Source organism: Chenopodium quinoa, unplaced genomic scaffold, assembly GCF_001683475.1.
Source record: "Chenopodium quinoa cultivar QQ74 unplaced genomic scaffold, ASM168347v1, whole genome shotgun sequence".
Taxonomy (NCBI): domain Eukaryota; kingdom Viridiplantae; phylum Streptophyta; class Magnoliopsida; order Caryophyllales; family Amaranthaceae; genus Chenopodium; species Chenopodium quinoa.
This window is the reverse complement of record NW_018743412.1, coordinates 685,873-830,051: the sequence shown is the minus strand read 5'-3', so window position 1 is coordinate 830,051 and position 144,179 is coordinate 685,873. Positions and strand designations below refer to the sequence as shown.

The following is a 144,179-nucleotide window of genomic DNA, read 5'->3' as shown; positions in this document are numbered from 1 at the left end:
CACAGCTAGTGCTAGGCACTGGCGCATGCGTGGTACGTGGTGCATGGCCGAGGCTGATGCATGCATAGTGCGTGGTGCATGGCCGAGGCTGGTGCGTATGGCTGTGCGAGTGTATGCAAGGAAGAGCTAGCAAGCAGCGTCAAGCCCAGCATGCGTGGCTCGCTAGCAGCACGCATGCTAGGCATTGCGAGTATGGGGCTGGATGCGTGGGTGCGCGTAGTGTGGGAGTGTGTGAGTGTGCGAGGCATTGCGTGGGAGTGCTAGGGCCAGCACCAGCATGAACCAGCTCCTAGCACCAGCACGCACCAGCGTATAGCACCAGCACGCACTAGTGCCAGCACACAGCACCAGCCCAGCCCAGCACCAGCACGCACTGGCTGGCTGGGGTGCTGGGCAACAAGGCAGTGCTAGCTGGCAGCCCTAGCTGGCACGCTAGCTGGCAGCTAGCTAGCCCTCCTTGACCCGGTTTTGTGCATGGATGTGGGGACCAAATCAAGGCCTTGGGGAGCAAGGCAAATGGTCCCTTCCCTCCTAGCCTTGGCCATCACTCAAGCATGTGATTGTGCCACCTGTCGCAATGTGATTAAGTTGATTATTTATTTAATTTAGAATTAAATAAATTGTTGATTTTTACCAACTCTCCCACATTGATGGGAGATTGGAAATCAAGGGTGCATTTTCCTATAAATACCAAAGGCATGGTATTGGGAAATACAAAACCTTTGATTCGTAAAACTCATAGTTTTGTTTTGTCCAGGTCTTGACTAACCTTCTAGACTTAGGACGCTCGGGTCGGGTCGAGGGTACGATCCGTCGGAGATCTCGTAGTTTCGGGATTTTGAAGTAAGAGCTCTTCGGGAGCGAAGCACGCAACAAAGGTGTAATTCTTGTTCTTTATCTTGTTTGATTAAGTTTATTATGCTTGTTAATTGCTTTAATTAAGGGGCGGGTCTTGGGGGGTTTCCTTCCGCGTAGTGTCGGGTCACTACGAAACCCTACAGGCGGTATATACTGGTTGCAGTTAACTACTTCACCAAATGGGTGGAGGCAGAAGCAGTTAAGGGTATCAAGACCAAGGACGTCATCTCCTTCATATGGAGGAATGTCATCACTCGATTTGGAGTGCCCATGTCTGTGGTTTTTGATAATGGCCCCTAATTTGAGACGCCTGTTCTCAAAATTTGGTTGGGAGACCAAGGCATCTCACACTGCTTTGCATCAGTCAGACGTCCCCAAGCAAACGGCCAAGTGGAAGCTTTCAATAAAATCATCTCAGATGGTATCAAAAAAGAAGATTGAACGAGCAGGCGGCCTATGGGAAGACGAACTACCACATGTTCTCTGGGCCATTAGGTCAACTGAAAAAGGGGAGACTGGAGAGACTCCATTCATCCTAACTTATGGGGCAGAATTTGTTCTACCAATTGAACACTACGAGCCGACTCTTCGTATAATGATGTATGACGAAGAAGCAAATTGGGAGGCCATGCGCCTAGCATTGGATTCACTCCCAGAATGAAGGGGCAATGCAGCCTTGCGCCATGAAATCTATCGCCTGAGAATGACAAGGGCATATAACAAAAGGGTACACAGGCGTCAACTCAAAGTGGGGGACTTTGTACTCCGAAAGATGCAAGCAGTCGGTAGGGCTAATGAGTTAGTCAAATTAACTCCCAACTGGGAAGGACCCTACCGAATCTATGAAGAGGTCAGGGACGGCACCTACCGCCTGGAAACACCAGACAGCCAACCTTTACTTCGGACCTAGAATGTAGATAATCTAAAGAAGTATTATTTTTGAATAATGTAAATAGCCAAGAGCTACTAATAAAACTTGCTATTTTGCTTCATTTATATTGTAAACAGAGGGGCATGCCGCCTGTAGCATTAGCAGACGGCTACTCTCTATCTTTCTTTAATATGTACTGAATATAGAGGGGCATGCCGACTGGACAATCCATCGGCTACTGTCCATTTTCTTTACTTTGTACTGTTTCAAAGGGGCATGCCGCCTATAACTTTACATTTGGCTACTCTCCTATACTTGTTCACCATGAACTAAACAAAGCCTATGGCCGGATGGTCAGCCCAGGCGCCTAGGCAACTGATCTTCTCTTTTAAACTAATACGACCTGTCCCAACATCATAGCAGGCGTCCGGCGACATCCCTCCGGATGAGATTCGTCGCAGAGAGCATCTCCCTTTTGGGTGGAATAATGCTCTATAAACTAAGTACACGGCACCTAAACGACTGTCCCCAAGGACAAACCACGTAGCCGTTTCGAGACAAGGATAACTCTAAACCCTAACGAAACAAGTTTTAGCAGTTGACATCCGAGTCGGATAACCGCCTGCATTACTTGGGATAAGTACAGGGGGTACCTCTTTAGTTAATAGCCAACAAAAATTAGCGAATCAAGGGGATCAGCCGGCCTCCGCCGCATGGTACCTCTACTACTCAAGCAAGAGAGGTGACGACTGAGTAATCTCAAAGATTACTCATAGTCACTCCCACATACTTGGTGTGGATCCAAAAAGCAACGATGAGTCCGTCTGGCTAAAGGCAAGCAAGGACTCTTTCTACTCAAACGAACAGGCGGCCCGACTACAATGTTCCTTCTAACTTGAAAAAGTTAGGCAGACCTAACGTGTTTCCTAAAATGTGTTGGCAAACCGACTGGATACATGGTCGACTGGTTGCCAATCAAGAGCCAAGACAACAAGTCGTCCAGAGGCATAGGCAGTCGGTACTTGATAAACTTTGCTTGCAAAAAATCCTAAGCAAAATTTTAAGCAAATTCTAAAAAACGTACAAAGCCGAAACAGTCGGTATAGCATTCAAGCACATGTCAAGGACCCTCTATACTTGGCAAATATAAATCATAAACAAGATTTTGTGATCAAAGGCGACCGAATCGCGAGCCGGCCATGAAGACCAGCAAAATATTCATAAACCCCAGCCCCCTGGCCGGATAAAGTAGATACAAGAAAAAACGGCACGCAGGCCGGAGAAAAGTTTGAAAAATAAAAGCTTTAAACATTGGGAGGGGCTTGAGTCTCAACTGTCGACTGATCGAGTTCAACGACGGGCGCTTGATTCTTCAAAGCATCCTCTTTTGTTGACTCGTCTTCAAGGGCAGGAGCTTTAAGCGCATCCTCCTGAATGGGTTGTAGGGCCACCACCTCTTCTTCCTCCTCGGAGCTGGAGTCGGCCCCTTCCTCTTTCTTCTCGTCCTCTTCAGTCGCCTGCTGCATGATTCTTCTGTTGTACTCTTCAGTACAAGCGTTGAATTTCTTGTCCCATGCAGCATAGCTAGCTTTTGGGAAGAGGGACGACCAGGTCAACTTCATGATATTGGCCGAGTCCTCCATCATGGCCTGGGCTAGAGCCAGCTTCTCGGTCTCGGCCTTCACATTAAGATCTTTGGTGATGGCCTCCTCCTACTTCACCAAGCGGTCCTTGACATAATCCAAAGACTTCTAAAGGCTCTCAGCATGATGGGAAATATGTTTAAGTGAACACAGCTCATCTTGGAGGCTCTTAACCGTCTGCTCCAGCTCCTGGTTCCATTTGTTGGCCGCCTCCAACTTGCCTTTGATCTTCAAAGTGGCCTGAGCCTGATAATAAAGAATATCAGTTGTCAAAATTTCATTTTGGGCAATTTGAAACATTGCCTTGTCAAAGTCAGAGGCGGCCATGGCTTTGGCAGCTTTTACCTCTTTGTTTTTGGCGCAGATCGGCCTACGGAGACCGTGTACACGGAGCATGGTCTGAAAAAGAAGCACCAGACGTCAGATTTGCAAAAACAGGCGGAAGGCAAAGTCATTCAACATTTTACAAAAAATGCTAAGTATACCTCAGAGAGGAGACTCATGATTCCGTCTAAGTCAAGGGTGCCGACTCCCTTGACCGCATCCCTCTCCTCTAGAGGGATGGCTTTAACCATAAAATAAACTTGGCCATTTGGACCAAGTCTGGTTCTTAAGGGCCGCCTGAATTCAAATACAAATTGTTAGAACAAGAGAGAGTATCAAAGGAAGAAAAATTTAACAAGCTAAGGCCCGAAGGAGCCGGTTATACCTCTTGGAGGCCGGCTGTCCCTAGGGACTTGTGTTTGTTTACCCCCACTTTGTGGGGTGTGCGGCTTTTTGTAAGCCGACTATTTTCTGGCAAAGCCAGGCGTATTCCCAGCTATCTGTTTCCGAACCTTTGAGTCCGGTTGCTGGGAAAAAGAGGGTTTGGACGAGCCCGCCTGCAGAAGCACAGAAAAGTCAGTACTGGCAAAAAGAGAAGTTCAAAGAGAAACTCGAAAGATCAGAAACTCACTATGGGCGTCTCCTTGGCGGGAGAATCAGTGGAGGTCCGCTTGAGGTTCATTATGGAGGTTCGAAGAAGGGCAGCCGCCTTCTTTGATGCAAAGATTTGATCCATAGCCTCGACTGAAAATACGCGACAAAGAGTTAGTTAAACTTGAACAAATAAATCAAATGATGCATATACAGGCATAAGAGGCCGGCTACCTCTGGAGGTCCGACTGCTCAGGCCGTAGGCGGCCAAAAAATACTCATCATACAGCCATTGAAATTTAGGGACGCAATTCAAAGGCACTTGCTCCCGTACCCCAGTAGTAGAGTTAGCCCTAATCTCTACTTTGAAGAGTCCTCGATCAAGGATCTCTTCCCTTGCCCGACGAGGAACAGGCGGTATGCTACGGCCGCCTACAAGAAGAGGTTAATCCCTATTTAACCTATTGTACCGCTTGTTCAGGTGATTGTCAAGACTAGAGACTAGGAGGAAAGTATTTCTCCAATCTTTCCACTTATTTTCTTTCCCCCTAGTCATCAAATAGCCTTTGTGGCTTGTTATTTGGTACCAGCTGGTACCGCTTGCTTTAGGGGTTCGGCTTAAGTAGTTCATATGGGTGAACGCCTTAAAATTCGGCTCTACCCCGTGCATCTCACACCCGGCTACGTATCCAAGGATGTTGAACCAAGAATTGGGAGCTAACTGCCATAGCCCCACCTCGTACCCATCGAGGATTTGTTGGACTGCCGGATGCAGGGGAAATCGAAGGTCGGCCTTAATGGCCGCCTCGTAGCAGCCAAAGCAGGCGTCCCCGTAGCTAGACCCCGCGGGCCAGACGACTGCATCTTCGGCATTCGGCACAAATAACTCAAAATTCGGACCCATCACATGGTCCGAGAGAAAAGTTTCTATTCGCTCCTTCATAGCCTTGATCCGTCCTTTTGGGACGTGACAGTAATAGGGGGTGTTTAACTCGCTATGGGAGGAAGATGGCTCTGACCAGTCGACCCATTTTTCGACTGAATGAGTTAGTCTCGCCTCATGTAGGCAAGAATGCCTTTCTTCTGAGCCTGGAGAAAGGCGGCTTGAAGAACTAGCTTTGGACTCATTATCAGAGGAGTCCGACTCCCCTCTCCCTGAGGGGGCCGACCCCTTTTCTTCAGAACGAGCCAATTGCTTACCAGCTAAGTCAACTGTAAAATGGGAAGGGGCCACCTTGGCCCCCTCCTCAGAGCTCTTGGCAGCAGAGCCACCTCGGGTCCTTGCGGTGTCAGGCGTCTGGTCCGATAGCTCACTAATTTGAACCCGGAATGAAGAGCCATCGGAGCTTTCAATCCTCTTTGTTCTTTTTGTTCTTGCCATACTGTCCTGCATAGATACAAAGACAGTTAGATTCCGGGACTTGCGCAAAGTTTAAAGTACCGCAGGGCAGTCGGCACCCCTAGTCCTAGACTCAGCCGTCCCCGGTGACCGGCTGATTGCTAACCTAGGCCGTGCCGGATGCTTTTGAGGCCTCATTTTCAAAAAGAAAGAAAAAATGCAAAAGTAAAGCAGAAAAGAATAAAGGAACAGACGGTTACTTGAAACTTAAGTTCTGAACGGGAGCTTGATCGAACAGGGGTCTAATAAAAGATGGCGGTTGGTAAAATCAGTCGTCCAGAAAATCAGAGCTCAAGTTCAGGGGTCAGAGATTTCTCTTGCAAAGTTCGCAAAATGTGAACAAAAGACTTAGTCAACATACCCTTATATAGGGTAAAATGAGAATACGAAGGGTCACTTCTAGATTCAAAAAATAAGCGGGAAAAAGCTCTCGGCCAATCACAGGACGACACCTGTAGCAGTTCGTCGCCTGTTACAGGCCGCCACCTGTCACAGGTGATATGCGACCAGTCACGTGCCACTTGTGAGGGGCAAATGATTAGGGGGTTTTCCCCGTCCAATCAGTGTATGCCACGTGGATCAATCAGGTCCTGCCAAGTGTCCTCCATTTGGACCTCTCAAGGCCTGCCACGTGGCACACATCCATTTTTCCACCATGGACCAGTCATGCTACGCCATGTGGCCTACTGATTGCCAACTTGGAGGGAGGCCACTTAGGCCCGCTTCCCAAGAGAAGCCCAATCAGCCCTAGGTTGACCTAATCCTCATTAAAGGGGATTCAGCAATTAATTACTCTCACCTAGAGAAGCCTAAACACACTTATCACTCCTCCCCTTGAGGAACCAGATTTCTCACCCTTTACTTTTCTGCACTTATTTACTCCTCAGGCAAGTACTAACTTTACCGTCGGAGGCGGAGCTCCCACCACAAGGAGTCTCCGTTGTTTTGCAGATACAGGCCCAAGGATACCAGTCCCGGAATTGTAACATTCCCGCAGGACATCAGAAAATCCCGAAACACCTGTAATTTCCCTAGAAGGTGAACAGTTAAAAATTGTTCATCAATGCCAAACTGACAAGTGTCATAGGCGCCACGTGGCACGCCACGTCATTCTCGTGAGAGGCAAATTTTTTGGGTAAAAATACCCAGGCCACGTCGCCCAATAAGAAGACACGTGTCGCCCTAGGAGAGGCCGAATAAGGACCAATCACCAGTTGACATGTGGCACTCCCAATCTTCAGGGAAAAAGACGACTTTTAAAAGCCAAAATCTTAAGAATGCCGTAAAAACGGTGCGGCCCATTTACCCAGGTTGATGACCTAGAAAAGGGGCACTAATTCCTATGACCTTATTGTTGGGTTTCGTAGTGACCCTCACTACGCGGAAAGAAACCCGCCAAGACCTGCCCCCATAACAAATGCAATTAATAAGCAAAACATAATTAAAACAACACTTACTGAACTAATGCGCCGTATGTGATGGGCTACGCCAAAGCGAGGCATCACTACTTCCCTAGGAACGTAAGGTATACTAGGTATACAAGTTGTCTTGGTTAAGCTCAACGATATCAGTAAAGAGTCCTTAGATGTCGTAGCAAAAGAGATAAAATGTCAAGAATGCATTAGATGCGACATTTTATCAAACCGAGAGTAGCTTGGAGCTATTAGCAATTGGATTGCTTACCTTAAGATATTTAATGATTAAGACAAGCCAAAGCATGCTTAACCATTTCTTGATCTTTGGGATCTCAGAATCATTTTATTCTCGCCCAAAAGGGACAATTTAATAATGCGTGGATAAAATGCTTAATAAGATTGAAAATATGCATGAACGCTTTTAGATTTCAACTTATTGGATTATGAATGGTTTTTCATTTCAAATTCTTTCAATTGTCGAACAATGTCTGCAAGTAACTCAAACAACAACCAAATGTGCCCGAAACGCCCCGAAAAGTTGGCCTTTTCTTTAAACTTGGTCAACTCCAAGGAATGGGAGGAGGAACTCAGGAGAACTCTCCGAAATTGTTCCTTGGAGTATACTCTTGATACTCCCATTCCAAGCTTCTTTTCCAAAGGGATCATGACCGATGAGGCTCATGAAGAATGGTCTTCCAATTGCAAAAGGGTCTCACGACTTATGGCAAATTCCATCCCGGAAGATTGGAAGGAAACCCGATCCTCCTACCTTCCGGACATGTTCCTCAAAGCACTTGAGGACGTTGTCAATGTAAGAGTCACCAAGAGTGACAATGGCAACTTTGATGGACTCGTGTTTGACTTGATTAGGTCACTCTCAAACATGAGGATAAAGCCACCAAATGTGGGATGTCTTGCTAAGGAAAGGTGTCGGCTTTGGACCAAGGTCTACAATGCCAAATTGAGACCCGGCATGCCCCTCCGACGTCATGTGCTTGGAATAACTAGGCTCTTCAAACACATGCAGCTTCTCGAAATCTCATTAGAGGATGAGATGGCGACGCATATCTTCCGACGGACTTGAATCCCTCGGAACATTCCAACCTTTCGACGGAAAATTCCCTCGGAAAAGGTGGGGATTTCCGACGGAATTTTTCGTCGGAAGAGGGGAATATTCCGAGGGATTTAAGTCCGTCGGAACGTTGCGACGGACCTCCAATTCTGGTCAAACTAAGGTTCCAAGAAACTACAATCCGTCGGAAATTCCGTCGGTAAGGACGTTCCGACGGAAAATCCCTTGGTATAACCCAAATTTCCTACAAAGGGGTCTTCGACAGCGTGTTCCGACGGATTTCCGTCGGAAACTGGCCTTTCCGACGGATTTTTATGGTTTACCGACGGAATATTTCCCTCGTAAATCAGCTGTTTTCTAGTAGGATCTTGCTTGCTTCGCTCCACTCGGGCTATGATGCACTTAGAGTGCATATAGATGCAGGAAAGGAGACACGCTCCTTAATAAAGGTGGTGCGACTACTCAGCCGAGCCACCGCATGTGGAATAACCAAAAGGCCCTTAAAATCAAGGAGAAGGGAGTTCAAGAAGGTCAAGGAGAAGATGTGTTGCTTCTATTGTGGTGGGCAAGGCCACTACAAAAGAGAATGCAAGCTCTTCAAGGAAGAAGAGGAGAGGAATGGATCATCTGCCTCAGGTATCTTCCTAAACACTTGTAAATTAAGCTTATCGTAGGTATTACATACCAAGTATGACTCACTTTATGTTGCCTTGTCAGGGACCGAGTGAGAAGCTTTTCAAGTGTTGGTGCATGGACAAGTAGACGACGAAGATGGTCTTTTTGGTCGTGCTTGCATGCACTATTTTGTCTATGACATGTAATCAAACTAATCCTAGTTTTCATCATGCTTTTGAACATACTATGATCTATGATGTTGGACACCTAGTTATTTTGCATGTAAGACTTTGACAATAGTTGTTTCAAAATTGTCTTGCAAGTATATGTTCAATGGAAATTGCATGTTTTTACATATGATTAGACAAAAGTTGATACCGTTAACTAAGACATCTAAATTTTCAACTTCGTTAACAAGAATTAGTACATATGGCTATATCTACTTAATGAAGAATAAATATGAATCCTTTGAGAAATTCAAAGAATTTTAGAAAGAAGTTGAGAATCAACTTGGCAAGAAAATTAAAACACTTCGATCGGATCGAGGTGGCGAATATTTGAGCCATGAATTCGACGATCACTTGAAAGAAAATGGTATTCTTTCAGAGTTGACACCTCCCAGAACTCCTCAATGGAGCGGAGTATCCGAACTGAGGAATCGAATCTTGTTAGACATGGTTCAATCAATGATGGGTCTTAGTAAACTTCCTATCTCTTTCTGGGGACATGCGCTATAAACCGCGGTACTAAACTACGCTCCGTCAAAAGCTGTTGAAAAGACTCCAAATGAATTATGGACTAAGAAACCTCTTAGGTTGTATTTTCTCAAGATTAGGGGATGCGAAGCATATGTCAAGCGATTAATTTAAGACAAACTTCACCCAAAATCGGATAAGTGTTTCTTTGTGGGATACCCAAAAGAAACCAAAGGGTATTACTTCTACAATAAATCCGAGAACAAAGTGTTTGTTGCTCGTGATGGTGTCTTTTTGGAGAAGGAACACCTTTACAAAATGACAAGTGGGAGGAAAATCGAACTCGACGAAGTTCGAGAGGACGAGCAACAATGTCAACCTGATAAAACTGACAATCTAAGTGTTTAGGAAGCAGCTGGGAATATTGGTCAGAATCAAACAGACAATGTAAATGCTCAACCTATTACCCTTCGTAGCTCGCAACGGCAAAGATCTCAACCAGACAGCCTTGGTATTGTCTTAACCGATGATCAAGACATCCTAGTTATGGATGGAGATGAGCCAGCGACATACAAGCAAGCTATGACGAGCCTCGACTCTGCTAAATGGCAAGAGGCCATGAAATCCGAGATGGACTCCATGTCTGAAAATCAAGTCTAGGACTTGGTGAATTTACCCGAGTGTTATACACCCATTGGTTGCAAATGGATCTTCAAAGTGAAGACAGACAAGGATGGAAATGTATCGATATACAAAGCTAGACTGGTGGCAAAAGGTTATAGACAAATCCACGGGATTGACTATGATGAAACCTTTTCACCGGTCGTAATGCTAAAGTCTGTCCGGATTATTCTAGCAATTGCTGCATATTATGATTATGAAATATGGCAGATGGATGTCAAAAGCGCCTTCCTAAATGGGATTTTGGAAGAAACTGTGTATATGACACAGCCAGAAGGTTTTGTCGATCCGAGGAACGCTAGAAAGGTTTGCAAGCTTAAGAAGTCCATTTATGGACTAAAGCAAGCCAACAGGAGTTGGAATCTGCGATTTGATGAAGCCATCAACAAGTTTGGCTTTATCAAGAATCCAGTTGAATCTTGTGTATACAAGAAGGTTAGTGGGAGTGACATCGCATTCCTAGTCCTATATGTCGATGACATACTGCTCATTGGAAACAGCACAAAATTACTAGAGTCCGTAAAGGGCTGGTTGGGAAAGTGCTTTTCAATGAAGGACTTAGGAGAGGCACAGTACATATTGGGCATCAAGATCTACAGGGATAGATCTAAGAGGATGATTGGATTATGCCAGAGTACTTACATTGATAAGGTACTGGCACGATTCAACATGGAGAATGCCAAGAAAGGGCATCTACCCATGTCCCATGGCGTAACTCTCAGCAAGAAACAGTGTCCACAGACACCTATTGAGCGAGAGAGAATGGATCAGATTCCAAATGCTTCGCTAATTGGGTCTATCATGTATGCCATGATATGTACCAGGCCAGATGTCTCGTATGCCTTGAGTGCTACGAGCCGATACCAATCAAACCCAAGAGAGGCGCATTGGATTGCAGCCAAGAATATCCTGAAGTACCTGAAAAGGAACAACGATAAATTCCTAGTTTATGGTGGCCACAAAGATCTTGTTGTTAAAGGTTACACCGACGCTAGCTTCCAGACTGACAGAGACGACTTTAAGTTACAGTCAGGGTACATATTTTGCCTAAATAGAGGAGCATTTAGCTGGAAGAGTGCCAAGCAGAGCACAATTGCAGACTCTGCAACTGAAGCCGAATACTTGGCTGCTTCAGAAGCTGCTAAGGAGGTTGTTATGATTCGAAAGTTCGTCAGTGAACTTGGTGTTGTACCCTCCATCAAGGGACCGATAGATCTCTACTGTGACAATAATGTAGCTATCGCTCAGGCCAAGGAGCCAAGAGAACACCAAAAGGTCAAACATGTCCAAAGGCAATTTCACATGATAAGGGAATGGAAATCCGAAGGTGAAATCGGAATTTGTAAGATTGGCACGGATGATAATGTAGCTGATCCTTTGACTAAACCTTTGCCTCAAGTGAAACACGACAAGCACGTTGAGGCAATGGGAATCAAGCACGTTGGAGATTGGCTTTGAAATTCCCTGTACATGTTGATTTAATGTAAGATACTGTATTGAAACCATTCATTAATGGAGTAATTAATTTTTGTGCAAAATTAGCATTCACTCCATTGCTATTCAATTGTGATTTAGAATTAAATAATGAGTCCATTCGATTTATGGAAATATTCAAAACAGGGTATCAAGACCATGTCTTGGATAAAGAAACACCTGTTAAGTGAACATTGAATATTTAAATCAAAAAAGTTATCCCTAATTGAGGTCATCTAACTGATGGACGATTGATGACCACTAGAGATTAGTGTGTAATATGATTTACAGCACCATTTCTTGTGCTGCAAGGACATGATAGTCATAAATCATTTGCACAGGTGCCAGTTTGGAACTGCACTGGATCGACCTATGAGAGTACTTTAAGAGATTCAAATTGACATAAGTACATTTCTCATTATAGCTATCGGAACTCGTTTCCTCGACCATGAGTAATGTGAAGTTTTCTTGTTCGAGAACTAGTCTCTTTGATGTTGCCTAACGTCTACCGTAACTGGGGATCATAACGGGAACACTCAGGAGATTAGGTCCCCTTAGTAAGAGAAACTTACAATGCAAGACTAGGAATGTCCCCCTATTAATAATAGGGAATATGTCTTTGTTGTTTACAAGGCCGCTCGATGAGCGAGACTGTGAAAATGCATGGCCGTGCTCAGATGGATTTTAGAAATCATCTGCTTATTGACAGTCGAACTCGGAGATGGAGAAACACTTCTGAACGTAATAAGGATGACGATGAATCTTACCTTATAGCTCACGAAGAGACATTAAGCGACATAAAAAATGGGCTATACACTATATGCACACTTGTCTAGAAGGACAAGTAGGAGATTGAAAGGAATGGTGTCCTTCCAATAAGTGTATTATTCTGATAGAGGGTTCAGAATTATAACAGAGCTAATTCTTCAGTAGGGTCAAGTGATCGGAATGCCTAGGTAGAGGTCGCTTCCGATCAGTAATATTAAGGTACAATTAATATTACAGCTTAATCTTAACTGAACCCTTCGGGTCGAACCCAATCGAACAACCGATCCGAGACGACAAATTAATCTGAAGGATTTAATGAGTCGACGGAGTTTTACGAATATAGACGTCGGATATCGAGCCTAGGGCGTCGAGACCGAGCGTCCCAAAATCACAAGCAATAAGTACGAGCATAGTCGTAACTAGGCTAGGCTAGCTCATCGCAAGCCTAGGCGCACCATCTATGTGCTAGGCGCACCATGGTGTACTAGGCGCGCCATGCGTGCTAGGCGCAAGCCTAGGCACCATCGCAGCAGCATCGCTGCGCATATGCGTGCCTTCGCATGGCACTGCATTGCAGCATGTGTGCTTGGGTGCTAGGCACCATCGCAGGCCATACGCACCAAGCACAGCCATCACAGTGCTGGGCACAAGCGCATGTGTGTTTGCGTCAATGCCTCGCACCATCGCAGGACATAGTGTTCCTTGCACCATCGCAGGACATAGTGTGCCTTGCACCATCGCAGGCCATACGCACCAAGCACAGCACCCTTGTGCGTGTGTGTGCGTAGGCACCATCGCAGCAGCAGCCTGGCACAGCAGCACCATGTTGGGCCTTGTGTGTGTGTGTGCATGTGCTTATGCCTAGGGGCCATCGCAAGCCATCGCAGCACACAGCACCAAGCTTCGTATGCTTAAGCGTGTGGCTGGCGAGGCGACGCCCAGCATGCGTGGCTCGTTAGCAGCACGCATGCTGGGAAGTGCGAAAGGGGCAGTGCGTGTGCGATGGCGAGAGAGGCAAGGGCCAGCGCCAGCAGCTAGCAGCGCCTAGCATTGGCACGCACCGGCAGCACAAGCATCGCCCAGCGCCAGCACGCATATGCTGGCTGGGATGCGAGGCTGCTGGTTGAGCTGGTGCTAGCTGGCTGGGCTAGCTGGCACTACTAGCTGGCATGCTAGCTGGCTGCCAGCCCAGCAGCCCTTGCTTGAGGCGATTTTGGATGAGGGGACCATTGCTTGGAGCAATGGCTTGGGGATCAAGGCAACGGTCCCCCCCCCCCAAGCCTTTAGTCCTCACCTAACTCTCTCTCTCCCCTTAACACTTGTTGCATTGTGATTGATTTAATTATTTATTTAATTTGGAATTAAATAAATTGTTGAATTTACCAACTCTCCCACATTGAAGGGATATTGGAAATCAAGGGTGCCTTTCCCTATAAATACCAAAGGCATGGGTATTGGGAAAGACACAACCTTGAGTGGAATTAAAAGGCAACTCTTGATTTAAGTAAACCTTGATTCGTAAAACTCACAGTTTTATTTGTCTGGGTCTCGACTAAACTTCGAGACTTAGGACGCTCGGGTTGGGTTCGAGGGTACGATCCCGTTGGAGACCTCGTATTTTCGGGGTTCAAGTAAGAGCTCATAGTTGAGCGAAGCACGCGTCAAAGGTATAATCTTTTATCCTTTCTTGTGTTTTAATTATGTTTTGCTTGTTAATTGCATTTGTTATGGGGGCGGGTCTTGGCGGGTTTCTTTCCGCGTAGTGAGGGTCACTACGAAACCCAACAGTGGTATCAGAGCCACGCTCCTTTTAATTTTTGCAATTATTGAATAATTAAGGTGTTTTAAAGTAAGACTTAATTTCTGGTTTTGCTTTTCTAATTAGATTAGAAGCTTGTTTTAATTAATTTTCTGGTTTCTGGTTCGAATTCTGGTTCAAATCGATAAAAATACGAGTTTGATTACCCACTTCTAGTTTGCATGGCACGCCACGTCACTCTCGTGAGAGGCAAATGATTTGGGTAAAAATACCCAGGCCACGTGGCCCAATCAAAAGAGGACACGCGTCGCCCTAGGAGAGGCCGAATAAGGACCAATCACCAGTTGACATGTGGCACTCCCAATCTTCAAGGAAAAAGGTTGCTTTTAAAAGCCAAAATCTTAAGAACGCTGTAAAAGCGGTGCGGCCCATTTACCTAGGCTGATGACCTAGAATAGGGGCATTGATTCCTATGACCTTATAAATAGGGAGATTTACCCCAATTTGGGGGCACGTTCATTTATTACACAATCAATTCTCACATCAGCGAGGCTAGCGCTTACGTGCTGTTATGGCCACGCCGCTGCTGCTGGGCTTGTGTTGCTGCTTGCGGTAGGCGCATGGCCTGCTTGCGGTAGGCGTGGGCTTGCGGCTATGGGCCAGCAGGCCTAGCCTTGTGGCGCAAGGCTGCCAGGAGGGCTGGCCTTGCTGCCCAAGGCCGTGAAGTGCCCTAGCTGACCGAAGTGGGTGGGGCCAGCCCTTACCTTGTTCTCCAAGGTCAAGGTGGTCCTCCCACCTACTCCCTCTTTGTGTGATGACACTTGTCATTTGATTATTGTTTCATGGGTTTTTGGTGAAAGCGCATTAGATTAGGTCGTTGGACTAACTATCCCTCTACCAAACAATATTTTTATACCTAAACCTACACTAGACAAGTCTAATGGTAAGTAAAGGGTCGATCCGCAGAGACGGCTAAACTATTGTCAACACTACCACCAACTAAGCTAGGTCAAAGGAGATATGAGGGATGGATTAAAACAAAAGATGATCTAACTAACTACGAAATTAGAACCTAAGAAATAAAGTCAATAGGAAAGGGGAATCAAGCATAATTAATGTGACGAGCACATGCATAGCAATAAGCATGGACATTCGCAATAAAATGCAAGGGGCAACTCTTAATCATCTAGGTCTCTCACGAGCACGCTATACAATTAATCACCCAATCCCGGCTAAAGGCTCGTGATCAACTCAAGGGGTTCTCTTCTACCTAAATAGATCTTTTCCAAGAACCTAAATAGGGTAGCAATTAAATCATGCATTCAATTAGCCAAAGTGAAAGCAAGCATTAACACACCTCAATGAGCACTTCCAAATCATCAAGAAATAACCATACACACCGATATACTAGCACTAATCAAACGCAAACAAACACTATTGATTATCTAATCGGTCAAGTAGTTGAAATTGGAGAATTTCCTAACAACCTAGGTCACTCTCGCACACACAAGGCCATTAGACTCTCAACCCCGCCTATGAGGTCGTTGTCAACCAAGAAACGAAATTCTTCTATTAAACTAGCTCACTCTCACACAACTAGCATAATAGCGATTAAATCATGATATCGATTAGCTAATAAGACACCAAGCATTAAGCCCTTCATTCTTAGTTCAATACACCACCAATTCCCATCAAACCATCGATAAAGTGTTCATTTTGCACATTTATCAACAATCATCCCTAACCCTAGCTAGGAAACTAAACTAACATGACTAAACCAACAAGACAATGAAACTAACACAAACTAAACTAAAATGAACAACTAACATTAACCAATAAAGAAGAACAATGAAGAAACTAAGAACAAGAACAATGAAGAACAAGGGAAAAGCAACAAAGAGGAAATATTGAAATAATCAACTACTCTAAACATTCAATAAACAAAAGAAAGCAATAAGTAAAGAAAGCAATAAAATTGAGATAGAGTTTAAAATGCTCATTGAAGTATTGAAAAGGAATCCAAAACAATGTCACATTTTGCATCTTCAACCTCCTCAATCCACCATTGAAGCTCTTCACTTTCTCTCTCTAAACTACTCTTAAACTAAATTACAAAACAAAGATTTAAACTAAATCTAAGCCCTAATCTAAGTGGTGAAATGATGGAGAAATCAAAGGGGTTTCATCCTCTCAAAGAGGAGAGAAGACTCCCCTTAGGAAGTCTAAGAAGTGCTCTATTTATATTACAAGAAGAGAAAGAAAGAAATCATAAAGTTAAGCTCGTAAAAGACCCAAAACCCCGCGCCCGCGGCGGCCATGGCCGCGCCCGTGGTACACTGAAGGTCGCGCCTGCAGATTCAAACGGCCATAACTTCTGTTCTAGGAAGCCTCTTGGGGTGTGCAACCAACCGTTGGAAAGCTCTTCAAGTTTAGTTTTCAAAGAAATTTTAATCGTCTCAATTTGATATGCAGATCAATAGTTATGGCTGAAAGAGTGAACAAGACTCGGCTTAAGGCCTTGTACGAGCTTCAAGCTTTCTTGTCTCAAGCTTCTTTCTTAGCTTCAAGCTTCTTCTATTGAACTTTCTTGTCTTTTCTTGGGTCATAAGCATCAAAGAATGAAAGCGCCAAGCACCTACAGAAATAGACCAAGAAAGAAAAGAGTGAAAGAACACATAGAAAAACATGCAAATCAAGCTAGAAACCGAGCAAAAAGCATATTATTCGCAACTAAGGCCTAAAGCCATAAACTAAGAAAAAGATAACTAAAATAATACTAAAAGGAATAGAAATAACAAAGAAACACCGAAATAAACCAAAAACTAAGGGAGAAAAACGCCCTAATATGTGTCATAAATGACACTTATCAGTTTTTTAATTTAGAATTAAATTAAATCTTATTTTTGCTTTTTACCAACTATCCCAAATTGAAAGATAATGGGAATTCTAAGGGAGACTTCCCTATAAATACCCATCATTAGGTATTGGTAATTTCACTTGAGTAGGTGAACTCTAAGGAATCTCCAAAAGTGAGAAAACCTTTGTTCGTAAACTCTAATTTATTTTTGGTCTAGCCCTGACTAAGCTTCGGGGTAGGGACCGGTTACGGTTCAGTAGCGAGGTGTGAGCCGTTGGAGGTTCTCGCACTTGCGGAACTTAAAGCTTTCAAGTCCGAGCTCAACGGTTGAGCGAAGCACGCTACGAGGGTGAGCATTCTTTCTCTCTCTTCTCCTATGTTTATGTTTATTTTGCATGCTATTATTTATGTTGTAATTATTATGCATGTGATCCTGTTATTGGGTTTTGTTCAGCGCGGTGTCGGACACCGTAAAACCCAATATTGACCGGATGTGTCAAACGGAAATAGCAGACGGTATTTTCAGACTGAAAATCTCAGGCGGTGGTCATAGTTTCTCTCTCTTGAATTTCTCTACTTAGTTTTTCCTCTCTCTATAATTTATTAAAATGTCAAAGATGAGGGGGGTAAAACCTTATTTATAAAGGGGTAAATTCAGGGGCATCCCTGTAATTTCCCTAGAAGGTGAACAGTTAAAAATTGTTCATCAATGCCAAACTGACAAGTGTCATAGGCGCCACGTGGCACGCCACGTCACCCTCGTGAGGGGCAAATGATTTGGGTAAAAATACCCAGGCCACGTGGCCCAATCAGAAGAGGACATGTGTCGCCCTAGGAGAGGCTGAATAAGGACCAATCACCAATTGACATGTGGCACTCCCAATCTTCAGGGAAAAAGGCGGCTTTTAAAACCCCAAATCCTGAGAACGCCGTAAAAACGGCACAGCCCATTTACCTAGGCTGATGACCTAGAAAAAGGACAGTGATTCCTATGACCTTATAAATAGGGAGATTTACCCCAATTTGGAAGCACGTTCATTTATCACACACAATCAATTCTCAGATCAGCGAGGCTGACGCTTACGTGCTGCTATGGCCACGCCGCTGCTGCTAGGCTTGTGTTGCTGCTTGCGGTAGACGCATGGCCTTCTTGCGGTAGGCGTAAGCTTGCGGCTATGGGCCAGCAGGCCTAGCCTTGTGGCGCAAGGCTGCAAGGAGGGCTGGCCTTGCTGCCCAAGGTCGGGCAGTGCCCTAGCTGACCGAAGTGGGTGGGGCCTGCCCTTGCCTTGTTCTCCAACGTTAAGGTGGTCCTCCCACCTTCTCCCTATTTGTGTGATGACACTTGTCATTTGATTATTGTTTCATGGGTTTTTATTTAATTTAGAATTAAATTAAATCTTATTTTTGCTTTTTACCAACTATCCCAAATTGAAAGATAATGGGAATTCTTAGGGAGACTTCCCTATAGATACCCATCATTAGGTATTGGGAATTTCACTTGAGTAGGTGAACTCTAAGGTATCTCCAAAAGTGAGAAAACCTTTGTTCATAAACTCTAATTTATTCTTTGTCTAGCCCTACCTAAGCTTCGGGGTAGGGACCAGTTACGGTTCGGTAGCGAGGGTGTCAGTCGTTGGAGGTTCTCGCACTTGCGGAACTTGAAGCTTTCAAGTCCAAGCTCAACGGTTGAGCGAAGCACGCTACGAGGGTGAGCATTCTTTCTCTCTCTTCTCTCTCTTGTCTTATGTTTATGTTTATTTTGCATGCTATTATTTCATTGTAATTATTATGCATGCGATTCGGTTATTGGGTTTTGTTTCCGCGCGGTGTCGGACACCGCAAAACCCAATATTGGCCGGATGTGTCAAACGGAAATAGCAGACTGTATTTCAGACTGAAAATCTCAGGCGGTGGTCAGAGTTTCTCTCTCTAGAAAATCTCTACTTAGTTTTTCCTCTCTCTATAATTTGTTAAAATGTCAAAGATGAGGGGGATAAAACCTTATTTATAGAGGGGTAAATTCAGGGGCATCCCTGTAATTTCCCTAGAAGGTGAACAGTTAAAAACCATTCATCAATGCCAAACTGACAAGTGTCTTAGGTGCCACGTGGGACGCCACGTCACCCTCGTGAGGGGCAAATGATTTGGGTAAAAATACCTAGGCCACGTGGCCCAATCAGAAAAGGACACGTGTCACCCTAGAAGTGGCCAAATAAGGATCAATCACTAGTTGACATGTGGTACTCCCAATCTTCAGGGAAAAAGGCGGCTTTTAAAAGCCCAAATCTTGAGAACGCCGTAAAAACGGCGCGGGCTGTTTACCTAGGTTGATGACCTAGAAAAGGGGCATTGACTCCTATGAGCTTATAAATAGGGAGATTTACCCCAATTTGGGGGCATGTTCATTTATTACACGCAATCAATTCTCACATCGGAGAAAAACCTAATCTCTGAATCCGAGAAGATCTACTTTAACTTTCCGCACTTTTTACTCTCCTTCGACTCTGACTAACTTGATCGTCGGAGGCGAAACTCAGCACAACCGAAGCTTCCATTTGTTTGTAGATATAGCCAACGAGGACCCAGACTTAGTGACGTAACTCTCCCGCAAGACATCCAAAAAAACCTTAAAATAATACGGATGCGTGTTTCCAAACAGATAGAGATGACTTCAAAAACTTTAAGTATTTGGCTGTGGTGGAAGCAGCTAAGGAGGCAGTTTGGATCAAGAAGTTCCTACTGAGCTAGACATTGTACCTAGTGCTCAAGAAGGAATTGAGTTGTTCTGTGACAACAATGGCACCATTTCCCAATCAAAAGAGCCAAGGTCACATTGCAAATCCAAACATGTTGAGAGGAAGTATCATCTCATTCAAGAGATCGTTGGCAGGCGAGATGTTAAGATCTGCAAAGTTCATACGGATGAGAATATCGTTGATCTGCAAATTTCGTAGCCCAAGCATGAGACTCACACTAGGGCTTCTAGATTGAAGCAAGTTATGTAGTTTAAGTTGTATTTGTTTTGAGAAAACTTATTACATATGTAATACATTAACTTGCAGAATTATGTTTAATCAGAAATTTTCATTTCTCTTATTTAATTGTGGTTTGATGTTAAATAAAATGTCCAAAATAATTATGAATTGATGGGATCAACAAATAAGTGATTTGGTGAATGAATCTCCACAGGTGAACTAAATTCATAAATTATTTAGGTTTGTAGTTCGAAATCATTAAATTGGACATAAATTATTTCAATGAATGGATTAGCATGTAAGATTTATTGAATAGCGCAGTTTCATGGGCTATAGGGGCATAGATATGCTCAATCAATCACATGGATATGCATGTATGATGCATGATCGAATTATTGACCTACTCTGAAGTTCAAGTATAGAGCTTCAGGATATATTAGTGGATTCCTTTGACATGAGTGGAACACTAATTTCATTCAATGATTGATTTAACTATTGTACATCAAAACGTCATTCCGTAAAAGGGGATTATAAAAGGTGTTTCCTGGTTACTTTAAAAGTTGAGTGGGAGCTTTGGTTGCCACAAGATGTGATTGAGTCTACCTATTTAATTAGGAAATGTATCATGGTCTCTTGAAGAGGAAAAAATGAGAAAATGCATGGCCATGCTTAAATGGATTACATAGTAATCATTTGTTTTTGCAATTCTAACTCAGATTTCAAGAAATGATTTGTAGATTAATATGATCTTGACATGTGATGCAATCATATTATCAAATCGACACATATTGACTTAAGGAATTTGAATATTGCGCACTTGTCTCAAACAAGTAGGAGAGTGAAGGATTTATGTCTTCGTCAAGTGCAATTACTAGATATATAATGGATGAAATTATGGAGATAATTAAGTTCGTTCTTTTGGGTTGTCATTATATCATAGCTAGAGGTAATAACGATCTTTGGGCTAGTAATATAGTCTAAAGCCTAATTGAACGGGTCTTATAAGGTCATACAAAGGGCCTAGATTGAGCATAAGAGGAAGAGGCCCATGATGGGCCTATTCCCTCTAGGTGGTCGACCACATGGTAGAGTGGTGAGGGTTTTGGGCTTTGTTCCTTGTCAAATTATAATAGGATTATAATAGACTAGAAGCAATAGGTTTTTCTTAAGACAATTTTACTATATTGAAAACCTGAGTTAGCAAACACGAGACCAACCCTCTCAAACTATCTCTCTCTCTCTCTCTCTCTCAAGGAACTCTCTCCCCCCTTGCGCCGGTTGTGTGTTCGGTGGTGGTGGTGGTTCGTGGTGGTGCCGGTTATCCATAAAGGTGGTGATCGCGGTGTTTCCCCTTAATCCGACCAATTTAGTCTTGGTGGACGGGTCATTCGAATCATGTGGACTAAGTGAAAGGAATGGTGTCCTTCCAACAAGTGTATTATTCTAATAGAGGGTTCAGAATTATCGGAAAGCTAATTCTTCAGTAAGTTCAAGTGATCGAAATGCCTAGGTGGAGGCCGCTTCCAATCAGTAAAATTAATGTACAATTAATATTACAGCTTAATCTTGACTGAACCCTTCGAGTCGAACCCAATCAGACAACCGATCCGAGACGACGAATCAATCCAAAGGATTCGATGAGTCTGTGTTTTACGAACAAAGACGTCAGATATCGAGCTTGGAGCGTCGTAAGTCAAGTCGAATTTAGAATTCAACGAGACGCAAAATCAATCGAGTTATAAGTACGAACCTAGCCAAAGCCTCGCATTGGCCTAGCCATAAGAGTGCTAGGCTAGGCAAGACCCATCGCAAGCCTAGCATGCTAGGCGTGCTAGGCTCATGCATGCTAAGCGCTGGTGCAAGGCATGGGCTGGCACTACTTGCCTAGCCATCGCACCAACGCACCATCGCATAGCAGCATGCTACGCTATGCGTAGTGCTGGGCGCTAGCAGCCTTGCTAGCATGTTGGGCAATAGCAGCGCCAAGTTATCGCAGCCACGCACCAGGCATCGTATAGCAGCGTGCTTAGCGTGCAAGGATGTGCATGGTGCTAGGCAGTGGCGCGCCCTAGCAGCCAGCCTCTCACAAGCACGCAGCATCGCAAGGCTGGCCTTTGCTAGCAATGCGTGTTGTGCATGCGAGAGCTGGGCTAGGCATATTGCGAGGATAGCAGTGGCGTGGGCTAGCAGCCATGCTAGGCAGCATCCAGCACATGCCATGCCACAGCAGCAACTCGCATGCTGTGCGTAGCTTGCTGGCTGTGCACATGCTAGTGCTAGGTCGCTTGCTAGCACAGCCTAGGCGCCAGCAAGGCTACCTTGGCTGCCAAGGCTGGCTGGCAGCCAGCTGTCCCAGCCACATGGAGGATCCGGTTTTGTGTGGGGACCAAGGGTTGTGTCCATTGCCTTGGGCACCAATGCTATGGTCCCCCCTCTTGGAATGGTCCTCACCTAATCACTCTTCCTCCATTTGCCACTTGTAACTCATTGATTGCATTGCAATTTTATTTTGTTTTGATTAAAATAAAATGGGAAAATTGTCAATCTCCCAATTGATAAAGAGTGGGAGTTCAAGGGTTCATTTCCCTATAAATACCAAGGTATTGGCATTTGGGAAGGACACTTGAGTAGAACTCAATGAGGCATCTCCCATTAGGTAAGAAAACCTCTAAGTTCGTAAAACTCCAGTTTTTATTGGTCGGGTCCCGACTAACCTTCGGGACTTGGACCGTTCGGGTCGGGTTCGTGGGTACGAGCCGTTGAAGGTGGTCACGATTGTGACGCACGAGCTTTCAAATTAAGAGCTCGATTTGCGAGCGAAGCACGCGTTGAGGGTAAGAATGTCTTTTCACTTTCTCTCTTTTATGTTGTTAATCATGTGATTCAATATTTAGTTGCTTTAATTAGTGAGCGGGTCTTGGGCGGGTTTCTCTTCCGCGTAGCGTCGAACGCTACGAAACCCAATAGCGGTATCGGAGCCGCGCTCACTTTAATTATTGTGTCTAATAATTAATTAAGGTGATTTAAAATGGATTTAAATTTCTTGTTAGGCTTTCTAATTAGATTAGAAGCTCGTTTTAATTATTTTTAATCTCGTATTTTTATAATTTTGGCTGATGAACCTAGATTTCGACTCAAAAATAATGATTTTTTGGTGGAATCAACGTTCTAAATCGTTTCTGAATCTTTTAGGGTTGTCCAGAAGCCAAAATCCACCCAGAAATATGTTTTTCGAGGGGTTTTTTCGTTTTTGACGAAAAATTTTAAATCTTTTAACCTTGATTAATTATTGCATGATGAAGGTCGATTAAATGTATGGTTGGATCCCTAATCTACTGCAATTACAAACCTCATTAAGCATGTTTATGAAGTCATAATTGGTTCTTAATTTGGTGTGTTCACTTTTCACATAAACTTGTATTTTTCACATTATTGCAAATAAATTGCTTTGAGTGTGAATGTTTATGGTGAACTTGCAATTTTGAAGCCCCTAAAATTTCAAAGATTCAATCTTTAATTGTTTAATTGGTTGGAACTTTGATTGATAAATTCCATGTTGAACTAATTTTTGGATATAATCATTTTTGTGTTGATTAAAGTCCTTAAAGTTCAAAACTTGTGATTGAATTTTAATTAATCTTCATATTGGAAGATGTAAATTTTTCAATTTTACACAAGTTGTTGTTGGGAAATTTTTCATTGGATGAAAGGGTTTATTTTTCCAACCCCTTTAATTTTGTCAAAACTCATTATTAATTTACATTTGATTAAATTAATTATGAGTGTAGCCCTTCAATTTTTTGTAGCATAAAGAAAGACCTAAATTGATTTAAAGAATGGTTCTTGAATAATTTAGGCTTGTGCACTTCTAAAATTGAATTTAATTAAGTTGGACTTGTTTTATTTTCATTTCTCCCTAAATTGGTTCTAAAACAAATTTAGAATTTATTTCATGTCACACATATATCGGGATTAAAATCCCGAGATAAAAGCACGTAAATCAAGGTGAAACCACCCAAGTGCCACCAAGGCTAGATGGGCTGCTTACGCAGCCCACATGTGGTTGCCTAGGTGCGCATGGTGGTGCTGCAACCTCATCATAGTGCTGCTGTGTGGCGGGCTGGGGGTGCACAGATGATGTGTGTTGCTGTGTGGTGCATGGTTGCTGGTCGTTGCTCGCAAGTGCTGCTGGGCAGCAAGGTAGCGAGCCCCAGCAGGCCCAACCAAACACTGCCAGCGCAAGCACGCATGTTGCGATGCTGCTGGTGCTAACAGGCATAGCATGGCTTGCTAGCAAGCATGCCTGCGCCCAAGCACGCACCAGCCCAAGCCTTGGTGCCTAGCAAGCCTAGGCCTATGGCTAGGATGTTAGGCACTCGATTTTAGTGGGCTGATTTTTCTATGTTACGTGGGCTATGAGTTTTGCAAAATTATGTCGTTTTAATTATTTTAACGAGGTTAGACCTCGATTTTTCCGGCTTTTGCAAAAATTTTAATTTTGACAAAATTTGGGTTAACCGGCTTAATTAATTGGATTAATTAAGTTGGATGCGGAATTTAGTGGGAGCTTCGTTAATTGCATGATATAATTGCGTCTTAATAACATAAAATGTTTAACAACTTTGACTAGTTTTAATTAGGCGCGTTAATCAGATTAACCACCTAAGTTAGTTACTAGTTTACGCGTGTTATGCATTGTTACTTGTTTTCGTTGCAAAATGTAGGGTTTCGTAGTGACCCGACACTACGCGGAAGGAAACCCACAAAGACCCGCCACTTAATTAAAGCAATTAAACAAGCATAATTAACTTAATCAAACAAGATTAAGGACAAGAATTATACCTTTGACGCGTGCTTCGCTCCTAAAGAGCTCTTACTTCAAAATCCCGAAAAGACGAGATCTCCGACGGATCGTACCCTCGACCCGACCCGAGCGTCCTAAGTCTTGCAGGTTAGTCAAGACCCGGAAAAAATAACTATGAGTTTTACGAATCAAAGGTTTACTCTTTTCTAGAGTTGCCTTTTTAATTCCACTCAAGGTTGTATCAAATCCCAATACCAAGCTTGGTATTTATAGGGAAATGATCCCTTGATTCTCACTCCCCAACCAATGTGGAGAATGTTTTATTTGTCAATTAATTTATTTCTAAAATTAAATCAATAAACAAATGAAATCACAATTCGACAAGTGTCAAGGAGGGAGAGAGTGTTAGGTGAGGACCATGGAGAGGTGGGGGGACCAATGCCTTGCTCCCCAAGGCTTTCCCAAAGCCTTGGTCCCCACTCTCCTCATAAACCGCCTCACCCTAGCATGCTGCCCAGCTGCCAGCTAGCGTGCCAGCTGGCTGTGCAAGCTAGCCTAGCATGCTAGCACAAGCCCAGCAGCATCGCTGATGCTCGCTGGTGCGTGCGGGCGCTGGTGCTGGCTGGTGCGTGCTGGCGCTGCTGCCAGCATCCCTCGCATCCTCGCTACTCGCATGGCCAAGCAAGCGTGATGCTAGCGAGCCACGCATGCTGGCCTCTTGCCACGCACCGCACTCCCACACCATGCGCACCACGCATCTCTCTCGCACACAGTGCCTAGCATGCGTGCTGCTAGCGAGCCACGCATGCTTGGCTTGACGTTGCTTGCTAGCTTTCCAGCCCCTCGCACACAATCTCGCACTCCCTCACGCATCAGCCTCAGCTCGGCACTGCGCACTATGCACGCACATGCCTCGCCCAGGCACCACGCACCACGCATGCGCCAGTGCCTAGCACTAGCTATGCTTGGTGCGTGTGGTCCTACCATGCGCCCAGCACTATGCTAGGGCTGCTATGGCATCAGGCCATCCTAGAGCACGCATGGTGCGCCTAGGGATGCTGCCTGGGTTGCGATGGCGCCCAGCCATCCTAGGCCACGCATGGTGCGCCTAGTGATGCGTACAGGCCCTGCGATGGGCTGCTAGCTTGCGATGGTGCCTAGAATCATGCTAGGGAAGCGACAGCGCCTAGGCATGATGCTAGGGCTGTCATGGCGCGCCTAGTGACTATGATGAGCTAGCCTAGCCTAGCTATGGCTACGCTCATACTTGTCGATTGTGATTTTGCGACGCTCGGTCTCGACGCCCTAGGCTCGACTTCCGACGTCTGTATTCGTAAAACTCTGTCGACTCATTAAATCCTTTCGGATTAATTCGACGTCTCGGATCAGAGATTCGATTGGGTTCGACCCGAAGGGTTCAGTTATGATTAAGTTGTAATATCGATTGTACCTTGATATTACTGATCGGAAGCGGCCTCCACCTAGGCATTCCGATCACTTGACCTTACTGAAGAATTACCTCTGTAATAATTCTGAACCCTCTACCGGAATAATACACTTGTTGAAAGGACACCATTCCTTTCAATCTCCCACTTGTCCTTCCGGACAAGTGTGCATATTGTGTACAGCTCATTTCCTTTGTCACTTAATGTTTCTTCGTGAACTATAAGGTAAGATTCTTTGTCATCCTTATTACGTTAAGAAGTGTTTCTCTATCTCCGAGTTCGACTGTCAATAAGCAGATGATTTCTAAAATCCATCTGAGCATGGCCATGCATTTTACAGTCTCACTCTTCGAGCGGCCTTTTAAACAACAAAAAAAATTCCCTATAACTAGTAGGGGGACAATCCCAGTCTTGTATTGTAAGTTCTTCTTACTAAGAGGACATAGACTCCCGAGTGTTCCCGTTATGATCCCCAGTTACGACAGACGTTAGGAAACATCAAAGAGCCTAGTACTCAAACAAGAAAACTTCACAGTACTCATGGTCTGAGGAAATAAGTTCCGATAGCCATAATGAGAAATGTACTTATGACAAAATTTAATTTTCTTAAAGTACTCTCATAGGTCTTATCCAGTACAGTTCTAAACTGTACCTGTGCAAATGATTTATGACTGTCACGTCCCCGCAGCACAAGAAACGATGCTGTAAATCATACTACACACTAATCTATGGCGGTCACCAATCGTCCATCTGTTAGATGACCTCGATTAGGGTTACTTTTCGATTTAATATTCAATGTTCACTTAACAGGTGTTTCTTTATCCAAGAAATGGTCTTGATACCCTGTTTTGAATATTTCCGTAAATCGAATGGACTCATTATTTAATTCTAAACCACAATTAAATAGTAATGGAGTGAATGATAATTTTGCACAAAAATTAATTACTCCATTAATGAATGGTTTTAGTACAGTGTCTTACATTAAATCAACCCTATTTAATTAAAACACTTGTACAAGGAATATCAAAGCCAGTGTCCAACATGCTTGATTCCCATTGCCTCAACGTGTTTGTTGTGTTTCACTTGAGGCAGAGGTTTAGTCAAAAGGATCGGCCACATTATCATCCGTGCCGATCTTACAAATTCTGATTTCACCTTCGGATTTCCATTCCCTTATCATGTGAAATCGCCGTTGCACGTGTTTGACCTTCTGGTGTTCTCTCGGCTCTCTGGCCTGAGCGATAGCTCCATTATTATCACAATAAAGGTCTATCGGTCCCTTGATTGAGGGTACAACACCAAGTTCACTGATGAACTTGCGAATCCAAACAGCTTCCTTGGCAGCTTCCGAAGCGGCCAAGTACTCGGCTTCAGTTGTAGAGTCTGCAGTGGTGCTCTGCTTGGCACTCTTCCAGCTGAACGCTCCTCCATTCAGACAGGATACATATCCCGACTGTGACTTGAAGTCGTCTCTGTCAGTCTGGAAGCTAGCGTCGGTGTAACCTTCAACAACCAGTTCTTTGTGGCCTCCATACACCAGGAATTTATCCTTGTTCCTTTTCAGGTACTTAAGGATATTCTTGGCCGCAGTCCAATGCGCCTCTCCTGGGTTTGATTGGTATCGACTCGTTGCACTCAAGGCATACGATACATCCGGCCTTATACATATCATGGCATACATGATCGATCCGATTAGCGAAGCATATGGGATCTGATTCATTCTTTCTCGCTCAACAGGTGTCTGTGGACACTGTTTCTTGCTGAGAGTTATGCCATGGGACATGGGTAAATGCCCTCTTTTGGCATTTTCCATGTTGAATCGAGCCAGTACCTTATCAATGTAAGTACTCTGGCTTAATCCAATCATCCTCTTAGATCTATCCCTGTAGATCTTGATACCCAATATGTACTATGCCTCTCCTAAGTCCTTCATTGAAAAGCACTTTCCCAACCAGCCCTTTACGGACTCCAATAATTTTGTGTTGTTTCTAATGAGCAGTATGTCATCGACATACAGGACTAGGAATGCAATATCACTCCCATTGACCTTCTTGTATACACAAGACTCATCTGGATTCTTGATAAAACCAAACTTGCTGATGGCTTCATCAAATCACAGATTCCAACTCCTGCTGGCTTGCTTTAGTCCATAAATGGACTTCTTCAGCTTGCAAACCTTTCCAGCGTTGCCTGGATCGACAAAACCCTCTGGCTGTGTCATATACACAGTTTCTTCCAAAATCCCATTAAGGAAGGCGGTTTTGACATCCATTTGCCATATTTCGTAATCGTAATATGCAGCAATCGCTAGGATAATCCGGACGGACTTTAGCATTGCAACTGGTGAAAAAGTTTCGTCATAGTCAATCCCGTGGACTTGTCTATAACCTTTTTCCACCAGTCTAGCTTTGTATACCGATACATTTCCATCTTTGTATGTCTTCACTTTGAAGATCCATTTGCATCCAATGGGTGTATAACCCTCGGGCAAATTCACCAAGTCCCAGACTTGATTTTCAGACATGGAGTCCATCTCGGATTTCATGGCCTCTTGCCATTTTTCAGAGTCGGGGCTCGTCATAGCTTGCTTGTATGTCGCCGGCTCATCACCATCCATAACTAGGTTGTCCTGATCATCAGTTAAGACAATACCGAGGTATCTATCTGGTTGAGATCTTTATCGTTGCGACCTACGTAGGGTAATCGGTTGAGCATTTACATTGTCTGTTTGACTCTGACCAATCTTCTCAGATGCTTCCAAAGTATCTAGATTGTCAGTTTTGTCAGGTTGACATTGTTGCTCGTCCTCTCGAACTTCATCGAGTTCGATTTTCCTCCCATTTGTCATTTTGGAAAGGTGATCATTCTCCAAAAAGACACCATCACGAGCAACAAATACTTTGTTCTCGGATTTATTGTAGAAGCAATACCCTTTGGTTTATTTTGGATATCCCACAAAGAAACACTTATCCAATTTGGGGTGAAGTTTGTCCGAAATTAATCGCTTGACATATGCTTCGCATCCCCAAATCTTGAAAAAAGACAACCTAGGAGGTTTCTTAGTCCATAATTCATATGGAGTCTTTTCAACAGCTTTTGACGGAGCTCTATTCAGTGTTAGTGCTGCTGTTTGTAGCGCATGTCCCCAAAACGAGATAGGGAGTTCACTAAGACCCATCATTGACCGAACCATGTCTAACAAAGTCCGATTCCTCCGTTCGGACACTCCGTTCCATTGAGGAGTTCCAGGAGGTATCAACTCTTAAAGAATGCCACATTCTTTCAAGTGATCGTCGAATTCATGGCTCAAATATTCGCCACCTCGATCCGATCGAAGTGCTTTAATTTTCTTGCCAAGTTGATTTTCAACCTCTTTTTGAAATTCTTTGAACTTTTCAAAAGATTCAGATTTATTCGACATTAAGTAGATATAGCCATATCTACTATAATCGTCGGTGAAGGTGATGAAATATCGGTAACCTTGCCTTGCGGGTGTGCTCATAGGTCCACATACATCCGTGTGTATTAGACCTAATAAGTCACTTGCCCTTTCTCCCAACTTGGAGAATGGTTGTTTGATCATCTTGCCTAATAAGCATCCTTCGCAATTTTCAAACGACTCTAAGTCGAATGAGTCAAGAACACCTTCTGGAAGAAGTTTCTTGATGCGTTTGATGTTAATGTGGCCTAGACGACAATGCCACAAGTAGGTTTGATTCGACTCGATGGTCTTAGCTTAGTGGTATCATCCTTTTGTCATATGTAAAACATGCAATTTAATTGAACATAAATTTGTAAACTTGAAACCACAATTGTCAAAAGTCTTACATTCGACATTCCTAGGTGTCCAACACCATGGATCATAATATGTTCAAAGCATGATAAAACTATAAATAGTTTAATTACATGTCACAGACAAAATAGTGCATGCAAGCACGACCGAAAAACCATCTTCGTCGTCTTTTGTCCATGCACCAACACTTGATAAGTTTCTCACTTGGTCCCTGAAAAGGCAACATTAAGTGAGTCATACTTGGTATCCAATACCTTATGATAAGCTTAATCCACAAGTGTTAAGGAAGATACCTGAGGTGGTCGGTGTGATCCCCTCTTCCTTGATGAGCATGCATTCCCTCTTGTAATGGCCTTGCATGCCACAATGGAAGCATCTCATCTTTGCCTTGACTTTCTTGAACTCCTACTTCTTAGCTCTCAAGGGCCTTTTGGTCATTCCATAGGCAGTGGCTTGGCTGAGTAGTTGACCACCTCCTTGAGGGAGTGTGTCTCCTTTCCCACAGCGATATGCACTCTAAGTGCATCATAGCCCGAGTGGAGTGAAGCAAGTAAGATATGCCCCGCCATCTCATCTTCCAATGGAATTCCGAGAAGCTGCATGTGTTTGAAGAGCCTAGTCATACCAAGCACATGAGGTCGGAGGGGCATGCCTGGTCTCAATTTAGCATTGTAGACCTTCGTCTAAAGGCGTTGCCTTTCCTTAGCAAGACACCCAACATTCGGTGGCTTAATTCTCATGTTTGAAAGTGACCTGGTCAAGTCAAACAAGAGTCCATCAAAGTTGCCATTGTCACTCTTGGTGACTCTTACATTGACAACGTCCTCAAGTGCTTTGAGGAACATTCCCGGAAAGTAGGAGGAAAGAGTTTCCTTCCAGTCTTCCGGGATGGAATTTGCCATGAGTCGTGAGACCCTTTTGCAATTGGAAGACCATTCTTCATGAGCCTCGTCGGTCATGATCCCTTTAGCAAAGAAGCTTGGAATGGGAGTATCAAGAGTATACTCTAAGGAGCAATTCCGGAGAGTTCTCCTGAGTTCCTCTTCCCATTCCTTAAAGTTGACCAAGTTTAAGGGAAAGGCCAACTTTTCGAGGAGTTCCGGGCACATATGGTTGTTGTTCGAGTTACTTGCAGACATGATTTCTACAATTGAAAGAATTTGAAGTGAAAAACCATTCATACATCAATAAGTAGAAATTTAAAGCGTTCATGCATTTATTCACACATATTGAACATTTTATCCACGCATTTTAAGATTGTCCCTTATGGGCGAGAATAAAATGATTCTGAGATCCCAAAGATCAAGAAATGGATAAGAATGCTTTGGCTTGTCTTAACCATTAAATATCTTAAGGTAAGCAATCCAATTGCTAATAGCTCCAAGCTACTCTCGGTTTGATAAAATGTCGCATCTAATGCATACTTGACATTTTATCTCTTTTGCCACGACATCTAAGGACTCCTTACTGATATCGTTGAGCTTAACCAAGACAACTTGTATACCTAGTATACCTTACGTTCCTAGGGAAGTAGTGATGCCTCGCTTTGGCGTAATCCATCACGTACGCGCATTAGTTCGGTAAGTGTTGTCCTTGGAATGGCAAATTTTAGCTCAATATTATTAAGGGACCTAGGGTTTCTATGTTGGTTGATTTAAGTGAACTTAACTAATCATCGCAACATCATAGAAATCCTAGACATGCATCCAGCAAACATATATAATAACAATATATAAGGCATAAAATAGATGCATTAGGCAACTAGCATGACCCCTTGAAATCTTCAATTTCCATGGGTCTTCATCTTAGCTCGTCTTCCTCGAAACTCCGTCTTGAGACTTCTTGGCCAAAATGGAATAAAAGAAGCTAGCTAGAACGACTAAGATTAATCTAAATAGTACAAAAATACTTAACGGTTCGCAGACCGTATTTAGATTTACAAAAATACATAACGGAACGCAGTCCGTATTTTCTATCCTAGTCGGGCCCCACTAGTTGCCTTTTTCAAACAACCTGTTTTGAAAGCAATTTTTCATTCACCCGTTCACTATTTGTGAACGGCCCATGCAATTTTACGAAATACACAATTAAACACGCAAAACTAGTAACTAACTTAGGTCGTTAATCCAATTAACGCGCCTAATTAAAACTAGTCAAAGTGGTTTAATTCATTATTTCTAAACGCAAAATGCCAACGCATTCAATTAAGCTCCCACTAAATTCCGCATCTGTACTTAATTAATCCGATTAATTAAGTCGGCATAACCCATAATTTGTCAAAATTTTGCAAAATCGAAAATCGAGGTTCTTAGCCTCGTTAAAATAATTAATTAAAATTATTGATACGGGAAAAATCGCAAAATCATAGCTCAACCTTAAGCAAGAAGGGCATCATCCAATGATGCTTGGCGCACCATGGCTGCTAGGCAGCCCATGGCCCCTGCGCCATGGTGCGTGGTGCTGGCAGCTAGCAGGTGCGCCTAGCACAGCCTGCCTAGCATGCTAGCACCAGCAGCATGCTATGCATGCTAGCAGCTTGCTGGCACAAGCATCAGGGGCTGGCTGGCTGGGGCTTGCTGCCTCGCTGCCCAGCAGCCGCACAAGCATACCAGCAGCCTAAGGCCCCTGCGCGCCAGCACATACACCACACAACAGCCCCTCCACGCCACACAGCTACGCACCAAGCGATGCACAGCCATATGCGCACCACACGCAGCCTACACGTGGGCTGCTAGGCAGCCCGGCTAGCCTTGGTGACGCTTGCGGTTTTGCATCGTTTTGCGTGCATTTAACTCGGAATTTAATTCCGATTTGTGTGCGACAATAATTAATTCTAAATCAAATTTTAGAATTAATTTTGAGGGAAAAATAAAATAAAACAAATGTTAAGTCTAACTTAAACAATTTATTTTAATTGGTGCACAAGCCCAAATTTATCCAAAATTTCAATTTTGAACAAAATTAGGTCAACCTTTATGCTTAAAATAAAATGAGCTATGTCCAAAATTAATCTTGCCAATATGCAAATTAATAATGGATTTGACAAAAGGGGAGTTGGAAAAATTAATTAATCATCCAATGATAAAATTTTCCAACTTGCATACTTGTGTAAAATACCAAGATTACATCTTCCAATATGAAGATTAATCAAATTTTACTCACAAGTAATTGAACATAATGGATTTTAATCAACCAAAATATGAAAAAATCCAAACTTTGTTCAACATGGAATTTAGGGTTAGGGTTCCAATCATTTAAACACTTAAAGATTAGAACTTTAACATTACTTGGGATCTCAAAATACAAAATCACAACAAGTTTTTCACACCTTATTGCAATTTATTTGCAAAATTGTGAAAAACAAGTTTATGTGATTACTTGGTATATCAACTTAAGCACTAATAAACACTCCATTATTATGCTCAAGGATATTTTAAAACCAGTAGACTAGTGATGCAAATGTGCATTTAATCTAACCTTGTAATGCTTGCATTAATCAAGGCTTAAAAAGAATTAAAACTTTCGTTGAAAAACGAAAAACCCCAGAAAAAGTGGGTTTCTGGTTCGAATTTGGCTTCTGGACAATCCTAGAAGGGTTGAAACAGTTCCAGAATGTCGATTCCACCCAAAACTCACTATTTTTTAGCCAAAATCTGGGTTCGGCAGCCAAATCGATAATAAAATCGAGTTTTAAAAATTAATTAAAACGAGCATCTAATCTAATTAGATGAACATGAACCAGAAAAATAAATTCTTTAAAACACCTCAATTAAATAATAATTGCAAAAATTAAAAGGAGCGTGGCTCCGATACCGCTGTAGGGTTTCGTAGTGACACGACACTACGCGGAAGGAAACCCACCAAGACCCGCCTCTTAATTAAAGCAATTAAACAAGCATAATTAACTTAATCAAACAAGATTAAGGACAAGAATTATACCTTTGACGCGTGCTTCACTCCTAAAGAGTTGTTACTTCAAAATCCCGAAAAGACGAGATCTCCGACGGATCGTACCCTCGAACCGACCCGAGCGTCCTAAGTCTTGAAGGTTAGTCAAGACCCGGACAAAATAACTAAGAATTTTACGAATCAAAGGTTTACTCTAATTATAAGAGTTGCCTTTTTAATTCCACTCAAGGTTGTATCAAATCCCAATACCAAGCTTGGTATTTATAGGGAAATGATCCCTTGATTCTCATTCCCCAACTAATGTGGGAGAATGTTTTATTTGTCAATTAATTTATTTCTAAAATTAAATCAATAAACAAATGCAATCACAACTCGACAAGTGTCAAGGAGGGAGAGAGTGTTAGGTGAGGACCATGGAGAGGTGGGGGGACCAATGCCTTGCTCCCCAAAGCCTTGGTCCCCACTCTCCTCATAAACCGCCTCACCCTAGCATGCTTCCCAGCTGCCAGCTAGCCTAGCATGCTAGCACAAGCCCAGCAGCATCGCTGATGCTCGCTGGTGAGTGCTGGCGCTGGTGCTGGCTGGTGCGTGCTGGCGCCGGCGCTGGTGCGTGCTGGCGTTGGCGCTGGTGCGTGCTGGCGCTGCTGCCAGCATCCCTCGCATCCTCGCTACTCGCATGGCCCAGCATGCGTGCTGCTAGCGAGCCACGCATGCTAGCCTCTTGCCACGCACCGCACTCCCACACCATGCGCACCACGCATCTCTCTCGCACACAGTGCCTAGCATGCGTGCTGCTAGCGAGCCACGTATGCTTGGCTTGACGTTGCTTGCTAGCTTGCCAGCCCCTCGCACACACTCTCGCACTCCCTCACGCATCAGCCTCGGCACTGCGCACTATGCACGCACATGCCTCGCCCAGGCACCACGCACCACGCATGCGCCAGTGCCTAGCACTAGCTATGCTTGGTGCGTGTGATCCTTCCATGCGCCCAGCACTATGCTAGGGCTGCTATGGCATCAGGCCATCCTAGGGCACGCATGGTGCGCCTAGGGATGCTGCCTGGGTTGCGATGGCGCCCAGCTATCCTAGGCCACGCATGGTGCGCCTAGTGATGCGTACAGGCCCTGCGATGGGCTGCTGGCTTGCGATAGTGCCTAGCATCATGCTAGGGCTGCGACAGCGCCTAGGCATGATGCTAGTGCTGTGCTGGCGCGCCTGGTGCTAGCGATAGCCAGCCATGGTGCCTAGCATCATGCTAGGGCTGCCATGGCGCGCCTAGTGACTATGATGAGCTAGCCTAGCCTAGCTATGGCTACGCTCATACTTGTCGATTGTGATTTTGCGACGCTCAGTCTCGACTTCCGACGTCTGTATTCGTAAAACTCTCTCGACTCATTAAATCTTTTCGGATTAATTCGACGTCTCGGATCGGAGATTCGATTGGGTTCGACCCGAAGGGTTCAGTTAAGATTAAGCTGTAATATCAATTGTACCTTGATATTACTGATCGGAAGCGGCCTCCACCTAGGCATTCCGATCACTTGACCTTACTGAAGAATTACCTCTGTAATAATTCTGAACCCTCTACCGGAATAATACACTTGTTGGAAGGACACCATTCCTTTCATAAAATGCATGGGTCATTCACATATAGTGAATGGATGAACGGAAGATATATTGTTTCACAGGTTTCGTGAAAATGGCAACTAGTGGGGCCCGATTAGGATAGTAAATACGGACTGCGATCCGTTATGTATTTTTGTAAATCTAAATACGGTCTGCGTACCGTTGCGTATTTTTGAAATTTTATTTTGGCGGAGATGTCTCAAGACGGAGATGTCTCAAGACGGTGTTTCTATGAAAACGAGCCAAGATGAAGACTCTTGAAGATTTGAAGATTTCAAGGGGTCATGCTAGTTTCCAAATGCATCTATTTTATGCTTTTTATATATTGTTATGCTTATATATATATTTCAATGCTAGATGCATGTTTAGGATTTCAAATGTTGCGATGATTAATTAAGTTCACTTAAATCAACCAACATAGAAACCCTAGGTCCCTATAATATTGAGCTAAAATATGCCATTCCAAGAACAACACTTACCGAACTAATGCGCGTATGTGATGGGCTACACCAAAGCGAGGCATCACTACTTCCCTAGGGACGTAAGGTATACTAGGTATACAAGTTGTCTTGGTTAAGCTCAACGATATCAGTAAGGAGTCTTTAGATGTCGTGGCAATGGAGATAAAATGTCAAGGAAGCAATAGATGCGACGTTTTATCGAACCAAGAGTAGCTTGGAGCTATAAGCAATTGGATTGCTTACCCTAAAATATTAAGTGTTAAGACAAGCCAAAGCATGCTTAATCACTTTCTGATTTTTGGGATCTTGGAATCGTTTATTCTCGCCTAAAAGGGACAATTTTTTAAATGCGTGGATAAGATGCGTAATAAGAATGAAAGTTTGCATGTATGCTTTGAATTTCAAACTTATTATGTTATGAACTTGATAAATGGTTACACTTTGCACTTATATTTGGAGAATTCTAAATCAAATTATATTGTTTCAATGATTGGTAAAGGAATCTTTGGGAATGGTTCTCAAACAATTGAAAGGCATTTCTAAAATACAACCTCTCATAATTGACTTTTATGACTTAAGTCAGAAAGGACGGTTGGATATCATGTATTCAAAATACTAAGTAGTTTTGATGAACATGAAATAATTAAGTTGAAAAACTCAAGTTGTCAATAGTTGACAACCAACATATCTTTTCGCTTCATACACAAATGAGTGGGACTCATGATGTAGCAATTCAAGTACGAATTGAAGGAAAAGATGGAACTTTGTTTCAGAGCACATTAGATACTTAATTATGCCTAACAAAGTGTAAAAGTCAAGGCACTTAAAGAAATGGTTCTTAAAGTTATGAGATAGTGTATGATAAGAAATATAGGAAACAAGGAACAAAGGAAAGGAATAAGATTCTTTTGCTACCCATGAGTTCATGTTATTATGGTTAACTTAGCAAATCGTGATCTTCATAAGTATTGGATACTGCTTGAGTGTTCCACTTTGAAAGTGACCTCAAACCGTTGAAGATAAGCTAAGTTATTGACTTACAAGCTTAGAATGAGGCAAGTAGTGCTACATCAGTTGTAAGGTCACTTGTGTTGTTTAAAGTGCTTTTGAGCCAAGGCTGGAACAAATAATGGTTATTGTGTTCCATAATCAGCAAACGATCTGTTTACACACGGAAAGACTCACATTCGATAAAAGAGCAATAGTTGCGGGTTTTATTTGAATGACATGGTTGTCCAAACCATGAGTCAAGAATGCTAGATTATAAACAAACATTTCCCTAACATGAAAACTCACAAGGTTCAAGTCATGGACATGATTTGTGTTCCAAACATCTTTAGCAATGTCACATCAACAAGAATATACTCAAGGCTCTATTAGATAGACTCTTGATAGTTGATCGATTCGGAATCGTTCTAAGACAAGCAAGTCTTACTTGTTAAAATAGACAAAGAAAGGAGCTATTGTGTTTGGCATAGACAATTGACTCCAAAAGCTAAAGAGGATTCCATTACTTCAACGTCTCACAAGAATTTGCAAGAATATGGCTATATTCATCAAATATGAGCAAACTGGACCTTGAGTAGCTCAAAAGTTCAGTGAAGTATACAATCGACTTGGCAAGCTATTAATACATCTAGATTAGATCAAGCGATGTTTGCTTAAAGCCAAGAGTGATCACATTAAACTTATGAAATTGAAATTTCATAATTAGCTCCTCAAAGAACATAGTGTGTCTTGACGGAGACCTCGATGCCATTTGGAAATGACTCGAATGATGATGGATCACATCCCTTCCTATAAAGTTCTTAAAGATTTGCACAAATGACTAATGTTACACTAAACAAAAGTGTCGAAGCTAAGAAAGGACACCATATTCAGTTATGGATAGAAATAGTTTCTAGCGTCTTTTCAAGTATATGTCTAGGGCTCTTAGCTCAGTGGGAGTTCATTGACTTAGTGGGAGCTAAGTGGCTCAATAAGGGCTAAGGTAGCTCGAGAAGGAGCTAACTGTTTGTTTCACAATGAACTTTTACCCAAAGACAATATACATGTCTCTTTGTAAGTATTCAAGTGAGACTACGGGCATTACCTCCACAACCTAATTGAGAACATAGTATTTGTTGCTCTAAATGGTGTCTTTCTGGAAAGTAACACCTTTCCAAAATGACAAGTGGGGGGAAAATCGAACTTGACGAAGTTCGAGAGGACGAGCAACAGTGTCAACCTGATAAAACTAACAATCAAAATGCTTTAGAAGCAGTTGATAAGATTGGTCAGAATCAAACAGACAATGTAAATGCTCAACCTATTACCCCATATAGGTATTGAATTCACCAAAGGCTTGGATTGAATCCTATAAATTTTCTATTAAGTTAGAAATAAACCTAAGACTTACAAACATACTATTCACCATTGGATGGTGAGGGAATAGTGTCTTGTAAATTAGCTACGACAAATCCAAATTCCGAATAATGGTTAGAGGCCATAAAATCCTAAATAGACTCCATGTTTGTAAATCATGTTTAGAACTTAATTCATTTGCATGAAGGGTGATAGACCCATCAATCGCAAATAAGTTTTCAAGGAGAAAACTGACAAATGTGGAAATGCATAAGCATACAAAGCTAGATTGGTTGAAAAGGATACAATTAATTCACGGCGTTGATTTTAATATAAACCTATTCAGCAATCGGAACGCTAAAGTCTTTTCGTGATTGTTCTAGCAAAATTGCGCATATGAAATATGGCAAAATATGAAACCGCCTTCCTAAGAAAAAAAATTGGATTTTGGAAGAGACTATGGAAATAGTCTATTTGTAATTCTAAATAATGCTAGATTTGAAAGCAAGATCAAGAAATCCATTGTGAGATTAAATGAAGCGTTGCATGCAGGAATTGGAACATGTATTCTCATAAAGTCAATAAAAGGTTTGGCTTATGGAGAATCATAGAAATTCTTATAAACAAGAAGTTTAGGGAGCAAGAGTCAATCTTGTATGGTCCAATAAGAAGTTTATGAACTCTATTGTGAAATGATTATCAAATGCTAAATGCTTAGATTTGAAAGGATTTTCGACAATGGACCAAGCAAAAGGCGATACTTAGTACATATTGGGAATTAAGATCTATTGGATAGATTTAATGAAATGTTTAAACGAGTAGAGGAATTTACCATGTTAAACATAAAGACTTGAAAAGGCTTTCGACCCATATGTATAAAACTAAGTAAATGTTTGATCTAAGTATAAGCTGGGAAAATACTAAGTCAAACAAGAAAGACTCTAGTAGAGACTTTCAACCGTATCACATAGCAAATCGTATAGCAAGCCTCAATGAAACTGGATGAGCTAAAAGGTCACATGAATGGAACATATTGGGAATAATTCTGCAACTAAAACCATCATGTATGCTATGATATGGAGTCGTCACTCAACTTACATGCTTAGAGCATGAGAAGTATAAAATACCAATCAATCTAAATCTAAGTGATGAATCGTTAGATTATGGTCAAGAAAATCCAAAGTACTTTGATAAGTAAAAGGGGATAAGTTCTTGACGCATAGAAACAATTGTAATTTGAGAATTAATGTTGCAAGAACATCCTTAGCAAGGATTAGATCCTTAATAAGGAAGTCGTTTATAAGCACGAGCTAGAATGCGTCGTGGCTTGAGAATGGAAACATGCACGCGGATCCATGTATAATGTGCGGAAATTTAAGGTAAATTTCCATAATCACAAGTGATTAGGGTCTCCCAAAAACATTGTGAGCCGTTCGGAATGAAATCTGAGCAAAGCTCCATCAGAATGTTTACTGAAATATATGTTGAGAATATTGTTGCCTGAAAGGCAATAATAAGATAGTGTTTAATGGAAAGTTCGTTGTCGAACCTTGATTGTAGGTTTTCAAGTTGAAAGATCTCAAGTCATGAAAATGAGTGGGAGCCATCACTTGGACAATAAATCCTAAATCACATATGATCCATAACACTCTCAAAATTTTATCATCTTATTATGAAATTGTTTGATAATGAAGATGCTAAGATTTGCAAAGTAATAGTAGCTAAACCTATGCAATAAGTGAATGACAACATTCACCAGATTGCATGAAAGAAATCAAGCATATTAAATATGAGTGTGATTTCTATAAATGTTTTGTGAAGAGTGTTACTCTTAAAACATTTGGTGAAAAACTATTTATAATAAGATGAAACGTTGAAAAGTTTCATAGTGGAATAAAATTTTACTAATAAAATTCCACAAACTATTAAATTGTGGTTTAGAATTAAATAATGAGTCCATTCGATTTCTAAGAATATTCAAAACAGGGTATCAACACCATGTCTTGGATAAAGAAACACCTGTGAAGTGAACATTGAATATTAAAATCGAAAATTATCCCTAATCAAGGTCATTTAAATGATGGAAGATTAATGACCACTTGAGATTAGTGTGTAGTATGATTTATAGCACTGTTTCTTGTGTTACGAGGACATGATTGTCATAAATCATTTGCACAGGTATTGGTTTGGAACTATACCGGATCGACCTATGAGAATACATTAAGAGATTTAAAATCGTCATAAGTACGTTTCTCATTATAACTATCGGAACCTCTTTCCTCGACCATGAGTATTGTGAAGTTCTCTTGTTTGAGTACTAGTCGTTTTGATGTTGTCAAACATCTGCCGTAACTGGGGATTATAACGGCAACACTCGGACGACTAGGCCCTCTTAGTAAGGGAAGCTTACAGTACAAGACTGGAAATGTCCCCCTATTAACAATAGGGAATATTTCTTTGTTGTTTACAAGGCCTCTCGAAGAGCGAGACTGTGAAAATGCATGGACATGCTCAGATGGATTTTAGAAATCATCTGCTTATTGACAGTCAAACTCGGAATTCAAGAAACACTTTTGAACGTAATAAGGATGACGAAGAATCTTACCTTATAGTTCATGAAGAGACATTAAGAGACATAGGAAATGGGCTATACACTATTCGCACACTTGTCCGGAAGGACAAGTGGGAGATTGAAAGGAATGGTGTCCATCCAACAAGTGCATTATTTTGATAGAGGGTTTAGAATTATCGGAAAGCTAATTCTTCAGTAAGGTCAAGTGATCGGAATGCCTAGGTGGAGGCCGCTTCCGATCAGTAATATTAATGTACAATTAATATTACAGCTTAATCTTGACTGAACCCTTCAGGTCGAACCCAATCGAACAACCGATCCGAGACGACGAAAAAATCCAAAGGATTCGATGAGTCGTCAAAGTTTTAAACAAAGACATCGGATATCGAGCTTGGAGCATCGAGATAGAGCGTCGTAAGTCGAGTCGAATTTAGAATTTAACGAGACGGGAAATCAATCGAGTTACAAGTACGAACCTAGCCATAGCCTCGCATTGGCCTAGCCATGTGAGTGCTAGGCTAGGCAAGACCCATCGCAAGCCTAGCATGCTAGGCGTGCTAGGCTCATGCATGCTAAGCGCTGGTGCAAGGCATAGGCTGGAACTACTCGCCTAGCCATCGCAGCCACGCACCATCACATAGCTGCATGCTATGCTATGCGTGGTGCTGGGCAATAGCAGCGCCAAGCCATCGCAGCCACGCACCAAGCATCGCATAGCAGCGTGCTTAGCGTGCAAGGTTGTGCATGGTGCTAGGTAGTGGCGTGCCCAAGTAGCCAGCCTCTCGCAAGCACGCAGCATCGCAGGGCTGGGCTTTGCTAGCAATGCGTGTTGTGCATGCGAGAGCTGAGCTAGGCATATTGCGAGGATAGCAGTGGCGTGGGCTAGCAACCTTGCTAAACAGCACACAGCACATGCCATGCTACAACAGCATCTTGCATTGCTAACAGCACACAGCACATGCCATGCCACAGCAGCAGCTCACATGCTGTGCGTAGCTTGCTGGCTGTGCGCATGCTAGTGCTGGCTGGCTTGCTAGCACAGCCTAGGTGCCAGCAAGGCTGCCTTGGCTGCCAAGGCTGGCTGGCAGCCAGCTGTCCCAGCCACATGAAGGATCCGGTTTTGTGTGGGGACCAAGGGTTGTGGCCATTGCCTTGGGCACCAAGGCTATGGTCCCCCCTCTTGGAATGGTCCTCACCTAATCACTCTTCCTCCATTTGCCACTTGTAACTCATTGATTGCATTGCAATTTTATTTTGTTTTGATTAAAATAAAATGGGAAAATTGCCAATCTCCCACATTAATTAAGAGTGGGAGTTCAAGGGTTCATTTCCCTATAAATACCAAGGTATTGGCATTTGGGAAGGACACTTGAGTAGAACTCAATGAGGCATCTCCCATTAGGTGAAAAAACCTCTAAGTTCGTTAAACTCCAGTTTTTATTGGTCAGGTCCCGACTAACCTTCGGGACTTAGACCGTTCGGGTCGGGTTCGTGGGTATGAGCCGTTGGAGGCGGTCACGATTGTGAAGCTCAAGCTTTCAATGCTTGATGATTAGTTTAACTGTGATTGTACTCCAACGTAATGTCGTTAATGGCCAAAACTATATAGATAGGCCGGGTACTTTTCAGTTTCTCTAAAAGTTGAGTGGGAGTTTTTGTTTCCATGAGATTGGATCAAGTCGTCCTTTAAAAGGATAATTGTCATGGCGTCTTGAAGATTGAGAATTGAGAAAATGCATGGCCGTGCTCAAATGGATTGCATAGTAATCATTTGTTTTGCAATTCAAACACAAGTTTTAAGAAATAATTTGTAGATTAATATGATTTCAACATGTGATGCAATCATATATTATCAAATCAGACAGTAATTGACTTAAGGAATTTGAAGATTGCACACTTGTCTCAGACAAGTAGGAGATTGAAGGAGTTATGTTTTCGTCAAGTGCAATTACTAGATATATTATTGGATCAATATTTAGTTCATTCTTTTGGGCCGTCATTTTTGTTGCTAGACGTGAATGATCTTTTAGCAAGTCAAAGAGCCCAAACCCCAGGCCAACAGAATGGATCATATGAGGTCACACGTTTTATGTGGAGATGCCCTTTTCGAGTTCAACTCTTGTAGTTCAATTCAAGGCAAGCTTGGATATTTATAGGAGAGGCATCTCCTTCCTTTTGATATTCTATCAATGTGGGACTTTACAAAGTTGTTAAAAATAATGCTATTAATTTAATTCTAAAATAAATTAAAAGCAAGAAGCAAATAATCAAACAAGAAGTGGCAAGCAAGTGGAAGGAGTTAGGTGAGGACCACAAGGGAGAACCACATGGTCTCCTTACTCCCTACACTAATAGCATTCGGCCAGCTGGCGCCAGCCTTGAGCACCAAGGCAGCCCTTGCTGGCAGCCTAGTGCTCGGCTGGGCCTACTGCCAGCCCATGCTGGTGCTGCTTCCGCAAGCCCGCATGCGGGCTGCTGCTACGTGCTAGGCGCATCACTCGCTAGCTAAGCCTGGCAAGCTTCGCGAGCTATTAGGCCTTGCTAGCATTACTGCTACGACAAGCACTCGGCCAGCACGCCTAGCAATATGCACTCGGCCAGCATGGCTCAACTAGCGCATGCACGCGGCTTTCAGCTTGCGGCTAGTGCTAGCTTGTGGCAGCCCACGCTAGCCTCGCCCTCGCATGGCTAGGCCAATGCGAGGCTATGGCTATACGTTTTGACTTGATATTTGATGTTTGACTTTTTTTGCACGTCTTGTTGGTTCCTAGAATCGACTTGACGTTTTGACGTTCGGTTTTGACGCTCTAAGCTCGAAATCCGACGTCGAAATACGTATTCTCTTATTTTACGTATTAAGACCTCCGACTTAATTCGTCGACTTAGTTCGGTTGCACGCTGGGGTGTAACCCGTTGGGTTCAGTTAAAGGAAAGCCGTGAGATTAATATAATTAATCTTACTAATCAGAGATGGCCTCTATCCCAATTTCCGATCACTTGACTTCACTGAATAATTAACTCCGTAATTGATTCTGAACCCTCTATCAGAATAATACACTTATTTAAAGGACACCTATTCCTTTCATAACCCTCTCCCTCTCTGTCCTCCCCTCCTCTCCCCTTGCGTGTTCGTGTGGTGTGTGATGGGGGTTCGTGGCCGATTTTCTCCTCCTCCTCTTCGTAGAAGGTGGTTCGAAGTGTTCGTAGTGCCTGACTAACTAGCATTAGTGGATGTTCAATCCTAGCTCATGATCCAAGTAGAGAAAGCGCACTTAAGGTTCTTATTCTCCTAGTGTTCATAGTCAATCGCTCGTGGAAATCATGCATCAAAGCTATGAATTATGTGATTCTTTATGTGTTATTCTTGTAGATCCTGATTAGGTGCGAACGAATATGACTTGTGAAATTTCACAATGTAGTACATATATACTTTGCAGTACGTACTTAGGAGATACAAAGTATATAACAAGTACTCCCTCCATCCCAGTTTAGTTCATGTTTCTGTTTTTTCATGATATTTTTAAGAAATGAGATGAGAAAGTGCATGAATTACATTATATAAAATTGAAAAGGACAATTATAGACAAAAGTTAGAGAGAAAAAGTGGAAAAAAGTACAAGGCAAGTGGAAAATTAAAGGATAATTTAGAAAGTACTCCCTCCTTTTTTTCTAAATGCATCACTTCACTTTTATAGGTGTTTATTTTAAATGCATGCGACACCTCTATATTTGGTACATTTATACTATATTTTATCATTTCTCTCTTTTACTTTAACTCCACTTAAATTATTTTATCATTTCTCTCTTCCATGGTCCCCACTTAAATAATAACAATATCCAATCTCTTTTACATATTTTTTCCCTTTCAGGGTCCTTATCTTACTTTAACTATAATAAATTATTCACCTACTCATAATATTATTCAAAAAAAAAAAAAAAAAAACGAAAGGAGTACAATGAATAAAGTTAAAAAAAAAAAAAGTTATAGTGATCTTTACATATTATCGAAATATAGAAACATGAAGGACTAACATTTTAGGTCTCCAAAATAGGAAAACAGAAAATATAATATGAAGTGGGGGGAGTAATAAAATACAGAGGGAGTATAAATTAAAATGTGAGTTAGTAAGTTGTTGAATTTATCTTAATGTATATTATTAGAATATGAAGTTTTCATTAATATTTTATTTTATATAATAGTAAAGATGATTAAGAAAAAAAGTCAAATGTATCAATTATTTAAAAATTATCTATATAAACTTTTCTATCTAAATGATTTCGATTAAACATACCCCAAATTTCCGGAAGATTTCTTGTTAAGAACGTCTTTAGTAAAGTAAGCATTAGACAAAATCTTGATTGCTGTGCCATATACAGTATCAGTTGACACTTGACAGTAGTGTACCTAAATTTATTTACGTAAAGCTAAAGCAAAGCGGATATCGTTTAGGCTTATGAAAGATAGACTATTGAAACTTCGTTATGTCATATTCTTTCCCTTTTTATCTTTTTTGGTTCTCATTCAAACATTGGACTTCGTGTCATTGATTGTATACAAGTACACTGCTGTATGATGAGTTCAAAGCTCTCAGCATATTGTTATGTATTGTATCGCTTTCTAGCTCATCACATTTTAAAGTACTTGAATCAAGTAAGATCGATAGAGTTGGTAAGAAATTGATAATGTGACTTTAAAATCACGAGTTCGAACACTACTAACTATATTTACTTCAGATTAGGAGGGATTCTTTACCTCCCACCTCTACTCTCACAGTCTCAAGCGTTGACCTACGGAACCGAGATGGCTCAACTTTTGAGAGGTGTCAGTTGATAATGATAACATCCTATAACTTTGAAGTTTTGTGATGAATCTTATGTGCTAGAGACATTTTGAGGGTGCTGCTTTCTTTATCCTCTCCTTCTCATTTTGAAGGGGTCTTGCTCATTAATTAAATGTGCACCGAATTAACCTGTGTAAGATAACACTTTGATAGGGTGTAATTATCCTTACTATATGCTCATATTGTTGTTGATTATGATCCGAACATCTTAGAGCTTTGTTGGTCTTTTTCAACTTGGTTGAATTAGAACAAAAGTTTTAGCATTGATGAGTGTCATTTATGGCACTCATTTGATGAGTTTTTGGTCATTTTTACCTTCTTTTTATAGCTTTCTTTGCTAATAAATGCTTAGTTTTTTTCATTTGTACATTAGTTTATTCTTTATTCTTGATTATTTTGTGTTATCGCTCACTTTTGTGGTTATTTTCATGTTTTCTCCTTTCTTTGTTCTATTCTCGTGGTTGTAGGTATTAAATGAGGCTTGGGTCTTGATAATGGTGGCTTACCAAGTTGGAAGAAGCTTTTGATGCAAGCTTATAACATTTGAAAAGTTAAAGAAGTAAGAAAATGGCATGCTCCAAGTCTAGCTCTTGTGCTCTCAAGCCGCGCTCTCATGAAATTTTGGTGTTGAAGTTAATATAAACACAATTTGAATCTGCCATGCCTAGTGACTATGACAAAGTTATTGCGTGCGCACAAGAAGGCCATTTATGAGGGCACGGTGCTACAAGGCCTTGAAGCAACCCAGTTGGGCACGGGCGCGCAGCCCTGCTCCTCGGGTTATTTCAAACTCGTTTTCCCGCCTCTTATAAATACTTTAGAATCTGAATTTTTTAATAAGTTTTACAAATTTTTTTTCCTCATTATTAGGCTTAGGTTGAGAGTTTCTCTTTCTAGATTAGGATTAGCTTAGGAGTAGCTTTAGAGAGAGAAGTGAGGAAAATCAATGGTGATTTGAGAGATTGAAGATTCAAGGATGACAACTGTATTGAAGATCTTCTCAATTATCAATGAGCATTTCTTACTCTATCTCATCTTCATTGCTTTATTTAATTTCATGGTTGATTTAGTTTTATTGCTTGATTAGTTTAGTTGATCATCACATTTGGTTGATCAATTCATGCATTTAATTGTTTGTTTGGATTGATGATGATTGTTGATAAGTAGTTTGTTTGCTAGGGTTTGGGTAAGGCATGTATGATTGATTGAATGTGATTAATTTAGGGATTTATGTTAATTGATTGTTGAGATTAAATTGATTAATAAAAGTTTGCATGTGCTTAGATTGATTAGACCTTGAGAACTAAGCTAGATTGCATTGTAGATCCTTTTGATGACATGACCACTCGATCTAGGATTTGCAATTGTTGATTGGTTTGGATTGTGATTCTCCTACTTAATCATTCATACACTACTACAAAATTGGCCAAAGAGTCCCAATATAACAGACCAATTATCTATATAAGAGGTCTCTTTGGTCCAAGAGACCGTTTATTATTTATAACAGGTCTCTAACTTCATTTGTTGAAAGGGTAAAAACATTTGAGAGACCCATTATTTAAGATGACGGGTTTCTTGCATATTTTTTTTTTTTAAAAATGACTTTTTAAAAATAAACCAGAGACCGCCTATTGAACTAACCGGTTTCTTGTTTTTGACAGAGAGACCTGTTAACATTAAAGTCGGGTCTCTTGTTTTCGAGCTACCACGTACGCCAATCTCTTTTTTCTCTTTTTAACTTCTCTCTCCTCCTCACTCTTACCTAATTACCCCTGCTCCCTGCTCCCTGCTCTTCTTATCTCTCTTTCTCTCTCCTCCTTCATTCCTTCAAACCCTAACCACTTCCTTCAAGCCAAATAGCAACGATTCAGATCGAGCAGCCATAAACAAAGAAAAGGAAAGAGGAATGGAGAAAGAAAGTGAACAAAATTACGGAAATTAAGCTCTTTAATTTCCCGAATGCTCGATCGGTGAGAGATTTTCCCCTTTTTCGAATTTTTTTTTTATTTTGCTCTTATATGTGGCGCAAAAAATAGGGGTTTTTCCCCTTCAATTTCTTGTTATCTACTTCGAATAAGTTTATTTGCGTTAGATCTTTGAATTCTAACTCCAAAAACTGTAAGATAACAAGAAAATTTGAGCTTGTTAGATCTGGTGCAAAAATTTTAATATGATTTATGTGAGTAACCGAGTACGATAGGTTGTTCGATTTTTGTGATAATCGTGAGTTGTATGTATGTTTTGTGTTATGGAATTTTTGATCTGGTGCAAAACATGAATGGTGAATTTATATCGTTTACCATTTTAATAAAAAGGAAACGTTTTTTGTGTTATGGAATTGTAGATCTTTTCTATTATAATACTGCTTGTTCTTTTTTAATGTTCGATGATGAGTATTTTGTTTTAATGTTTAAAGTTTCACACAAATCTTGAACTTGTTTACAACTGTTGTTATCTCTTCTTTTCTCCTACTTTTTCTTATTTAATTAAATATTTTTATGTTTTGATTTAGTTTTTTAGATCTGTTTGTGTCAAACTATTTTGTAAATTAATTTTGATTCTTATATATGATTCCTCATTTTTTGTATATGAATACTTCTACCCAGATTCGACGAGTTGATCTGATGATACTTGATTTACCCGGATTTGACAAGTTGAAGCAATCTTCTGCAATTTTAGAGGTCTATAGCTTCTGGGTTTCTCCACAAAGCTCGAAATTGGTGGGATTAAATGATATAGAAAATTAGATTTTTGAATGAGCAAGAGTTCAAAATAGTAGTGAAATAGCTTTTATTTGTTTACTTTTTTTTTCATATTAATACAGATTTAAGTAGTATTAGTGTGGATTTTGGTATATGAATTTTGTTCCTATTATAGTATCTCAGTATTTATACATGTAGACGTGCTCAATTGTATGAATATATAAATTGGTTTTTTTTGGAATTTTTTTTAAAAAAATTAAATGTTGTAACCTAATATAACAGGTCTATGTGAAAATAAAAAAGAGACTATTTATCTGACAACACGGGTCTCTTTCCCAGTTAAATTATTAGATCTCCAACTACCCAAAGAGACCGCCTAAGGATGACAGGTCTCGCTTTTTACAAAAATTAAGACCGCCTCTAATCAAGCAATCTCTTTGCCAAAGAGACCACTTAGCTAGAGACCATCTCTAAGGCAGTCTCTTTGGCCTATTTAAACGGGTTTTTTTGGCCAATTTTGTAGTTATGATAGTGGAGACCTATTTTGACGATTAGGCGATAGCTCTTCAATTCCAATTGATATCTCTTTCCGTTATTCCTCACAACTATTGATTGGTTTGACCTTTCCAAATTGGTGCAATTATCATGATTACATGTTGATCCCCATTACCTAGTGTTTCTTTTGTTTGATTCTTTGTTTTGGTAGTTGATAAGTGTTAGTTCACTCTATTCTTCACCTTTGACTTCAGCCTATAGCTTAGGCGTAGATTGAAAGCACTTGATCATAACCGTTCCTAGGGGTTCGACCCTTGACTTACTTCTATACTTGCATATAGGTTTGTTAAGTGATTATAAATTTTGTTTGGCTCTAAGGAGGATTAGTCAACGACCTACTTTTCCTTACGTCAAGCATGCATCGATTGTACAGTAAATTTGATGTACATCTGTATATTGTATACCGAAAGTTACCCTTAGTCTCATAAAGCTTATCTTGTTATCTAGTTACTTTTACTCTCACAAAATTACCCTTATATTATTAAAAGATACCCATAGTGTCACAAAAGTTACCTATATTTCTTTCCTTTTTCTTCCCATCGCACAATAAATTACTGTACACTTGATTTTTTAAAACATTAGTCTAATCATAATTAAATTAATAATAAAAGTGGTTGGTTTTTGTATAGGATATACTAATAGAATATTCGACGTAATTGGGTGGCTGAACAAGCTCTCTTTTGCTCCAGAATTTGTCATAGCATGTTAGTTGTTAATAACTTGTATGTTAAATTATGTTATATTAGGGCATATTCTCTTCATCTTATTAGACCTGAGTTTATCTGAACTTATCTAAACGGAACTTAACTGAACTTATTAGACCTTATAAGCCCTGATTGAACTCATTGAAACTTATTGGACGTTATTGAAACTTATTGGACCTTATTATTAGACTTTATTAGAACTTATTTAACTCATTGGAACTTATTAGGCCTTATTTAACTTATTGGATCGGAACTTATTACATCTTATTGAACTCATTAGACCTTATTGAACTTATTCGACCTTATTGTGACTTATCAGAACTGATATGAACTTATAAGACTTGAAACTTATTTTTATAAGGTGAAGAGGACAAGCCCTTAGTTTTTTTTTTTTTTTTTTTTTTTTTTTTTTTTTTTTTTTTTTTTTTTATTTAAAATGGTAAATTTTGTGGGAAACTACCTTATAAAAACTAAGTTTTGTTCTACCGCATAATTTTTTTTTTTTTTTTTTGTGATAAACAATCCGAAAAAGTATCAATTGTTGTAAAACCACTCCATGTGTCTCTAATATTTCGTCTCATTTGACTTTTTGTGGTCTCTAGAAGTATTTTGAAACAGTTTTATCTTCATTTGTGTAAAATTATAAATACTAAATATTACAAAAATATAAAATGAGACGAAGTCAACATGATCCCACATGACTACTTATTCTCTTATGGATTAAAATTATTTCATGGTCAAAGATTTTAATCTTTGAACCATATTTTTATAAGGAGGAAAAAAATTAAGGATAGAGGTGTACCTCTTACCGGATTTTGGGAGTTTACCTATTTTCCGGCATTTGAAATTATATTTATGCCTTTTTCTTTTCTTTTTTCCCTCCATTTTCACTCAAAAAATCATCTTTTCAAACCCCTCATGTATGTTTTTTCATAACAACTTTTGGTTCATTTCCTTATTGTTTCTTTCGACTAATCTTCACCTTGAGGAGATTTTTGTTTGAAAAGTATATGAAAAATTATGAGATCTTGTAAGAGTCTTGTTTCGGTATGAAAAAATAGGACCTTTGGCTGGTCCTTTTCGGTGGGAGAAGACTGATCTAAGTCCAAGTTGTGACTGGGCCGAGGGTTTCCTTCACAGCAAACACACGTAAACTAGCCTCAGGGGGTGTGCCGAGGAAGGCCCCTCAGATGCCGAAATCAGTACAATGTCAAAGAGAGAGAGAGAAAGCTGTGCAAGAGAATTAATTGCTTGAGGCTTGTCTTGAATGAATGTAAGAAGAGATAATTAAAGGCTTTTGCACAATGGGTGAACCGGGCCGCAAATCAGATGGGTTTGCCATGCTGTCTGGGCTTGACTGACTTGGCATGTATTGGAGAATTGAACCTTGCCTTTGGGCTTTGTAATTAAATCATTTGGACCGGCCTAATTGGGTGTCTGTATTGGACCCAAACAACTTGCCCCCCAGACCCGATTCGGAAGGACGACGGGTCGGGTTTTGAGTTGCAAAATGGAGGGAAACAAATGATTGTAATTTGAAGTTGGAATTTAGGAAGTTATTGACGTAGTAACTGCCGTTTAGGGAGAATAATTAGGGAAGGTGGAAGGTTTAGTGGGTAGTTAACTTGGGAAGGTGTTTAATGGTTGAACTTAAGTGGAGTTAGTGGGGCTTTTAGTGGTGCGAACTCCCGGACTTCTTGATTCCAGAAATCTATTTAAACCACTCATCCCACTCTCTCTCCTTACTTCTTCGCAAATTTGCTTCTGTTTTTCGCTAACACCTTTGCAAACCCGATTTCCTTTTTTCACTTAATCTCTGCATTCCTCGACCTAAAGCCGAAGTTCGTTTCTCCGAGCTTGTAGCTCGGCGAATTCCGATGCTGATAAAGGTAATTTTCTCCGAAACTTGTTCGGATTTCTTTAATTTTAAAGCATTCCCCATTTTCTCGAATTTTCAATTTCTCGCAATAAATGGCTCAAGACCGAGGCAAAATACTAGTAGTCGCTGAGGAGGAAGAGGAAGTTCCTCAACTGGGCTCTCGGCGCAATCGACCACTTGGGCAGATGCTGCCGTTAAGCAACCGAATTCCTCGCCCTAGAACGAAAACTGGGGCTTCTTCAGGCAAGGTTTCCATTGCCGCGATACCACTAGCGTCAGTGCCTTTCCTAGGCTTGGAAGAGGCTAGCACCTCTAGCAGTGGTTCGGCGACTAGGCCTCGTCCGTTGCCAGCAGGAGCCACAGAGTGGTATAACCCACCCGAGAACTCTGGGCTGATGAATGCTGCTCCGTATGACTGGTGGGTCAACGGAAGTGCCCTCCATTTCTTTGTCGAGCAAATTGAAGTATTTTACAGCATTATGGAGGAAGATGGGTACTGGTGCCAAATGCCCACTACCGAAGATAAACTTCATCGGCCCCCTCCTGGTTACGTTGGAGTGTATACCAGGCAGCTGCAGTTTGGGATTCGGTTCCCCTTGCACTCGTTTGTTGTTGAAGTGCTAAATGGGTACAACATCTCGTTGTGCCAATTGACCCCAGCCAGCATCCGAAGAGTAATGACATTCCTTTGGGTGTGTTTGTTCTACAAATTTGAGCCGAGCAACCACGTTTTTTAAAAACTTCACAAACTGATGCCGAACCAGCAATTAGACGAGCATCATGACGTTGGGTGGTGGCAAATTGAGACCCAAAGGGGGTATCTTACCACCTGGCCGAACGATACATCTGATAAGGACTGGCGAGGACGGTGGATTTGGACTCGGGCCCCCGCCGAGGAGGGTCACCCGAACTATTATGGGGGACTGAGGTAGCTGAGCATGCCAGACCCTCGGTTGAACGCAATTGGTCCGGATGAGTTTAATGCCGAGGAAAAGGAGTTGCTGACCCTTTTCGGCAAAAAGAGAAATCCAGGGAGCACTGGCCGAACGGCCCAAGTTCCAGAGACTTGATGCCCTGCTACCATTACATCTTTCAAGAGAAGATGCTCGATGCTGTCGGCCTCAGCCGAAAGTACTAGGATGGTAAGGAGTTCTGGGGCTGAAGGCTTTTGTTTTTCTTTTATTTTTCTTTCCGCTTCCATTGACTGTGTTCTTTCATGCTAATTAACCTTTTGTTTTTGGTTTTTCAGTGCTACACGAAGGGAACTGCGGCATTGACTATAGCAAGCTCGGCATCAACGCTGCTAGGCGTGTGATGAGGAACGCTCCTGCCATTACTGATCCTTCGGCACGGGCTCCTTCTCTGCACCATCTACGCTTGAGATAGTCAAGTCTGCCGAGTATTCAAGGCAGAAATCCTGGTTTTTGAAGAGGGATCCTTTCTACCTCTTAGGACCCGAAGAGCAAGTTGCTGCCGCTGCTGCTACTATGTTGGTAGGACACTTTGATGAGGTGTCTGAACAAAGCGCTGAGCCGTCAAATTTTGTTGCTGAACCTCAAGTACTTAGCGTAGAAGACGAACAACTGCTGAAGACTTTGGTGAGTCTCAATCTTTTTCCTCTTTCTTTTTCTCCCCGCCTTGCTCTTTTTACTTAGCTTTTTCTTTGAATTCTTTCAAAAAATTTCTAAGTACTGAGCTTCGGCTTGGAGTTGTCTTTTTTTTTTTTTATATATATATATATTTTTTATGATGCTGATATTGCTCTTTGCCTCCCTGTCTCTTCTGTTACAGTTTGATGAAGAAGAAGATGACAGAGGAGAGCCAGCTAACAAATCATCCTCTTCAGACGAGTCTTCAGCCGAGGAAATGGCTGGACAGAGAAGAAGAAGAGTTGTCATAAATCTGGGGCAGTTTCAAACTGTTAAGCGTGCTGTAAAAAGACTTTGACTGGATGAGGACCAGGCCGAAGTGGCTAAAGAGAAGACTCCTCCTCCTCCCGAAATTCAAGATGGGGAAGTTCAATAGAGGACTCCCCCAATCCTAAGTTCCTCTCCATCTCCTCAGCACATTGCCGAACCTTTTGCTGATGAGGTTCGGAAGGAGGCTGATGCATTGATCTCGGAGCCCGAGGATGATGAAGTTCAGATACTGGATGGGAGGCCCGAACACTTTAAGGAGGCCGATGAAAGAGTTGAAGAGCCGAAGAATTTTGACGTTCCTTCGACTTCAGCTGGAAACTCTTTCAAGACCTTCTAGTCCTCGAAGATGGGGTTTGAGTCTGCCTTCTATCGTTTGTTCCGGATGCTGTTAGGAATAGTATCCTCTCTCACTGAACCTCGACTATCGAGTTCTTCGGTGATCTGTCTAGCCTTTCCGAATTGGAAAAGGCGAAGGTCTGGTCCCTTCGGGCCGCTGCTGAGGTGTCTGAGCCCTTTGTGAGGGTTCCAGACCCTTTTGCTGAGAATCAAAGACTTCTGATGCAGGTATCTTGCATTTACTTAAACTTTTTTGCTTAAGTTCTTTTCTTCTTCTTTTTTACTTAAGCATTTTTACTTAAGTTGTTTGGGTCTAATTCAGTCATCTAATTGGGCCGGTCCAAATGATTTAATTACAAAGCCCAAAGGCAAGGTTCAACTCTCCAATAAATGCCAAGTTAGTCAAGCCTCGTCAGCATGGCAAGCCCATCTGACTTGCGGCCCAATTCACCCATTGAGCAAGGTATAAAAGCCTTCAATTGTCTCTTCTTACGTACATTCATTCAAGACAAGTCTCAAGAAATTAATTCTCTTGCATAGCTTTCTCTCTCTCTTTGACACCGTACTGATTTCGGCGTCGGAGGGGCCTTCCTCGGCACACCCCCCAAGGCCAGTTTACGTGTGTTTGCTGTGCAGGAAACCCTCGGCCCAGTCACAGCTTGGACCAAGATCAGTCTTCTCCCACCGAAAAGGACCAGCCGAAGGTCCTATTGTTTTCATACCGAAACAATTTGGCGCCGTCTGTGGGGAAAGATACATCAAAACAAGCCACAAGCAATGAATTCTCTTTCACAACTTTCTCTCTCTCTCTCTTTGACATTGTACTGACTTCGGCATCGGAGGGGCCTTCCTCGGCACACCCCCCGAGGCCAGTTTACGTGTGTTTGTTGTGAAGGAAACCCTCAGCCCAGTCACAACTTGAACCGAGATCAGTCTTCTCCCACCGAAAAGGAGCAACCGAAGGACCTATTGTTTTCACACCGAAACAAGTCTTATTGATATGTTTTTTCATAATAACAAATTTTATAGATGTACATTGCATAGGTAAAACAGGTAAGTTATTATAGGAGGCAGAGAGTATCAATTTTTTTGTTAAAATTGGAGAATCCATGCCTTGTTAAGGAAGACAATGGCAAAATTTGCCCTAACTACTCACGAACTTGTTCAATTTCAAAACACTTTGTATAGGGGAGCTTAGAATAATTTCTTCTACATAAGACATACATTAATAAAAATAATGAAACACAAGGTGTTACAATTTTCTGAGGATATTAAAATCCAAGATGTACAAAATTATAAAAAGAAATCCTTTTTGTTAATAATACATGTATATTCTTTTCCTACTCACAACCATATTCTATAATGTTTATAATGATGCATCTATCAATTGGCTGAGGGGCCAAGTTCTTGAAGACCTAGATCTTCAAACCAAATTACAGGGCTCTTACCATTATCCCCAATGTAAGGATTTGGCCTCTTTTTTCCAAAGCAAAGATTGTCATAAGGTGCTTTCATGAAGTTCTCGAAAGACGGCCGGCTCGCGTCCATACTTTGCTGATGATCCACTTGATCACCACTATATATGTTAAGGTCTTGGAGGCAAGGAAAGTTCATATGAGGGCTATTGCCTGGTAGAATATTGGTTCCTTTATAGCTAGCTGAAGCTGATGAATTTGTCTCTCCTGCTAGTGTTAGGCATGCCTTTTCGATTATGTTTTGCATGTACTTACCTTGTGCTTCAATCCTGAGTTGGAGATGCCTTTGAACCTGATATTCATAAAGATTTGCATTAATATAATTTTTATTGTGATAGAAATCGTTTGACGAGGAAAAAAAAAAAAGATTGAATCATATACTCCTTCAGTCCCAAATAAAAGTGTCATTTTGCCTTTTGTACACTTGTTTACGAAGCAAATGAAAAGGAATAAATAGATTTCGAATTATGAGTAAATTGTTGTTTTCGATATTTGTTTATATTTATTGGGTTTTTTGTTTTTTTTTTTAAAAGTCGTATGATATACTCCGTATGTGCAGTGATATAAAGAATAAAAATTAGTCTAACTTATTGATATTATATTTAAAGATAAAACTCTAAATAGAAATGTAAAAATTGGGCTTGTTAGTCATTGTATTTTTTTTTTTTTTAGTTTTTTATTTAAAAAAAAAAAAGCATAAAATCAAAAACATGAAACTTTTTTCTTTTCTGAGAAAACTGTCAAAGTTATTAAAATCATGATAAGTTTGAAAACCGACAATAAAAAAGTGTAAAGAATTTTTTTAATGTTTTTGGTTGATTGAAACCGGATATAAAAATTCGATGTACAACATAATATGTGTCACCAATCCTTATTATTTATATGGCAATGGAAAAGCATAATGTTTATCTTTTAAATTTAAGAGTATCAAAATTGATGGAAATATAGAATATCAGAATCAGAAGGTATTATATATATATTTTTTTATTTGGTCTGACCTCTAATTGTTCTTGGAGTCTCCTTTGCACTTCCATTTGCATCTGGATTGCATCACTAATATGCACATTGTTCCTGCAATTGTTAAAACACAGAATTATTTGATTAAATGAACAACATAAGTATAGAATATTAAACAAAGGGAAAAAAGGAAAGGAAAAGTGCAAAAGAACAATGCCAGAAATAAAGATTTTGACGAAGAAGGGATAGTTCTTAAACAAGTCATGGTTACTTCAATTAGAAGTTGCCTTAATAAAGTGCTATTCTAGTATTATGCTAAAAAAAAAAAAGTATTGGCTAATAAATAAAGAAAATAGAAGTGATAAAGCACCTACTCGTTTATATTGCGGTTCATAAATCCGGATGAAGAAGCAGTATTCCTATGAGCCTCCAACGAAGAAGATACAACTAAAAATAAGGATATCAATGAATAAAAACACAACTGAATTAGGAATCTTAGGATTTGTTATAGTTTATCTAACTCCAAATCTAATAAGTTTAGTTGAGTTTCAATAACTTTAGACAGTTCAAAATAAATTCAGATAAAGTCATACGAAGTATAAGCTATTGTACATGATATGACAGTGAAAATATATTATGGCAAAATCATATAAACATTATATTGTGTTATATTAAAATAAATTTTGTTACAATGAGAATATGTTAGGACAAAATAAGTTGAATAAAATATAGGAACCTTAACTAAGTTAATTTGCATGTGTGCAACTATTGAGCTATATATGAATAACAAACACCTTTTGTGTCAAAAATTGACTCCACCGAGCTTATCCTAAATTGCCTTAAAACTTTATTCAAATTTTGACTTGCGTTGACAGACTCGATAAGCACCCAACGACACCTCTATCGTTGTTTAGGAAACTTTGTACCCAACACAAGAACACACAATTTGTATTTCTTTTCACGAATAAGGATAAGCACAACTTCTAGTACTGCACGAAGACACGTATCCAACAAAAAAAACGATCACTTAGCTAAAAATATAGGTACATATACGTACAAAATTCACAAATCATTCAAGAAGTGGTGGGACTAAAGGTAAGATTTGTAAATCATAATCCAATAGCTTGGTTTTGCTTGATCCAGTTCCACAATACAAATACTAAGGCATACTTAGATTGGTGGAGATGTATTACTAAGGTAGTAAAAATCAAACTAAGCAAAATGAAAGTGAAAATAGAGAATGAGGAGATAGTGATGGTGTGATTGTAAAGAAAATTGTGTAGTGATGGTGTGGTATGAGGTGAAGAAAGAGAAACTAATATCCTCATTTTGGAGGTAATAGTTACACTAGGAGGAGGGGGGTGGGTAACTATTACCCTTATTATGAGGGTAATAATTCCTCCATCTCTCTCTTTTCCTCATGGCAAAACTACCTTATTTCATTTGTAAGCACCATACCTCCTACAACAATACCTCTAATTTTTTATGTTTTTTCAAATTTGACTTTTATTACTCCCTTAATATATTATCCCCAACTCAAGCAAGGCCTAATTGATGATTAATTTAGTGTGCATTGCACTTTTTTCATGCATTACGAATTTAAGTCACCGTTTCTTAAATATGTTGATAAAAAAAAAAGCATTAAAATATAAAATTAGTTGGGAATATTATGAAATCTACGAATGGAGCATTCAAAACCCTAGGCTAACGTAATTATATTTATGGTCAATGATCTCTCTTACCATCCTTAACTGAATGATCATGGAATTCCTTGTTGTGCGGATGCTTTCCTAACCTGAATTTCTAATTGAATAAAAATGAGAATGGTATTAATTAGATCAATTGAACTAATACAAATGCAATTAATAATAAAATAACCTTACAATTGAAAAAAAAAAACAAACAAAAATTAAAAAAAAAAAAAAAAAAATAACGGATCGGAAAACCGAAATATAACCTGAAGATGACTCTTGAGATGGTACAAAGTGAGACCTTTTACACCCATTACTCTCATGATAGTCTTTGGTGTAGCTTCTGTAATATAATTTCATCACAATTAATAATAGTAATAATAAAAAATAAAAATAAAAATAAACCCTAGCACGGAAATATTAGAGATTATACATATGATAAATACATATCAATTTAATTAAGGCATGTAATTAAGAAGTATTACTATCAGGGCCACCAAGTTGAGCAACAGCATCGACGAATCGGTCATGGAGCTCTAGAGTCCAACGAAGACGAGGCTTGGGATCGGTGGTGAGGATGAGGCCGGAATCGTTTTGAGCACACATAGAAGATGAAGATGACCTTTCATTAGATTTATTCATAGCAGTGGAAGAAGGCCTTTGAGGGTGAAACATTCTTAGCTTGTTTCTTAAGCCTTTGTAGAATACGAATGTCGAAAGAAAGAATATGATGCCCGGTTTTATTTATAAGGAGGAGCTGCTCCTTTAATTTAGCTTTCCTTTTTCATTTTATTAAAAATAAAAAAAAAAGTTTAAGGGGGACAAATTCACTCGTATAAAAAGAGTAAGCTATGTTTGATTATGGAAAAGGGTAGAATAAGATTAGTAAAGGAAAAAGAGAAAGTTATACCCTATGGTATAAGGTAACATGCAAGATCCTCTTTAATTTTCCAAAGTGAAGCTCTCTGTGTCTTTGTCATATCGTGTCATAAAATGTTTTTTTGTTTCAAGTGAATTGCAGGATAGACTATTTTTGCTTTAAGAGATACGATTGATTTTTAGGGCATGGTTGGATTGAGGGGGATATATTAATAGGGTAATAAAAGTCAAATTAAGCAAGATAAAAGTGAAAATAGGGAAAGAGGAGATAGTGATGGTGTGATTGTAAGGAAAATTATGTAGTGATGGTTTGGTATGAGGTGAAGAAAGAGGAACTAATACCCTTATTTTGAAGGTAATAGTTACACTAGGGGGAGGGTGGGTAACTATACCATCATTATGAGGGTAATAATTTCTCCATCTCTCTCTTTTCCTCATAGCTTAATTACCTTATTTCATTTGTTAACACCATGCCTCCTACAACACCACCTCTAATTACTAATGTTTTTTCAAGTTTGACTTTTATTACCCCCTTAATATATTACTCCCAATCTAAACAAGACCTTATAGTTAAATCTGTAATAAGAAGCGCCAATCTTGGATAGGTGTTTTGGATAATTGAGTTAAATCTTTCATAAGTGAAGTTTATTGGAGAATTTAATTGTTAAAAAAAAATAAAGTGGGTTAATAGTTTATTTAAAAGATTTATTGTGAGAAAAAAGATATAATGAAAAATAAGAGAGATGACGATGAGGGGAGAGGGATATTAAAAAAAGAAAAAGAAAAGTCTAGATGATTTCCACTTTCCTAGATGTTACATTTTAAATAAGAAATTGATTAAAAATTACACTTAAAAAAACGAAGAGTGTACATTGTTGTTAGTCTTGTTACAAACTTTCAAATGAAGCATGTGTACAATAAATATCCCTTCATAATGTTTAAATGAATGAAACGTTTTCCTCGTACACGTATGTTAATGCAAAAGTTTGACTGATGAAAATATCTTTAATTATCAATAAGTTAAATATTATAACAATTGAATATTAATAAACTATTCATTGAGACGATTCCAACAAGTACTCAAATGACTATATTTATTCTTGTGTATGTATAAATCACAAACATTTGTCAAAGTGAATTAGATGAATAGTGGAAAAAGCCAAAACGTTTTATTTATTTAAACATGGAGAGAGTAATGTATATTGACTGCGAAGTTACCACAAAATGATCAATTTAACCCCGATATAAATAAAATTTAATTTATCTATCAGTACAATTAGGGATGGCAATATTAGACGGATATCCGCTAACCCGATCCACCTGCTTAAAATAAATGGACGAAAACCCAAAATAAATGGATGAGAAACGGGTGACGGATAGAGTGGATGACGGATCGGATCGGATCGGATCGGATGTGGATGAAGATTTTTTCACCGGCTAACCATCCACCCGCCTATTTAACATACATAAAAATTTTAAATCTAAGAATTTTAATTAATTTTTTTTTAAATATACAATAAAAATACTTTATGTTGTTGCAAATTAATTTTTTCAAAGAATATGTAGTTAGTGCTTCCTTTTTATCTGAAAATAATAATAATTCATGGTATAAATAACCATAAATTAAATTTTATGTGAATTTTTTTCATAAAATGTTCATCCATTAGTCATCTGATCCACCCGTTTTGTTTGGGGGTTTTTTATGTGTCCTACGGGAGAGTTACAATTTCCTAGTATGCTCCTTCCTTTGCCTGTACCTGCACAAGTAACGGAAAACTCCGGCTGGGGGCTGGGGTGTTTTGTCTCCGAAGGTTAAGTTAATATCTTTCTTAATGAGGAAATAAGACAATAAATGCTTCTCGATTTAAGAGCGTTTGCAAGGGGATTTGTGTTTGGTTGGTGTTTGGAAAATGATTCGATCCCCATTAATGAGGTCTTCCCTTACTATTTATAGTAGGGGAGAGCTGTACCTCAATTAGGGTACAATGACACGTGTCGCAAAGGGATTGGGTCTTTGCTGACCGTTGCAAACTTGACACGTGGCAAGCGTTTATAGGGCCACGTGTCTTAGGGGTATTTTTACCCTAAACATCTGCCCCTCATAGGTGTGACGTGGCATGTCCACGTGTCACCTGTGACAAGTGTTAGACGCATGGGAGAAGACAGTTCGTCTTCTTCCCTCCTTTTTTCAAATTTTTAAGTTTTTAGGGCAGAAGGCATTGTTCCGCCTTCTGTTCCTTTTCTATAAATGAGAGACTCTCTCTCTCTCCTCCACACTTTGCATGTTTTTCAAAAATTTCTTGAGAGCTCTGATACGTGCTGCTAATTTCCTTCAAGTTTTCTTGCATCCGGCCTTGTGAGATCAAGTACATCCGGCTACCGGTTGGGTAATTTCTCTGCAATTTTCTAAGGTGCCGGATCCTTTTCTTCATTCTCTTTTACTTCTTTCTTTTTGAGGATTTGTTGAATGTTTTCCCTATCCGGGTGGTAAGCCGCCTGGGGGGTCCTAGACCCATTTCCAAGTTTAGACTACAATACCCTTTCTTTTTCTGTCAAATAACAAGGCTTTCAAAGCACCCCCATCCGGTATTACACCGCTTGGGTATTTGTTTTGTCAAGAACTGATTTCAAAAACCCCAACCGGTTTTAAAGCCGGTTGGGTCATCATCCTTGTCTTTTCATGACCTTTTCAAATTTTAAGATGCGTTCAATGCACCACCATCCGGTGAATCACCGTCTGGGTATTGTTTGAACATGCCTTTTTGAAACAGGTCTTACTATACCCTCATCCGGTATTTTACCGTTTGGGGTATTGTTGATTTTAAATGTTGCTTGTAGCACCTTTATCCGGCATTTTTACCGGATGGGGTATCTCTTACCCAACTTCCTTGATACCGTCTGGGGTATCATGGAGTGAGCCTTGCAATTCTTTTTACTATTTTTACAAATGCTTATCACAACCCCCCCCCCCCCATCCGGTTTTATACCGTTTGGGGGTACTTTTATCCTAGCTCACTGAGTACCGTCTGGGGTATTATTCAGTGAACTTTTCAATTTATCTAGCTAAGTTTTCAAAAATGCAAGTCATAACCCCCCATCCGGTCTTGTACCGTCTGGGGTACTTCTGACCTAGCTCGCTGAATACCGCCTAGGGTATCATAGAGAGCTTATACAATAATCTAGCTATCCTTTACAAATGTTTGTAAGGAACCCCCATCCGGCCTTACACCGTCTGGGGTACTTCTGACCCACCTCATTGAATACCGTCTAGGGTGTTTTTGGGTGAGTTAGTAAATAACCGGCTAAGCATTTACTTGGTCTTTTTCAGCTTTAAACACTTGGTGGAGTTCCCCGCCTGAGGTGACTTCAAGCCAACTCTTTCAACTTTCTCATTTCAAAGGTACCGCCTGCATCCCATACTTGTCATTTTCTTTTATTTCCGGTTGCGTAGTATTAGGATATGGACTACACCAATGCACACACGGCACAGCCTACGACTGTGGTCAGCCGGTCACCAGGAACGGCTGAGTCTAGGACTGGGATTGCCGTCTGGGGGTGCTTGGAACAACCTTCACCTACATCGAATCCGACCGTCTCTGTTCATGTGCAGGACAGAATGGCCCGGGTTAAACAGACGGCAAGGGATCCCGATTACAAGTCCGATGATGCAGCCGTTGATCCGGTTGACCCTATAAATCAAGAACAAGCCGAGGAACCGGCTGAGATGGGTCCTAATGAAGAGGTTCCGCAAAATTCCCCGAATACACCTAGCACACCAGGTGACAGTATCTTGGATAGCTCTGGTTCCAACGCTGAGGAATCCGGAGAGGGATCCGGTGAAGAATCCGGAGAGGGATCCGGCGAGGGATCAGCCGATAATGAGGAGTCCGGCTAAGGGCGACCCGACTGATATGACCATGTCCGCCAGGGATGTGGTCACTTTAAACGCCACACTCCCTGCTTTTTTAAAGAAGAATCCAGTTGGGGAGTAATGGGAAGTGGTTGTCCCGCCTGTAGAGGCAAGCGTCGTTTGGACCGACGACGTGAATAATGCCGACAACTACTTCGGCTGCTACGAGGCGGCATTCACAGCCGGTCTCCGGTTCCCCCTCCATCACTGCATAAAAGCCATACTAAAGGGGTATGACTTGGGTGTATGGCAGTTGACCCCTAATTCATGGGTCAACATTCTTGGATACATTGCCGCCTGCAAGCTGTAGGATGTCAAGCCAAGCTGGGAAGCATTTGCACATATGCATTATTTAAGCAGAGCGCCGGGTGGGTGGAATGCGTAGTACACTCTCACCACGCTTCCGGAGTATATGATAACTTTGGACAATCCGTCCAAATAGAGTAATTGGAAGAGTAAATTTTATGTCGTCTCTTCCCCATCCCCCAACTTAACTGCCGGCTGCGCAGATACAATAAGCACCCGGCATTGCTGGGAAGAAAATGCGCTCTCCCTAGAGTACCGGCTGAGGCTTGGGACCAAATAATGCAGAAGGATCTCTTTCTAAAGACAACCGCTCCACTGGATGACGGGAGCAAGATCATAGTTCCCCAATTTCGGGTGCCCCATCCGGATTGGTTTAGGGATGAGGGCTTTTTGTCCCTTTGTAATTTAAGTACCATGTTTAAGAAGGGTAGGTTCACTGATTGATTAAGTCTTTCCCAGATGGGTATACCTTGTGTGATCTCTAACCATGTTTTCTTTCTTTTTTTTTTTGTAGAAGAAGCAAAAAGAATGGTGCCACCAGAGAAGACACCGGCTACTTCTGCCATTCTTTTGCGGAAGAAGCAATTTGAAGAGAAAAAGGCGGGGCTGGCCGCCAAAAATGCCGGGGTAGTCTTTTCTTTACCATATTTCTATTTACAGTTTATTCTTCTTTTGCCGGATGTACCCTTTTTCTCGGTACATGGTTTTAACCGGATGCATCCTCTTTGACTGTTTTCAGGCCAGGAGCCAAGTCGTACCTCGCTCTGTAGCGAGTATGCAAAAACGACCGGCTGGGAATATTCCCAAGCCAGCTGCCAAAGTGCCTAGGGTGGCGGCTCCTGCCCCAGCTGCTTGTCACACAAAGAAGACGCCTGACAAGGACATGCCAACAACAGCAGGTAAAAGCCTGCAATTTCACTCCCCACTTTGAAATGGTGGTGGTGTCAGCAAGACCGGATGCTTGTACTCAGACGGGCTCCGGTTCTTTAGCGGCTGGGGGGGCTTTGACCCCACAGTTCGAAAAAGGTAAAACTTCTGCCTTTGATCCCCCTGGCCGCTTGGGCATACGAGGGTAAAAACCCAAGCAAGCCAATCCGGGGATTCTTCTGGACACCGCCTAAATATTGGCGAGGCATATGCCCAATACCTTAGAGATGATTCTATGCTTGCAGATACAACCTCCAGCCGTCCAAACTATCAGCAATATGCTAAGAGGATGGTCAAGACCATTACTCGGTCTGAGAGGGAAGCTGTGCCGGCTTTGCACACGGTCAATCTTGACCGGATCACTTCTCTTCTTGCTGAGGTACATAATACCGGATGACCTATGTTTAAGCAATAATCTTTAGTACCGGATGCAAGTATTTTGTCTTTGATCTTTCCTAACACTTTTCCCGGCTGATATCGCAGACGCTGCTGAGAGTTGATGGGCTTAGCGTCCCTCTGCGCAAGAAGCAAGAGGAGGTAAGAGAAGCTCAGAAGCGCGCATCTGAGCTTATTGACGTTTGCCAATTCAATGCCCTTTCATATGACTTGGAAACTGAACAAAGGAAGTTGCAACAGGAGGAACTGCTGAAGAAGGTGGCTGAGGCTGGAGAGGCAGCTGTGAAGAGAGTTAATGAGCTTGAGTTGCAAGTAAAAAATCTTCAAACTGACCTTAAAGCTCTAGAGAATACTGACAAGGAGAATGCTGATCTCCGGAAGGACAACAGTCGGTTGGTAATTGAACTTGCAAACAATCAGGCGGCTCATAAGAAAGAGCTGGAAAAGGAACAACTCCGCCTGATTGAAGAAAATGAGGCCGACTGCGAAGAGCGCATGAAGCTGGCTTGAAACCTAATCCATCCGGACTTCGAGTATGAATACTGGAATCTTTGATACTAGTATGCCTCTAAGGTTTACGAGGCAAAGGTACTCGGCGCTGAACCTCCTCCTGCTTTTGACGAGTGGGCTGAGCGCAACACAAAGATTCAGCCGGATGAGGCTAATCAAGAAGCGCCAGTAGCGGATCAGCAAGAAGTGGTGGAGCAGTCAGCCGAAGTTCTAGTCGATCCAACTCAGCAGCCGGAGCATCAGCAACAGCAAACTCAACAACAACAACAACCTCAACAGCAACAACAACCATAAACATTTTCTTTCTATACTCAACAGCCGAGTAGTTTTCGTGTAACTTTCCCGGACAGGGGTCCGGTTAACATTTGAAAATTTTTTAATCTACTAGCCAACGCAGTCGGTTTTGCTATTTTATATTCTCTCTATTACTTGCATTTTTTATTTATGCAATTTCTACAAGTATTACAAGTTTCTACTACTCATCCAGTTAATATTCTTCCAAAGTAGAATGGCTGTTCATTTATTCCAACGGTAAATGAGCATCCGTTCTATTTTTCGCCGGGATGAAGTGATCATACCATGATATGCCCCTGAAATGGCTAACCGTTTACTCCAACGGTAAACAGACAGCCGTTTCATTGGCAGCCGGATGGGTGATCAATGGTTGATCTACTCTTACTCCGGCTGGTACAAGAAAATGCCCCTGAAATGGCTAACTGTTTAATCCGGTAAACAAGCAGCCGTTTCATTGGTAGCCGGATGGGTGATCAACAGTTGATCTACTCTTACTCCGGCTGGTACAAGAATATGCCCCTGAATTTGCTAAATGTTTATTCCAACGGTAAACAGGCAGCCGGATGGGTTGTAAAAACCGTTTGGGTGGCTCTTAGATAAAACCCGATTGTATTAACCCACTAGAATTTTAATTTTGCCGGATGGACCACTTTTGGGTCCTTGCCGGATGAATCCTAGATGCAAAGGATCATTTCTAACGGCTGCGAGTTTCTTGTAAGTAAATACCGTTTGAGTCATTTGATCGCTAGAACAATGTACCACCCGGAAGGGAGCTGTTCTCTTCAACGATTTCACCCGGATGGGTGTCGCCGGATGACTGCTCTTTTTGGAGCAGTGGCTTTTAACAAGTGTTCTTCCGTCTGTGTTTTTGCACTAGACAGGTGCTAATACAATTGTATGAATGGAAATTATATGCTTTCACATTTCAATACAATTTACAAAAAATTACAAATTCCTTAGAAGTAGTACTTTTTCAAGTTATCTACATTCTAGGTACGAGGCAGCGGCATTCCGTCTGGGGTTTCCAGGCGGTATGTGCCGTTTCTAACTTCTTCAAAAATCCGGTAGGGTCCTTCCCAGTTTGGGGTCAGTTTCCCTTGTTCGTTCGCCCTACCGGTTGCCTCAAGCTTTCGTAAAACAAAATCTCCGATTTTGAGGGGGCGTTTGCGCACCCTTTTGTTGTAGGCCCTCGTCATTCGCAGACGGTAGATTTCATGACGTATGACGGCATTGCCCCTTCTTTTAGGAAGAGTATCCAAAGCCAGGCGCATGGCTTCCCAATTTGCCTCTTCATCATATAACATGATTCGAAGTGTTGGCTCATATAATTCAATGGGAAGCACCGCCTCTGTGCCATATGCCATAAGAAATGGAGTTTCTCCGGTTGACCCCTTCTCAGATCCTCTGCCCAAAGACCGCCTACTTTTTCAATCTTCTTCTTTATGCCGCCTGAGATGAGCTTGTAAAAAGCTTCAACCTGACCGTTTGCTTGAGGACGGCCAATAGATGCAAAGTAATGGGAAATCCCTTGATCTTGCAACCAAGTCTTTTAGGACAGGCGTTTCGAACTGGGGGCCATTGTCAAAGACCATTGACATAGGTACACCGAACCGGGTGATGAGATTTCTCCAGATGAAGGAGATGACATCTTTAGTTTTGATGCCCTTTACCGCCTCAACCTCAACCCACTTAGTGAAGTAATCAACAGACACTAAAATGTATCTTTTACCGCCTGGGGCAGGAGTGTATGGCCCCAAAATGTCCATGCCCCATTTGGCAAAGGGAATATGGCTGTGAATAGCCGTTAAATCAGTGGCCGGCTGTCGGATCAGCCGGCCAAACTTCTGGCACTTGTCACATCTTTTTACCAGATCTAATGCGTCTGCCTCGAGAGTGGGCCAAAAGTATCCTTGACGTCTAGCTCTTTTGACCAGAGTCTTCCCGTCAATGTGTGATCCACAGAAGCCGGCATGCAGATCTTCCAGTATTTCCTTTCCCCTTTCTGGGGTAACACATTTGAATAGCGGTTGTAGGTAACCCTTCCGAAAGAGTTCACCTTTGTGCATTACGAAGCTTAATGCTCGTCTTTTAAGAGCAGCCGCCTCTGATGAGACACCCGGTAGAGTGCCGTCTACCAAGTAGTCTCGGATGGGGTCCATCCAAGTGGAGCTTCAATCTAGAACTCCAATGGGATCATGTTCAATGATTTTCTTTTCCATGACTTCCTAGAAGACTAACCTAGGCGTATCACATGTGGCAAATGATGCCAATTTTGATAGTGCATCCGCCTGATTATTCTCGGACCTGGGTACTTGACTTAGATTGAATTCATCAAATGCCCCAGCCTCCTCCTTGACCGCCTAAAGATACTTAATCATCACCGGATGGGTGGCCTCATAATCACCGTTGTACTGGCTAACGATGAGTTGAGAATCAGAGCAGGCGTCCACCTTCCTTGCCCCGGCTGCCTTACACATGCGTATACCGGCCAGCAGGGCCTCATACTCTGCTTCATTATTTGAAGCTTGAAACTTGAATCGTAGAACATACTCGTATTTGTCCTCCTCCGGGGAATGACAAATTACGCCTGCCCCACAACCGTTCACAGTAGAGCTCCCGTCTACATATACTTTCCAAACTTGATCAGTTTTATCCGGCTGTATCGGCCTTGTCATATCAACTATGAAGTCGGCAAATGCCTGACTCTTCACTGCCCGCCTAGGTTTGAAAGTGATTTCTAGACTTTGAATTTCCATAGCCCATTTAATCATTCTTTCGGATGACTCTAAAGTGGTCATAGGCCTTTTGAGCGGTTGGTCGGTATAGACGGTAACCAGATGAGCCAGGAAATAAGGGTTCAACCGCTTGACTGCTTTGAACAAAGGCAAACCGAATTTTTCGATCATGAGATAGCAAAGTTCGGCATTCCGAAGGACATGGCTTTTAAAGTAGAACAGGAGCTGGTTGCCATCTCTCTCAGCAAGGAGAACGACACTTAAGGAATGATCTAAGATGGCTAAGTACATGTAGAGAGCCTCCTGGGGTAGGGGACTCACTAATCTTGGCAAAGAATGCAAGTGTTGCTTTAGTTTTTGAAATGCCGCCTCAGCCTCTTCACCCCATTCAAACCTTGACCTCTTTTTGATTGCTTGAAAGAAATACAGGCATTTGTCACCTGATCGGCTGAGGAATCTCCCCAATGCCGCCAGGAAATCGGTAAGCTTTTGAGCCTCCCTGACGGTACGAGGCGACTGCATGTCAATCACCACCTGTACTTTGTCCGGATTGGCCTCTATGCCTCTCTGATCAATCAAAAATCCGAGAAGCTTCCCAGACTCAACTCCAAAGACGCATTTTTTCGGGTTTAACATGACTTTATGCCGCCTGAGGGTGGTGAAGGTTTCTCGGAGGTCAGCTAGATGATCCGCCTGTAGTTTTGACTTGACTATCATGTCATCGATGTACGCCTCCACATTCCTTCCAATCTGATCATAAAAGACCGAGTTCATCATTCGTTGGAAAGTGGCAGGCGCATTCTTCAACCCAAATGGCATCACCGTGTAGCAGTATAGCCCTTGATCTGTGACGAAAGCCGTCTTTTCTTGGTCTTTCTTCCACAAGGGTATCTAATGGAAGCCGGAGTAGGCATCCATAAAACTCATCAGGGCATGGCCGACTGTAAAGTTTACCAAATGATCTATCTTTGGAAGCGGGTAGCTATCTTTTGGACAAGCTCTGTTTAAGTCCGTGTAATCAACGCACATCTGCCAGGTTTCATTCGGCTTTTTCACAAGGACAACATTGGCTACCCAATCCGGGTAGTAGCATTGCCGGATGAACCCAGCATCTAAGAGTTTCTTGACCTCAGTTGCTGCCGCCTGTGACCTTTCCTCGCCATGGTTCCTTTTCTTTTGCCTGACCGACTTCTTCTTAGGATCCACAGCGAGTTTATGAACAGCAAGATCCGGACATACACCCGACATCTCTTCTACTTCAAAGGTAAACACATCTTTGAACTCCTTCAGAAAAAGGAGCAAGTCAGGTCCCAAGTTTTTAAAAGCAACCGTCCCAATTTTAACGGTTCTGTCAGGCCGGCTGCCTTCAAGGACAATGTCAATTATTTCTCCAGCCAGTTGGGGGCGAAGGCCGTCTGGCCTCTCCCATGACAGTGATTGCTATTGCTTCTCTTTGACGGGAGCCAGTAGTTGGTCCACCTTTCTCTTTTTACCGGCTAGCTTAATAGCCGGTGAGCTTTGATCACAGTCGTCAAGTTCAACTATTTCTTTCTCCTGACCGTCTGTGTCAAGCGTTGGTTTGATGTCCGAGATGTAACACTCTCTCGCCATCTTTTGGTCCCCACTCAAGGAACCGACTGTGCCATCATCCCTTTCAAACTTAATCAACATTAGGGATGGGATGATGACTGCTTTTGAGATGTTAAGGGTTGGGCGGCCAATAATCAAGTTGTAGGCAGTCAGTTCTCCTACAACAAGAAACTTGACAACCATGTGTCGGCCCTTTCCCTTTTCTCCGAACCGGATGGGTAGATCAATCATGCCCATCGGATGTACTACTCCTCCTCCAAAACCAGCAAGAGTGTATGAGGCCGGATGCATGTTACTGGGCTTGTACTTGAGTTTTTCCAAGCACCGGTAGCTTATGAGGTCAGATGAGCTCCCGGTATCGATTAAGATCTGGCCAACTCGTTGATTGGCGATTTTTCACTCGATGACTATGGGGTTATCATGAGGCCGCCTGACCTCTCCTCTATCTTTCTCAGAGACGTTAACTTCCGGAAATGAATATTTAGACGACTGGCCCTCATCTAATGAGTTGACCAGTTTCCTAATGTTATCCTTCGTGCCCCGGATGGTAGGCCTACCTCCCGCAAATCCACCAGCTATGGTTAGGATGGTATCCTCATCCATATCCGATTGATTAGCTGGTGTCTTTAGGGGTGGTCCTTTTACTTGTTTGGGAGCACCCTTTGACTTGGATAAATAGGACTTGAGAGCCCCTTCATCAGCGAGCTGGTCAAAGAGCCGCCTGAGGCTAAAATAGCCCTCAGTATCATAGCCAATTTCTTCATGAAAAAGACAATATTTTCTCTTATTCCGGGCGCTCACGGGACTCTTCATAGGAGCCGGTTTTTCAAGATTCAATCGGTCCCTTACGTCTTTGAGAATGGAGGCACAATCCTTGTTGAATTCATACTTTGGCACATATGGATCCGACTCTTTCTTTTCTGGAAAGGCTGTCTGGATGAGTCTGCTGCCCATACCCCCTTTCTGTTATTTTCTTCCTTTTTGGCCGGCTGGGTAGACCGATTCTCTTTTTTGTCGGATCTTTTGCAATCCGTTGGAAGTTTCACAGCACAGAGTTCCATTGCTTAAATGTAAGCCTCCGCCTTCATAAGCGCCTCGTGAAGAGTAGAGACCCTCTTCCTAACCAAGTCAAACTTAAAAGTTGACCCGTCTTTTAGGCCTTTACAGAAATCAGTGTAGGCAACGTCATCAGACAATCCATGGATTTGGATCCTCATCAGGTTAAACCGCCTGACATATGACAGGAGCCCTTCCTTATCTCCCTACTGAATTGCCCCTAGATCAAGGCTTGTTTTCTTGGCAGGAATATTCTTAGAAAAGTTGGACGTAAACCAGTAGGCCAACGTCCTGAAATTATTGATGCATCCGGCTGGGAGGTTGCCAAACCAACGTTGAGCAATCCCTTTCAACGTTGCCGGGAAGCACCTACACCATGAGGCATCATCCAAACCCTACAAATACATCAGGTTGGTGTATGCCATGAGGTGATCTTCCAGGTTGGTGGTACCGTCATAGGCACCCACCAACACGTTTTTAATTTTTGACGGCTGGGCCATCTCGGTGATTTCCCAGGAAAACGCCGTTGGTTGTTCCCCAAGGTTGAGCAGCCGGAGCTGCCAGTCCATAGGCTGGACAGGCGGCTGCTGCCCCCCGAAAAGACCCGGCTGTGAATATATGGAGATCCAAAAGGCGTGTATGGTGTCCCATGCAATGCCGGTTGGATGATATGAGGGCCAGATCGAGCGGAAACCTCGCTCGTCCGGATGTCATTTTTGGTTCTCGAGTGCCTCCCTGATGTGACATTGAAGTTGTCTCGAAAGGTCGACGTTGATGCCGACTCGGAGCGCTGCTGAGTCTTTTTATCCTGAATGAGCGTCCGAGCATCAGAATAGACTTTCTTTGTTCCATCCGGCTGTATGTGCCGGACGGGTTTTCTGGCTCCATCCATGGAAGTGTGAATCTTTGAGAAATCAATGGGCCTAGCCGGAACCTTTGACTTCGGGTATGGGGTAGAAGCTCTACCTTTCACTGTCTGGGCTGTCTTTTTTCCAAGACGCCTTTCTTCCGCCTGACCCTTACGGGGGCCAACTGTGTTATCCAGAAGGCCTTTGATTTCCGCTTTGAAACTTATCATCATGCTTATGAGTTCATCCCTGGAGACTGGGGTGGCTCCTTCTGAAGCAGGAGTTAACCCAAGCGGTCCCCTGACGGGATGGTTTGGGCCTGCCTGCTGCTTTGCCCGTTTCCTTTTGTCTTTGGAACGAGTATGCTTGGTTCTAAAAGAACCGTCGGCAGCGGTGTAAGTCTCAACCTCATAGTTGTCGGCTGTATCTTGGTCCGAGTGGACCTCAGCCTCACCTGCAGGTTTCTCATTAGGCTTAGCTGCTTCCTTATCTGCTTCTGAAACTGCCAAGTATTCGGCTTCAGTTGTAGAATCTGCAATTGTGCTTTGCTTACCACTCCTCCAACTAAACGCTCCTCCATTTAGACAGAATATGTACCCTGATTGCAGCTTGAAGTCGTCTCTGTTAGTCTGGAAGCTTGCGTCGGTAGAACCTCTAATAACCAAATCCTAACTCGACCATATACCAGAGATTTATCCTTGTTCCTTTTCATTTACATTAGGATATTCTTGGCCGCAGTCCAATGCGCCTCTCCTGGGTCTGATTGGTATCAGCTCGTAGCACTCAAGGCATACGATACATCCAGTCTAGTACATATCATGGCATACATGATTGATCCAATAAGCAAAGTATATGGGATCTGATTCATCCTCTCTAGCTCATCAGGTGTCTGTGGACACTGCTTCTTGCTGAGAGTTATGCCATGTGACATGGGTAGGTGCCCTCTCTTAGCCCCTTTCATGTTGAATCGTGCCAGTACCTTATCAATTAAGTACTCTGGCTCAATTTAATCATCTTTTTAGATCTATCCCAATAGATCTTGATGCTTAATATTTACTGTGTCTCTCCCAAATCCTTCATTGAATAACACTTTCCAAGCCAAGCCTTTATAGACTCTAACATTGGAATGTTGTTTCTAATGAGCAATATGTCATCGACATATAAGACGAGGAATGGGATGTCATTCCCACTGACCTTCTTGTAAACACAAAACTCATCTGGATTCTTGATAAAACCAAACTCACTAATGGCTTCATCGAATCGCAGATTCCAACTTCTACTTGCCTGCTTTAACCCATAAATGGATTTCTAAGCTTGCATACCTTCCCAACATTATATGGATTAACAAAACCTTTCGGATGTGTCATATACACAGTTTCTTCTAAAATCCTATTATGGAAGGCGGTTTTGACGTCCATTTTCCAAATATCATAATCATAATATGCGGCAATTACTAAGATAATCCGAACGGACTTAAGCATGGTGACTGGCGAAAAGGTTTCATCATAATCAACGTCATGCATTTACTTGTAACCTTTTGCCACCAATCAAGCTTTGTATACATATAAATTTCCATCTTTGTTGGATTTTAACTTGAAAATCCATTTGCAATCGATAGGTGTGTAAACTTTGGGCAAATCAACTAAGTCCCAGACTTGAATTTCAAACATGGAGTCCATCTCGGATTTCATGGCTTCTTACCATTTTGCAAAGTCAGTGCTCGTCATAGCTTGTTTGTATGTCGCTAGCTCATCTTCATCCATAACAAGGATGTATTGATTCTCGATTAAGACAACACCGAGGTATCTGTCTGGTTGAGATCTTGGACTTTGCGACCTACGCAGGGTAATAGGTTGAGCATTTTGACTTTGACCATTTTCAACAGTTGCTTCCAAAGCACTTTGATTGTCAGTTTTGTCAGTTTGACTTTGTTGCTCACCTTCTCTAACTTCATCAAGTTCGATTTTCCTCCCACTTGTCATTTTGGAAAGGTGCTCCTTCTCCATAAAGACACCATCACGAGCAACAAATACTTTGTTCTCGGATTTGTTGTACAAGTAATACCCCTTTGTTTCTTTTGGATATCCCACAAAGAAACACTTGTCAGATTTTGCGTGAAGTTTGTCGGTAATTAATCTTTTGGCATATGCTTCGCATCCCCAAATTTTAAGAAAAGACAACCGTGGAGGTTTATTCGTCCATAATTCATATGGAGTCTTTTCGACAGCTTTTGACGGAGCTCGGTTCAGTGTTAGTGTCGCGGTTAGAAGTGCGTGTCCCAAAAAAGAGATAGGAAGATCGCTAAGACCCATCATTGATCGAACCATGTCTAACAGAGTTCGATTTCTCCTTTCGGACACTCCATTCCATTGTGGAGTTCCAAGAGGGAGGTGTCAATTCTGATAGAATTCCATGTTCTTTCAGATGATCGTCGAATTCGTAGCTCAAATACTGGCCACCTTGATCCGATCGAAGTGCTTTGATTTTCTTGCCTTGCTGATTCTCCACTTCACTCTGAAACTCTTTGAATTTCTCAAAAGATTCAGATTTTTGCGACATAAGGTAAACATAGCCATATCTACTAAAGTCATCCATGAAAGTGATTAAATAGCGATAACCATTTCTTGCGGTTGTGCATATTGGCCCACATACATCCGTGTGTATAAGACCCAATAAGTCACTAGCCCTTTCTCCCAACTTGGAGAATGACTGCTTTATCATCTTGCCTAGTAAGCATCCTTCGCAGTTTTCAAACGACTCTACGTCGAATGAATCAAGAATCCCTTCACGAAGAAGTTTCTTGATGCGTTTGATGTTAATGTGGCCAAGACGACAATGCCACAAGTAGGTTTTATTCGACTCAATGGTCTTAGTGAAAGGAATGGTGTCCTTCCAACAAGTGTATTCTTTCGATAGAGGGTTCAGAATTATTAATGAGCTAATTCTTCAGTAAGGTCAAGTGATCGAAATGCCTAGGTGGAGGCCGCTTCCGATCAGTAATATCAATGTGCAATTGATGTTACAGCTTAATCTTAACTGAACCCTTTGGGTCGAACCCAATCGAACCACCGATCCGAGACGACGAATTAATCCGAAAGGATTTAATGAGTCAGTAGAGTTTTATGAATACAAACATCGGAAATCGAGCCTAGGGCGTCGAGACCGAGCGTCGCAAAATCATAAAGCGACAAGTACGAACATAGCCCTAGCACCACACTGGCCAAGCCATGTGGATGCTAGGCTAGTTCGAGCTAGCATGCACCTAGCATGGCTAGGCGCAAGCCTGAGCACACTAGGTGTGCAAGGCGCACCATCGCAGCCTAGGTGCACCATCGCAGCTTAGGCATGCGCATGGCAGTCTATTGCAAAGCACCACAAGCCCCAGGCAGCCCATCGCAGCTAGCAGCGTGCTAGCCTGGGTGCCTGGGTGTGCATGGCAGCTATCGCAAGCGCCACAAGCACCAGGCAGCCCATCGCAGCTAGCAGCGTGCTAGCCTAGGTGCCTGGGTGCGCAAGGCAGGCTATCGCAGCACCATAGCACACCATCGCAACAAGCATGCCTACGCTCATGCGTGCCTTTGCATGGCACTGCATCGCAACATGCGTGCTTGGATGCTAGGCACCATCGCAGGCACCACGCACAAGCACAACACCATGGCAATCCTTGTGTGGGTGTGCATGTGCGTGAAGGGCATCTCAGCAGCAGCAGCACCAAGGCAAGGGCCAGCATGCGTGGCTCGCTAGCAGCACGCATGCTGGGCCATGCTAGCAATGGTGCGAGGGAGATGCTGCGAGAGGGGATGCCCAGCATGCGTGGCTCACTAGAAGCACGCATGCTGGGTTGGCATGTGGATGTGCGTGCGATAGGGAGTGCTAGGCAGGCAGCAGCACCAGCGCCTAGCACTGGCCAGCACCAGCGCCTAGCACAGCCTAGCACCAAGCATGCGAGGCTGCTAGGCAGGCTGATGCTGGCTGGCTGGGCTGGCTGGCACATGCTAACTGGCGTGCTAGCTGGCAGCAGCCCAACACCCCTTTCAAGTGAGGCGGTTTTGTGAGGGTGGGGACCAAGGCTTTGGGAAAGCCTTGAGGAGCAAGGCAATAGTCCCCCCACCCCTCCATGGTCCTCACCTAACCTTCTCTCTCCCTTTGACACTTGTTCCATTGTGATTGTATTTGTTTATTAATTTATTTTAGAAATAAATTAATTAGCAAAATTACTCATTCTCCCACATTGGTTGGGGAATGTAGTTCAAGGGTTCATTTCCGTATAAATACCAAGCTTGGGTATTGGGAAATGAACAACCTTGAGTGGAATTAAAAAGGTAACTCTAAGAAAGAGTAAACCTTTGATTCGTAAAACTCATAGTTATTTTGTCCGGGTCTTGACTAACCTTCAAGACTTGGGACGCTCGGGTCGGGTCGAGGGTACGATCCGTCGGAGATCTCGTCTTTTCGGGATTTTGAAGTAAGAGCTCTTTGGGAGCGAAGCACGTGTCAAATGTATAATTCTTGTTCTTAATCTTGTTTGATTAAGTTTATTATGCTTGTTAATTGCTTTAATTAAGGGGCGGGTCTTGGTGGGTTTCCTTCCGCATAGTGTCGAATCACTACGAAACCCTACAGTTAGCTATTTTGGCGGTATCATTAACATTTGTCTAGTCACATTTAGAATGTGTGATCTCATAAAACATATAAGCAAGACATTTAAAACAACCATTGTTATAGTCTTGTGATCTAAACAACCTGGCATCCAAGTCCATAGATCAAAATATGGTCAATGGTAAGCAAAACATAATAAAACAAGAATTAGTTCTATTACAAGCCAAAGACAAATAATGTGCCTACAAGCACGACGGAAAGACCATCTTCATTATCCGCTCGTAGTTGCACATCCACTTGTGAAGCCTTCTCACTTGGTCCCTAAAAATGGGAGCATAAAGTGAGTCATACATGGTATCCAATACCTATGAATAACTTATACACAAGTGTTAATGAAGATAGTTGAGGTAGATGGAACATTCCTCTTTTCCTCATCCCTTTGGAAGGTCTTGCATTCCCTCTTGTAGTTGCCTTGCCCACCACAATAGAAGCATCGCATCTTCGCTTTGTTCTTGAACTTCTTGTTATTTTATTTTTGCTCCAAATTGGTTCTAAAATAAATTTAGAATTAATTTTCAACACACAAATATCGGGATTAAAATCCCGAGTCAAAAGCACACAAATCGAGGCAAAGGGCACCCAAGCAACACCTAGGCTAGCCGGGCTGGTATCGCAGCCCACATGTGGCTGCCTTGGTGCGCATGGTGTTGGCCCTGCCTCGCTGTGTGGCTGCTGTGTGTGGGGAGCCAGTAGTGCACATATGATGCGCTGCAATGTGGTGCGTGGCTGCTGGGCACTGCTCGCATATGCTGCCAAGCAGCGTGAGGCAGCCATCCACAGCAGGCCAGGCACACCTGCCAGCGCCCACACTCGCATGCCAGCATGCGAAGCGCTGTGCGTGCTAGGGCTAGCAGACGCAGCAAGGCTTGCTGGGCCAGATGCTTGCGCCTAAGCACTGCACTGCAGCATTGATGCTAGGCATCCGGTTTTATATGTGGGCCGTTTTTTATGCATGAGCTATGTAATTTTGCGATTATCCCGTTTTAAAATATTTTAATAATTATTTTAAAGAGGTTAGAATCTCGGTATTCGGTTTTGCAAAATTTTGACAAATTATGGGTTATGCCGACTTAATTAATCGGATTAATTAAGTGCGGATGCGGAATTTAGTGGGAGCTTAATTAAGTGCGTTAGCTTTTTGCGTTTAGAAATAATGGATTAAACAACTTTGACTAGTTTTAATTAGGCGCTTTAATTGGATTAACCACCTAAGTTAGTTACTAGTTTTGCGTGTTTAATTATGTATTTCGTAAAATTGCATGGGCCATTCACAAATAGTGAATGGGTGAATGGAAGATTGTTTTCAAAACAGGTTCTTTGAAAATGGCAACTAGTGGGGCCCGACTAGGATAGAAAATACGGACTGCGTTCCGTTATGTATTTTTGTAAATCTAAATACGGTCTGCGAACCGTTAAGTATTTTTGTACTATTAGATTAATCTTAGTCGTTCTAGCTAGCTCCTTTTATTTCATTTTGGCCAAGATGTCTCAAGACGGCATTTCGACGAAGACGAGCCAAGATGAAGGCCCATGGAAATTGAAGATTTCAAGGGGTCATGCTAGTTGCCAAATGCATCTATTTTTATGCCTTATATATTGTTATTATATATGATTGCTAGATGCATGTCTAGGATTTCTATTATGTTGCGACGATAAATCAACCAACATAGAAACCCTAGGTCCCTTTAACAATATTGAGCTAAAATTTTCCATTCCAAGAACAACACTTACCAAACTAATGCGCGTACGTGATGGATTACACCAAAGCGAGGCATCACTACTTCCCTAGGAACGTAAGGTATACTATATATACAAGTTGTCTTGGTTAAGCTCAACGATATCAGTAAGGAGTCCTTAAATGTCGTGGCAAAAGAGATAAAATGTCAAGGATGCATTAGATGCGACATTTTATCAAACCGAGAGTAGCTTGGAGCTATTAGAAATTGGATTGCTTACCTTAAGATATTTAATGATTAAGACAAGCCAAAGCATGCTTAACCATTTCTTGATCTTTGGGATCTCGGAATCATTTTATTCTCGCCCATAAGGGACAATTTTAAATGCGTGGATAAAATGTTCAATAAGATTGAATATATGCATGAACGTTTAAATTTCAACTTATTGATGTATGAATGGTTTTTCACTTCAAGTTCTTTCAATTATAGAATCATGTCTGCAAGTAACTCAAACAACAACCAATTGTGCCCGACACTCCCCGAAAAGTTAGCTATCAAGCTTAACTTAACAAACCTTGATGAATGGGAAGAAGAACTCAGGAGAACTCTCCGGAGTTGTTCCAAAGAGTATGTTCTGGATACTTCCCTCCCAACCCTCTGTTCCAGGACCCTCTTGAGTGACGAAAATTATTGTGCATGGTCAAAAGACTTCAAATTAGTGTCACAACTCATTGCTAACTCCATCCCGGAAGAATGGAAAGATAAACTTCCATTCTCTTTCCCGGACTTGTTCCTCGGAGGACTAAGAGATGTTGTCGGTGTGAGATTCTCTAAGAGTTTCAACGACAACAATGATGGACTCTTGTTTGAAGTGACTAGGTCACTTACGGACATGAATGTAAAGCCATCGGATCAAGGTTGTCTTGCGAAAGAGAGGTACCATCTTTGGTTTACAGTCTGCAACACTAAGTTGAGACCGGGTATGCCCCTCCGACCCCATGTGGCAAGAATGACTAAGCTCTTCAAGAACATGGAACTCCTCGGAATTCCACTAGAAGATGGAATGGCTGGTCATATTTTGCTCACTTCACTCCACTCAGGCTATGATGCACTAAAGGCATATATTTCTGAATCAAAGGAGACACATTCCTTGAAGAATGTGGTGGAGCTACTTCACCGGGCCAACTCATTTGGGGCAACCAAAAGACCGTCAAGAAGGAGGGATCTCAAGGTTAAGGCTAAGATGCGTTGCTTCTACTGTGGCGGGCAAGGCCACTTCAAGAGAGAATGCAAGCTCTTTCGGGAAGAGGAGGAGAGGAATGGAGCATCCGCCTCAGGTATCTTCCTTAACACTTGTGAATTAAGCTTATCATAGGTATTAGATACCAAGTATGACTCACTCTATTTTGCCTTTTCAGGAACCAAGTGAGAAGCTTATCAAGTGTTGGTGCATGGACAAGAAGACGACGAAGATGGTTTTTCGGTCGTGCTTGCATGCACTATTTTGTCTATGATATGTAATTAAACTAATTCTAGTTTTTCATCATGCTTTTAAACATGCTATGATCCATGGTGTTGGACACCTAGGAATTTTGAGTGTAAGACTTTGACAATAGTTGTTTCAAGTTTGTCTTACAAATTTATGTTCAATTAAATTGCACGTTTTTACATATGATTAGACAAAAGTTGATACCACTAGCTAAGACCATCGAGTTCAATCAAACCTACTTGTGGCATTGTCGTCTTGGCCATATTAACATCAAGCACATGAAGAAACTTCTTCAAGAAGGTGTTCTTGACTCATTCGACTTAGAGTCGTTTGAAAATTGCAAAGGATGCTTATTAGGCAAGATGATAAAACATCCATTCTTCAAGTTGGGAGAAAGGTCAAGTGACTTATTAGGTCTAATACACACGGATGTATGTGGACCAATGAGCACACCCGCAAGACAAGGTTACCGATATTTCATCACTTTCACCGACAATTATAGTAGATATGGCTATGTCTACTTAATGTCGAATAAATCTGAATCCTTTGAGAAATTCAAAGAATTTCAGAAAGAAGATGAAAATCAACTTGTCAAGAAAATCAAAGCACTTTGATCAGATCGAGGTGGCGAATATTTGAGCCATGAATTCGACGATCACTTGAAAAAAAACGGCATTCTTTCAGAGTTGACACCTCCCTGAACTCCTCAATGGAACGGAGTGTCCGAACGGAGGAATCGAACCTTGTTAGACATGGTTCGATCAATGATGGGTCTTAGTGAACTCCCTATCTCTTTCTGGGGACATGCGCTACAAACAGCAGCACTAACACTGAATAGAGCTCCGTCAAAAGCTGTTGAAAAGACTCCATATGAATTATGGACTAAGAAACCTCATAGTTTGTCTTTTCTCAAGATTTGGGGATGCGAAGCATATGTCAAGCGATTAATTTCGGACAAACTTCACCCCAAATCGGATAAGTGTTTCTTTGTGGGATATCCAAAAGAAACCAAAGGGTATTACTTCTACAATAAATCCGAGAACAAAGTTTTTGTTGCTCGTGATGGTGTCTTTTTGGAGAAGGATCACCTTTCCAAAATGACAAGTGGGAGGAAAATCGAACTCGACGAAGTTCGAGAGGACGAGAAACAATGTCAACCTAACAAAACTGACAATCTAGATACTTTGGAAGCATCTAAGAAGATTGGTTAGAATCAAACAGACAATGTAAATGCTCAACCGATTACCCTACATAGGTCGCAACGACAAATATCTCAACCAGACAGATACCTCGGTATCATCTTGACTGATGATCAGGACATCCTAGTCATGGATGGTGATAAGCCGGCTAAATACAAGCAAGCTATGACGAGCCCCGACTCTACAAAATGGCAAGAGGCCATGAAATCCGAGATGGACTCCATGTCTAAAAATCAAGTCTAGGACTTGGTGAATTTACCCGAGGGTTATACACCCATTGGTTGCAAATGGATCTTCAAATTGAAAACAGACAAGGATGGAAATGTATCGATATACAAAGCTAGACTGGTGGCAAAAGGTTATAGACAAGTCCACGGGATTGACTATGATGAAACTTTTTCACCAGTTGCAATGCTAAAATCCGTCCGGATCATCCTAGCGATTGTTGCATATTACGATTATGAAATATGGCAAATGGATGTCAAAACCGCCTTCCATAATGGAATTTTGGAAGAAACTGTGTATATGACACAACCAGAAGGTTTTGTCGATCCAGGCAACGCTGGAAAGGTTTGCAAGCTGAAGAAGTCCATTTATGGACTAAAGCAAGCCAACAGAAGTTGGAATCTGCGATTTGATGAAGCCATTAGCAAGTTTGGTTTTATCAATAATCCAGATGAGTCTTGTGTATACAAGAAGGTCAGTGGGAGTGATATTGCATTCCTAGTCCTGTATGTCGATGACATACTTCTCATTGGAAACAGCACAAAATTGTTGGAGTCCATAAAGGGCTGGTTGGGAAAGTGTTTTTCAATGAAGGACTTAGGAGAGGCACAATACATATTGGGCATCAAGATCTACAGGGATAGATCTAAGAGGATGATTAGATTAAGCTAGAGTACTTACATTGATAAGGTACTGGCTCGATTCAACATGGAGAATGCCAAAAGAGGGCATTTACCCTTGTCTCATGGCGTAACTCTCAGCAAGAAACAGTGTCCACAGACACCTGTTGAGCGAGAAAGAATGAATCAAATCCCATATGCTTTGCTAATCGGATCGATCATGTATGCCATGATATGTACAAGGCCAGATTTATCGTATGCCCTGAGTGCAACGAGTCGATACCAATCGAACCCAGGAGAGGCGCATTGGACTGCGGCCAAGAACATCCTTAAGTACCTGAAAAGGAACAAAGATAAATTCCTGGTGTATGGAGGCCACAAAGAACTGGTTGTTGAAGGTGACACCGACGCTAGCTTCCAAACTGACAAAGACGACTTCAAGTCACAGTCGGGGTACATATTCTGTCTGAATGGAGGAGCGTTTTGTTGGAAGAGTGCCAAGCAGAGCACCACTGCAGACTCTACAACTGAAGCCGAGTACTTGGCCACTTCAGAAGCTGCCAAGGAAGCTGTTTGGATTCGCAAGTTCATTAGCGAACTTGGTGTTGTACCCTCAATCAAGGGGCCGATAGATCTCTGTTGTGATAACAACGTGCAAAGGCGATTTCACATGATAAGAGAATGGAAATCCGAAGGTGAAATCAGAATTTGTAAGATTGGCACGGATGATAATGTAGACGATCCTTTGACTAAACTGCTGCCTCAAGTGAAACACAACAAGCACATTGAGGCAATGGGAATCAAGCATGTTGGAGACTGGCTTTGAAATTCCCTGTACATATGTTTAATTAAATAGGATATTTAATGTAAGACACTGTATTAAAACCATTCATTAATGGAGTAATTAATTTTTGTGCAAAATTATCATTCACTCCATTACTATTTAATTGTGGTTTAGAATTAAATAATGAGTCCATTCGATTTACGGAAATATTCAAAACATGGTATCAAGACTATGTCTTGGATAAAGAAACACCTATTAAGTGAACATTGAATATTAAATCGAAAATTGTCCCTAATCGAGGTCATCTAACAGATGGACGATTGATGACCACCATAGATTAGTGTGTAGTATGATTTACAGCACCGTTTCTTGTGCTGCGAGGACTTGACGGTCATAAATAATTTGCACATGTACAGTTTGGAACTGTACTGGATAAGACCTATGAGAGTACTTTAAGAAAATTTCTCATTATGACTATCGGAACTTGTTTCCTCCGACCATGAGTACTGTGAAGTTTTTTGTTTGAGTACTAGACTCTTTGATGTTTCCAAACGTCTGCTGTAACTGGGGATTATAACGGGAACACTCAGGAGACTATGTCCTCTTAGTAAGAAGAACTTACAATACAAGACTGGGATTGTCCCCCTGCTAACAATAGGAAAAAATGTTTTGTTGTTTACAAGGCCGCTCGAAGAGCGAGACTGTGAAAATGCATGGCCGTGCTCAGATGGATTTTAGAAATCATCTGCTTATTGACAGTCGAATTTGGAGATCGAGAAACACTTATGAACGTAATAAGGATGACAAAGAATCTTACCTTATAGTTCACGAAGAAACATTAAGTGACATAGGAAATGAGCTATACACTGTATGCACACTTGTCTGGAAGGACAAGTGGGAGATTGAAAGGAATGGTGTCCTTCCAACAAGTGTATTCTTCCGATAGAGGGTTCAGAATTATTACAGAGCTAATTCTTCAGTAAGGTCAAGTGATCGGAATGCCTAGGTGGAGGCCGCTTCCGATCAGTAATATCAATGTGCAATTGACGTTACAGCTTAATCTTAACTGAATCTTCAGGTCGAACCTAATCGAACCACCGATCCGAGTCGACGAATTAATCCGAAAGGATTTAATGAGTCAGCAGAGTTTTACGAATACAGACGTCGGAAATCGAGCCTAGGGCGTCGAGACCGAGCGTCGCAAAATCACAAAGCGACAAGTACGAACATACCCCTAGCACCACACTGGCCTAGCCATGTGGATGCTAGGCTAGTTCGAGCTAGCATGCACCTAGCATGGCTAGGCGCAAGCCAGAGCACACTAGGTGTGCTAGGCGCACCATCGCAAGCTCAAGGCGCACCATCGCAGCCTAGGTGCACCATCGCAGCCTAGGCATGCGCATGGCAGCCTATTGCAAAGCACTACAAGCCCCAGGCAGCCCATCGCAGCTAGCAGCGTGCTAGCCTGGGTGCCTGGGTGCGCATGGCAGCTATCGCAAGCGCCACAAGCACCAGGCAGCCCATCGCAGCTAGCAGCGTGCTAGCCTGGGTGCGCAAGGCAGGCTATCGCAGCACCATAGCACACCATCGCAACAAGCATGCCTGCGCTCATGCGTGCCTTCGCATGGCACTGCATCGCAGCATGCGTGCTTGGGTGCTAGGCACCATCGCAGGCACCACGCACAAGCACAACACCATGGCAAGCCTTGTGTGGGTGTGCATGTGCGTGGAGGGCATCGCAGCAGCAGCAGCATGCAAGGGTGTGCGAGGCTGGCGCGCATGGCTGGCAAGGCAAGGGCCAACATGCGTGGCTCGCTAGAAGCACGCATGCTGGGCCATGCTAGGAATGGTGCGAAGGAGATGCTGCGAGAGGGGATGCCCAGCATGCGTGGCTCGCTAGCAGCACGCATGCTGGGTAGACATGTGCATGTGTGTACGATAGGGAGTGCTAGGAAGCCAGCAGCACCAGCGCCTAGCACTAGCCAGCACCAGCGCCTAGCACAGCCTAGAACCAAGCATGCGAGGCTGCTGGGCAGGTTGATGCTGGTTGGCTGGGCTGGTTGGCACATGCTAGCTGGCGTGCTAGCTGGCAGCAGCCCAGCACCCCTTTCAAGTGAGGCGGTTTTGTGAGGGTGGGGACCAAGGCTTTGGGAAAGCCTTGGGGAGCAAGGCAATGGTCCCCCCCCACCCCTCCATGGTCATCACCTAACCTTCTCTCTCCCTTTGACACTTGTTGCATTGTGATTGTATTTGTTTATTAATTTATTTTAGAAATAAATTAATTAGCAAAATTACTCATTCTCCCACATTGGTTGGGGAATGAAGTTCAAGGCTTCATTTCCCTATAAATACCAAGCTTGGGTATTGGGAAATGAACAACCTTGAGTGGAATTAAAAAGGTAACTCTAAGAAAGAGTAAACCTTTGATTCGTAAAACTCATAGTTATTTTGTCCGGGTCTTGACTAACCTTCAAGACTTGGGACGCTCGGGTCGGGTCGAGGGTACGATCCGTCGGAGATCTCGTCTTTTCGGGATTTTGAAGTAAGAGCTCTTTGGGAGCGAAGCACGCGTCAAAGGTATAATTCTTGTTCTTAATCTTGTTTGATTAAGTTTATTATGCTTGTTAATTGCTTTAATTAAGGGGCGGGTCTTGGTGGGTTTCCTTCCGCGTAGTGTCGGGTCACTACGAAACCCTACAGTTGGCTCTTTTGGCGGTATCATTAACATTTGTCTAGTCACATTTAGAATGTGTGATCTAATAAAAAATATAAGCAAGACATTTAAAACAACCATTGTTATAGTCTTGTGATCTAAACAACCTGGCATCCAACTCCATAGATCAAAATATGTTCAATGGTAAGCAAAACATAATAAAACAAGAATTAGTTCTGTTACAAGCCAAAGACAAATAATGTGCCTACAAGCACGACATAAAGACCGTCTTCATTGTCCGCTCATATTTGCACATCCACTTGTGAAGCCTTCTCACTTGGTCCCTAAAAATGGGAGCATAAAGTGAGTCATACATGATATCCAATACCTATGAATAACTTATACATAAGTGTTAATGAAGATAGCTGAGGTAGATGGAACATTCCTCTTTTCCTCATCCCTTTGGAAGATCTTGCATTCCCCCTTGTTGTTGCCTTGCCCACCACAATAGAAGCATCGCATCTTCGCTTTCTTCTTGAACTTCTTCTTTTTTGCTCTTAAGGGCATTTTGGTTACTCCATAGGAGTTGGCCTTGCGAAATAGCTGCACCACATCTCTCAATGAGTGTGACTCCTTTCCCGCAGCTATATGCATCCTAAGTGTATCATAGCCCGAGTGGAGTGAGGCAAGCAAGATATGACGCGCTATCTCATCCTCTAATGGGATTCCGAGAAGCTCCATGTGCTTGAAGAGCCTAGTCGTTCTAAGCACATGAGGTTGGAGAGGCATACTGGGTCTCAATTTAGTATTGTAGACCCTCAACCAAAGCCGGTACCTCTCTTTAGCAAGACAACCCTTTTCCGGTGGCTTTATCTTCATGTTTGAAAGTGACCTAGTCACGTCAAACACAAGTCCATCATAATTTCCATTGAGACTCTTGGTGACTCTCATATTGACAATGTCCTCAAGTGCTTTGAGGAACATGTCCGGAAAATAGGAGGAGAACTTTTCCTTCCATTCTTCCGGGATGGAATTAGCTAGCCGTTAGTCGTGAGACTTTCTTGCAATCGGAAGACCATGCATTATGTATTTCATCACTCATGATTCCCTTTGAGTAGAAGCTTGGAATGGGAGTATAAAGAATGTACTCCATGGAACAATTCCGAAGAGTTTTTCGGAGTTCCTCTTCCCATTCCTTGAAGTTGACCAAGTTTAGGCTAAAAGCCAACTTGTCGGGGAGTTCCGGGCACATGTAGTTTTTGTTGTTATTAGTTGCAGACATGATTATGTAATTGAAAGAATTTGCAATGAAAAACTATTCATATAACCAATAAGTTTTAAATTTAAAGCATTCATGCAAATATTCAATCTTATTAAGCGTTTTATCCACACATTTAAAATGTCCCATTTAGGCGAGGATAAAACGATTCCAAGACCCCAAAAATCAAAAAGTGATTAAGCATGCTTTAGCTTGTCTAAACAGTTAGTATTTTAAGGTAAGCAATCCAATTGCTAATAGCTCTAAACTACTCTTGGTTCGATAAAACGTCGCATCTAATGCTTTCTTGACGTTTTATCTCCATTGCCACGACATCTAAGGACTCCTTATTGATATCGTTGAGTCTAACCAAAACTAACGTGTATGCGATGCCTTGTTTTGGCAAGCGCATCAACATACCTTACTTCCCTAAGAAAGTAGTAATGCCTTGCTTTGGCATAGCCCATTACTATTCTCATTAGTTCCATAAGTGTTATTTTGGAATGGCAGATTTTACTCAATGTTCTTGGGACTTAGAGTTTCTATGTTGGTTGATTTAAGTGAAATAAACTAATCATTCAACATTCGAAATCCTAAACATGCATCTAACATCTCAATTATATATAAGCAAAATATACAAAGCATGATTAAAGATGCATTTGGCAACTAGCATGACCCCTTGAGTCTTCAAGTCTTCAAGGGTCTTTATCGCATCATCTTGGCCTCGTCTTCTAAGAATCGCCTTCTTCAAGACATTTCCATTAATAATGCAACTAACTAGTAATTAAGATTAGAACTAATCTAAATATTAAGGTACAAAAATACGCAACGGCACGTAGACCGTATTTAGATTTACAAAAATACATAACGGATCAGTCTGTATTTATTATCCTAATCGGGCCCCACTAGTTTCCATTTTATAAAAACATGTGATAGAGCATTCATTCCATTCATCCATTCACTAATGTGAATGGCCCATGAATTTTACAAAGTAAAACAACCAATAAAGCAAAACAAGCGTAAACTATTAACTAACTTAGGTTGTTAATCCAATTAACACGCCTAATTAAAACAAGTCAAAGTTGTTCACCGATTATGTGATTAAACGCAACAAAATTAGCTCAAAAATTAATGACGCTCCCACTAATTTTCGCATCCAACTTAAGTAAAATTAATCCAATTATTTTAATTAAGTCGGTTTACCAGAATTTTGCCAAAATTGTTTTGCAAGTGCCAGGAAAAACTGAGGTCTAGCTTAGCCTCGTTTTAATAATTAAATAAAATAATTAAAACCGACAAAAATCGCAAAACACATAGCCCTACGATGCTCGAGTTCCTAGCACCAAGCAACGAGGCTTGGTTTGCAAGGCATCGAGCCACGAATGCCTTGCGTGGCTGCTGCCCCAACACAGCCACCTGCTGTGCCAAGCACCTGCATGTGGTTGACAGCATCGCACCAAGTGTGTTATGCTGGCCACACCAGCATGCTTGTGCGCACGCAAGTGAGGGCCTTAAAGGCCTGCTGCTGTACGAGCTCGTGCTGGCCGCAGCCGCACATTGCAGCCCACACAAGCCTCCCGCACCAAGCGCACTATCACCGCACCATCGCAGGTGCTGCTCGTACACACCACACGCACAAGCAACCCGCACTCCTCGGCAACCACATGCAGGCTCCGCAAGCAGCCCATCTGGCCGAGGGTAGTGCTCGTGGCTTTGTGCCTCGATTTGCATGCTTGTGCCTCGGGATTTTATCCCGATTTTTTTTGTGTGACATGAAATTAATTATAAATTATTTTTAGAACCAATATTGAGCAAAAATGAAAATAAAATAAGTCCAACTTAAATAAATCCAATTTTTTAGTGCAGAAACAAAAATTAATTCAAGAACCATTGTTTAAATTATTTTTGGCTCAACTTGATTCTACAAAAATTGAGGGCTATTCTCACAATTAATTTAACAATACATAAATTAATAATGAGATTTGACAAAATAAAAGGAGATGGAAAAATAAACAGAATCATCCAATGAAAAATTTTCCAACACTAACTTGTGTATACTTGAAAAATTACATCCTTCTAATATGAAGAGTAATCAAATTTCATTCAAAAGTTTGAACTTTTAAGACTTTAATCAACTCAAAAATGATTAAAATAGTTCAACATGGAGTTTAGAAAGTTAAGTTCCAACCAAATAAACAATTAAAGATTGGATCTTTAACATTTTAGGGGCTTCAAAAATACATTTTCACCATAAACATTCACAATCCAAGCAATTAATTTGCAAAAATGTGAAATTGCAATTTTATGTGAAAAATAAGCTCACCAAATTAAGCACCAAATATGACTTCATAAATATGCTTAGTAAGGGTTATTATTGCAGTAGATTAATGGTGTAACCATACACATAATCTAACATTAACATGCTTTGATTAATCAAGGTTTAAAGATTTAAAATTTTTTGTCAACAACGAAAAACCCCTCGAAAAACATGTTTTTGGTGGATTTTGGCTTCTGGATCATCTACAAAGTGAGTCAAAAACGATTTAAAACGTCTATTCCACCCAAAATTCACTAGTTTTGGGTCAAAATCTGGGTTCTTTAGCCAAAATTAGCATAAATACGAGATTAAACTAATTAAAAACGAGCTAATAATCTAATTAGAAAGCAAAACGAGAAATTTAAATCCATTTAAATCACCTTAATTAATTATTAGTTACAATAATTAAATGCACGCGACTCCGATACCGCTGTTGGGTTTCGTGATGTCCAACACCACGCGGAAGGAAACCTGCCCAAAATCCGCACACAAATTAAAGTAACTAAGCATGTATTAAAACCTTAATCACATGATTAACAAGAAGAGAGAGAAAAAATCATTACCCTTGTAGCATGCTTCGCTCTAACTTAGATCTCGGACTTGAAAGCGTAGAGTCCCGCAAACACGCGAGCCTCCAACGGCTTACACCCTCGCTACCGAACCGAACCGGCCCCTACCCCGAAGCTTAGTCGCGGCTAGACCAAAAATCACTTAGAGTACGTATTAGAACTTCTCTCTTTGGAGATCCCTTCAAATTCACCAACTCAAGTGTTCTTTCCCAATGCCAAATGATTGGTATATATAGGCAAAAGAGCCCTTGAAATCCCATCTTCTATCAATGTGGGAGAGTTGGTAAAAAGATAAAACACAATTTAATTTAATTCTAAAATCAAATTAAATGCCAAATGAATCACAAAAAAACAAGTGGCAAGTGGAGAGCAAGGGGTTACGTGAGGACCACAAGGGGAGGACCACCTTCCCCTTGCTCCCCAAGCAAACCCACAAAACCACTCCACACACACGCCCATTCGCAACAAGCCAGCTGGCATGGCCTGCCTTGGGCGCCAAGGCTGCCTCGCTGGCGGCTTGGCCACTAGGCTGGGCCTGCTTGCTGGTCGTGTGTGCGTGCACCCTAGCAAGCACGCCACACATGCATGCGGGCTGCTACTGGGCGTGCTGGGCACACCTACCGCATGCACAGCTTGCGAGCTGTTGTTGTGCTGCTTCCTCGCGCAAGGCCCAGCTAGCAATTGCTGCTTGCCTTGCTTGCGATGGTGTGGGGCTAGTGCTAGCATGCGCGCCAGCGATGTTGGCCTTGTTGTGCCAGCTAGCTAGCGATGCTAGCATGCTAGCTAGCTCGGCATGCTGCAGCCTTGCTAGCCATATTGCTCTAGCCTGCGGTTGGCTCGGCCATTCCGAGGCTAAGGGCTATATGTTATGACTTGTCGTTTGGCTGATTTTCCCGTCTCGTCCTTTACTAAATTTGACTCGACTTACGACGCTCGGTTTCGACGCTCTAAGCTCGTAATCGGACGTCTTTGTTCGTAAATACTCTGTTGACTCATTTAATCCTTCGGATTAATTCGTCGATTTGGTTCGGTTACATGATTGAGTGTGACCCGAAGGGTTCAGTCAAGATTAAGTTGTAATATTAATTATTCATTAATATTACTAATCGGAAGCGGCCTCCAGCTAGGCATTCTGATCACTTGACCTCACTGAATAATTAGTTTTCTAATTAATTCCGTACCCTCTATCGGAAAAATATACTTGTTCGAAGGACACCATTTCTTTAATATACTACCCCCTCACTGCACATGCCTCTCCCTGCACTACCCCCTCCGTTTCCCTACACCTACCCCCTATCTATATATGCCCCAGCCCTGCACTGCCCCCTTCCCTGCACTGCGCCCTTCTACACTGATAGTAGTATTAATCAGTTAAGAGACACTAATAGATGGACCCTTGCGGAATGATGTAATTATATAACACGAAGGGTACCTAGTCATAGTCCTCAAATTATTGCATTTGCAAAAGTTCTAATGCCAGCCTCAAAGAAACCCAAATAAGAATACAAATATAATGAAAAGCTGAAAATCTTTCAAATATAACGACATCTATTATATTTTTATTTTTTTATTTTTTTTATTTTTTAATTTTTTTTATAGTATTATCAAAATTTAAATTTTGCTCAAACTATTAGAACTTGGAAAGCTTAAACTAGGCTAAATATTACAGAGGTAGCCCACTTTCAGGGAGCTAGCATTCAACTCAAGTTGCATACATCCTTAATAAGTAGGGTGAGACACACTGATGACACCCTTTCATAAGCCATTCATGCAAAACTAACTGCGTTTAGTATACCTAGACAGAGATCTTCCGATCATTTTCCCAAACAACAAGCTAACAACAATAGGCACAATTATACAATAATGATTGCATATTTGTAACAAAGTAATTTGCTAGTTCTTAAAACAAAAAAAAAAAGTAATTTGCTAGTTGATAACAATAAAGTACGTAGATTATTAGTCTAATCAAGATATAAACAAAATCATACATTTTTCAGTTCTTACAATCTAATTATTTCATTATTTAATCTAGCTCCCCACCCTAAGAAGACTAAACTTAATTAACTTACAACACTTTTATTCTTCAGGTTATTCTGGTTCCTCCAGTTGGTATTTTAGTTAATCAACCTTAGCTTAGTACTTTCAAACTATTTTAAATTTTTTGTACAATCAATGGACACATTGAATGTATATAGAGAAAGTCTTAGTATGGTATATGAAAATTTTATTAATTTGCATCTTGAAAAAGATAATTTCAGTTTTGATAACAAATAATAGGCCACATAGAGAAGATTACGGCCATATAAATAAATTATGATTAAAATAATTTTTTTTTATAAAATAGTGAATCATTTATAAATAGAACGCAACAGTTAAGGACAACTAAGGACAACATGATCCTTTTTTTTATGACCAAAAACAATTTTTCTTTCTAAAACTAAATTATAGGTTCTCCAATTAGATAAAAGCTAACTCATTTACTCAAAATCCGCCTTATTTTGTGCGAAAACTTTAATCCATGATGAGGTAACCTTCAATAGAGGAGAGAGAATAATGAGAAGAACACTTAGGCCACAATGGCCTTCCAAAGACAGCAAGAAATTGTTATAATTTCATCTTTGTTTTTTTGAATCAATTTTTTCTTTTGTCCCCCTTAAAAAAACCTCATTTTTAATACGACAGCCTTTTTTCGATTCTTCTATGCATTACCTCTTACACAACTAAGAATGATTGATTAGAAAATCTTTATTTCGATTCAAATAGGGGGACAAAACCAAAAAAAATTATTTATTAAAATTAAAAAAAATATATTAAAAAAACTTTATTCAATATGTTTCTTAAAACAATTCGTAAATTTCATGTCCTACTTTTTGTTGTAATAATCGTGTTTTCTACCACATTTTCCACAATACTAGCAGATTCATCAATTATTCAAGGAAGGCCAAGGCGACTTCAGAATGTAATAAAGCACGATATTATCCGGTATAAAGGGATATCCCACAAGGCCAAGTTAAGGTTGTCAACAGTCCATTCAAGGAAGTTGACCTATGAAGAAGATATTCCTATAGAAGAACGAGAAGCGCCATTGAAGAGCACCATACAAGGTTCGGTTAAATTACCAATGTATGCGGCAGCAGACTATGAAATGGGTGAATATGTGGTGGATATCGACGTCGGAAACCCTCCAACAAAATTGCGCTTAGTCGTTGATACTGGTAGTGACCTTACATGGGTTAAGTGCAAGAAAGGCAATCGTCGATACTTTTCTGATAACGAAGCTCTTAATGTTGATAAGTCTTTAACCTATAAACCTATCTCTTGCGAGTCTGCTTTGTGTAAAGAAGAATTTACTTCTCTTTCGTCTCTTGACATTTGTCCCAATGTCAACGCTCCATGCCTATATAATTACAGGTAATCTCCATATATGTGACTACCTTTTTTTTATTTATTTATCAAAGGTTGGGTAAATGGATTATGTTAGCACTTTTAATTGTTAACAATTCTATTACATGAAAACATAGAACATTTTAGAGTTTTAGAGATTTGTCTTTTACATTATATATAAAGATGCTAAGGTAGCATAATAAAAAAAAAATATATATATATATATATTTTTAATTACAATGAACTTTAATCTGTATAAAATAGAGAAAATTTTCACATTAACATTCTACCTAAATTACTTTTTATTATATTATTTTTGAGGGAAGATAAAAAAATATCTTTATCAGTTTGAAATTGCTTTTACTCAATTACATCCAAAGTAATTCACATATTTGAATTTATATCGATCTACCCACGCCCCTCTTTATGTTTAGGAAAAATTCATGGGAATAATCCCACCTTTGCACCGTTCGGTTTTAATAATCCCACCTTTGAGTTATTTTTTAATAATCCGACCTTTATCCCCCATTCTTTTTTATTGGTCTCAACCGGTCATGTAACCTGTTATAACAGGTTACATGACACGTGGCGACCTGTGATTGGTCAAAAATAAAAATTATAAAAAAGGTAAAAATTATACTTAATTAATTAAAAAAAAACCCCACCAGCCAATTCCCTTCCCCCTCCCCTTGAACAACCAACTTCACCACGTTTCCGGCTCCCTCCCCTATCCCTGTCCCTTTTCCGGCCACTTCCCCTTCCCCCCGAATTCGGCCCCTCTCCGGCAGACGCGCCCACCATCCCTCCTTCGCAACAATTAAAGCCACCGATGCACCGCCACTTCATCGACACCACTGCACCCCCTTTTCCGGGTTTCGGGTTTTATGAGTTAAAACAATTTTTTGGTGGTGTTGGGTGGGGGAATAGGGTTTATGGGGGCCGAAAAACATGGTAAGGGGTGGTTTCGGGCTGCGGTGGTCGGGAAGGGGTGGAATGGTTGGGCGAAGGTGGAGGTTGGTTGCGGTTTTCGCGGGTTAGGGTTCGTTTGGATGGGTGGGGCGAGGGTGGTTCAAGGGGAGGGGATTCTAGTTTCGTGAGGGAGAGGGGGTTCGAGGGTGGTTCAGGGGAAGGGGATTCGAGGGTGGTTCAAGGGAAGGGTGGCAGGGGAGGTCGGCGCGCTGGGATCGGTGGCAAGGGAGGTGGTTTGACTGGTGGGTGGTTTCTAAAATTAATAATTGTTTTTTATTATCTTTTTTTTTTAAATTTTGGACAAATCGAATTGTGACACATGTAAATTAATCAAAAAAATAATAATTTACCTTCTTAACCGGTTTCAGGTAAAATGGGACCAATAAAAAAGAATGGGGGGAGGTAAAGGTCGGATTATTAAAAAATAACTTAAAGGTGGGATTATTAAAAATGAACGATGCAAAGGTGGGATTATTCCCATGAATTTTTCCTTATATTTAACTAACTAATTCCCAAATCAACTACAATAATATTTTAGATATAGAGGAAGTACCTATTAAGAATATATTAAAGCAGAGTAATATATCAAATGTTTAGATTATCATGACCCATAGGTAGTAAATATTTTGAAAAAAAAAAAAAAAAAAAAAAACTTTACTACAAAAGAATAGGAAAATGAATTAAGAATAATTTATAATATGACTGGTATATTCTAGACAAAGACATGTACTTAAGACTCCGATCCTTTTCCTAATAAATCACAAATATTCAAGACAAGTAAATAAGTAATGGTTTTGAGCTACCCAAATTTTTACTCCCTCCGTTTTTAAAGACTTGCTCCACTTTTTATTTTCGGCCATTTTTAAATACTTGTTTTATTTCCATATTTGAAAAGCTTTTACAGTAATTAATTCATTTTCCTCACCTAGTGGATCCAATATAAATCATATTTTATTAATTTCATATTCTCTCTTCGTCAATTCTCTCAAGTACTTTTTTGCTTTTTATAATTTTTTATTTTTCCACCTACCTCACTACCTTCATATTTTATTACTTTCTCCAATTTCTCATAAAACACTACGCATTGAGAAATAGAGCCAGTATTTAAAAACGGAGGGAGTATTTTTCATCACTTTTAATGTTAAAAATTTTGATTTAATTTTATTTTTCTTACTTGCACATATTGACATACACCTAAGTTTTGGTCATTCTAAACCATCTCAAAGGAACAAGCCATGTATTTTCCTAGCCAGTATCCTGCTCCAACTCCTCTATCGCTAAACCACGGAACCTTACTACCTTCCTCCATTATCAAATTGCTTCCCATCTCTAATTTAATATTCCATCTTAGCATAAAAGTCGTATTGTTTGGTAAGATCATGGACTTTTGAGTTCGATTAAAAGCATATAATAAAAATGGATAAATGCATGTATATATCTTTTATATCTGAGTTTTATTTAAATGAATTTAGTTTTCTTAATACAACAGTTATATTATAATGAATCAACTTACTAGCTCTAGTGTTTTAATGTTATATAGTTACGGCGATAATGGTTTATGGACATATGGCATGTTCGGGAAGGACATAACAACCCTTCCCACCACCACTGGTAAACCTGTAAAGCTACCGAAGTTGTTGATTGGATGCTCTGAATCATTTACAGACAAGGACACAATGAAGCATGCAGATGGTGTACTTGGATTAGGAATCAACCCCTATGCCTTTTCACTCCACGCAGTGGTCCAGTTTGGAGGATCTTTCTCATATTGCCTCGTTGACCACCTTAGCCCCACAAATGTCACTAATTATCTTATCTTTGGAGATTATAAAGAAAAAGCACCAACACAAGAGTTCATGCGGTATACTGCCCTACTTGTTAGCGACTCAGCTCCTTACTATTGGCTCAATGTGAAGGGAATCAGCTTAAACCATCGAATGCTTAATATAGATCCTATTGTGTGGGATCGTGATGCAGATGGTGGTACCATCCTTGACTCAGGTACTGCTGCCACATACTGGGCTGAACCTACCTATCGAGCCATCATGGATGTGTTAGTCCCAGCTCTTGAAAAGGATCACCCAAAGATTGAACAATATCGAGGAGATGGGAAGCTAGACTTCGAGTATTGCTTTAACTCCACTGCTACACCATTTAATCCAAAACAAGTACCAAGGTTGGAGATCCATTTTATGGATGGGGCAAGGTTCAAACCACTTGTAAAGAGTTATATTGTGGATGACGGCCCAGATATTAGTTGTATAGGATTTCTTGAGGCACCTACAGGTTTAAACGTTATTGGTAATATCATGCAACAAAATTATTTGTGGGAGTTCGATCTTCACCAACATACTATAGGCTTTGTTTCTTCAACTTGTGATTGAAGTTTTGTGAGTTCATCCCCCCCCCCCCCCCCCACATTTTTATATGTAATTCACTCATAATTCTTTATTGGCTATGTTACCCATTGATCACATTATATTCCCATTACTACTACTACTAAAATAAGCCATTACGACACCTAGATTATTACGTAGTAGTAGGATCAACAATAGTACAATAACAAGTCATCCAAGCTGCAATCTTCATTCACACTAGATAATGTGGACATTTGACATTATTTTAAAGCATTTCATTATTAACAACCCTTAGGGGGATATCAAATAAGCACTATATCTATTAGAATTCAAACATCAATAAAAATTATGATATTGTTACACTACATATATTATTATGTTTATTATTTTCTATACATATATCTTGTACTGAATTTGCTTATTTTGTAAACTAAATGTGCAAAAAGAATTTGACAAAGTTTCATTGTGCATATTTTTTGAGCATAATTTACATTAAATTGTTTTTCTTTTAAAAAATAAAAAATATATGCACATTCATCCTTCTCATTTTAAGAACCTTATCATTAACACATATAGCGAACTGAATAAGCTATGTTGAAATGTATGAATTATTATAGTCATTAAACTAAACCTTTGGGGTATGCCTTCCATTTTTCTATTTAGGTTCCATTATTCTATTTAGGGTATATTATGGATTTGAGAGAGAGAGAGAGAGAGAGAGAGAGAGAGAGAGAGAGAGAGAGAGAGAGAGAGAGAGAGAGAGAGAGAGAGAGAGAGAGAGAGAGAGAGAGAGAGAGAGAGAGAGAGAGAGAGAGAGAGAGAGAGAGAGAGAGAGAGAGAGAGAGAGAGAGAGAGAGAGAGAGAGATTTCATTACAACTTTTATTATTGTTTCATATTTTCATTATTAATTTGTGAATTATTTGTTAAAAATATATATATTTATGATGTATTTAATTTTTTTTTTCCCTGCGTTTTCATTATTATTATTTTTTTTTTCATTTTTTTACATTCAGATTGCAATCTTGTCCTCTTTAATAATTTGAAAAAATTGATTCTAATAATCTCACCTTTAGTCAGTTCGCTGTTAATAATCCCACCTTTAAAAGGGGATTTTCATCTATTGGTCCCCTATGACCGATAACTTGTACATTGGGTAAACTTTTTTTATTTGATTTAAGTGACACGTGGCACTAGATAACTGGTCAAAAAATTAAAAATAAAAACTACTAAAAAAAAAACACCTAATTTTTTTTTTATTCCCAACGACCGCCTGAACCCCCAACCTCCGGCAGCCCCGCATCGGCTCCTCCCTATCCCCACCGCTGGAACCCCCATCCCCACCGCTGGAACTCTCATTTCTACCGCTGGAACACCCATTTCCACCCCCTCCCAGCAGCAACCGACCCAGCTCCCCCGAAAACCACCCTGATTTTCAATAAAAAAAAGTAAAAAAAAAAAAAAATACCTTCAAGAGCGGTTAGAGGGGGTTTTCGGTGGAGTTTTGGGGGGTGTATGGGGTTTTTGGTGGAGTTTCGGGGGTTTATGACGGTTTTCATTGGAGTATTGGGGGTTTATGGTTGTTTTTGGCGGAGTTTTGGGGATATTTAGATGTGGTGGTTGTGGTGGTTTCGAGTGTGGGTTTGGGTCAGGGGTTGATTTCGGTGGTGGATTTGATCAGTGGGGTGGTTTTTTATTCCGGCCGGCCGTTTTCGGGGGTTTATGGTGGAGGCCGACCGATTTTCGATGGGACTAGGGTAAGGGTTAGGGTTTCATGGTGGGTGGAGGGGTGGCTGATGGGGTTTTGTTGGGTTTTTTTTTTTAGTTTTTAATTTTTAAACTTTTTTTATTTTTCAACCAATTACAAAACGACATGAGGCATTTTAACCTATCAAAATCGGTTACCAACAAATTAGGTACCAATAGAATAAGATCCCTTATAAAGATGGGATTATATTAAATAATAATCCAAAGGTGGGATTATTAGAATCAATTTTTCCTAATAATTATTCATTTTTTATAACGTTTATGTGATTCATGGGTTATAATCATTCGATATTTTCATTTAATATATATATATAAAAGGAGATCATGTAGTCTTGAAGGATGTATAATGTATTATAAATGAGAAGTGGGTATCCCCCGCAACAACAATTGGGAAGGGATTGAAACCTAACCACCCAAAACTAATCATCGAATTCGGATTAGCCCAAAGAGTGACTGGTGGAATACCAAAAAAATAAATAAATAAACGAGAAGTGGGAATTGTGGGATTATTCAAGACTTTTTATTCATCTAACATATCTGCAATAATAAATTTCTCCAAATATTATTCATATTATTAATTCAAATATCAAATTATATTGTATTTCCTAATTTTTTTTCTTTACTGATATCAATTTGAAATTCACATTGAAATTGGTTGATTATTGTTTAATTTCACTATTTTTTTTGGTTAGAAAATTTTGACACAAAATAACTTGCATCACTTTCTGGTGTGGGTATGTGTGATTGTATTTTCTAAGTTTTTAAAATAATATTTTCAATTTGATGTTAAAGTTGAATTTACTTTATTTAGTTTTTCTCTTTACTTAAGTTAATTAAAATGTTTAACTTAATTTCAATTCACAATTGGTTGATGGTGATTGGGCATTAAGGGTAATGATGTAGCATACATATCTTAGAGTTGAGGGTTTAAATGATTCTTATGAATTCCACTTTTAGATATATAATAATATGGGTTTTTTGTACGAAACTATCTAATAAAATCTAAATTTTTTGAGATACTACCAACTATAAAAAATGGTGTAAGAAACTACACTACAAGAAAAAGGACGGATTCCGACGGACATCTTCCGACGGACACAAAATCCCGTCAGAAATCCTATATATTCCGGCGGATTTATATTCCGTCGGAAATTTCCTACGGAATAAAAATCCGTCGGAATTTATGGGCTTTCCGACGGAATATTCCGTTGAAAAATTAATATTCCGACGGAAATAAAATCCGTCGGAAATTTCCGACGGAATATTCCATCGAAACATTAAATTTCCGACAGAATTAAAATCCGTCGGAAAATTAAGTTTCTGACGGAATATTCCGTCGGAATATAATTAAATAATAAAAAAAACAAACCCTTATATCTCCGGAATCTTCCTATATACGCCCCTTCAATTTCTCTCTCCTCCTCCTTCTCTTCCTCTCTCCTTCTACTGTATCTCTCTCCTCCTCCTCCTCCTTTCTCCTTCCATCTTTTCTCTCTCCTCCTCCTTCTCTTCCTCTCTCCTCTCCTTCTCTTCCTCTACGCCCCTTCTCTTCTTTTTCTCTCCTTCTCCTTCTCTTCCTCTACGCCCCTCCTCCTCTCTCGTTGTTCTTTTCTTTCGGACATTTTCGCCGACACCACCAACGCCGACCTCAACAACAACAAACACCACCGTTTTCACGGTCATTTTTGCCATCACCAACAACAAACACCACCATTTTCGCCATCAACATCAACAACACAAGGTTTTCAAATCAAATTCGACCATGAAAACCCTAGATCTAGGGCTTTCATGGTCGAATTTGGCCTCGTAAACCCAATTTCGAGGTTTAGTGCGGTGGAATCAAGGTATGTTTTTTCGGTTTTTTTTATATTAATTAAATTTGTGTTCAATTTATGGTGGTGGTGGTGGATGTTGGAATTCAGATTGTGGTGGTTATGGTCGGATCTTTTGATATTTTTTTGAGTTGTGGTGTCGTGGTGGTAGAGTGGGTGGGTGGGTTTTTTGGTGGTGGTATTGGGTGGTTTCGGTGAAGCACGTGGGTGTGGTGGTGGGTGGGGGTGGTCTGGGTGGGTGTGCTGCTGGGTTTGGTTAGTGGGTCAAGTACGTGGGTTTAGTTTAGGGGGGCTGGTGGTGGGTCAAGTACGTGGGTTTTTTTATGGTGATTTTGGGTGGTGGGTCAAGTACGTGGGTTCAGTTTATGGGGGCTGGTGGTGGGGGATTTTTTTATTTTTTTTATTGTTGTTTCTGACGGAAATTTCCGTCAGAAAGAATAGATTCTAACGGAATATTCCATCGGAAAAGGTACATTCCAACGGAATTTTCCGTCGGAAGTGGTATATTCCGACGGAATCTCTTCCGTCGGAAAATTACGACAGACTTCCGTTTAAAGTCAAATCCAACTCCGTCAGAATGGATTCCGTCGGAATTTCCGTCGGAAAAGTGGCTTCCAACGGAATTTCTTTCAGAAAAACGTCCAATTTCCTACGAAGGGTTTTGCGACAGACCTGTTCCGACGGAAGGCCCTTTTCTGACGGATTTTTCGATGTTTCCAGCTGCTTTCTTATAGTGCTACCTAATAATTAAAAGGCAAAATGTTGTAAGATGTTTTGGGGTCTTCTGATGTGTCTTGCAGGAGAATTACAACTCTAAGCCTGGATCCTTGGAAGCCCGTACTCGCAACAAACGGAAGCTCTGGGTGTTCGAAGTTCCGCCTCCGACGATAAAGTTAGTAAATGTCGAAGTTGAGTAAAATGCGGAAAGTAAAGTAGATTTTCTTGGATCTCGAGATTAGGTGATTTCTTTGTTGTAACAGAATAATGTAATAATTGTAAGACGTAAAGTTGTTCTCGCAAGGTAATATTTATAGAGTATGGGAGTGCATGACCTTACCTTAGGTTCTTTAACCTAAGTATTTGGGCTGCGCCGTTTTTACGGCACCTCGGGATTTGAGCACATAAAGGCCACCATTTCCCTAATAATGGATGTGACACGTGTCTTATCTTGGTTGGCCCATTCTAGGCGCCTTCTAAGGTGACAAGTGTCACGACCTGATTGGTCCACGTGTCTAGGGCATTTTTACCCTAAACATTTTCCCCTCACAGGGGTGACGTGGTAGGTTACGTGGCGCCTGTGACACTTGCAGGCATGTATAGGTGGCAGTTAATTTAATCGTTTCACCTTCCGCGGAAAATTACAGGGATGACTCTGATTTTACCCCTCTATAATAGTTTTTTACTGATAGAAGGTCTAAACACGTCGTTAAATGCTTAAAACCTTATCAACAAATTTATAAACACTCGACCAATCCTAAACCAAGTATAGGGTAAGTCAAGGGTCGAACCACGAGGAATGGGAGAAAGGTTACTATAGCCTAAGGTGAAGCTATTTAATTTCGAAGATTAAGAAGGATGTTGAATATGACTAACTATGGTCTCAAAAAACTAGCCTAAAGAGGGAATTCAATATTAAAAGCACTAGGGATTAGGATCCACATATAATCATGATGGGTATGCCAATTGAGGGGAAATCAATCAACCAAATGTTGTAAAGGAGGATAATAATTGCAATCAAAAGAACTCAAAGGGTTATCTCCTAGAACTCAAACTAGGTTTCCACTATGAATGACTAGGAAGAAGAACCACAAATCAAATTCAATCAATAGTTGCAATCCCTAAATCAATGGTTCCTATCATTAGAAATCACAATGCAATCTAGCTTGAAAATCAAGGTTGATCACTCCTTAACAATTCAACCACATACACAATTCTATCAACCAATTTAATCACAAAATTCAATCAATCAAAATCTATCAATTAGCAATAATCCATCATTCATGCATGCTTCACCATCTCCCTAGCAAGGAGTCTACTCACTAAGCATATTGAAATTAAGAACAAAACTAAGTAAATCACAAACATCATCATCTTAAGCTAAATCAAGTAGAAATTCAAATCAATTAAACTATTAACCAAAAGATCAACAAATCAAACAATCATTCATGAATCAAAGCAAAAACAAGCAATGGAAAGAAATAAAGGAAAAAAATACCACTAATTATCATTGATTGAAGGAAATCGAAACTTGATTGAAGCAACTGTTGAAGTATAAATCAAAATCCAAGAGTTTCTCTCTCTAAAATCTAAGAACTCCTTAAAACTAGAACATGGAGCTCAGGTGGTGCGCGGGCGCCTGATGATTGCACGCCCGCGCCCGTGCCACTAGAACAGGGGACTTCCTTCTTGCGTTCTTCAATGCAAGAGGTGCGCTCCTCTTGATCTTCATTGAGGATGGCAGTCCCAAAATGAGTTTACGGTGGGTTCAACACCATACTTCAAGTGAGCGCAACATGAGGGCGCAAGCATCAAGTCTTGGAGCAAGCCATCCCTTGTTTTATGAGCTATATGAGAGCTTCCACCATGCACTATGAGCACCTTCTAACCCGAGGAATCACCATGAAGGGCCTTGGACTTTACCTTAGACCTGAAAATGAAGAAAGGAAAACAAGTAAAAGGGAAAAAATGATAAAATCCACGAAAATACAAGAAAAAGGTAGAAAAGACTAGAATGAGACCAACTAGAGAATAAAAGACTAAAACTAAGCGAAAAAGCATAAGGAAAACTATTAAAGCAAATAAAATCATCTCAAAATAATGCCATTTGAGTGCCATAAATGGCACTCATCATTTACCCCCCCTCATTTTCGCACTTTTACGAAAAATCTTAAAGAGATATTTTAATCTGTGAGTATTTAGAGAGAGAAAGTTATGCTGCTGCATGTGTTTTGTCCGCCTGTATTACAACTGTCTCACAAGCTTCAGGAATTTTCAACAGTTCTTTTTCTTTTCTATGGTAACCGCGTGTCTCTACTCTTCTTCTGGTTTATTTATCGCATGTGCTTGCTTTTTTTGTTTTCCTATTCAAAAATTATTTCACAAACACACACGGCACAGCCTAGGACAGTTGTCAGCCAATCACCTGGTACCGCTAAATCTAGGACTAGGAGTGTCGCCTGCCCCTACTTGGACTCTTCCTTACGAACATCCCCGAATCCGGCCGTTTCTATGTCTGTGCTGGACACTATGACTACAACGAAGAGGACAGGTTGAGAGACTAGAGAAAACGACACCCTTAGGGTGCCAGCTGATAAAGTTTTCGACCATTCGCCCAGCCCGCCAAGTACGCCGGGTGACCCAATTTTAAATGAGTAAAGAAAGGGGTCAAGTGATGACTCCGATGGTGGTGACACATCCGGCTCTGTACAGGGGTCAACCAAGTCAGATGCTTGGTCAGAAGGTTCTGAGGCTAGATCAAAGCCGTTTGTGTCGAATGGGGAACCAGATGGTTCTGACAGACCGTCTGTGTCGGATGAAGAGACCGATTTTGAAGAGAGAGGAGAAGAAGGGACCTCAACCTCATATAGGGAGCAATTTGCTGTCTATTACCATCGCATCTCCTCGCATACACAGATGTCTATGCTCAAGAAGATAGACGAATTCAAGGACACCCATGTAATGGGAGGCGGCTACGAGATGCACGTGCCTGATCTAGAGGACACCGTTGTTTGGCCGCATGGGTTTAGCTACGAGGATAAATGCTTCGGTTGTTACGAAGCGGCCATTCAAGCGGGCCTCAGATTCCCTCTTTAACCGACTGTGGAGAAGATATTAGATGGATACCGTTTGGGTAACTGGCAACTTACCCCCAATGCTTGGTTAAATATTCTGGGGTACGTTACTGCATGTAAAATGCTGAAGGTGAAGCCAGGCTTTGAGGCTTTTGCCTCGATGCACTACCTCAGCAAGGATCTAAAGGCAGGCGGCTAGTACACCTTGACAACTCAAAAGGGGTACATGATGACCGTTTGCAAGGAGTCTAAGTGGAAGGACTAGCGAAAAAAAAAATCTCACCATATCTTCACTGGATGAAAAGCGGAACCGGAAGTTTAACTCTTGGAACAAGGACCTTAATCTTCTGGGGGTGAAGGCACCTCTGCCGCCTATCCCTGATAAGGGCTAGGACCAAATTCTTACCCGGCATTTTTAAAGTGAACGTTAAGAAACAAGGGGGTACTACTACAAAAAATGGAAAGAGAACCGTTGAAATATACCTGAGAGACCGCCTCAGGACGAGTCTCTATCCCAAGGTCTCTTTTGTTTATGAGGACAAGGAGACCCGTCGTTAGTGATAGCGGGTCTGTTACATAAGTTAGGAAATTGATAATTTAGAAGGAAAAAGGACCAGTTATTTGAGATAAGGGATCTATTTGGTGGTATCAAATAGACCTATCATGTTAATTAACGGGTCTATTGGTTCTTTATTATTGTTAAAAAAAACAAACGTTGCTTTTGCTTTTGATGTGGTTTGCATTTGAATTTTGAATATTTCATTTTTATGCTGTATACAAATTGGCGGAAAATTAATAAATTGTAAGTTACAATACTTTAAGACCATATGAAATGGCATGGGCTAAAAAAAAAATTGATATGAAACAAAAAAAAAAATCAACCAACATAAAATTTAAGCAAAGTTAACACTAAAATTTACAACTATAATTACATCAATAAGGCTTGATTACTCCATATTTTGCTGTTTCAAAAAAAAAAAAAAAAAAAAAAAAAAAAAAAAAAAAAAAAAAAAAACTCCATATTTTGCAATTTCGACGAGAGCTGGTACTCTTGGTCTCTCTGAATTTCTGGGGTTAGGAATTTCTGCAAGGGTAAGCCCATCGCTCATCAGACAATGAAGCGAAAAGATATAGAGCATAAGACTTAAAAACTAAATTGAATTGAGAAAATATTAAATTATCAAACAATCATATTATAAAAATACGAATTCATCAAATGAACACTTACCAAATCAATTGCAACTCTATGTTAAAATTGGGTATTCCGAAATTCCCACTAAATATTGTCAATTTAGCCAATTGCAACATTGCCCAGATGTGAAATTCGAACTTAAGGGTACTAAAGTAAATAAAAATGGGATTAATAAAGAAAATTATTTGGCAATTGAAAGGAAGGTTAGAGGATGAAATTAAGAATAGGGTTTCAAATAGAAACTAAAAAACTTGAAATATGAAAACATGGAGAAAAAAAGGCTAATTTTTTTGAGAATGTACCTTGAATGCTTAAATCTAGATTTATTGCATTGAAGCACTTCGCAACTGTCGTCAGAGGCTAAGCAACGAGGGATCTTGAAGGCGGAGACTTCTCAAAATACAAGGAGGATGCATATGTTCGAAGAACTCGTTGATGAAGGTGGAAAAAGAAGGAGATGAAGCCATTGATAAGAGGGAAAAACTTGGAGGTGAATGAGGAAATAGTTTTTGAGGAAAAAAATTCATAAGGGAATGTCAGTGACTCGCTGAGAAAGAAAGAGATACAGAGGAGAGAGACTGAGCCAAAAGGATGGCCCTACACCCGTATATAATGCGAAGTGAAAAAGAAGGTACGCGACCCGTTGACTCTTACAATGGGTTTCTTATCTCACTCCTCTCAATAAAGTTGTGGGCACTAGGGCTTATAAGAGACCTGTTATCTCTGTTAAATGATCTCTTACATCAAACATACCCGTTATAACGGGTCTCTAATTAGGGGTCCAACAGGTCTCTAATTAGGGGTCCTTTTCCATTTTTTGTAGTAGTGAGGATAAAAGGAGATAATCCCTAAAGTTACATCTCCATGTTTGAGTGGCGCACAAACGGCACCTATTTGGCCTCTTGTGGCCTTAATACTGAAAAGACTAGAGGTAGATAGCCGGACTGTTGGGTTTTGTAGCGTCCAACGCTACGCGGAAGAAAAACCCGTCCAACACCCGCTCACTAATTAAAGCAACTAAACATGCAATCACATAGTTTAACAACATAGGAGAGAGAAAGAGAAAAGACATTCTTACCCTTGACACGTGCTTCGCTCGATTCACGAGCTCTTACTTCAAAACTCGAGCCTCGCAAGTGCGACGGCTTCCTACGGCTCGCACTCTCGACCCTACCCGAACGGTCTTAATCCCGAAGGTTAGTCGGTACTTGACCAAACGAAACTAGAGTATTACGAACTTAAATGCTTTCTCACTTTTCAAGGAGATGCCTTTTGTTTAGGGGTTTTTTATGTGTCCTACGGGAGAGTTACAATTTCCTAGTATGCTCCTTCCTTTGCCTGTACCTGCACAAATAACGGAAAACTCCAGCTGGGGCTGGGGTGTTCCGCCTCCGATGATTAAGTTAGTATCTTTCTTAATGAGGAAATAAGACAATAAATGCTTCTCGATTTGAGAGCGTTTGCAAGGGGATTTGTGTTTGGTTGGTGGTTGGAAAATGATTCGATCCCAATAAATGAGATCTGCCCTTACTATTTATAGTAGGGGAGAGCTGTACCTCAATTAGGGTACAATGACACGTGTCGCAAAGGGATTGGGCCTTTGCTGACCGTTGCAAACTTGACACGTGGCCCTATTATAGGGCCACGTGTCTTAGGGGTATTTTTACCCTAAACATTTTCCCCTCACAGGTGTGACGTGGCATGTCCACGTGTCACCTGTGACAAGTGTCAGACGCATGGGAGAAGACGGTTCGTCATCTTCCCTCCTTTTTTCAAATTTTTAAGTTTTTAGGGCAGAAGGCATTGTTTCGCCTTATGTTCCTTTTCTATAAATGAGAGACTCTCTCTCTCTCCTCCACACTTTGCATATTTTTCAAAAATTTCTTGAGAGCTCTGATACGTGCTGCTAATTTCCTTCAAGTTTTGTTGCATCCGGCCTTGTGAGATCAAGTACATCCGGCTACCGGTTGGGTAATTTCTCTGCAATTTTCTAAGGTGCCGGATCCTTTTCTTCATTCTCTTTTACTTCTTTCTTTTTGAGGATTTGTTGAATGTTTTCCCTATCCGGGTGGTAAGCCGCCTGGGGGGTCCTAGACCCATTTCCAAGTTTAGACTACAATACCCTTTCTTTTTCTGTCAAATAACAAGGCTTTCAAAGCACCCCCATCCGGTATTACACCGCTTGGGTATTTGTTTTGTCAAGAAATGATTTCAAAAACCCCAACCGGTTTTAAAGCCGGTTGGGTCATCATCCTTGTCTTTTCATGACCTTTTCAAATTTTAATATGCGTTCAATGCACCCCCATCCGGTGACTCACCGTCTGGATATTGTTTGAACAGGCCTTTTTGAAACAGGTCTTACTATACCCTCATCCGGTATTTTACCGTTTGGGGTATTGTTGATTTTAAATGTTGCTTGCAGCACCTTTATCCGGCATTTTTACCGGATAGGGTATCTCTGACCCAACTTCCTTGATACCGTCTAGGGTATCATAGAGTAAGCCTTACAATTCTTTTACTATTTTTACCGATGCTTATTACAACCCCCCCCCCCATCCGATTTTATACCGTTTGGGGGTACTTCTATCCTAGCTCACTGTTGATTAGGGGATTTTGCTCCCACCAATCGGAATGCGCCACGTGGGCCAATCAGGTCCTGCCAAGTGTCCTCCAGTTGGAACTGTCAGGGCTTGCCACGTGGCACACGCTTATTCGTCCACCTTGGACCTGTTATGTCATGACATGTGGCATACTCCATGCTTAATGGAGAAACCGGCCACCCAGGCCCAACTTCCGAGGGAAGCCCAATCAGCCCTAGGTTAACCTAAACCTAGGATTGGCACGTTTCCCAAGGTTATAAATACCTCCCTTAATCCTCATTAAGGGGGGATTACAGAAAAAACACATTGATTACACATAGAGTTACAGGCTGATTACGCTAAAAACTCACACTAAACACTCTCACCTAGAGAGACCCACTCACTTTAATTTCCGCATTAATTACTCCTTAATCAAGTACTAACTTGACCGTTGGAGGCGGAGCTCCCACCACCAGGAGTCTCCGTTGTTTTGCAGGTACAGGCGTCCGGTTCCAGTCTCGGAATTGTAACTCTCCCGCAGGACATCAGAAAACCCCAAAACATTTGGCGCCGTCTGTGGGGAGAGTACTTCTGAGATGGCATCCAAGTCTGTACCGACTCCTGAAGAGAGGCGTCCCCTAGACGACCCTCAAGTACAGTCGGACCACGATACTGAGGATGAACTTGAAGTTGAAGCTCACACAGCTTCAGACGGGACCCTAAGGGCCCGACGTACCCGTCATACCGAAAGGAGGGAACGAGAACATCTTCATACAGGAAGCGAGCCAGCAGGCGCACCGCCTGTTCGGCAGCAGCCGACTGATGGATCTGCTCCCATCACAAGGAACGAACTCATGACCTTCATGAGGGACTTCAAGGGAGAAATTCAAGAGTTGATCAACAAAAAGCCGCCTGCTCTAGTCAAGGAGCAGTCGGCTAAGAAACCCTCCACTTCACTGAAGAGGAAGCCAGTTCAAGGGCGAGAGGCGACTCCTCATCCTAAATCTAGGAAGCGGGAGCCACCTGCCCTTGATTTCACAAAATTCCGTTTTCCTACAGGAAATAGGAAACCTGTTCGTCATATTCAGGCGGACGGGTCGAAGCAAACATTCACAGACGCTCGGCTACTGCTAGAGCAGAAGAAGAGTGACCGATTGTCAGAGTCGGCCTCTACTTCAAACTTTCAAGACAGTCTGCGAAATGCCTCGATGAAGCATACTCAGTCGTATCATGAGAGTCACTCAGGCGGCACCTCCCGTCAGTCCGGCTTTCATAGCGATCAGGCGGTACCAAACTTACCATTTTTGCCGCAACAACAGTATTTTTTGCAGCCACCTCCGTATGGTGAACCTGCAGCAAAAAACGTCCAACCTATGGACTGGCAGCTACGGTTGCTTAGACTTGGTGAACAGCCGTCGGCCTTCTCCAAGGAAATTACTGAAGCCGCTCAGCCGGCCAAAGTGAAAAATGTATTAGTAGGCGCCTATGACGGCACTACTAACCCGGAAGACCATCTTATGGCCTTCACCAACCTGATGTACCTTCAAGGGTTGGATGATCCCACCTGGTGCAAGTGTTTCCCAGCGACTCTCAAAGGAATCGCACAACAATGGTTCGGCAACCTGCCGATTGGTTGTGTAAATAGCTTCAGGATGCTTGCTTATTTATTCACCTCCAACTTCGCCATGAACATCCCTGCGAAGAAAACAACCCTTGATTTAGGAACAATTCAGCAGGGCAAGAAGGAGGGTCTTCGTTCTTACATCAGGCGGTTTAACCTGATGAGAATACAGATTCAAGGGTTACCGGATGAGGTAGCCTATACTGACTTTTTCAGAGGTCTCAAGGACGGGTCGACCTTCAAATTTGACTTGGTCCGAAAGAGGGTGGCGACTCTTCAAGAGGCCTTGATTGAAGCGGAAGCCTATATACAGGCGACTAATCTTTGTACGGTAAAACAGTCGGACGGGAAAAGGTTCGACAAAAGAGAAGGACGACAGAAACAGTCGTCAAACAAAGATGAGAAGAGAAAAGAGGTCTGGGCGGCTGATTCCTCCAAACAGCCGGCCCAGAAAAAGAAAAAAGAATTCAAACCATACTCCCCAAAGTATGTGTTTAACAAGGATAACCAGTTTATCCTAAAAGAAATCAAGGGACGGATCTCAATTGAGAAGCCGGTCCCCATGAAGGGTTCTGCAAACAACCGGAACCAAGATAAATTCTGTGCTTATCATGATGATGTTGGTCATCACACCAATGACTGCATCAGTCTCATGCGGTATCTGGACCGCCTGGCTGAGCAAGGTGATCTTGACACTTATGTCAAGAAATCCGCGGGGAACACTTCCTCAAAAAAGCAGTCGGCCAAAGAGAATCAACAGGCCGACAGCTCCGATACAGATGATGCAGTCGTCTACACCATTGCAGGCGGCTTCTCAGGAGGCGGCCCCACTATTAGGGGCAACAAAGACAATATCAGGCGGTTAGATGTAAATTTTGTTCACCAAGAACGACCGTCCAAATATTCATTTCCTGAGATTGTCATCACTGAAGAAGATCTAGGAGGGGTAAGAGGGCCGCATGACGACCCTATCGTTATTGAATGTAAAGTGGCCAACCAGAGAGTTGACCGAATCCTCATTGATACCGGAAGCTCCTCAGATCTCATCAGTAGCAAATGTCTATCGAAACTAAAATATCAGACTGATTGCATACATCCGGCCTCCCACCCTTTAGTAGGGTTTGGAGGAAGAGTCGTCCACCCAGTGGGACGAGTGGATTTACCCATCCGTCTGGGCGAAAAAGGGGAAGGACGACACATGGTAGGCCGTTTCCTGGTAGTAGAAGAACTCTCGGCCTACAACATGATTCTGGGACGACCAACCCTGAATAATTCCAAGGGTGTTATAATCCCATCTCTTATGTTGCTCAAGTTTGAGAGGGATAATGGAACAGTCGGCTCCCTAAGGGGAGATCAGAGGATGGCCCGAGAGTGCTATCTCTCGGATGTCAAGCCCACTGTTATGGCCACTGGGTCAAGTGGTGAAAAAACAGACCTTGACAATGTCAAGAAGATTGCGCATGTTCAAGAAGCAGGCGGCAAGAAGAGAAAGGCATCCCAGACAGGGGCCGCAAGAAAAGAAAGAAAATAGCAATCATTGGCAGAGGAGCGGTCGGATGAGTTCCGCCCTCAGCCGGCTGGTGAGCATACGTACCTGATCTTAGACGACTCACGTTCTGATCGAACAGTCAAAGTTGGGACGACTGCTCTGAGAGACCTTGGTGACGACTTTCACAAACTATTGAAAGAATATAAGGACATCTTTGCATTCGAAGTCCATGAAATGCCAGGCATTAGTCTTGATCTGGCGGTACATAAACTGGCCGTGGATCCAAAAAAGAAGCCGGTACGGCAGAAGAAACGGAACCATGGCGAAGAAAGAAGTCAGGCGGCAGCCGCCGAAGTTAAAAAATTACTTGATGCAGGGTTCATTCGGCAATGTTACTTCCCAGACTGGGTTGCAAATTTGGTGCTTGTTAAAAAGCCGAATGGCACCTGGCGAATGTGTGTAGACTACACAGACTTAAACAAGGCGTGCCCCAAAGACAGTTACCTTCTGCCTAAAATTGATAATTTGGTCGACTCAACAGCCGGCCATGCTTTGATGAGTTTTATGGACGCCTACTCTGGTTTCCATCAAATTCCTTTGTGGAAGAAAGATCAGGAGAAGACGGCCTTCGTCACTGATCAGGGGTTATACTGTTACACGGTCATGCCGTTTGGTCTTAAGAATGCCCCGGCTACCTTCCAGCGAATGATAAATACTGTGTTCTTTGATCAGATTGGGAGAAACGTCGAGGCATACATTGATGATATGATTGTCAAGACTAAACTTCAGAAAGATCATCTGTCGGACCTCCGAGAAACTTTCGCCACACTCAGGCGGCACCATGTCATGCTCAATCCCAAGAAATGTGTCTTTGGAGTTGAGTCTGGGAAATTTCTCGGATTCCTTATCAATCAGAGAGGAATAGAGGCAAACCTTGAGAAGGTGCAGGCGGTCATTGACATGCAATCGCCTCGTACCATCCGAGAGGTTCAGAAGTTAACAGGCTGTCTGGCGGCCTTGGGAAGATTTCTAAGCCGATCAGGCGACAAATGCTTATACTTTTTCCAGGCAATTAAGAAAAAGGCAAGGTTTGAATGGGGGCCGGATGCTGAGGCCGCCTTCCAAAAATTGAAAGTTCACTTGCATTCCTTGCCGAGGCTGGTCAGCCCTTTGCCCAAAGAAGTACTCTACATGTACCTGGTCGTCTCTGATCATGCGTTAAGCGCTATTCTCCTTGCTGAAAGAGACGGCTGTCAGCTCCCGGTCTACTTTTTCAGTCACGTACTGAAAAATGCCGAGTTGAGGTATCCCCTAGTGGAAAAATTTGGTCTTGCACTCTTCATGGCTGTTAAAAAATTGAAGCCCTACTTTTTGGCACATGCAGTCGTCGTGTATACAGACCAACCTATCAAGCGGCGACTGACCATCATGGAGTCGTCAGGCCGAATGATCAAATGGGCCATAGAAATACAGAGCCTCGAAGTTACTTTCGAGCCTAGAAAAGCAGTGAAGGGGCAAGCCTTTGCTGACTTTATTGTTGAGATGACTCGTCCTCCTGACTCTCAAGTTCCAGACCAAGTCTGGAAGGTATATGTGGACGGAAGCTCTACTTCTAATGGTTGTGGAGCAGGCGTCATATGTCAGTCGCCAGAGGGCGACAGGTACGAGTATGCTTTACGCTTCAGTTTTAAGGCCTCAAACAATGAAGCAGAATATGAAGCCTTATTAGCCGGAATCCGCATGTGCAAGGCGGCAGGGGAAAGAAAAATAGACGCATGTTCCGATTCAGAAAATTGATAGTGAGTCAGTACAATGGCGAATAAGAAGCAACCCATCCGGCCATGATCAAGTATTTACAGGCGGTCCGACAAGCAGCCGGCTCCCTTGAGGATTTCCATCTGATCCAAGTGCCGAGATCAGGAAACAACCAGGCGGATGCACTGTCAAAATTAGCGTCATCCACCTCCTCTGATACTCCTCGAACTGATTTTTGGGAAGTAATGGAGAAGAGAAGCATCGAGGAAGACCCTATTGGAATCCTAGACAGAAGCTCAACCTGGATGGATCCAATCGGGGCATATCTGACAAATGGTACCCTGCCGGATGATCATCAACAGGCGGCAGCACTGAAAAAACGAGCAACCTGTTTTGAAATAATAAAGGGAGAACTTCACAAAAATGGGTACCTTCAACCCTTCTTAAAGTGTGTTACTCCAGAAAAGGGACGAGAGATACTAGACGATCTTCACTCTGGTTAATATGCTTCTCATATAGGCGGTAGGACGCTTGTTCAACGGGCAAGGCGGCAGGGCTACTTTTGGCCTACTTTAGAAGCAGATGCAATGGAGATGGTGAAAAAATGTGACAAGTGCCAAAGGTTTGGCAAGCTAATTCACCGTCCGGCTACTGACCTCACTACCATTCATAGCCCACTACCGTTTGCTAAGTGGGGCATGGACATTCTGGGTCCATATACGCCTGCTACAGGCGGAAGGAGGTACATACTTGTTGCCGTCGACTACTTCACTAAATGGGTAGAGGCGGAGGCTGTAAAGGGAATCAAGACGAAGGATGTAATTTCATTCATTTGGAAAAATGTCATCACTCGGTTCGGGGTTCCCATGTCTATGGTTTTTGATAATGGTCCCCAATTTGAGACGCCTGTTCTCAAAAGCTGGTTGGGTGACCAAGGAATTGCACACTACTTTGCATCTGTCGGCCGTCTACAAGCAAACGGCCAGGTAGAAGCCTTTAATAAAATCATCTCAGACGGTCTCAAGAAAAAGATTGAACGGGCAGGCGGCCTATGGGCGGATGAACTACCACATGTTCTCTGGGCCATTAGGACGACTGAAAAAGGGGCGACTGGAGAAACTCCATTCCTCCTAACTTATGGTGCGGAAGCTGTTCTTCCAATAGAACACTACGAGCCGACTCTTCGAGTAATGCTATATGACGAAGAGGAAAACTGGGAAGCCATGCGCCTGTCATTGGACTCACTTCCTGAAAGGAGGGGCAATGCTGTCTTGCGCCATGAAATTTACCGCCTGAGAATGACTAGATCATACAACAAAAAAGTACACAGGCGTCCACTCAAAGTGGGGGACTTTGTACTTAGAAAAATGGAAGCAGTTGGTAGGGCTAATGAGTCTGGCAAACTAACTCCCAACTGGGAAGCACCCTACCGAATCTGTGAAGAGGTCAGGGACGGTACCTACCGTCTGGAAACACCAGACGGTCGACCGTTGCCTCGAACTTGGAATGTAGACAATCTTAAGAAATATTTCTTTTGAATGATGTAAATAGTCAAGGGCTACTTAATAAAAGTTTGCACTTAATGATCAATTTTGTACTAAGAGGGGCATGCCTGCTGAAAAACAGTCGGCTACCCTCCATGTTTAATTTTTATTTAAGAGGGGCATGCCGTCTGTACCTTTACAGTCGGCTACTCTCCATTGAGTATTTCACTCTATCTTTAGAGGGGCATGCCGTCTGTACCTTTACAGTCGGCTACTCTCCATTGAGTATTTTACTCTAACACCATAGGGGCATGCCGTCTGGACATATAGTCGGCTACTCTCCATAGAAGAGGGCCGACTGGTTCCAAACACACAGCCACCCCCCTTATACTTAGCTAAAAAGATTAGGGCCTGGCCGACCCTGTGCCTAACAGGCGGCTACCCTCCTTTTACTTAGCCCCTACGTTCACCAAGAACTTACCAAGGCCCGAGGCCGAATGATCAGACCAGGCGCCAAGCCAACTAATCCAATCTTCAAAACTAATACGACCTGTCCCAACATCATAGCAGGCGTCCGGCGGCATCCCTCCGGATGAAATTCGTCGCAGAGAGCAGCTCCCTTTTGGGTGGAACATTGCTCTATAAACTAATTACACGACACCTATACGACTTTCCCCAAGGGCAACCACGTAGTCGTTTTTGAGACAAGGATAACTCTATCACTAACCAGACTAGTGGTAGCAGTTGACATCTGAGTCAGATGACCGCCTGTATTACTTGGGATAAATGCAGGGGGTACCTCTTGAGTTAATAGCCAACATTGGCGAATCAAGGGGTCTAGCCGGCCTCCGCCGCCTGGTACCTCTACTTCTCAAGCAAGAGTGACGGCGACTGAGTAACACCAAAGTTAACTCATAGTCACTCCCTCAAACTTAGTATGGAACCTAAAAGGTTTGAGTAGACCGCCTGTTTTTTGGCAAACAGCGACACTCAAACCCCTATTCCTACTAGGTAACCTCTTGAGTTAATAGCCAACAAACATTGGCGAATCAAAAGGATCAGCCGGCCTCCGCCGCCTGGTACCTTTACTACTCAAGCAAGAGTGACGACGATTGAGTAACTCCAAAGTTAACTCATAGTCACTCCCTCAAACTTAGTATGGAGCCTAAAAGGTATGAGTCGTCCGCCTGTTTTTCGCAAACAGGGGCTCTCAACCACTACTCCTGCTAGGTTAACAACTTATGAGTTAAAAACCAACAAACATTGGCGAATAAAGGGGAACAACCGGTACCCACCGCTTGATACCTCTACTACTCAGTTCCTTGGCAACTAAGTAACAATCCTGTTCACTTGGTCAGACCACTTTCCTACTTGGTTAAATTTACAAATGACAGGACCGCCTGCCTAAAAAGGATCCAGTCTTTAAAATAGTTCGAATACTGATTGGATAAATGGCCGACTGATCGTCTATCCTGGAAACAGACAACCAGTCGTCCAGGGGCATAGGCGGCGTGACTAACTATTCGTACCTATCTGGAACTATCGGCTATGTAAAACAGTCGGTATAGTGAACAATTGGATATTAGAATATTCAATACTTAGACAAATTTGAAGCAAAACAAAAATTCATCAAAAAGAAGCCGGTCATTAAAGACCGGCAAAATATTCAAAGCCCCGGCCCCCAGGTCGGGTAAATACAAAACAAACGGCACGCAGGCCGTGGAAAGAATACATAAAGCTTAAGAAGGGGGCAGATCTTCAACATTAGCAGCTGCCGCCTGGTCAGCACTCTTCTTGCTGGACTCGGCTTCAGCTGCATCCTTTTTTGATGCATTACCCCCAAGCGGCACAAGCGCCACCACCGGCTCCTCCTCCTCCAACGCTTCCTCCAACGCCTCTTCCTCAGCAGCCGCCAGGATCTCTTGATTATATGTATCAGAACACTGGCGGTACGTTTTTTCCCATGAGGCAAAGTCGGCATTGGGGAAGAGGCGGCCCCAAGTCATGCGCTGGATTTGAGCGGAGTCTTCCATCATCTCCCGGACCAGCTCTTTCTTCTCTTGCTCGGCCTTTTCCGAGAGCTCCTGAGTAAGACTCTTCTCCTGGGTCACTAGGCGTTCCTTTACGTTGGCCAATGATTTCTCCAAGGCTTCGTATGAGTACATCTTTAGGCGAAGAGGTTTCAGCTCGACCTTGAGATTGGTGATGGTTGCCTCCAGCTCGCCATTCCTCTTCTGGGCCTCCTCTAACTGAGCCCGAACAGCGGCGGTAGCGTGCCCCTGATAATAAAGAATATCAATGGTCAGAACTTCATTTTAGGCAATTTGAAACATTGCCTTATCACAGTCAGAGGCGGCCATAGCTTTTGCAGCCTTTACCTCTTTGTTCTTCCGGTCAAGCGGCTTGCAAAGGCTGTTCACTCGAAGCAGGGCCTAAGTACAAAGGAACAGGCGTCAGTTTCCAAACAAAAAGAAAACAGGCGTCCTGGAATTCAAATACTAAAAAATATGCTAAGTATACCTCAGCAAGGACCCCTGCAATCCCGTCTAGGTCAAGGGTGCCGACACCCCTGACCGCCTCCCTTTCAGCTGGAGGAACGACTCTGATCATAGACTTGGCCACCTCTACCAAGTCAGGCTCCTGAGGGCCGACTGCATCAAGCATAAACAAACGGATTAGACCTAGTAAAATAGGGAGCAAGTCTAAAATTTACATGGACAACTTCATACTTCTAGGGGGCCCAGTTGGAGTTTTAGAAGAAGTGGCCGGCTGTTTCTCAGCCACCACATGTTTCCTGGCAGATCCAGGAGAGCTCGCAACAGCCGTCCTCCGGGCCTTGGGGTCTGGCTATTGGGAAGAAGAAGCCCTTGGAGCACCCGTCTAAAAAAGAAGAAAAAAAAAAGTCAGTATATGCATAAACACAACTCCAAAAAGAGGGTGAAAGGTTCGGAGCTCACCAAGGGTGCCCCCTTCTTGGGGGAGTCGGTTGAAGCTTGTTGCATGATGGAGGCCCGCAACATGGCCGCTGCAGTCTTGGAGGCGGTAATTTTGCTCATGGCGTCAGCTGCAAAAACAAACAGCAAAGTTAATAAAAGTCATAACAAGAAATGTATGGAACAACAGAGTATTCGACAGGCTGACTACCTCTTGAGCACCGACTGCTGAGGCCACAGGTAGCCAAAAAGTACTCGTCGTAGAGCCACTTGAAGCTCGGGACGCAGTGCAGGGGTACTTGCTCTCGTACCCCTGAAGTAGAGTCGACCCTCGACTCTACTTTAAAGAGTCCTTTATCAAGGATCTGTTTCTTAGCCTTGGGGGGAACAGGCGGCATGCTACGACCGCCTGCAAGAAGGGGCGGATTCCTGTTCCATCTATTGAAGCGCTTGTTCAGCTCAGTGTCTGAACTCTCAATGATGAGGAAGGTGCTCCGCTAGTCCTTCCACTTGTTTGCTTTACCTCTCGTCATGAGGTAGCCCCTATGGCTTGTCAATTGATACCAGCCGGTACCGCCTTCCTTAGGGGTCCGGCTGAGATAGTTCATATGAGCGAAAGCCTCAAAGCTCGACTCCACCCCGTGCAGTTCGCACCCGGCCACATAGCCGAGTACGTTGACCCAGGAGTTTGGGGCTAACTGCCATAACCCCAACTCATACCCATCCAATATCCGCTGAACAGCCGGATGTAATGGGAAGCGCAGCCCTGCCTTGATGGCCGCCTCGTAGCAGCCAAAGCAGGCGCTATCATAATTGGTACCAGCCGGCCAGACGACTGTGTTTTCTGGATCCGGCACAAACACTAAAAAGTCGGGGCCCATTGTGTGGTTTGCGATAAAGCTCTCCACTTTCTCTTGCATGACTGTGATCCGGCCCCGAGGTACCGTGCAGTAGTAGGGGGTATTTTGCTCTCGGTAAGAGGTGGATGGCTCCGCCCAATTGTCCCCCTTCTCAACTGCGTGAGAAAGCCTCGCCTCATGCAGGCGGCTGTTTTTCTCTTCTGTGTCCAGAGAGGCATGGCCAAAAGAGCTAGACTCGGAATCGCCCTCTGACGAGTCCGAAGAGGACGACTCCTCCCCTCTCCCGGAGGGGCCCGCCTCCTCTCTTTGAAAAGGAGCAGAATTGTTAACTGTTAAATGGGAAGGGGTCACTATGACTCCTCCCTCAGAATTGCCGGCTTTCAGGCCGCCTTGTTTCACTTCCACATCTGGCGCCTGGTCAGATGTTTCACTAATCGGCACCCTGTGGGAGGAGCCGTCTGAATTTGAGATCCTAGCAGTCTTTTTCGTTCTGGCCATCCTGCTCTGCATAGACACAGATACAGTCGGACTTTGTATAAAGGGAAAAGATGGGTCCGGAAAAGGGCAGGCGGCACTCCTAGTCCTAGATTCAGCCGTCCTTGGTGACCGGCTGATCACTAACCTAGGTCGTGTCGTGTGCTTCCGTGGTGCCATTTCAAAAAAAATAAAAAGAAAATTAAGAGTAGGAGAACCGACAGTTACCTGAACGAGTGACAGTTGATGAAGTTCTGAAAATCCTTTGCAGTCGACTTGTTAGAACAGGCGGTAGGCAGAAAAGGTCCAAAATGTCAGAGCAAGTTCAGGGGTCCGAATGTTCTCTCAAAAAGTTCTCAAGTGTGAAAATGACTCAAGACAACTCTCCCTTATATAGGCGAAGTGAGAAGGCGAAGGGTCACTTTCAGAATTCAAAATTTGGGCGGGAAAATCTCTCGGCCTTTCGCCGACTGACACCTGTAGCAGGCCGTCGCCTGTTACAGTGTGGCACCTGTCACAGGTAACACGTGACCAGTCACGTGCCACCTGTGAGGGGCAAATGATTAGGGGATTTTGCTCCCACCAATCGGAATGCGCCACGTGGGCCAATCAGGTCCTGCCAAGTGTCCCCCAGTTGGAACTGTCAGGGCTTGCCACGTGGCACACGCTAATTCGTCCACCTTGGACCTGTTATGTCATGACACGTGGCATACTCCATGCCTAATGGAGAAACCGGCCACCCAGGCCCAACTTCCGAGGGAAGCCCAATCAGCCCTAGGTTAACCTAAACCTAGGATTGGCACGTTTCCCAAGGTTATAAATACCTCCCTTAATCCTCATTAAGGGGGGATTACAGAAAAAACACATTGATTACACACAGAGTTACAGGCTGATTACGCTAAAAACTCACACTAAACACTCTCACCTAGAGAGACCCACTCACTTTAATTTTCGCATTAATTACTCCTTAATCAAGTACTAACTTGACCGTTGGAGGCGGAGCTCCCACCACAAGGAGTCTCCGTTGTTTTGCAGGTACAGGCGTCCGGTTCCAGTCTCGGAATTGTAACTCTCCCGCAGGACATCAGAAAACCCCGAAACAACTGTTATAACCCCCCATCCGGTCTTATACTATCTGGGGTACTTCTGACCTAGCTCGCTAATTACCGCCTAGGGTATCATAGAGAGCTTTACAATAATTTAGCTAGCCTTTATAAATGCAAGTCATAACCCCCCATCCGGTCTTATACCGTCTGGGTACCTCTGACCTAGCTCGCTGAATATCGCCTAGGGTATCATAGAGAGTTTTACAATAATCTAGCTAGCCTTTATAAATGCAAGTCATAACCCCCCATCCGGTCTTATACCGTCTGGGTTACCTCTGACCTAGCTCACTGAATACCGCCTGGGGTGTTTTTGGGTGAGTTAGTGAATAACCGACTAAGCATTTACTTTGTCTTTTTCAGCTTTAAACACTGTGGAGTTCCCCGCCTGAGGTGACTTCAAGCCAACTCTTTCAACTTTCTCATTTTAAAGGTACCGCCTGCATCCCATAGTTGTCACTTTCTTTTATTTCAGATTGCATAGTATTAGGATATGGACTACACCAATGCATACACGGCATAGCCTACGACTGTGGTCAGCCGGTCACCAGAAACGGCTGAGTCTAGGACTGGGATTGTCGTCTGGGGGTGCTTGGAACAACCTTCACATACATCGAATCTGACCGTCTTTGTTCATGTGCAGGACAGAATGGCCCGGGTTAAATAGACGGTAAGGGATCCCGATTACAAGTCCGATGATGCAGCCGTTGATCCGGCTGACCCTATAAATCAAGAACAAGCCGAGGAACCGGCTGAGATCCGACAAAATTCCCCGAATACACCTAGCACACTGGGTGACAGTATCTTGGATAGCTCTGGCTCCAACACTGAGGAATCCGGAGAGGGATCCGGTGAAGAATCCGGAGAGGGATCAGCCGATAATGAGGAGTCCGGCTCTGGCTCTGATGAAGGGTCTTCTGAAGAGGCGGCTCCTATTGACGAGGAGGCCTACAAAAGGCCGGCTAAGGGCGACCGACTGATATGACTATGTTTGCCAGGGATGTGGTCACTTTAAACGCCACACTCCCTGCTTTTTTTAAAGAAGAAGCCGGTTGGGGAGGAACGGTAAGTGGTTGTCCCGCCTGTAGAGGCAAGCGTCGTTTGGACCAACGACGTGGACAATGCCGACAACTACTTCGGCTGCTACGAGGCGGCATTCAAAGCCGGCCTCCGGTTCCCCCTCCATCACTACATAAAAGCCATACTAAAGGGGTATGACTTAGGTGTATGGCAGTTGACCCCTAATTCATGGGTCAACATTCTTGGATATATTGCCGCCTGCGAGCTGCAGGATGTCAAGCCAAGCTGGGAAACATTTGCGCATACGCATTATTTAAGCAGAGCGCCGGGTGGGTGGAATGCGTGGTACACTCTCAAATGGAGTATATGATGACTTTGGACAAGCCGTCCAAATGGAGAAATTAGAAGAGTAAATTTTATGTCGTCTCTTCCCCATCCCCCCAACTTAACCGCCGGCTGCGCAGATACAATAAGCACTCGGCATTGCTGGGAAGAAAATACGCTCTCCCTAAAGTACCGGCTGAAGCTTGGGACCAAATAATGGAGAAGGGTCTCTTTTTAAAGACAACCGCTCCACTGGATGACGGGAGCGAGATCATATTTCCCCAATTTTGGGTGCCCTATCCGGATTGGTTTAGGGATGAGGGTTTTTTGTCCCTTTGTAATTTAAGTACCATGTTTAAGAAGGGTAGGTTCACTGATTGATCAAGTCTTTCCCGGATGGGTATACTTTGTGTGATCTCTAACCATGTTTTCTTTCTCTTTTTTTTTTTTTTTTGTAGAAGAAGCAAAAAGAATGGTGCCACCAGAGAAGACACCGGCTACTTATGCCATTCTTTTGAGGAAGAAGCAATTGAAAGAGAAGAAGGCGGCGCTGGCCGCAAAAAATGCTAGGGTAGTCTTTTCTTTACCATATTTCTGTTTACAGTTTATTCTTCTTTTGTCGGATGTACCCTTTTTCTCGGTACATGGTTTTAACCGGATGCATCCTCTTTGACTGTTTTTAGGCCGGGAGCCAAGTCGTACCTCGCTCTGTAGCGAGTATGCAAAAACGACCGGCTGGGAATATCCCCAAGCTAGCCACCAAAGTGCCTAGGGTGGCGGCTCCTGCCCCGGCTGCTGGTCATACAAAGAAGACGCCTAACAAGGACAGGCTAAAAACAGCAGGGAAGATCCTGCAATTCACTCCCCACTTTGAAATGGTGGTGGAGTCAGCAAGACCGGATGCTCGTACTCAGACGGGCTCCGGTTCTTTAGCGGCTGGGAGGGCTTTGACCCCACAGTCCGAAAAAGGTAAAACTTTTGCCTTTGATCCCCCCTGGCCGCTTGGGCATATGAGTGTAAAAACCCAAGCAAGCCAATCCGGGGATTATTCTGGACACCGCCTGAATATTGGCGAGGCATATGCCCAATACCTTACAGATGATTCTATGCTTGCAGATACAACCTCCAGCCGTCCAAACTATCAGCAATATGCTAAGAGGATGGTCAAGACCATTACTCGGTCTGAGACGGACGAAGCTGTGCCGGCTGTGCACACGGTCAATCTTGACCGGATCACTTCTCTTCTTGCTGAGGTACATAAAATCGGATGACCTATGTTTAAGCAATAATCTTTTTTACCGGATGCAAGTACTTCGTCTTTGATCGTTCCTAACACTTTTCCCGGCTGATATCGCAGACGCTGCTAAGAGTTGATGGGCTTAGCGTCCCCCTTGCGCAAGAAGCAGGAGGAGGTAAGAGACGCTCAGAAGCGCGCATCTGAGCTTATTGACATTTTCCAATTCAATGCCCTTTCATATGACTTGGAAACTGAACAAAGGAAGTTGCAACAGGAGGAACTGCTGAAGAAGGCGGCTGAGGCTGGGGAGGCAGCTATGAAGAGAGTTGATGAGGTTGAGTTGCAAGTAAAAAATCTTCAAACTGACCTTAAAGCTCTGGAGAATGCTGACAAGGAGAATGCTGATCTCCGGTAGGATAACAGTCGGCTGGTAATTGAACTTGCAAACAATCAGGCGGCTCGTAAGAAAGAGCTGGAAAAGGAACAACTCTGCCAGATTGAAGAAAATGAGGCCGACTGCGAAGAGCGCATGAAGCTGGCTTGGAACCTCATCCATTTGGACTTCGAGTATGAATACTGGAATCTTCGATACCAGTATGCCTCTGAGGTTTATGAGGCAAAGGTACTCGGCGCTGACCCTCCTCCCGCTTTTGACGAGTGGGTTGAGCGCCAGTAGAGGATCATCAGTATGCCTCTGAGGTTTATGAGGTTAATCAAGAAGCGCCAGTAGAGGATCATCAAGAAGTGGTGGAGCAGTCGGCCAAAGTTCTAGTCGATCTAACTCAGCAGCTGGAGCATCAGCAGCAGCAAGCTCAACAACAACAACAACCTCAAAAGCAACAACAACCATAAACATTTTCTTTCTATCTTCTTTTTCCTTTTCGGCCTGTGAGCCGAGTAGTTTTGAGTGTAACTTTCCCGGACGGGGGTCCGGTTAACATTTGAAAATTATTTTTTAATCTACTAGCCGACGCAGTCGATTTTGCTATTTTATATCTATTACTTGCATTTTTTATTTATGCATTTTCTACAAGTATTACAAGTTTCTACTGCTCATCCAGTTAATATTCTTCCAAAGTAGAATGGCTGTTTATTTATTCCAACGATAAATGAGCAGCCTTTCTATTTTTCGCCGCATGAAGTGATTGTACCGTGATATGCCCCTGAAATGGCTAACTGTTTACTCCAACGGTAAACAGGCAGCCGTTTCATTGGCAGCCGGATGGGTGATCAATGGTTGATCTACTCTTACTCCGGCTGGTACAATAAAATGCCCCTGAAATGGCCAACTGTTTACTCCAACGGTAAACAGGCAGCCGTTTCATTGGCAGCCGGATGGGTGATCAATGGTTGATCTACTCTTACTCCGGCTGGTACAATAAAATGCCCCTGAAATGGCCAACTGTTTACTCCAACGGTAAACAGGCAGCCGTTTCATTGGCAGCCGGATGGGTGATCAATGGTTGATCTACTCTTACTCCGGCTGGTACAATAAAATGCCCCTGAAATGGCCAACTGTTTACTCCAACGGTAAACATGCAGCCGTTTCATTGGCAGCCGGATGGGTGATCAATGGTTGATCTACTCTTACTCCGGCTGGTACAATAAAATGCCCCTGAAATGGCCAACTGTTTACTCCAACGGTGAATAGGCAGTCGTTTCATTGGCAGCCGGATGAGTGATCAATGGTTGATCTGCTCTTACTCAGGCTGGTACAATAAAATGCCCCTGAAATGGCTAACTATTTACTCCAACGGTAACAGGCAGCCGGATGGGTTGTGAAAACCGTTCGGGTGGTTTTTAGATAAAACCTGGTTGCATTAACCCAAACTAGGATTTTTACTTTGCTGGATGGACCACTTTTGGGTCCTTGTCGGATAAATCTTAGATGAAAAGGATCATTTCTAATGGCTGCGAGTTTCTTTTAAGTAAATGTCGTTTGAGTCATTTGATCGCTAGAACAATGTACCACCCAGAAGGGAGCTGTGCTCTTCAACGATTTCACTGGGATGAGTGTCGCCGGATGACTGCTCTTTTTGGAGCAGTGGTTTTTAATAAGTGTTCTTCTGCCTGTGTTTTTGCACTAGACAGGTGCTAATACAATTGTACGAATGGAAATTATATGCTTTCACATTTCAATTCTATTTACAAAAAATTAAAAATTCCTTAGAAGTAGTACTTTTTCAAGTTATCTACATTCCAGGTACGAGGCAGCCGCATTCCGTCTGTGGTTTCCAGGTGGTATGTGCCGTTTCTAACTTCTGTAAAAATCCGGTAGGGTCTTTCCCAGTTTGGGGTTAGTTTCCCTTGTTCGTTCGCCCTACCGGTTGCCTCAAGCTTTCGTAAAACAAAATCTCCAACTTTGAGGTGGCGTTTGCGCACCCTTTTATTGTAGGCCCTCGTCATTCGTAGACGGTAGATTTCATGACACAAGGCGGCATTTCCCCTTCTTTCAGGAAGAGTATCCAAAGCCAGGCGCATGGCTTCCCAATTTGCCTCTTCATCATATAACATGATTCGAAGTGCTGGCTCATATAATTCAATGGGAAGCTCCTCCTCTGTGCCGTATGCCATAAGAAATAGAGTTTCACCGGTTGACCCCTTCTCAGTAGTTCTGATAGACCAAAGAACATGAGTCAATTCCTCTACCCAAAGACCGCCTGCTTTTTCAATCTTCTTCTTTATGCCGCCTGAGATGAGCTTGTTAAAAGCTTCTACCTGACCGTTTGCTTGAGGACGGCCAACGGATGCAAAGTAATGGAAAATCCCTTGATCTTGCAACCAAGTCTTTAGGACAGGCGTTTCGAACTGGGGGCCATTGTCAAAGACCATTGACGTAGGTACTCCGAACCGGGTGATGACATTTCTCCAGATGAAGGAGATGACATCCTTAGTTTTGATGCCCTTTACCGCCTCGGCCTCAACCCACTTAGTGAAGTAATCAACAGCCACTAAAATGTATCTTTTGCCGCCTGGGGCAGGAGTGTATGGCCCCAAAATGTCCATGCCCCATTTGGCAAAGGGAATAGGGCTGTGAATAGCCATTAAATTAGTGGCCGGCTGTCAGATAAGCCGGCCAAACTTCTGGCACTTTTCACATCTTTTTACCAGATCTAATGCGTCTGCCTCGAGAGTGGGCCAAAAGTATCCCTACCGCCTGGCTCTTTTGGCAAGAGTCTTCCCGCCAATGTGTGATCCACAGAAGCCGGCATGCAGATCTTCCAGTAAATCTTTCCCCTTTCTGGGGTAACACATTTGAATAGCGGCTGCAGGTAACCCTTACGGAAGAGTTCACCTTTGTGCATTACGAAGCTTAATGCTCGTCTTTTAAGAGCAGCCGCTTCTAATGAGACACCCGGTAGAGTGCCGTCTACCAAGTAATCCCGGATGGGGTCCATCCAAGTGGAGCCTCGATCTAGAACTCCAATGGGATCATGTTCAATGCTTTTCTTTTCCATGACTTCCCAAAAGACTGACCTAGGCGTATCACATATGGCGGATGATGCCAATTTTGATAGCGCATCCGCCTTATTATTCTCGGACCTGGGTACTTGACTTAGATTGAATTCATCAAATGCCCCAGCCTCCTCCTTGACCGCCTGAGGATACTTAATCATCACCGGATGGGTGGCCTCATAATCACCGTTGTACTGGCTAACGATGAGTTGAGAATCAGAACAGGCGTTAACTTTTCTTGCCCCGGCTGCCTTACACATGCGGATACCGGCTAGCAGGGCCTCGTATTCAGCTTCATTATTTGAAGCTTGAAATTTGAATCGTAGAGCATATTCGTATTTGTCCCCCTCTGGAGAATGACAAATTACGCCTGCCCCACAACCATTCACAGTAGAGCTCCCGTCTACATATACGTTCCAAACTTGATCAGTTTTATCCGGCTGTATCGGCCTTGTCATTTCAACAATGAAGTCGGCAAACGCCTGACCTTTCACTGCCCGCCTAGGTTCGAAATTGATTTCTAGAATTTGAATTTCCACAGCCCATCTAATCATTCTTCCGGATGACTCTAAAGTGGTCATAGGCCTTTTGAGCGGTTAGTCAGTATAGACGGTAACCGGATGAGCCAGGAAATAAGGTTTCAACCACTTGACTGCTTTGAACAAAGCCATACCGAATTTTTCGATCATGGGATGGAGAAGTTCAGCATTCCGGAGGACATGGCTTTTAAAGTAGACCGAGAGCTGGTTGCCGTCTCTCTTAGCAAGGAGAACGACACATAAGGAATGATCTGAGACGATTAAGTACATGTAGAGAGCCTTCTGGGGTAGGGGACTCACTAATCTTGGCAAAGAATGCAAGTGTTGCTTCAGCCTTTGAAATGCCGCCTTAGCCTATTCACCCCATTCAAACCTTGACCTCTTCTTGATTGCTTGAAAGAAATACAAGCACTTGTCACCTGACCGGCTGAGGAATCTCCCCAATGCCGCCAGGAAAGCTGTAAGCTTTTGAGCCTCCCTGACGGTACGAGGCGACTACATGTCAATCACCGCCTGTACTTTGTCTGGATTGGACTTTATGCCTCTCTGATCAATCAAAAATCCGAGATACTTTCCAGACTCAACTCCAAAGACGCATTTTTCAGGTTTACATGACTTTATGCCGCCTGAGGGTGGTGAAGGTTTCTCGGAGGTCAGCTAGATGATCCGCCTGTTGTTTTGACTTGACTATCATGTCATCAATGTACGCCTCCACATTCCTTCCAATCCGATCATAAAAGACCGAGTTCATCATTTGTTGGAAAGTGGCAGGCGCATTCTTCAACCCAAACGGCATCACCGTGTAGCAGTATAGCCCTTGATCTGTGACGAAAGCCGTCTTTTCTTGCACTACTACATTTCAGAGCTAATACAACGGCTTTTTTTGTTGTATTAGGTGTCAAAAACCGTTGTATTAGACCTAATACAACGGTTACCAACCGTCACATTTGCAAGGGTTGGATTAGGTCTAATACCACGGCAAAATAGACCTAATCCAACGGATTGAGCAATGCGTTGGATTAGGTAGATACCTAATCCAACGGTTTCTTCAATCCGTTGGATTAGGTTCCCTTTTGGTTTTTTGGAAATAAATAAACCTAATCCAACGGATTGCTTGCCCAATCCGTTGGATTATTATTATTATTATTATTATTATTATTATTATTATTATTATTATTATTATTATTATTATCATTGTTATTATTATTATTATTATTATCATTGTTATTATTATTATTATTATTATCATTATTATAATAATAATAATAATAATAATTATTATTATTATTATTATTATTATTATTATTATTATTATTATTATTATTATTATTATTATTATAGTCCATAGTGACCAGTTTGTCCAGAAGTTTCCAGATTGTCCAAGCTCAGTCCAGAACATATCAATGGCATCTTAGTTTGCATCTGAAAAAAGATCTAAAAAATTGAAAACCAAAAATAAAAAATTGGAAACCGAAAACAAAAAAATGAAAAACGAAAGAAAAATTGAAAAAAACGAAGATCTGAAAACGAAACAAACAATGAAAACGAAAAACGCATAAAAACGAAAAAAACCCAGAAAAACGAAAAAAAACCCAAAAAAAATAAAAAGAAAAATCCAGAAACGAAAAAAAAATTCCAGAAACGAAAAGAAAAAACCCAAATTACGAAAAAAATGAAAACGAAAAACGCATAAAATGAAAATTTGAAAACAAAACAACAAATGAAAACGAAAAATGCATAAAATGAAGATTTGAAAACGAAAAATATCTGAAAAATTAACGAAAAATTAAATATGAAAAATAAAGATTTGAAAACGAAACAACAAATGAAAACGAAAAACGCATAAAACCCAGAAAAACGAAAAAAAAAACCCAAAAAAAAGAAAAAATCCTTAAAATAAAAAAAAACCCATAAAACGAAAATTTGTAAAACGAAAATTGAAAAAGGATCTGAAAATTTGAAAAAAGTAGATCTGAAAACGAAACAAAAAACAAATGAAACCCAGAATAAAAAAAAAAACCAGAAAAATGAAAAAAAAACCCAAAAAAATCAAGAATTCGAAAAATTACAACAACAAAATCCAGAAACGAAAAAAAAAAACCAAAAAACGTAAAAAAAACCCAGAAAATGAAAAACAAAATCTGAAGAAAAAAAACAAGATCTGAAAAACAAAAATACCTAAACGAACGGCGATAATGGTGAGAAAGTCTTTGAGGCTTTAAGAGAGGAAGAGAATGAGAGTGAAGAGAGAGAGGGAGGGAGAAGAGAGGTAGAGAATGAGGAAGAAGAGAGGAGCAGTGAGAGTGAAATAGAGAGGAGCTCAGAGAGAGGCGTGAGTGAGAGTAAAATAAAGAGTGAAATTAGGGCATTAGGCCCAATATAAGGCCCTTCGAATTTTCTTTTTTTTTTTTTTTTTTTTTGATCCGTTGTATTAGACTAGGTCTTTCTTCCACAAGGGTATCTGATGGAAGCCGGAGTAGGCATCTATAAAACTCATCAGGGCATGGCCGGCTGTAGAGTCTACCAAATGATCTATCTTTGGAAGCGGGTAGCTATCTTTTGTACAAGCTCTGTTTAAGTCCGTGTAATCTACGCACATCCGCCAGGTTCCATTCGGCTTTTTCACAAGGACAACATTGGCTACCCAATCCGGGTTGTAGCATTGCCGGATGAACCCAGCATCTAAGAGTTTCTTGACCTCAGTTGCTGCCGCCTGTGACCTTTCCTCGCCATTGTTCCTTTTCTTTTGCCTGACCGGCTTCTTCTTAGGATCCACAGCGAGTTTATAAACAGCAAGATCCGGACTTACACCAGGCATCTCTTCTACTTCAAAGGCAAACACATCTTTGAACTCCTTCAGCAAAAGGAGCAAGTCAGATCCCAAGTTTCAAAAGTAACCATCCCAATTTTGACGGTTCTGTTTGGCTGGCTGTCTTCAAGGACAATGTCAATTATTTCTCCAGCCGGCTGGAGGAGAAGGCCGTCTGGCCTCTCCCCTGACAGTGAATGCTATTGTTTCTCCTTTACAGGCGCCATTTGGTCCGCCTTTCTCTTTTTACCAGCTGGCTTAATAGCCGGTGAGCTTTGATCACAGTCGTCAAGTTCAACTATTTCTTTCTCTTGACCGTCTGTGTCAAGCGTTGGTTTGATGTCCGAGAGGTAACACTCTCTCTCCATCTTTTGGTTCCCACTCAAGGAACCGACTATGCCATCATCCCTTTCAAACTTAATCAACATTAGAGATGGGATGATGACTGCTTTTGAGATGTTAAGGGTTGGGCGGCCAATAATCAAGTTGTAGGCAGTCAGTTCTCTTACAACAAGAAACTTGACAACCATGTGACGGCCCTTTACCTTTTCTCCAAACCGGATGGATAGATCAATCATGAGTCAAGGATTCTTGATTATAAACAAACATTTCCCTAATGTAAACTCATAAGGTTCAAGTCATGGACATGATTTGTGTTCCTTCTATCTTTAGCAATGTCACATCAACAAGAACATACTCAAGGCTCTTTTAGATAGACTCTTAAAAGTTGATCGATTCGGAATCGTTCTAAGGCAAGGAAGTCTTACTTGTTAAAACTGACAAAGAAAGGAGCTATTGTGCTTGGTATAGATAATTAACTCTGAAAGCTGAAGAGAATTCCATTACTTCAACGTTTTCACAAGATTTGAAAGAATATGACTATATTTCATCAAATATGAACAAACTGGATCATGAATAGCTTAAAAGATATCAAAACGTCTAGATTAGATCGAGCGATGTTTGCTTGAGCCAAGAGAGATCATCTCAAAGTTATGGAATGGGAATTTCATAATCAGCTTCACAAAAAATATAGTATGTCTTGATAGAGACCTCGAAGCCATTTAGAAATGACTCTAACGATGATGAATCACATCCTTTCCTATAACGTTCTTAGAGATATGCAGAAATGACTAATGTTCCACTAAACAAAATTGTCGAAGCTAAGAAAAGACACCATATTCAGTTATGGATAGATATAGTTTATAGCTTTTTTTCAATTATATGTCTAGGGCTCTTAGCCTCAGTGGGAGCTCATTGGCTTAGTAGGAGCTAAGTGGCTTAACAGGGGCTAAGGTAACTCAAGTGGGAGCTAATTGTTTGTTCTACAACGAATTTTTACTCAAAGACAATATAAAAGTCTCTTTTTAAAGTGAGACAAGGGGCATTACTTCCACAACCAAATTGATGAAAGGAATGGTGTCCTTCCAACAAGTGTATTCTTCCGATAGAGGGTTTACAATTATTACAAAGTTAATTCTTCAATAAGATCAAGTGATCGGAATGCCTAGGTGGAGGCCGCTTCCGATCAGTAATATCAAGGTACAATTGATATTACAACTTAATCTTAACTGAACCCTTCGGGTCGAGCCCAATCGAATCACCGATCCGAGACGACGAATTAATCAGAAAGGATTTAATGAGTCGACAGAGTTTTACGAATACAGACGTCGGATATCGAGCCTAAGGCGTCGAGGCCAAGCGTTGCAAAATCACAAGCGACAAGTACGAGCGTAGCCGTAGCACCACAATGGTCTAACCATGTGGATGCTAGGCTAGTTCGAGCTAGCATGCACCTAGCATGGCTAGGCGCAAGCCTAAGCACACTAGGTGTGCTAGGCACACCATCGCAGCTTAGGCACACCATCGCAGCCTAGGCGCACCATCGCAGCCTAGGCGCACTATCGCAGCCCTAGCATCATGCCTAGGCGCTATCGCAGCCCTAGCATGATGCCTAGGCACCATCGCTGATCAACACATGGCAGGGCCACACACACGCACCAAGAACAGCCATCACAGTGCTAGGCACTGGCGCATGTGCATGTACCAGTGCGTGCCTCGCACCAAGCACAACCATAGCAATATTGGGCACTGGTGTGTGCTCGTGCGAGGATGCCTGACAGCATCGCCTAGCAAGCATGCTAGGCCGTTGCGTGCGTAGGCTCGCTGGCTGAGCTAGCAAGGTGTGCGAGGCATGTGAATGTGCGAGAGGTGCAGCGAGGGATGCGAGTGTGTGTGCGAGGCATGTGCGTAGTGCGAGGGTGATGCATGTAGCTCGTTAGGCAAGGGGCCAGCATGCGTGGCTCGCTAGCAGCACGCATGCTGGGTATGCGAGCATGTGTGAGAGAGGCGAGGGCCAGCACTAGCGCCAGCACGCACCAGCGCCTAGCACTAGCATACACCAGCGCCAAGCATCGCCCAGCACCAAGCATGAACTACCTGGCTGGGATGCGAGGCTGCTGGCTGGTCTAGCTGGCACTGCTAGCTGGCGTGCTAGTTGGCAGCAGCCCAGTAGCCCCTTGCTTAAGGCGGTTTTGTGAGGGGTGGGGACCAAGGCTTGTGAAAAGCCTTGGGGACCAAGGCAATGGTCCCTCCCCCCACCTCTTCATGGTCCTCACCTAACCCTCTCTCTCCCCTTGACACTTGTTGCATTGTGATTGAATTTAATTATTAATTTATTTTGCAAATAAATTAATTATCAAAATTATTCATTCTCCCACATTGGTTGGGAAATGAAGTTTAAGGGTGCATTTCCCTATAAATACACAACCTTGAGTGGAATTAAAAAGGCATGGTATTGGGAAATACACAACTTTGAGTGGAATTAAAAAGGCAACTCTTGTAATTAGAGTAAACCTTTGATTCGTAAAACTCATAGTTTTGTTTTGTCCGGGTCTTGACTAACATTGACTTGGGACGCTCGGGTCGGGTCGAGGGTACGATTAGTCGGAGATCTCGTAGTTTCGGGATTTTGATGTAAGAGCTCTTCGGGAGCGAAGCACGCAACAAAGGTATAATTCTTGTTCTTAGTCTTGCTTGATTAAGTTTATTATGCTTGTCAATTGCTTTAATTAAGGGGCGGGTCTTGGAGGGTTTCCTTCCGCGTAGTGTCAGGTCACTACGAAACCCTACAGTGGTATCGGAGCCACGCTCCTTTTAATTTTTGCAATTATTTTTTAATTAAGGTGTTTTAAAAGAATTTATTTTTCTGGTTCATGTTCTTCTAATTAGATTAGATGCTCGTTTTAATTAATTTTAAAACTCGGTTTTATTCTCGATTTGGTTGTCGAACCCAGATTTTGGCTCAAAAATAGTGATTTTTGGGTGGAATCGACATTCTGGAACAGATTCAACTCTCTTCGAGGGTTGTCCAGAAGCCAAATTCGAACCAAAAACCCAATTTTTCTGGGGTTTTTCGTTTTTAAACGAAAATTTTAATTCCTTTTAAGCCTTGATTAATGCAAGCATCCACATTTGCTTCACTAATCTACTGGTTTTAAAAATATCCTTAAGCATAGTAATGGAGTTTTTTATTAGTGCTTAAGTTGATATACCATTTTTCACATAAACTTGTTTTTCACAAATTTTGCAAAGAAATTGCAATAAAATGTGAAACCTTGTTGTGAACTTGTAATTTTAAGTTCCTATAATATTAAAGTTCTAATCTTTAAAGGTTTAAATGATTGGAACCCTAACCCTAAATTCCATATTGAACAAAGTTTGGATTTTTCATGTTTGGTTGATTAAAACCCATCAAGTTCAAATACTTGTGAGTAAAATTTGATTAATCTTCATATTGGAAGATGTAATCTTGGTATTTTACACAAGTATGAAAGCTGGAAAATTTTTCATTAGATGATTAGTTTATTTTTCCAACTCCCATTTGTCAAATCCATTATTAATTTGCGTATTGGCAAGATTAATTATGGACATACCTCATTTTATTTTAAGCATAAAGAAATACCTAATTTTGTTCAAAATTAAAATTTTTGAATTTAGGCTTGTGCACCAATAAAAATTAAAATTTATTTAGGTTAGACATATTTTATTTTATTTTATTTTAGTTTTCCTCAAATTGATTCTAAAATGTAATTTAGAATTAATTTATGCCACACATAAATCGGAATTAAAATCCCGAGTAAAATGCACGCAAATCGATGCAAAACCGCAAGCGTCACTAAGGCTAGCCGGGCTGCCTAGCAGCTTACATGTAGGCTGCCTGTGGTGCGTGCATGGCTGAGCATCAATTGTAGGCTGGGCTTGGGTAGTGGCATTGGCTGCTGGTTGCTTGGGGCGCTGCTGGGTAGCGTGGTAGCAAGCACCAGCCAGCCCCCACTTGCTGGCAGGTGCCAGCATGCGAGCAGGCATGCGTGGTGCTTAGCAGCGTAGTGTGCTGTGCTGGGCGCAACATGCTAGCACCAAGCGCTAGTACAACCCTTGATGCTGCTGGTGTTATGTGGCGTAGGCCGCTGGCAAGCTTGTGCTACTGCTGGGCAGCGAGGGAGCAAGCCCCAGCCAGCCAGACCACTGCTGCCTAGCAGCCATGGTGCGCAATGCACCATACTTGGGTGGGGATTCGTTGCTTAATTTTGAGCTATGTAATTTTGCGAAAATTTTTCCGTTTTAAATTATTTATGTAATTATTTTAACGAGGTTAAAAAACCTCAATTTTCGATTTTGCTAAAATTTGACAAATTATGGGTTATGCCGACTTAATTAATCGGATTAATTAAGTATGGATGCGGAATTTAGTTGGAGCTTAATTAATTACGTGAGCATTTTGCGTTTAGAAATAATGGATTAAACAATTTTTACTAGTTTTAATTAGGCGCGTTAATTGGATTAACCACCTAAGTTAGTTACTAGTTTTGCGTGTTTAATTATGTACTTCGTAAAATTGCATGGGCCATTCACAAATAGTGAATGGGTGAATGGAAGATTGTTTTCAAAACAGGTTATTGAAAATGACAACTAGTGGGGCCCGACTAGGATAGAAAATACGGACTGCGTTCCATTATGTATTTTTGTAAATCTAAATACGTTCTGTGAACCGCTAAGTATTTTTGTACTATTAGATTAATCTTAGTCATTCTAGTTAGCTTATTTTATTTTGGCCAAGATGTCTCAAGACGGCGTTTCGATGAAGACGAGCCAAGATGATGACCCATGGAAATTGAAGTTTTCAAGGGGTCATGCTAGTTGCCAAATGCATCATTTTATGCTTTATATAATTCTAAAATGCTTTATATATTTTATTTTGTTTTTCCTCAAATTAATTCTAAAATGTAATTTAGAATTAAATTTTGTCACACACAAATCGGAATTAAATTCCGAGAAATGGCACGCAAATCAAGGCAAAAACACCCAAGCGCCACCAAGGCTAGCCGGGCTGCCTAGCAGCCCACATGTGGCTGCCTATGGTGCGCACAGGGGTGTGCCATGATGCTGCTGTGGGCTGCTGTGTGGCGGGGAGGCTTAGGGCTAAGTGTGTGGAGCAGTGGCGAGGGCTGGCTTGCGAGGGGATGCTGCTGGGCAGCATGGCAGCAAGCACCAGCCTAGCGCACCACTTGCTGGCAGGCACCAGCTTGCTAGCCAGCATGCGTAGCATGCTTGGCAGGCTGCTGGTGCTAGCAGCATGGCTTGCTGTGCTGGGCGCAGCATGCTAGCACCACGCACCACAGCACAAGGCATGGCTGCCTAGCAGCCATGGTGCGCACCCACCAAGCACTTGCGTGGGATTTTTGCTTGATTTTGATCTATACGATTTTGCGAAAATCTTGCCGTTTTAATAATTTTAAATAATTATTTAACGAGGTTAAAAACCTCGAATTTCGATTTTGCAAAATTTTGACAAATTATGGGTTATGCCGACTTAATTAATCGGATTAATTTAGTATGGATGCGGAATTTAGTGGGAGATTAATTAATTGCATGAGCATTTTGCGTTTAATAATAATGGATTAAACAACTTTGACTAGTTTTAATTAGGCGCGGTAATCGGATTAACCACCTAAGTTAGTTACTAGTTTTGTGTGTTTAATTATGTATTTCGTAAAATTGCATGGGCCATTCACAAATAGTGAATGGGTGAATAGAAGATTGTTTCCAAAACAGGTCTTCGAATATGGCAACTAGTGGGGCCCGACTAGGATAGAAAATACGGATTGCGTTCCGTTATGTATTTTTATAAATCTAAATACGGTCTGCGAACCGTTAAGTATTTTTGTACTATTAGATTATTCCTAGTCGTTCTAGCTAGCTTTATTTATTTTTCCCAAGATGTCTCAAGACGGCGTTTCGATGATGACGAGCCAAGATGAAGACCCATGGAAATTGAAGATTTCAAGGGGTCATGCTAGTTGCCAAATGCATCATTTTATGCATTATATATACATATTTTGTTATTATATATGATTGCTAGATGCATGTATAGGATTTCTATATGTTGCGATGATTAGTTAAGTTCACTTAAATCAAGCAACATAGAAACCCTAGGTCCCTTAATAATATTGAGCTAAAATTTTCCGTTCCACGAACAACACTTACCGAACTAATGCGCGTACGTGATGGACTATGTCAAAGCGAGACATCACTACTTCCCTAGGAACGTAAGGTATACTAGGTATACAAGTTGTCTTGGTTAAGCTCAACGATATCAGTAAGGAGTCCTTAGATGTCGTGGCAAAAGAGATAAAATGTCAAGGATGCATTAAATGCGACATTTTATCAAACTGAGAGTAGCTTGGAGCTATTAGCAATTGGATTCCTTACCTTAAAATATTTAATGATTAAGACAAGCCAAAACATGCTTAACCATTTCCTGATCTTTGGGATCTCGGAATCATTTTATTCTCGCCTAAAAGGGACAATTTTATAAATGCGTGGATAAAATGCTCAATAAGATTGAAAATATGCATGAACGTTTTAAATTTCAACTTATTGATTTATGAATGGTTTTTCACTTCAAATTCTTTCAATTGTAGAACAATGTCTGCAAGTAACTCAAGCAACAAGCATATGTGCCCGGAACTCCCCAAGAAGTTGGCCTTTTCCTTAAACTTAGTCAACTTCAACGAATAGGAGGAGGAACTCAGGAGAACCCTCCGGAATTGTTCCTTGGAGTATACTCTTCATACTCCCATTCTAAGCTTCTTTGCCAAAGGAATCATGACCGATGAGGCTTATGAAGAATGGTCTTCCAATTGCAAAAAGGTCTCACGACTTATGGCAAATTCTATCCCGGAAGATTGGAAGGAAAGTCTTACCTCCTATCTCTCGGACATGTTCCTCAAAGCACTTGAGGACGTTGTCAATGTAAGAGTCACCAAGAGTGACAATGTCAAATTTGATGGCCTCGTGTTTGACTTGACTAGGTCACTCTCAAACATGAGGATAAAGCCACCAAACATGGGATGTCTTGCTAAGGAAAGGCTTCGGCTTTGGACAAAGGTCTACAATGCCAAATTGAAACCTGGCATGCCCCTCCGACCTCATGTGCTTGGAATGACTAGACTCTTCAGACCCATTGGAAGATGAGATGGCGGGGCATATCTTGCTTGCTTCACTCCACTCGGGCTATGATGCACTTAGAGTGCATATAGCTGCGGAAAAGGAGACACACCCCCTCAAGGAGGTGGTGCAACTTCTTAGCCAAGCCACCGCCTATGGAATAACCAAAAGGCCCTTGAGAGCTAAGAAGAAGGAGTTCACGAAGGTCAAGGCAAAGATGAGATGCTTCCATTGTGGCATGCAAGGCCACTACAAGAGAGAATGCATGCACTCTTTTGTCTTTGAGATGTAATTAAAACTAATCCTAGTTTTATCATGCCTTTTGAACAATATTTTGATCCATGGTGTTGGACACCTAGTTATTTTGCTTGTAAAAATTTTGACAATAGTTGTTTCAAAATTGTCTTGCAAACATATGTTCAAATTAAATTGCATGCTTTACACAAAGAAAATAGGATTGATACCAAATGAACTAAGACCATCGAGTCGAATCAAACCTACTTGTGGCATTTTCATCTTGGCCATATTCACATCAAGCGCATCAAGAAACTTCTTCAAGAAGGTGTTCTTGACTCATTCGACTTAGAGCCGTTTGAAAATTGCGAAGGATGCTTATTAGGCAAGATGATAAAACAGCCATTCTCCAAGTTTGGAAAAAGGGCAAGTGACTTACTAGGTCTAATACACACGGATGTATGTGGACCAATGAGTACACCCGCAAGACAAGGTTACCAATATTTCATCACTTTCACCGACGATTTTAGTAGATATGGCTATATCTACTTAATGTCGAATAAATCTGAATCCTTTAAGAAATTCAAAGAATTTCAGAAAGAAGTTGAAAATCAACTTGGCAAGAAAATTAAAGCACTTCGATCGGATCGAGGTGGCGAATATTTGAGCCATGAATTCGACGATCACTTGAAAGAAAATGGTAGTCTTTCAGAGTTGACACCTCCCAGAACTCCTCAATGGAACGGAGTGTCCGAACGCAGGAATCGAACCTTGTTAGACATGGTTCGATCAATGATGGGTCTTAGTGAACTCCCTATCTCTTTCTGGGGACATGCGCTACAAACTGCAGCACTAACACTGAATAAGAGCTCTGTCAAAAGCTATTGAAAAGACTCCATATGAATTATGGACTAAGAAACCTCCTAGGTTGTCTTTTCTCAAGATTTGGGGATGCGAAGCATATGTCAAGCGATTAATTTCGGACAAACTTCACCCCAAATCGGATAATTGTTTCTTTGTGGGAAACCAAAGGGTATTACTTTTACAATAAATCCGTGAACAAAGTTTTTGTTGCTCGTGATGGTGTCTTTTTGGAGAAGGATCACCTTCCCAAAATGACAACTAGGAGGAAAATCGAACTCGACGAAGTTCGAGAGGACGAGCAACAATGTCAACCTGACAAAACTGACAATCTAGATGCTTTGGAAGCATCTAAGAAGATTGGTCAGAATCAAACTGACAATGAAAATGCTCAACCGATTACCCTTCGTAGGTCGCAACGGCAAAGATCTCAACCAGACAGATACCTCGGTATTGTCTTAACCAATGATCAGGACATCCTAGTCATGGATGGTGATGAGCCGGCGACATACAAGCAAGCTATGACGAGCCCCGACTCTGCAAAATGGCAAGAGGACATGAGATCCGAGATGAACTCCATATCTGAAAATCAAGTATGGGACTTGGTGAATTTGCCCGAGGGTTATACACCCATTGGTTGCAAATGGATCTTCAAAGTGAAGACAGACAAGGATGGAAATGTATCGATATACCAAGCTAGACTGGTGGCAAAAGGCTATAGACAAATCCACGGGATTGACTATGATGAAACTTTTTCACCAGTTGCAATGGTAAAATCCGTCCGGATCATCCTAGCCATTGATGCATATTACAATTATGAAATATGGCAAATGGATGTCAATACCGCCTTCCTTAATGGAATTTTGGAAGAAACTGTGTATATGACACAGCTAGAAGGTTTTGTGGATCCAGGAAACGCTGGAAAGGTTTGCAAGCTGAAGAAGTCCATTTATGGACTAAAGTAGGCTAGCAGAAGTTGGAATCTGCAATTTGATGAAGCCATTAGCAAGTTTGTTTTTATCAAGAATCCAGATGAATCTTGTGTATACAAGAAGGTCAGTGCGAGTGAATCTTGTGTATACAATTCCTGTATGTCGATGACATACTTCTCATTGGAAACAGCACAAAATTACTGAAGTCCGTACAGGGCTGGTTGGGAAAGTGCTTTTCAATGAAGGACAATACATATTGGGCATCAAGATCTACAAAGATAGATCTAAAACGATGATTGGATTAAGCCAGAGTACTTACATTGATAAAGTACTGGCTCAATTCAACATGGAGAATGCCAAGAGAGGGCATTTACCCATGTCCCATGGCATAACTCTCAGCAAGAAAAAGTGTCCACAGACACCTGTTGAGCGAGAAAGAATGAATCAGATCCCATATGCTTCGCTAATCGGATCGATCATGTATGCCATGATATGTACAAGGCCAGATGTATCGTATGCCTTGAGTGCAACAAGATGATACCAATCGAACCTAGGAGAGGCGCATTTGACTGTGTTCAAGAATATCCTAAAGTACCTGAAAAGGAACAAGGATAAGTTCTTGGTGTATGGAGGCCACAAAGAAGTGGTTGTTGAAGGTTACACCAATTCTAGCTTCCAGACTGACAGAGACGACTTTAAGTCACCGTCAGGGTACATATTTTGCCTAGATGGAGGAGCGTTTAGCTAGAAGAGTGCCAAGCATAGCACCACTGCAGACTCTACAACTGAAGCCGAGTACTTGGCCGCTTCATAAGCTGGCAAGGAAGCTGTTTGGATTCGCAACTTCATCAGCAAACTTAGTGTTGTAACCTTAATCAAGGGGCCGATAGACCTCTATTGTGATAACAATGGAGCTATCGCTCAGGCCAGGGAGCCGAGAGAACACCAGAAGGTCAAACACGTGCAAAGGCGATTTCACATGATAAGGGAATGGAAATCTGAAGGTGAAATCAGAATTTGTAAGATTGGCACAGATGATAATGTGGCCAATCCTTTGACTAAACTGCTGCCTCAGGTGAAACACAACAAGCACATTAAGGCGATGGGAATCAAGCACTTTGGAGACTGGATTTGAAATTTCCTGTACATGTGTTTTAATTAAATAGGATGTTTAATGTAAGACACTATAATGAAACCATTCATTTATGGAGTAGTTAATTTTGTGCAAAATTATCATTCACTCCATTACTATTTAATTGTGGTTTAGAATTAAATAATGAGTCCATTCGATTTACGGAAATATTCAAAACAGTGTATCAAGACCATGTCTTGGATAAAGAAACACCTGTTAATTAGTGAACGTTGAATATTTAAATCAAAAATTGTCCCTAATCGAGGTCATATAACGGATGGACGATTGATGACCGCCACAGATTAGTGTGTAGTATGATTTACAACACTGTTTCTTGTGCTGCGAGGACGTGACAGTTATAAATCATTTGCACAGGTACAGTTTGGAACCGTACTGGATAAGACCTATGAGAGTACTTTAAGAAATTTCAAATTGTCATAAGTAAATTTCTCATTATGACTATCGGAACCTGTTTCCTCCGACCATGAGTATTGTGAAGTTTTCTTGTTTGAGTACTAGACTCTTTGATGTTTCCTAACGTCTGCCGTAACTGGGGATCATAACGGGAACACTCGAGATACTAAGTCCTCATGGTAAGAGGAACTTACAATGCAAGACTGGGATTGTCCCCCTATTAACAATAGGGAAAATGTTTTGTTGTTTACAAGGCCGCTCGAAGAGTGAGACTGTGAAAATGCTTGGCCGTGCTCAGATGGATTTTAGAAATCATTTGTTTATTGACAGTCGAACTCGGAGATCGAGAAACACTTCTGAACGTAATAAGGATGACGATGAATCTTACCTTATAGTTCACAAAGAAACATTAAGAGACATAGGAAATGGGTTATACACTATACACACACTTTTTCGGAAGGACAAGTGGGAGATTGAAAGGAATGGTGTCCTTCCAACAAGTGTATTCTTCCGATAGAGGGTTCAAAATTATTACAGAGTTAATTCTTCAGTAAGATTAAGTGATCGGAATGCCTAGGTGGAGGTCGCTTCCGATCAGTAATATCAAGGTACAATGGATATTACAGCTTAATCTTAACTGAACCCTTCGGGTCGGACCCAATCGAATCACTGATCCGAGACGACGAATTAGACCGAAAGAATTTAATGAGTTGACAAAGTTTTACGAATACAGACGTCGGATATCGAGCCTAGGGCGTCAAGACCGAGCGTCACAAAATCACAAAGCGACAAGTATGAACATAGCCCTAGCACCACACTGGGCTAGTCATGTGGATGCTAGGCTAGTTCGAGCTAGCATGCACCTAGCATGGCTAGGCGCAAGCCTAAGCACACTAGGTGTGCTAGGCGCACCATCGCAGCCTAAGCGCACCATCGCATCCTAGGCTCAGCATCTCGGCTAATTGCCTTGGGCTTGATGTTTGAAGGTAACACTCTTGAGTCATCTTCTGGTCCTCATTCAAGGAGCTGATAGAGCAATCACCTTTCTTAAATTTTAATAGCATGAGGGAAGGGAAATGACGGCCTTGGATTCATTTAGAGTCAGACAGCCTAAGATGAGATTATAGCCGGTCAGCTCTTCCACTACCAAGAACCGGATGACTGTATTCTGCCCCTCTCCCCTTTCTCCCAACCGGATAGGTAGATTAATTCGGCCGAATGGGTGCACAACTCCACCCTTAAAATCAACCAAGGGGTGAGAGACCTTGTGCATGCTATCTAGGTTATACCTCAACTCTGACAAAAATTGCAAACTGATTATATTAAACGAACTACCGGTGTCAATAAGGATCCGACCAACGTTCTACATAGTCACCTAATGAGTGTTATTTATGGCACTCCTATGGTAGCATTTTAGGACGTTTTCCTTCTATTTTATATCTTTTCCCTTTATATAATGCCTTAGTTTCGTTCATCTAAGCTTTAGTTTCTTCCTTTTATTTATTTTATGCTTTCTTGTGATTTAAGGGTATTTTTGTCTTTTCTACTCTACTCGCTTTACTTTCTTGTATTGTAGGTCTTGTTCGGGGCTCGGGATTTATTTTGGAAGAATCTCTAAGTCTTTTGGATGCTAGGGACAAGACCTCATATCATTTGGTTGCATAAAGTTCAAGCTAAGAAGCAAGCTCATACTCATGGCATTAGCTCTCTCGTGCATCACTCTTGGCACATGTCTTGGTCATGAACACGTAAAAATAAAGATTTGGAGGTTGCCCTCCTCGTGGGCATCACATGAGACCGTTAGTGAGGAGCATGCTTGAGAGTGCAAGAACCAAATCAAGAGGCTGAGTGCTCATGCATTCTAGGTCGATTGTGTGGTGCGTGAGCGCAGCGGGGAGCCATGAGGGGCACACACCCTATGGTGCGTGCGTACACACCCACCTGTGCGCGCACCACATTTTGGTCGATCTCCCTTGGCTAGCCTCCTATAAATACCTTAGTTCTTTCTATTTTTAGGGCATGACGTTTTTTCTAGTACATTTTGACATTTTCCAAATTTAGTAGAGAGAGAAACACTTGGATACTTGATTTGTAATTCAAATTACTTCAATCAAGCTTGAATTTCCCCTTAATCAATGATAATTAGTGAGATTTCTTTCCATTAATTCTTCTCTTTTGGTGTAATTTTAGTTTTGATCTCGGATAATTGTTTGATTGGTTTAATTTCTTAATTAGTTGCTTAATCACTTAAATTTCTCTTTGATTAGTTGAATATGATGATGATCATGATTAGCTTTGTTTTATTTCTTCAATTCATGATGATTAGTGAGTAGATTTCTTAACTAGGGTGTTGGGGAAGCATGTTTGATTGATAACTTGATGCTAATTTGGGGATTTTGATCAATAGATTTTTGTAATTAAATTGATTGATGAATTTGTGCATGTGTTTAGCATAATAGGATTGATTGGTAAGTGTCACTAATGACACATTTTAGGGTGTTTTTCTCCCTTAGTATTAGGTTTATTTTGGTCATTCGTGGTTATTTCTAGTCCTTTTAGTCTTGTTTTAGCTAATATCGTCTTAGTTTATGTTTTTAGGCCTTAGTTGTGAAAAATGTGCTTTTTGCTCGGTTTCTAGCTTGATTTGCATGCTTTTCTATGTGATCTTTCACTCTTTTCTCTCTTGTTCAATTTTTCTAGGTACATGGCACTTTCCACAATGTTTACGACCCGAGTGAAGGCCGGAAAGTTCAATAGAAGTAACCTTGAAGCTAAGAAGTTGAGCAAATGTAGTGCTTAAGGCTAGAACACCCCCCCGAGCATCCCTCTAGGTGGCAGCAAGCAGCAGCACAAGCGGCAATAAGCAGCACAGGCCACCGCGGGCGCGGCTGCTAGGTGTTTCCAGTTTTGGCCGGCTTCCTGTAGATGCCCCAAAGATGCTGCCACCGCGGGCGTGGTCTTCAGGGTGTTTTTCGCACTTAATCTCCGATTTTTCTCCTTTTTCTTCTTGTAATATAAATAGTGTACGACCCTATTTTATAAGGTGAATAGATTAGGAGTTTCTCTCTCTAGTTTAGGAGTAGTTTTAGAGAGAGAAAGCTTGGGATTTCAATGGATATTGGAGAGCTTGAAGAAGCAATTTTATGGATTCTCTTCTTATCTTTTCAATGAGATTTTCTAACTTTCTCTCACCTTTATTGCATTCTTTAATTGTTGTTTTTGCTTAATTCTTTGTTGATTAAAGTAGATAATTAGATTAGTTGTTTGATTCTTGCTTTAATTCTTTGTTTTACCTTGTTTTCCATGTTTTTCTTCTTTATGATTGCTTGTTCTAGGGATGATGCAATTGATTCTTCATTATTGTGTGTGGATGATGCTTACATTGATTAGAATCTTTTTAGCTTATTGTATCTAGGTTTTTAATTGTGCTTTCAATCAATTGTGCGTAAGTGAGTTGATTGAGACTCTAGATTCTTCCATACCTTTGCTAGGTTAGTTTCGCGGGAGTGAACTAGTTTAGTAGGATAAATAACATGCTTAATTGCGCGGGAGTGAGTTGAATGTGTTGGTTATTCCTAATTGAGATCATGATCTTTTAATCGCAATTTGTTGTTGAATTCATTAATGCAATTGGATTCCACTTTCCCTAGTTTTTGTTGATTGCTTTAAGTAGTGTTTTAGTTGTTCCTTTCTCTATCGCAGAACTTTCCTACTAGTGTAATTAGCTCAATTTGATACACTTAGTCCATGTTGTTCGACCCTAGATTGCCACTATCTTGTGTAAACTTGGTAGAGTATGATTAGGAATCTAAATTGTTGATTTGATCTAGGATAGTAGACCACTACCTATTATCCCGGTGTTAATGATCAACCTAGAGTTTTAAACTTGATTGCATTGTTGATTGATGACATAGCCACTTGATTTGAGATTGTTAATTTTCAACTTGTTTAGTTGTGATTCTACTAATTTGTCATCCATAGTGGAAACTAGCTTGACAATTAGTCTAGATAGCCTTTTGAACTCATTGAATGCAATTTTCATTAGTCCTTGCAACGCCTATTGCTTCGATTCACCCCCAATTTGGCACTACTATCGTGATTGCATGTGGAAACTAATCCCTAGCATCTTTACTATTGATTTTTCCTCTATTATTTGCTTTGTTTGATTAGTTTACTTGATCACACACTCATACACTCCCTTCGAGGTAGCTTAACACATAGACTATAGTAATTGACCCTCCATTCCTCGTAGATCGATCCTTGACTTGCCCCTTTACTATTGTTTAAATTAGGTTAGAGTCGAGTGTTACAAATTTGTTAATAAGGTTTTGAACATATAACGATGTGTTTAAATCATCTATCAAATGGCGCCGTCACTGGGAAATGGCGCAGTTTGTTTGCTATAGTTGTTGAGTCTACTTCACTTAATACAAAATGATTTTCCTCTTTAGGCTACACTTGTAGCCGTGCTACTAATATTTTCATTGAGGTTTTTGCATGCATAGTTCTCGTGCTCGCTCACTTGTTCCTCTAGATCCGAAAATCAAAAGAACAATCTCTAGACTACGAGTTGCATCTAGATCTTTGAGCTCCGATTCATCAAGACAAGAGGTTGAACAAGATTTTGAACAAACAAGTATGGGAGAAAATCCAAGCATAGCCTTGATGGAGTTGGGTATTTACAGGAGTCTATAGGTTTGAAAGTGGCATTGCACCACCTACAACCCCTGCCAATGACTTTGAAATTCGACTGGCCATGATAACATTGATTAAAAGAAGACAATTTAGTGGAGCTGAACATGAGAGCCCCCTAAATCATCTTAAGGAGTTTGAGAAGTATTGTAACACAGTCAAGGTCAATAGTGTGAATCAAGAGTTCACTTGCCTAAAGCTCTTCCCCTTATCACTCATAGGGAGGGCTTTAGAATGGTTGGATTAGGAGGTGAAGCCGAATTCATTAAGAACACGGGATGAGGTCACTATGGAATTCTTATCTAGGTTTTACTCCCAAAAGAAGACGGCGAAGCTAGAGCTCTTATTCAAAGCTTCAAGCAAAATCCTAATGAGAGTCTATATGAAGCTTGGGAGAGGTACAAGAAGAACCAAAGAGAGTGCCCTCATCATGGGATCCCAACCTCTCAAGTGATTCAAATCATCTATGGAGGCTTCAGCCCTCAAGGCAAGTCTTGTCTCGATGCAAGCGCTGGAGGGCCCATTA

The 144,179-nt window shown here is 41.9% G+C and overlaps 3 protein-coding genes and 2 long non-coding RNA genes across 5 annotated transcripts; 3 read left to right on the top strand and 2 right to left on the bottom strand.

Moving 5' to 3' along the window:
- Positions 1 to 47,485: 47,485 nt before the first annotated feature.
- On the top strand, positions 47,486 to 48,734 carry LOC110739043. The gene is made up of 2 exons (XR_002514722.1): positions 47,486 to 47,761; positions 48,398 to 48,734. It is a non-coding gene; the product is annotated as an uncharacterized LOC110739043 (long non-coding RNA).
- Positions 48,735 to 55,071: 6,337 nt separating this feature from the next.
- LOC110739059 (myb family transcription factor APL-like) lies at positions 55,072 to 58,731 on the bottom strand. Its single transcript, XM_021919513.1, has 6 exons — positions 58,495 to 58,731; positions 58,276 to 58,352; positions 58,061 to 58,121; positions 56,693 to 56,765; positions 56,360 to 56,432; positions 55,072 to 55,653 (listed from the first exon to the last, which is right to left on the bottom strand). The coding sequence occupies exons 1-6, from the start codon at positions 58,682 to 58,684 to the stop codon at positions 55,270 to 55,272; spliced, it is 858 nt and encodes a 285-aa protein (XP_021775205.1). The 5' UTR covers positions 58,685 to 58,731; the 3' UTR covers positions 55,072 to 55,269.
- Positions 58,732 to 62,504: 3,773 nt separating this feature from the next.
- On the top strand, positions 62,505 to 65,231 carry LOC110739049 (RNA polymerase II degradation factor 1-like). Its single transcript, XM_021919500.1, has 6 exons — positions 62,505 to 62,724; positions 63,619 to 63,731; positions 63,844 to 64,003; positions 64,277 to 64,410; positions 64,515 to 64,823; positions 65,001 to 65,231. Exons 1-6 carry the CDS (start codon positions 62,505 to 62,507, stop codon positions 65,229 to 65,231), a joined length of 1,167 nt encoding a protein of 388 aa, XP_021775192.1.
- Positions 65,232 to 91,470: 26,239 nt separating this feature from the next.
- On the top strand, positions 91,471 to 95,974 carry LOC110739058 (aspartic proteinase CDR1-like). Its single transcript, XM_021919511.1, has 2 exons — positions 91,471 to 92,320; positions 94,803 to 95,974. Exons 1-2 carry the CDS (start codon positions 91,740 to 91,742, stop codon positions 95,644 to 95,646), a joined length of 1,425 nt encoding a protein of 474 aa, XP_021775203.1. The 5' UTR covers positions 91,471 to 91,739; the 3' UTR covers positions 95,647 to 95,974.
- An 8,011-nt stretch (positions 95,975 to 103,985) lies between these two features.
- Positions 103,986 to 104,928, bottom strand: LOC110739042. Its single transcript, XR_002514721.1, has 2 exons — positions 104,236 to 104,928; positions 103,986 to 104,091 (listed from the first exon to the last, which is right to left on the bottom strand). It is a non-coding gene; the product is annotated as an uncharacterized LOC110739042 (long non-coding RNA).
- Positions 104,929 to 144,179: the final 39,251 nt, after the last annotated feature.

Bases quoted from the DNA above. Each gene is read 5' to 3' on its own strand.
- LOC110739059 (XM_021919513.1), bottom strand. From the start codon at position 58,684: ATGTTTCACCCTCAAAGGCCTTCTTCCACTGCTATGAATAAATCTAAT. The intron at 58,122-58,275 runs GTTATATTTCGG...TTATTCAATTAG, and splicing joins ATCTCAAGAGTCATCTTCAG to AAATTCAGGTTAGGAAAGCA. The intron at 55,654-56,359 runs GTCAGACCAAAT...TATGAATATCAG, and splicing joins GACTCCAAGAACAATTAGAG to GTTCAAAGGCATCTCCAACT.
- LOC110739049 (XM_021919500.1), top strand. From the start codon at position 62,505: ATGGCCCGGGTTAAACAGACGGCAAGGGATCCCGATTACAAGTCCGAT. The intron at 64,004-64,276 runs GTAAAAGCCTGC...CTATGCTTGCAG, and splicing joins GGACATGCCAACAACAGCAG to ATACAACCTCCAGCCGTCCA. The intron at 64,824-65,000 runs GTAATTGAACTT...TATGCCTCTAAG, and splicing joins GGAAGGACAACAGTCGGTTG to GTTTACGAGGCAAAGGTACT.
- LOC110739058 (XM_021919511.1), top strand. From the start codon at position 91,740: ATGTTTCTTAAAACAATTCGTAAATTTCATGTCCTACTTTTTGTTGTA. The intron at 92,321-94,802 runs GTAATCTCCATA...AATGTTATATAG, and splicing joins CCATGCCTATATAATTACAG to TTACGGCGATAATGGTTTAT.